The 128,964-nt window shown below is 34.0% G+C and overlaps 17 protein-coding genes, 2 non-coding genes and 2 pseudogenes across 25 annotated transcripts; 14 read left to right on the top strand and 7 right to left on the bottom strand.

The window, feature by feature from the left end:
* The first annotated feature begins 3,570 nt into the window (after positions 1-3,570).
* LOC120277503 (syntaxin-132-like) lies at positions 3,571-8,932 on the top strand. The gene is made up of 13 exons (XM_039284367.1): positions 3,571-3,767; positions 4,633-4,740; positions 4,853-4,909; positions 5,170-5,218; positions 5,321-5,409; positions 5,997-6,070; positions 6,392-6,434; positions 6,735-6,795; positions 6,901-6,926; positions 7,011-7,088; positions 7,228-7,308; positions 8,145-8,210; positions 8,573-8,932. The coding sequence occupies exons 1-13, from the start codon at positions 3,750-3,752 to the stop codon at positions 8,735-8,737; spliced, it is 915 nt and encodes a 304-aa protein (XP_039140301.1). The 5' UTR covers positions 3,571-3,749; the 3' UTR covers positions 8,738-8,932.
* Positions 8,933-8,965: 33 nt separating this feature from the next.
* LOC120277502 lies at positions 8,966-9,694 on the bottom strand. Its single transcript, XM_039284366.1, has 2 exons — positions 9,394-9,694; positions 8,966-9,166 (listed from the first exon to the last, which is right to left on the bottom strand). The coding sequence occupies exons 1-2, from the start codon at positions 9,651-9,653 to the stop codon at positions 9,007-9,009; spliced, it is 420 nt and encodes a 139-aa protein (XP_039140300.1). The 5' UTR covers positions 9,654-9,694; the 3' UTR covers positions 8,966-9,006.
* A 2,281-nt stretch (positions 9,695-11,975) lies between these two features.
* On the top strand, positions 11,976-17,454 carry LOC120277623 (syntaxin-132-like). Its single transcript, XM_039284480.1, has 8 exons — positions 11,976-12,061; positions 12,149-12,207; positions 14,669-14,694; positions 14,779-14,856; positions 14,967-14,992; positions 15,729-15,960; positions 16,813-16,878; positions 17,207-17,454. Exons 1-8 carry the CDS (start codon positions 11,976-11,978, stop codon positions 17,369-17,371), a joined length of 738 nt encoding a protein of 245 aa, XP_039140414.1. The 3' UTR covers positions 17,372-17,454.
* A 175-nt stretch (positions 17,455-17,629) lies between these two features.
* LOC120276973 lies at positions 17,630-18,342 on the bottom strand. Its single transcript, XM_039283713.1, has 2 exons — positions 18,036-18,342; positions 17,630-17,942 (listed from the first exon to the last, which is right to left on the bottom strand). Exons 1-2 carry the CDS (start codon positions 18,275-18,277, stop codon positions 17,840-17,842), a joined length of 345 nt encoding a protein of 114 aa, XP_039139647.1. The 5' UTR covers positions 18,278-18,342; the 3' UTR covers positions 17,630-17,839.
* A 2,678-nt stretch (positions 18,343-21,020) lies between these two features.
* Positions 21,021-27,538, top strand: LOC120277021 (rhomboid-like protein 15). The gene is made up of 13 exons (XM_039283762.1): positions 21,021-21,119; positions 22,497-22,662; positions 23,610-23,913; positions 24,130-24,162; positions 24,289-24,380; positions 24,541-24,614; positions 24,800-24,894; positions 24,980-25,049; positions 26,293-26,468; positions 26,606-26,657; positions 26,743-26,799; positions 27,160-27,234; positions 27,310-27,538. The coding sequence occupies exons 1-13, from the start codon at positions 21,096-21,098 to the stop codon at positions 27,313-27,315; spliced, it is 1,224 nt and encodes a 407-aa protein (XP_039139696.1). The 5' UTR covers positions 21,021-21,095; the 3' UTR covers positions 27,316-27,538.
* A 755-nt stretch (positions 27,539-28,293) lies between these two features.
* LOC120277019 (zinc finger CCHC domain-containing protein 7-like) lies at positions 28,294-33,475 on the bottom strand. The gene is made up of 9 exons (XM_039283761.1): positions 32,996-33,475; positions 32,460-32,567; positions 32,168-32,260; positions 31,915-32,076; positions 30,709-30,870; positions 30,490-30,606; positions 30,289-30,393; positions 29,677-30,204; positions 28,294-28,785 (listed from the first exon to the last, which is right to left on the bottom strand). Exons 1-8 carry the CDS (start codon positions 33,350-33,352, stop codon positions 29,710-29,712), a joined length of 1,599 nt encoding a protein of 532 aa, XP_039139695.1. The 5' UTR covers positions 33,353-33,475; the 3' UTR covers positions 28,294-28,785; positions 29,677-29,709.
* An 8,898-nt stretch (positions 33,476-42,373) lies between these two features.
* On the top strand, positions 42,374-56,598 carry LOC120276872 (ubiquitin carboxyl-terminal hydrolase 13-like). Of its 4 annotated transcripts, none has more exons than XM_039283606.1 (32): positions 42,374-42,497; positions 42,824-42,887; positions 43,056-43,203; positions 43,299-43,456; positions 43,850-44,115; positions 44,203-44,421; positions 44,510-44,618; positions 44,710-44,825; positions 45,993-46,091; positions 47,520-47,629; positions 48,392-48,466; positions 48,800-48,878; positions 48,963-49,109; positions 49,189-49,269; positions 49,372-49,491; positions 50,985-51,107; positions 51,925-52,002; positions 52,146-52,234; positions 52,324-52,435; positions 52,841-52,909; positions 52,983-53,087; positions 53,218-53,273; positions 53,416-53,593; positions 53,692-53,793; positions 53,876-53,947; positions 54,145-54,210; positions 54,499-54,564; positions 54,733-54,819; positions 55,212-55,328; positions 55,559-55,633; positions 55,710-55,796; positions 55,941-56,598. In XM_039283606.1, the coding sequence occupies exons 1-32, from the start codon at positions 42,468-42,470 to the stop codon at positions 55,980-55,982; spliced, it is 3,345 nt and encodes a 1,114-aa protein (XP_039139540.1). In that variant the 5' UTR covers positions 42,374-42,467; the 3' UTR covers positions 55,983-56,598. The 4 variants fall into 4 exon arrangements, with proteins under 4 accessions (XP_039139540.1, XP_039139538.1, XP_039139541.1 ...); XM_039283604.1 differs by having other exon boundaries at positions 42,824-42,893; XM_039283607.1 differs by having other exon boundaries at positions 42,381-42,497; positions 42,827-42,887.
* Positions 56,599-56,799: 201 nt separating this feature from the next.
* LOC120276750 (glutamyl-tRNA(Gln) amidotransferase subunit C, chloroplastic/mitochondrial) lies at positions 56,800-59,675 on the bottom strand. The gene is made up of 5 exons (XM_039283436.1): positions 59,480-59,675; positions 59,357-59,397; positions 58,536-58,591; positions 57,185-57,239; positions 56,800-57,097 (listed from the first exon to the last, which is right to left on the bottom strand). Exons 1-5 carry the CDS (start codon positions 59,651-59,653, stop codon positions 57,022-57,024), a joined length of 402 nt encoding a protein of 133 aa, XP_039139370.1. The 5' UTR covers positions 59,654-59,675; the 3' UTR covers positions 56,800-57,021.
* Positions 59,676-60,121: 446 nt separating this feature from the next.
* Positions 60,122-62,261, top strand: LOC120276953 (zinc finger BED domain-containing protein RICESLEEPER 1-like). Its single transcript, XM_039283694.1, has 2 exons — positions 60,122-60,171; positions 60,290-62,261. Exon 2 carries the CDS (start codon positions 60,427-60,429, stop codon positions 62,053-62,055), a length of 1,629 nt encoding a protein of 542 aa, XP_039139628.1. The 5' UTR covers positions 60,122-60,171; positions 60,290-60,426; the 3' UTR covers positions 62,056-62,261.
* A 273-nt stretch (positions 62,262-62,534) lies between these two features.
* Positions 62,535-66,355, bottom strand: LOC120277874. Its single transcript, XM_039284722.1, has 9 exons — positions 66,152-66,355; positions 65,883-66,083; positions 65,654-65,801; positions 64,321-64,391; positions 63,385-63,433; positions 63,246-63,304; positions 63,025-63,140; positions 62,774-62,879; positions 62,535-62,702 (listed from the first exon to the last, which is right to left on the bottom strand). Exons 1-9 carry the CDS (start codon positions 66,261-66,263, stop codon positions 62,599-62,601), a joined length of 966 nt encoding a protein of 321 aa, XP_039140656.1. The 5' UTR covers positions 66,264-66,355; the 3' UTR covers positions 62,535-62,598.
* Positions 66,356-68,888: 2,533 nt separating this feature from the next.
* On the top strand, positions 68,889-76,318 carry LOC120277475 (probable glutamate carboxypeptidase VP8). Its single transcript, XM_039284335.1, has 10 exons — positions 68,889-70,154; positions 71,053-71,295; positions 71,661-71,813; positions 72,081-72,149; positions 72,536-72,623; positions 73,270-73,353; positions 73,775-73,863; positions 74,153-74,266; positions 74,930-75,067; positions 75,902-76,318. Exons 1-10 carry the CDS (start codon positions 69,165-69,167, stop codon positions 76,091-76,093), a joined length of 2,160 nt encoding a protein of 719 aa, XP_039140269.1. The 5' UTR covers positions 68,889-69,164; the 3' UTR covers positions 76,094-76,318.
* A 798-nt stretch (positions 76,319-77,116) lies between these two features.
* Positions 77,117-81,768, top strand: LOC120277943 (probable E3 ubiquitin-protein ligase BAH1-like 1). Its single transcript, XM_039284821.1, is given in 8 exon segments — positions 77,117-77,509; positions 78,196-78,290; positions 78,292-78,441; positions 78,526-78,774; positions 79,377-79,514; positions 80,769-80,827; positions 81,114-81,230; positions 81,447-81,768. Coding segments are annotated over 7 exon segments (1,038 nt in total). The 5' UTR covers positions 77,117-77,268; the 3' UTR covers positions 81,220-81,230; positions 81,447-81,768.
* A 791-nt stretch (positions 81,769-82,559) lies between these two features.
* On the top strand, positions 82,560-85,144 carry LOC120276893 (protein BUNDLE SHEATH DEFECTIVE 2, chloroplastic-like). Its single transcript, XM_039283628.1, has 4 exons — positions 82,560-82,863; positions 82,991-83,027; positions 84,137-84,220; positions 84,800-85,144. The coding sequence occupies exons 1-4, from the start codon at positions 82,594-82,596 to the stop codon at positions 84,850-84,852; spliced, it is 444 nt and encodes a 147-aa protein (XP_039139562.1). The 5' UTR covers positions 82,560-82,593; the 3' UTR covers positions 84,853-85,144.
* A 327-nt stretch (positions 85,145-85,471) lies between these two features.
* Positions 85,472-85,543, bottom strand: TRNAG-UCC. The gene has a single exon. It is a non-coding gene; the product is annotated as a tRNA-Gly (tRNA).
* A 102-nt stretch (positions 85,544-85,645) lies between these two features.
* LOC120277998 (D-lactate dehydrogenase [cytochrome], mitochondrial) lies at positions 85,646-102,254 on the top strand. Of its 4 annotated transcripts, none has more exons than XM_039284873.1 (19): positions 85,646-85,963; positions 86,031-86,124; positions 86,221-86,321; positions 86,842-86,890; positions 87,097-87,189; positions 87,720-87,834; positions 88,680-88,740; positions 88,898-88,934; positions 89,809-89,870; positions 90,306-90,402; positions 90,744-90,818; positions 91,351-91,459; positions 91,936-92,045; positions 93,541-93,603; positions 95,325-95,404; positions 95,532-95,662; positions 96,028-96,071; positions 96,480-96,600; positions 102,018-102,254. In XM_039284873.1, exons 1-18 carry the CDS (start codon positions 85,692-85,694, stop codon positions 96,597-96,599), a joined length of 1,713 nt encoding a protein of 570 aa, XP_039140807.1. In that variant the 5' UTR covers positions 85,646-85,691; the 3' UTR covers position 96,600; positions 102,018-102,254. The 4 variants fall into 4 exon arrangements, with proteins under 4 accessions (XP_039140807.1, XP_039140808.1, XP_039140806.1 ...); XM_039284874.1 differs by lacking the exon at positions 102,018-102,254 and adding an exon at positions 99,934-100,124 and having other exon boundaries at positions 85,646-85,948; XM_039284872.1 differs by lacking the exon at positions 102,018-102,254 and adding an exon at positions 99,934-100,124.
* On the top strand, positions 101,669-103,445 carry LOC120277622 (annotated as a pseudogene).
* Positions 103,446-109,780: 6,335 nt separating this feature from the next.
* Positions 109,781-113,337, top strand: LOC120277514 (myosin-binding protein 7). Its single transcript, XM_039284378.1, is given in 4 exon segments — positions 109,781-110,626; positions 110,628-111,243; positions 112,923-112,969; positions 113,063-113,337. Coding segments are annotated over 4 exon segments (1,269 nt in total). The 5' UTR covers positions 109,781-110,111; the 3' UTR covers positions 113,154-113,337.
* Positions 113,338-116,342: 3,005 nt separating this feature from the next.
* Positions 116,343-118,815, top strand: LOC120277535 (annotated as a pseudogene).
* A 3,579-nt stretch (positions 118,816-122,394) lies between these two features.
* Positions 122,395-123,735, top strand: LOC120277640 (3-oxo-5-alpha-steroid 4-dehydrogenase 1-like). The gene is made up of 2 exons (XM_039284497.1): positions 122,395-122,781; positions 123,138-123,735. The coding sequence occupies exons 1-2, from the start codon at positions 122,455-122,457 to the stop codon at positions 123,606-123,608; spliced, it is 798 nt and encodes a 265-aa protein (XP_039140431.1). The 5' UTR covers positions 122,395-122,454; the 3' UTR covers positions 123,609-123,735.
* A 540-nt stretch (positions 123,736-124,275) lies between these two features.
* Positions 124,276-124,348, top strand: TRNAR-CCU. The gene has a single exon. It is a non-coding gene; the product is annotated as a tRNA-Arg (tRNA).
* A 93-nt stretch (positions 124,349-124,441) lies between these two features.
* On the bottom strand, positions 124,442-127,263 carry LOC120276723 (50S ribosomal protein L22-like). Its single transcript, XM_039283399.1, has 6 exons — positions 126,933-127,263; positions 126,552-126,634; positions 126,181-126,342; positions 125,347-125,457; positions 124,965-125,031; positions 124,442-124,862 (listed from the first exon to the last, which is right to left on the bottom strand). The coding sequence occupies exons 1-6, from the start codon at positions 127,054-127,056 to the stop codon at positions 124,603-124,605; spliced, it is 807 nt and encodes a 268-aa protein (XP_039139333.1). The 5' UTR covers positions 127,057-127,263; the 3' UTR covers positions 124,442-124,602.
* Between the last annotated feature and the right edge of the window lie 1,701 nt (positions 127,264-128,964).

Here is a 128,964-nt window from a genome sequence, read left to right as displayed (position 1 = left end):
GATGCCTCCACCGCTACGGCCATGTCATCAACGGCTGACAGACTCAGTGAGCGAGATCACCACGATGGTGTTGCTATTGCTTTCATCGTCACCGCCGTGGAGACAGAGGCGATTGTTCTCCCTCTTTTCGCAAGTCTCTCTCGAATGTGGCCGCCTTTGAAACGATCTTCCCGACGACGTCGCCGTCGCCAAATTCGACGCCCGCTCGTCCCCGGTGCTCAGCTTTTTCGAGGGACGGCGCAATGGCCGGAACGCCCCTTCCGCCGCCTCACACGAGCCGGCAAGTCGAGGAAACCTCGGTCATCAATATCTCGGTACGCCTCGCATAAGAGTTGCAGCGTGACATCTTTCGCCTAATGTCACCGCGGGCCGCCACGGCCGGAGGGCCGCCACGGTCGTGGGGACTCGCCGCCGTGGTAGCTGTTGCACCGCGGGTAGGGGAGGGCTCCCGGCCGAGGAACGCGTGCGCGGGTGGGCGTGGAAGTAGGAGAACGGCGGCCCAGCCACAGCACGATAGAGGCCGCCTCCTCATCCCCGCCTTCGAGCAAGTGGTTCCCGAGCAACGGCATCCATCCGCTTCAGTCGGGCGCCAACAAATATTTCTTCTTCAAGATTCACGGAACCACCAGAAACTAACATATGTAAACCAAACAATTTCAAATGAGATCATTCATTTTAAACTATAAAAACTATATATTTAAACGTTATAGAATATAATTAAACGGAGAACAAAAAAATTTAAACCAAGATGTAATAAGAGTTAAACGGTAAATACTAAAAGTTAAACGCTAAATAAAATGTTTAAACATTAAAGACTTATGTTAAACATTGTCCATGATTTATTACCTCTTTTCCATCGAGCTGACGACAAGCTCGTTTCTCACCGTCGCTTGCTTCCCGTAAGTACTTTCACCAGTAAAGCACAGATCCTGGGATCTCGTCGAAACGGACTTTCTTCCCCTGCTCCGGCCACCGTAGAAACCGGACGCTAAGCGCGACCGAGCAACCCTTAATGTATCTCGTGTCGGTCTTCTTCCCGCAAGATCTATCTCGCACTCGCGGCCGCCAGGAATATCCTCCATAAGCCACTTCAGTGCCGCTCGCGCCTACGCCGTATCGCCCCACGGCCGGTAGATCATCGACGTAATCAACGATCCAGCTCGAACCGAGCATGATGTATTTGGGAAGAGGATCGTCCCCATGAGGTACACCATCGAGTTTGACAAAAATTATCTTCTTCTCCCTCTCGTCGAACAAGTTGCACTCGCAGTGCTCTCGATGGAGTCTCCGTGCTCTCGTGAGGTCTTTGATAGATACCGCCTTCTCGACCGACCCGGGTTTTTCTTCTTCGAAAGACCACCGCTCGCCATCGCAACGCAGTACTCAAGAACGAGGGCCACATCTCGAGGTCCGAAACTCAGCAGCTTTTCCCCGATCCCGAATTTATCGATGCGACCATCGCATCTTTGCAAAAAGAGAATCAAGAAGGGCCCTCTCTGGTATACGGCTTCCAACTTTCGAAATCGTCGCAAACGGTGTCCTTCGAATAATCTCCCAAAGGTCGAGGGGTCATGTTAACTTTTCAATTCAAATTTAAGGTCTCCACAACCGCTGTCAAAATAGCAACGCCCATTAACTAGGGTCGACCGCCATAATCACAAGCTCGCGATAATAACAACACATTCAACACGCAGATCGATAAAAAGTTTGCGGAAATATAAGGTTTTAAACCCGTAGAACTCTCGCTTATTAAACAGTAGATATAAAATGTTAAACAGAGACCCATTTTGTTAAACAGAGACGAGAATACTTTGAACAGAGACAACAAATGTTAAAACTCAGAACATCTCATTTCTAAACGTCAACCTCATTTCAGTAAAACTCAGAACTATATCAAACGAAACGGAAATGTACATTATAAATATTACACAAATCATAACAATCGAAAAAAACTATTTTCGATAGTGTATACATACTGAAAATGCAAAACAAAACAAAAACCCCTAGCCGAGAAATCTCCCCGCAGACTAACAAAAACCCCACCGAGAAACTCTCGCAGACTTCAATATCTTCCAACAAAAACGGGAGCACAAAACAAAACCGAAAAAAATCTTTCAGAATGTAACAGCTTAACATAAAACCATACTCAATACCTTAGATCGCAAACCCGATGAAATGCCAACTAGTCACAGGGGACTTCTCCTTCGAGATACCGGTGGAAAGGGAAAAGTCGATGAAATGCTAATTACAGAGGCTTCACGTAGAGACAACTTCGAGACACTGAAACGGAAAAGTCAAGACGTGAGTCGAGAAAAGCAATTAAACGGCTCCAATAAATTCGCTCTCTGGGGTTACCCTACGGAAAACCCCCACTTCCTCCTCAAATCGCCGAGATGGTCAGCAGCCCACGACTCCCCATGCAAGGGCATTTTTCGTCCAAAAATTTGAAACTCACTCCGCTCACATCCGCTACAGGGGTTTGGGGGTTTGAAAAACATAGACTTTTAAAAAGGAGGGGGTTTTTGGGGATTGCAAAACTAACGGGGTGTTTTTGGCAATTTTACAAACTTAAAGGGTTTTTTTGGCAATTTCCACAAAAAATAATCGTGCTAAAAATATTTAGATGTTTTAGTATTAGATCTTTTACGTGAGATTTTTTTTTGGATAAAATTACATAAGATTTTTTATTCTATTGTGAAGAAGAGTTCAAACCTCAACTTATACAAAGTGAGAATACATTTGTGTTGAGATGTTGACTCTATGTTTATGCATGCTCGGGACATGGTTTGTCCATATTTATTCAAAAATAAATAAATAAATAAATAATCATTCGACTATTATTATTATTATTATTTTTTTACAATGCGGATATGCACTATACAAAGACTCAATTTTCTTCTTAACCATCTATTAAGAGTCAAATTCTCGACCTCTTACATAAGAGTCAAATATCTTTTATTACTCGATAATTACTAGGGTAGCTTCTTTTTTTTTTTTTTCAAAACACATTAGATATTAATATTCAGATGTGATTTTAAAATTTATGAATTTTTGAAAATTCATTTAATTTTCAGAGTTAAATAATTCACCGATTTAATATTATTTTTATTATCTATCAACACTAAAAAATACTCATTTAATTATAAAAATAATTATAGTTTTTTTAAGAAAAGAACAACCGCTTTATACATCAAGGGCACACACAGACCAGAAATTAATCATCCAGCTCATAAACCCTCAGCCGTGGAAGAGGGATTGGGCTACAATCTTGCACTCATAATTAGTGACCCGTTACCATTATTGTATTTAGTAAATTTTGAACTAAAGTTTTTTTTATTGTCTTACCCTCGTTTTTCGTAATAAAACTAAATACCACTAGACTTAGTAGACTATGAACCCTTTGGTAATTATAGTTTTTTGGTTCAAAACAAAAATTAAATTAAATTAATGATCAAAATCTCATGACTTCCGGATTTTTTTCATTTAGCGGGTTCGGATCCGGGTTCGGGTTCAGAAGGAATCCGAATAGATATGCTGCTCTAACGCTACAACGTACCGCTTCGAGCCTCTCTCTCTCTCTCTCTCTCGCTCTCGCTCTCGCTCTCCGAAAGCCTCCGATACTCTTCAGCTCCGGAGAGATTAGAGATCTCTTCTCGTTCTCCTGATCCGAGAGCGAGGTCTCTGCATTGCCAAGTGGAAATCGTGTTCGTTGTTCAGGTTTTTGAAAGGATCAATCGTGTTTTTCCAAGATGAATAACCTTCTCACGGTGCTTCTCTTCTCTATCTGCCCTAATCTTCATTTATTTGTTTATTTTTGCTGAATTTTTTTATGTATATGTTTCTATATGAATTTATATGATGAAATTTTGGGGTTGATTGACATTTCGATGGATCTGGTTGGTTTTACGTGTGGGTAATTTTGGGGAGGCAAGAGAGCATGTTGTACCGGATGAATTAGGGTTCGGGAATGTGTTTTCACGGCAATGTATGAGGAGGCTAGAGGTTTTTGAGGAAGTGGAAATTATCAGTTTTCTAATTTATATATTAATTGGCTAGTTTTACAAAGAAATTGTATACATTTACAAAACCTTAAAGCTGAAGAATTTCAAGATTTACTAACGATATGGTAAAGTTGTCAATATTAATATTCTTTTTTTGTAAATACTGAGATTTGATCAAATTTAAGGGATTTAAATGTGCTGTCACTGACGTAATTGATTTACTACAATGATAAAGTGAAAGAATGTTTGTATGCTAAGTTTTGGAGAACATCTGATGGTAGTAGTGTTTAAAACTACTTGATTCATTGATTTCAGGGTTCTACACTTCTCAAAGTTGGTGCCTTTTTTATGCTTACCGTAGTTCTGATTCCTGAATGCATTTGATGTCAAAAATAGTTGCATGTCTTGAATGTTTATCTTGGAACGGTACTAAAGTTCAGCTGTAATTTGCTACATTGCCACATTAGCTTTGGTTTTTTTTTTTTTTATGTTTGTGCTTGTTAACAATTTTTCCAAGTTTGAGTTCCTTCTGATCAACATGCTACTCTATAGTTATCCTTCTTTGGATTAACGGGTGAAAATTGAGCATTGATGCCAATATTTTTCTCAATGGCAATGTTCTGACTGACAGGATTCATTTGAACTCCCACGTGGACAAGATTCAAGAGAAGGAGATATTGAATTAGGAATGCAAGGCCCGAATCCTGGAGACACAAGTTTAGATGGTTTCTTCAAGCAGGTAGCTATCGGTATTTTCCAATCATTTTAATGTGTGTGTCTGTTTAGTTCTCATGGCTTTGTCAACTTTTTTTTTTAAAATCAATTTACTTCCATAATTGATTCTTTATTAGGTTCAAGTAATTGAGAAACAAATCGAGAAGTTGTCCAAATTATCAACAAAACTTCAGGTATGCTTCTTACAACCTTATATATAAGGGCCCTGCTCCTTGTCACAATGCAATGGTACTATATTCATATATATCAAATTGTAATTCAAAATAAATGTTGAGAGTTCATTTTGAATGGAAAATTTTAATTGTTCCAAGAACATGGCATTCTGTTATGTTTGTATTTGAAGCTTCAAATTCCAATTCCTCGCCTAGTCAAAACTGCCATCATCAAGATGGCAAGTTCCCTTCTGTTATGAACTTGCTTGCTACATCTACAGAATGCACATGAGGAGTCAAAGGCGGTTACAAAGGCATCTGCTATGAAAGGTACTGCCATTCTGTACCTCAGTGGTAACTGTTTGATTTTCGCTATCCATTATATGCTGTGGTAATTCTTAGCATAGCTATCTTTTTTGACACTATTTGCAGGAATCAAACAACGCATGGAGAAAGACATTGATGAAGTGGGAAAGATTGCATTAGCTGCCAAATCAAAACTTGAAGAACTAGATAGAGATGTATGCCAATTCCAAACTTAAGTTATTATGTTCTTTTCCTTTATTTTAGGTCCTGAGTAATAGTTTGGAATAAAGATTAGTCTTATTTTTTAATATATGTATCTATACTTAATAATTAATTTTTGAAAAAAATATCGAGAAAGTGGAATTTCAATATTTAACTATTTAGTTTTTACTAGTATTAATTAAGTAAAACATTTATTTTCTAATCAAAAGATTCCACACTTTATCCCCCAACCAAGCACAACCTTAGTTTTCCATTTACATTATTAATACTAACTGAACACCATGCAACATATTTGCAAGTTCTTATTGTGAAAAGAGTTATCTTAGGAAGTCGGAATTAAGTCATAAAAATATTTTCTCATATTCAGCTGAATTTAATGTACCACCTGAACTGTTGTGGAATAAATATAATTTCTTTTGTTTATTAGATCTGTAACTTTCCACTTTCCAGTGAGAAACTTTATCTAATACTTGTTATTTTTGTTTAATTTCTAGTTGCTATTTGCTATTTGCTTTTACTGCTTTTGTTAACTTGAAGATTCTCATGAAATATTGATTATGCTTTAATGCCATTTTTGTAGAATTTGAATAGTAGGCAGAAGCCAGGATGTGGGAAGGGCTCCAGTGTGGACCGATCCAGAACTGCTACGACAGTGTACAGCAATATCAGTCTTTACTTCATATATGGGTTCACAATTCACACACACACACCATGCAAGATCATCTGAGATAGTCAGAGCTATTCTTGTATACAGCCTTATTACTCCTTTCTTCATATATGGATTCACACATAAAAATGCTCTCTTCCAGGATAATCTCAGTTAATTATTGCTGGTTTTGCTACACTAAGAAGGTTGCTTGTTGGCAACCTGATAAGGCAGTAAACTTAAGTCTCCTAGTTCATAATCTTATTTGGGCCTAATACAGTTGCTGCTGTTTTTAATTTCTTATTCAATGACTACAACTATAATTGCAGTGCCTTGAAGAAGAAGTTGAAAGAGAGAATGTCTGAGTTCCAGGTAACAGTTTCTTGTGATGTTTGTTCTGTTGGGCTTGTTATCCATTTCTTATATTTTCTACTTTAAGGGACACTCGAAGTACCTGATAAAGAAACGTTTCTAAAGATAAGTAAAAAGTCCACAAGCAAAACAAATAATGAAAATGGATATGGGAATTCTTAGTGCTTGAAGAAGGGCATTCAAAGTAGGAGAAATTTAAGAGGGGTTTCAACTTTTAACTTAAGAATATCATGTGAGATACCAAAAAAAAATTATAGTTTTGGATTTCATATATTTAAATGTGTTCATTTTGCAATGTAGGAATTACGGGAAATGATACAGCAGGAATATCGGGAGGTTGTAGAGAGAAGGGTATTTACAGGTCTATTCAGTACTGAAACTTGGCAAAGTCTTGTATTGACTTTGGTTATGCTTTTTTATAAACTTGTTTATTGTATTTTTTTTCTTTGGGGTTTTGTCTGAACAGTTACTGGTAACCGAGCTGATGAAGAGGTTAGCTTATCTTTTATGAAAAATTGAATGTGTTTACTTTTCGATATAAGCATATACTGAATATGTTCGACAATGGTTCAATAGACTATTGATCGGTTGATAGAGACTGGAAATAGCGAACAAATATTTCAGAAAGCCATTCAGGAACAAGGGCGTGGCCAGGTTCAGTGACATTTTAAAATGAAGTTCTTCAAATTTTCTAAGTGTTTATCTCAGCATTTGACATTCATTTTTTGTTCAATTTTTGATAGCATTGCTGTGAATCTTGACTAAAGTTAAAATCATTTCTTTCTGATTGCAGGTAATGGATACCCTTGCAGAAATCCAGGAGCGGCATGATGCTGTTAAAGAAATAGAGAGAAAGCTTCTCGAGCTTCAGCAGGTAAACATGGTTTGATATTGTTAGAAGACATTGGTTTCTCTTTTATGCCAGCATAGCTTGATTTAGAAATCTTTGTGAGTTCATTGACATTGTAAACTCCATTCGTTATCATGTTCATACCTGAATACTTTTTAAGCCTGCAAAGTGCTAGCTTAACTATCAGCAAAGCTTCAAACTTAAAACTTATCTAATAAATCTGTGTTTAAAAGGTAAATTTTGATATTTATTCTAATATAGTAAGACAGAAAATTAGCATACCAAAAATATCTTTCTGGCTGTCAATGCATTAATCAACCAATATACTGCTTGACCTTCCATTAAGTCAGTATTCTTGAATTTGTCTTAAACATGTAAGCAATGCTTTTTCAATCTGCACTTCAAAAGGTTGGGTAAACATGCATTGACCAAGAAAACTTTTTGGGAGCCATCAGCACTCCACAGTGGGTGTTTAGTAAGGTTAGAAACAAAAGAACCCGGATACCCACGATTTAAACATGGTCTAAGTGGTTAAAAATGCAAAGCTTATCCATCTTGAATGATTTGATCCTGCTGCTAGATCATGCCTATCACAGTAATGGTTTTCTCAATGAGAAACTGAACCACAAAGCTGCGGTTTCTATCAAAATATTGCTTAAGATTTAATATGAGTTGATTTGCCAGTATTGGTGTTGCTTTCAGAAGTCATTGTGTTTCCAGCGACCTTTATCATTGCATATGCTTTATAATTTATGCATTGTACCATATGATCATTTATTGATTTAGACAAACATGGAATGTTTCGGCTTTCAATTTTAGATTTTCTGTGGGTGATATTTTCTAATACATCTTTCATGTAGATTTTTGTTGACATGGCTGTGTTGGTTGAGGCACAAGGTGACATGCTGGATAACATTGAATCTCAGGTATGTTCTAAGTCTCCTATGGTACTTATATTCCAATACACATTACACAGTTGCAAAGGAATATGTAACTTTATTTTTCAATTTTACAGAATCTCTTAACTCAATATGTACTCATAATGTATATTCATATTAGGTCTGCAGAAAGATACCACCAAACAAACAAACAAACAACAAGCCACTCAAAATTCTTTTGGAATTGTTTTGCTACCTATGCTGAATTTCTTATTTCCATCGATTCTACTGATAACTAATGACATTTTTAACTAGATAACACCTTCGATCTTGATGATTATATTTTGTTTTCATTTATCACATCTTGAAATATATATATATATATATATATAAACTTGTCTTCTCCACAGGTTTCTAGTGCTGTGAACTATGTACAGACTGGTTCAGCTGCTCTTCAGAAGGCAAAGAAACTACAAAAGAACTCGCGCAAGTGGATGTGCATAGCCATATTTATCCTACTGGCAATAGTTATCATCATTGTTGTTGCTGTGCTTAAACCATGGAGCAAGAATTGATAGGATGTGTCCTATGTAAATTACCGTGGTCGAATATGTCAGTGGCACTGTTTCATACTCGAGTTCAAATTGTTCTATTTTTTTATGACTTGTGTGTTGTGACCCAGCATTTTTTTATAGCAAATTGAGTGTGAACATAAAATGATGCTTTAATGAAAAACTACAGCAGCAGTAGCAGATGGTGTGTTCTGGTGATTTTTCAATTTTGGCATCAAAATGAAATCAGTGTGCATGTACAGGGGCTTCAAATATTTAGAAACCCGCATAACTTAATAACCAAGCACAAAGTTTGCCTTTCGTTTGTACAAGCGGTAAAAACCATTATGGATGATGGATTGTCTGGAAATTATAGGCAATGTTGAAAATACAAATATTACGTTATTCACAATGAGCTTAATGGCAACAAACATTCCAAAAGTCCCAAAAGTCCTGAAGATGCACAAGAGGACCTTTAGTTGATGCAATACTTCATTCATCAATCTCTAATGGCTTAAAATGCTTGCCATCTAAAAGATATGTCCCAATTGCTAAACTAACAGTCCATACATCTTTTAGTTTTTTTTGCAACAATCCTGTATTTTTAAGATGCAAATCAATCATAAAATTATATAATGATACGATATTCTATAATGATATGACGGCTTAATTAATTGTACCTTCCCACATCTCCAGTCTTGATTTGACCGGTGTTAATTCTCAGTGAAGGCATGTACGCCGCGGTCTTTAATGCCACTGGTGCTTCGACGATGATGATCGGAGAGCCTATTTGAAGCTCTGCATGTCCACCTGAAGATTGGCATCTTGTGACTAAACTCAGAGTCCTGGATTGCCTGTTTAGATGAGGCCAGGGAAGCTCGGGAGGCAGAGTTGTAGTGCCAAGAGGCATTGGCATTGGCATGAGTTTGATGGAGAACATAAGATAAGAGTGCTGACCATAAAGTGTTGAGCATTTGTGGTTCTCAAACAAGAACTAAGGTCATTGCTATTGTTGATTTTTGCCCTTGGCTTTATGCATAAATGATAAAAAAAAAAAGATAAATTAAATATTGTGATTTTTTTTAAGGTAGTAAATGTATTTATTTATTTATTTATTTTTGAAAAATGTGGATAAATCAATTCAATTAAGATAAGAAAGTACAACAAAAACCCCACGAGCAGTTTCACGAAAGGAACAAAACAACAATAAACCCAAATACCACTGAGATATGGTAGAGCGAGACAACAATAAAACAAAGGAAGAAGAACTACAGCAGCATTTCTTATATTTGTTTTTAGGATGGTAGCACTTTTACAGCAGATCCATGTTTTAAAAATTGTAATTACATTCCACAAAAACAATAAACCCTAAATGAAGCCTTACCTCTTTTTTTAAGTTTTTCATATTTTTCTCTTTTAGGTTTAGGTTGTTTTTCTCTCTTTGATATTTGGTTGAACAATAAGCTTCTTTACTGTCAATTTGTTATGAGTTATGGTTGAGATCAAGCAAAAAGAATGTGCTAGAATCTAAGATCTTAATGCCTCATTTAGGACCTACATGGTATTGGATTAGATTGTGTATTTTGTGAGTCATGAACTTGCCATTCTTTTTTTGCTTTTAGTTAGAAAATGCTTGTTCAATGATATAATTTCCCACCAATTGTTTCTTTATTTGTGTACTTAGGTTTTGAAAAACAGCCATCCATGTTTATGGATCTTAGCTAGAATTCATGAATATCAAGTAGCATGTTGATTAGTTCTTATTATATGTGCTTGCACGTATTTACTCTGTTATCTATTTGACATTGTAAATAAACATTTGATGTTATTATTCTTATGTTGATGTTGTTAAGATATGGTTTAATTTCCTTTGGTATGTTGGACATACATTTCCTTATCTTTTAGACTTTCTTTGACTCTTGCATTTTGATGACTTAGGTGGGATTGCCTACCAGGCTCAATCAGTGGTGGGCTGGTGTTCCATTCATCACTTCCGTGTAGTAATTGTGTGTTTAGCTATCTACTTGGTTTGTTTACTTATCGGTTATGACTCCTTTTATGAGATATGCTTCTTGCCATCCAAAGTGGTTTCGGGATTCCAAGGTATTTCTCAACTTCTTTTGTTTATACTTATGCAAGGCAATGAGCATGAAAAGTTATGTGCAAATTTGGCACGGCACGATCACTGTCACCATAACACAATGTCATGAATGTCGAGTGATTAAGTGTTGATAAACATCTATGATGTAAATTCCTGAAAAGCAAGCATGATGTGTATTTTTCATTTATATGTATTTAAATTGTTGCATTGTATGCTAGTATAACTTGTTGTAGACCTAAAAGGAAGTTTGTGATATATCTCACTTGATTAAGATTAAGATTGACATGTTTTTACAATTTGAAGTTCATTGACACTGCTACATTGCCATATGAATTGCCAAATATCCAACAAATAAAAAATGATAATGAAAATAAAAAACAAAAAAACTTAGGTACTGGATATCTAGGGGAAACTATGGCCAACTGTTGACTAGCTAGACTTTATTGTCTGTTTCCAAGCTCATGAACTGCTAGTGTAAAACTTCTGTTAGTCCTATTTTTGTGTGAATAACTTATTTATATCGTTCTCAACATAAACCAGACCATAAACTTAGTAATCCATGACCTGACACAAAATAGGCCATTCTTAGGTCCCAGACTCCAGACAGAATTCTCTGTACCGTAGGAAAGGAAGTGCATATAGCTGCATCATAAAATTACCATATAGGTGACTTTAAATATGTTACAGAGTATTCAAATGCAATAAAGGAAATGCATGATCTCCAGCCATAACTTCAGATGGGATCTTCCCAAATCATATGATTTACCTCAATATTTTATTAGCAGTTATAGAATTATTCAGTGGTCTTATTATTTGGAATAATTTTGATGGCCTTACTATTTATCTCATGGTTTTATGATGACTATCTGATCTCTTGTCATTTAATGAAAATAGCCTTTTTCAGAATTTTTTGTTTGAATGTGCTTTTTATTTCCTTTTCCAGTACACAGGATTTATACAGCAGTCCTTTTCCATGGATCACTACTGCATGTTGTTTTCAATATGTTGGCTTTGGTACCTCTTGGCACAGAATTGGAAAGGATCATGGGATCTGTTCGCCTCTTGTATCTTATCTTTTTGCTTGCTACGAGCAATGTCGTTTTTCACCTTATCATTGTTCTGGTCGTGGGGCACAATCCTATTAGCTCTACCTTATATCTAATGCAAGAGTGTGAGATAGGGTTCTTTGGAATCTTATTTTCATTTATTGTCATTGAGACCAACCTCAGCGGAGCCCAATCTAGAAGGTCTGTTATTTTAATTATAGAGAAACAATTCTGTTTATTTATTATTTCATTTATTTCATATGGACTGCTCAGTTCTTTGATGTGTAGATGCTTCTGCCCTACTGTTATTCTTGATATGCAGTTATCTGCAATCATGTCTAGTTTTGGTCATTCTGTGCAACTTTTTATTGCTATTGTTGATTTTTTTTGTTTTCTTGCCCTTGGTTTTATGCATAAATAATAAAAAAAATTAAACATTGTGATTTTTTTAAGGTAGTAAAATGTATTTTTTTTTTTAAATGTGAATAAACCAATTCAATTAAAATAAGAAAGTACAACAAAACCCCACAACAAGCTCACAAAGGAGCAAAACAATAACAAACTACCTACCACTAGATATGATAAGAAAGAAACCGAGACAACAATAAAACAAAGGAAGAAGAACCACAACGGAGAGAGGGACAAGAAGCCCCTAAGGCGGCCAACCAACTCGAAGCCTAGTCCCGTACTCGGATCATGTACCTCCTCAGCAGGCTGAGTTTTCCCGAATGCCTCCACTCGAGGGTCTAAAAACTCCAAGCTCCTTTTGACAATAGAGATCGCGTTCTCAAACTTCTCTCTAAGACCCTCATCGACTTCCCATAATGTATTTATTTTTTTCTTCGAAATAAAAGAGTTTTCTTTATTTTATTACTTTAGTTTGTGTTGAGGTTAACACTGTTTTATTTATACGTATATAGTTAATATTAAAGACTTATGTAGCTGTTAGCATTGTTTAATTTTATCTTTATTATAAAATAAAGTTTTGGTTCCATTTTATATAATAGAAATATATATAAAAAAACATAAATTTGATCTAACGGACAAGAAATAAACTATTTTTTTTCTTTACTTTCATTCCAAAAATTTTTATTTTATGCATTTATTATAAATTTTTAAAGAAAATTAAATTATAATTTTATTTTTTTTTTCAGATGTCAAAAATAGAGAAATATTTTCCAAATGGAATAGTCCATTCTTGAAGTAAATTTTGCAAAAGACACCCCTCAATTCGAGATGAGGCCCAACATCGTCACCGAGGTAAGAAGGGGAAGAGCAATCCCTAGATCTCTCTCTGATCCATTCGTTCAACCATTTTTATTTTTATTTTTTCTTGAAATGCTTATATTTGAGTTTGTTTTCGATGGATTTTTTTGTTGATTTTTTATTCTTGAGGCTGTGATCACGCAAAGAGTTGTGAATTTGGGTAATCTATGTAGAATACCCTATTTAGTCCCTCTAATTAGGGGTGAGCAAAAAAATCCGGATATGATGATCTGATCCGATATCCGGTTTTTTTATCTAAAAAAGTACCCGATCCGAAAAAGAGGGTCGGGTACCGGTCCGAATTTTTAAGGTGAAAACCGGATCGGATACGGGTCGGGATAAATTAAAAACCAGGTATCCGAATCCGATTCGGTTTTTAATATATTCATTTATATATATATATATATATATATATATATATATAATTAGATATAGATATATAATTAGATATAATAAATTTAAATTTTATATGGTTTAAAAAGTAAAAAAGAAAAAAAATCAAAATCCCTCATTTAAACCCTTTAGTTTAAATTTTCCAAATCCCTCATTTAAACCCTCTAAGATATTTTTTTTTCTTTTTTACTTTTTAGACCATATAAAATTTAAATTTATTATATATATATATATTAATAAATTTAAAATTTTACAAGGACGTAAGTAGAAAAAAAAATTAAAATCCCTTGTTTAAATACTTAAAGAGTTACTTATATAGTTACATTATTATATATATATATATACATATTAATAAATTTAAACTCTTATAGGGTTAAAAGTAAAAAGAAAAAAATTTCAAATCTTTATGTCTAAGATCGATGAAACTCTTTATTATTTTTTTGAATTTTTTTGTGGGGAGAATAATGTAAGATTTTAATCCTCTTTATAAGTTACAAGTTTCTCATATTTGTTTTTTTTATGAATGTTGATGTTGTTATATAAAAAAAAAATCCATGGAGTAGATGAAACTTAATTTGGATCCGGATATCCGATATCCGATCCGGTTTAAACCGGGTACCCGATTTTTAGTATTCGGTTTAAACCGGGTCGAATACGGGTCAAGCTTTTGCTGATCCGAAAAACCGGGTACGGATCGGTTTTGAAAACCGGGTCGGGTACCCGGTTTTGCTCACCCCTCCCTCTAATATAGTTAGTCTGTCCTTTTGTTGATTCTAGATATAATACCCTATTTAGTCCCTCTAATATAGTTAGTCTGTCCCTTTGGTCCCTCTAATATGATTTGTCCCTAAGAGGTCCATGTATTTTAATTTTTGAAAAATATAAGTCCCTCTCTCTAATATAATTTATCTACAGGAAGTCCTTATGAGGATTTATATTTCTCAAAAATTAAAATACAGAAACTTCCTAAGTATAAATTATATTAGAGGGACCAAAGGGGCAGACTGACTATATCGAGAGGTTGTAGAGAGAAGGGTATTTACAGGTCTACTCAGTACTGAAACTTGGGAAATACTTGTCTTGACTTTGGTTATGCTTTTTAATAAACTTGTTTATTGTATTTTTTTCTTTGGCTTTTTATCTGAACAGTTACTGGTAACCGAGCTGATGAAGAGGTTAGCTTATCTTTTATGAAAAATCGAATGTGTTTACTTTTCGATATAAGCATAACCTGAATATGGTTAACAATGGTTCAATAGACGATTGATCGGTTGATAGAGACTGGAAATAGCAAACAAATATTCCAGAAAGCCATTCAGGAACAAGGGCATGGCCAGGTTCAGTGACATTTTAAAATGAATTCTTCAAATCTTCTTGTGTTTATCTCAGCATTTGACATTCATTTTTGTTCATTTTTTTATAGCATTGCTGTGAATCTTGACTATAGTTAAAATCATTTCCTTCTGATTGCAGGTAATGGATACCCTTGCACAGTGCGGAGCTAGAATTTAAAGATTAGGGAGCAAATTAAAAAATAATTAATTAATTAATTAATTAAAAATTTTATATTTTTAAATTTTATTTATATGATAATTTATAGTTTAGTTTATAAAAATTAGATGTTTAAAAAACTCTACTAAAAATGTAATTTTATATATTATATAAATTAATTTGTAAAAAAATTTAAAACTAAAACATAAATTTAAAAAAAATGCTACATAAAGTAATTTATAAAATATTAATAAATCAAATAATAAAATTTTGATAATATTATTTTAAAAAAATATTATGTTTTAGATTTTTTTTAATAAAAGTGACAAGTGTTGTATAGATTTGGGGTTTGCGTACTGAATAAAATTTAATTTTTTAATTCATGCGGATGAAAAGTTTGGGCTACAAACCTACACTCACAACCACAACCGATGTCAACCCGTTTCTATTATTGTTTTTAATGAGTTTTAAACTAGAGATATTGTCAAGCACTATTACACTATAAGTTTTTTTTTTTTGTTATTTTAGACTATAAAAAATTAATTTTTTAAAAAATAAAAATAAAAAAATAGAGAGAGATAACTTTAAAAAATAAAAATAAAAAACTTAGAAAGAATGAGATAGAGATAAGAGGCCGGAAGAGAGAGAGGGGAAAAGAGGGGGGAAATGAGATAGGGAAATGAGATAACTTAGAAAGAATGAGATAGAGATAGGATAGGAGGCCGGAAGAGAGAGAGAGAGACGGCGGGCGAGGGGCAAGGGGGGGCGGCCGGAAAGAGAGAGTCTATGGAAAAAGGGAGAAAGAGAGAAGGGGGAGGGGGGCCGCAGGCGTCAGGGGGGGCGGCCGCCCCCCTTGCCCCCCCTCTCCCTCCGGCCCTGCCCTTGCAGAAATCCAGGAGCGGCATGATGCTGTTAAAGAAATAGAGAGAAAGCTTCTCGAGCTTCAGCAGGTAAAACATAATTTGATGCTGTTAGAAGACATTGGTTTCTCTTTTATGCCAGCATAGCTTGATTTAGAAATCTTTGTGAGTTTACTAACATTGTAAATTGCATTTGTTATCATGTTCTTACCTGAATCCTTGGTAAGCTTGCAAAATTCTAGCTTAACTATCAGCAAAGCTCCAAACTTAAAACTTATCTAATAAGTCTGTTTTTAAAAAGGTAAAATTTGACATTTATTCTAATAAAGTAAGACAGAAAATTATCATACCAAAAATATCTTTCTGGTACCTGTCAATGCATTAATCAACCAATATACTGCTTGACCTTCTATTAAGTCAAGAAATTCCTTTATTCTTGAATTTGTATTAAACATGTAAGCAATGTTTTTTCAATCTGCACTTCAAAAGGTTGGGTACACATGTCTTGACGAAGAAAACTTTTTGGGAGCCATCAGCACTCCACAATGGGTGTTTAGTAATGTTAGAAACAAAAGAACCCTTATACCCACGATTTAAACATGGCCTAAGTGGTTAAAAATACAAATCTTATCCATCTTGAATTATTTGATCCTGCTGCTAGGTCATGCCTATCACAGTAATGGTTTTCTGAATGAGAAACCGAACCACAAAGCTGTGGTTTCTATTAAAATATTGCTTAAGATTTAATATGTGATGATTTACCAATCTTGGTGCTGTTTTCAGAAGTCATTGTGTTTCCAGTGACCTTTATCATGGCGTATGCTTTATAGTTTGTGCGTTGTACCACATGATCATTTATTGATTTAGACAAACATGGAATGTTTCGGCTTTCAATTTTGGATTTTCTGTGGGTGATATTTTTCTCGTTTATCTTTCATATAGATTTTTGTTGACATGGCTGTGTTGGTTGAGGCACAAGGTGACATGCTGGATAACATTGAATCTCAGGTATGTTCTGAGTCTCTCTTATGGTACTTACATTCCAATACACATTGCACAGCTTCAAAGGAATTTGCAACTTTATTTTCTAAATATTAAGGAATCTCTAAACTCAATATGTACTCATAATGTAAATTCATATTAGTTTTGCAGAAAGATACTATCCAAAAAAAAAAAAAACTTAAAATTCTTTTGGAACTGTTTTGCTACCTATGCTATTCTACTGAAAACTTTTGACATTTTCAACTAGATAACACCTTCGATCTTGATGATTTTATTTTGTTTTCCTTTATCACATCTTGAAATATAAATATATATAAACTTGTTTTCTCCACAGGTTTCTAGTGCTGTGAACTATGTACAGACCGGTTCAGCTGCTCTTCAGAAAGCAAAGAAACTACGGAAGAACTCGTGCAAGTGGATGTGCATAGCCATATTTATCCTACTGGCAATAGTTGTCATCATTGTTGTTGCTGTGCTTAAACCATGGAGCAAGAATTGATAGGATGTGTTCTGTGTAACTTACCGTGGTCGAATATGTCTGTGGCACTGTTTCATACTCGAGTTCAAATTGTTCTATTTTTTTATGACTTGTGTGTTGTGACCCAGCATTTTTTTATAGCAAATTGAGTGTGAAAATAAAATGATGCTTTAATGAAAAACTACAGCAGCAGTAGCAGATGGTGTGTTCTGGTGAATTTTTTTTTTTTTTAATTTTGGAATTAAAATGAAATCAGTGTGCATGTACAGGGGCTTCAAATATTTAGAAACCTGCATAACTTAATAGCCAAGCACAAAGATTGCCTTTTGTTTGTACAAGCAGTAAAAACCATTATGGATGTTGGATTGTCTGGAAATACTAAGCAATGTGGAAAATACGAATATAATGTTATTCACAATGAGCTTAATGCCCACAAACATTCCAAAAGTCATGAAGATGCACAAGAGAACCTTTACTTGATGCAATCCTTCATTCATCAATCTCTAATGGCTTAAAATGCTTGCCATCTAAAAGATACGTCCCAATTGCTAAACGAACCGCCCATACATCTTTCAGTTTTCTTGCAACAATCCTATATTTTTTAAGATGCAAATCAAACGTATATTATCATAAAATTATAATGATACAAAATTCTATAATGATACGATTGCTTAATTAATTGTACCTTCCCACATCTCCGGTCTTGATCTGACCAGTGTTTACTCTCAGTGAAGGCATGTACGCCGCGGTCTTTAATGCCGCTGGTGCTTCGACGATGATGACCGGAGAGCCTATTTGAAGCTCTGCATGTCCACCTGAAGATTCACATCTTGTGACTAAACTCAGAGTCCTGGATTGCCTGCTTAGATGAGGCCAGGGAAGCTTGGGAGGCAGAGTTGTAGTGCCAAGAGGCATTGGCATTGGCATGAGTTTGATGGAGAAAATAAGATAAGAGTGCTGACCATGAAGTGTTGAGCATTTGTGGTTCTCAAACAAGAGCTAAGGTCATTGCTATTGTTGATTTTTTTGTTTTTCTTGCATTTGGTTTTATGCATAAATAGATAAAATTAAATATTGTGATTTTTTTTTTATTTTGTTCAGTTAGTAAAATGTATTTATCTTTTTCTTTGAAATAAAAAAGTTTTCTTTATTTTATTACTTTAGTTTGTGTTGAGGTTTAACACTGTTTTATTTATACGTATATAGTTAATATTAAAGACTTATGTAGCTGTTAGCATTGTTTCATTTTATCTTTATTATATTAGAAATGGATATAAAAAAAAGGGCTTTTTTTCACTATAACCATCATCACCAAACTAACCATAAAATCATCACATCAACCTCATCTCATCACCCATGTGTTTTTAAAATATGAAATATTAGGTACTTTTTCAAAAACACCGTTCATTTTAAAAAAATACAAAAATATTTTTTTATTTTTTAAACCATTTTCTTAAGTTATAATTAATAAATATTTATTATTATTTTTTTAAAAACTAAAAAAATAAAATAATTTTTTAACTTGATTTATTTTCATGTTTTCATCCAGTACTGAGTTCACAGTTTTGGTAATCTGTTCCTGGACCAAAGATGATTCCACCTGTAGGACAACGGACTGCCGGTCGACCAAAGATCAGACGTAGACGCATGCACATGGATCGAAACCCTGATCCCAGTAGACATAATTTATGCTCTATGTAAACAAGCTGGACATTATAGAACTATTTGCTCAACACGGGATAGAAATATGTAATGTAAGAATATTAATAAATGTATTTTTATATTTGTACTTGAATGCAATTGTTGTTATCTAAACTACAAATAAGTTATTCGATCAAAATAATAATAAGTAAAAATAAGTTTTTAATAATATTATTAATTACTTAAAAATAAAAAGATATATAAACCAATAATAATAATGATATATTATTTAAAATAAATGCGGTTAAAAAAGTTTTAGTGTTTTTAAAAAAATAATAATATATATTTTAAAATAATATATCTTTTAAAATAAATCCAGTTAAAAAATTATTTTATATTTTTGGTTTTTTATAAAAATAATAATAAATATTTATTAATAATAACTTAAGAAAATTGTTTAAAAAATAAAAATATATTTGTTTTGTATTTTTTTTAAATATAGGGTGTTTTTGAAAAAATACCTAATATTTAATATTTTAAAAACACATGGGTGATACTAGGGGTGAGCAAAAAAAAATCCGGTTTTTTTACCCGAATTTTTTGGGTATCCGATCCGAAAAAAAAGGTCGGGTACCCGGTCCGAATTTTTAAGGTGAAAACCGGATCGGATACGGGTCGGGAGAAATTAAAAACCGGGTATCCATCCGGTTTTTAATATATTCATTTATATATATATATATATAGATAATTAGATATATAATAAATTTAAATTTTATATGGTTTAAAAAGTAAAAAAGAAGAAAAACCAAAATCCCTCATTTAAACCTTTAAGATAAATTTTTTTTTCTTTTTTACGTTTTAGACCATATAAGATTTAAATTTATTATATATTAATAAATTTAAAATTTTACAAGGGCGTAAGTAGAAAAAAATTAAATTCTCTCGTTTAAATACTTAAAAAGTTACTGATATAGTTATATTATATATATATATATACATATTAATAAATTTAAACTCTTCTAGAGTTAAAAGTAAAAGGAAAAAAAATTCCAAATCTTTATGTCTAATATTGGTAAAACTCTTTATTATTTTTGACTTTTTTTTTGTGGGGAGAATAATGTAAGGTTTTAATCCTCTTTATAAGTTACAAGTTTCTCATATTAGTTTTTTTTTTTTATGAATGTTGATGTTGTTATATAAAAAAAATCTATGGAGTAGATGAAAATTAAATTTGGATCCGGATATTCGAGGTTAATTTTTTTGATAAATCACTCAACTTTGTTGAAATATCGGTTCTTCGTCAAATTTTGGTTTGTTTTAAAGTGCTCACTAAAAGTCACTAATCGTTTACAAACAAGTCACTCGGTGGATTAACATTGTCATTAGGCGACGTGGCGGCCGAAAAACCCAATCGCAAGCCTCCCGCGTCATTTGAAATGATGATGTTAATCCAGCGAGTGACTAGTTTGTGAAAATGGTTAGTGACTTTTAGTGAGCACTTTAAAACAAACCAAAATTCGGTGAGCAAACTGATATTTCGATAAAGTTGAGTGATTTATCAAAAAAAATTAACCGGATATTCGATACCCGATCCGGTTTAAATCGGGTCGGATACGGGTCAAGCTTTTGCCGATCCGAAAAATCGGGTACCCTATCCAGTTTTAAAAACCGGGCCGAGTACCTGGTTTTGCTCACCCCTAGGTGATACGATGGGGTTGATGTGATGGTTTTATGGTTAGTTTGGTGAATATATTTTGGGTAGGGTTATTTTGATAATTTTTTTAAAAAAATAATGGTTATAGTGTAAAAAAGCCAAAAAAAAAAAAAAACATAAATTTGATACAAGAAATAAACTAATTTTTTCCTTTACTTTCATTCCATAAATTTTCATTTTATGTATTTTTATAATTATGTTAAGAAAGTTAAATTATAATTTTGTTTTTCAGGTGTCAAAAGTAGAGAAATATTTTCCAAATGAAATAGTCCATTCTTGAAGTAAATTTTGCAAAAGACCCCTCAATTCAAGAACTATAAAAGTAAAACCCATCGGTGAGAACTAGAGTGGATTCAAAGAAAAGTTCAGAAAGTTTCTCGAGTTCTCGAGATGAGGCCCAACATTGTCACCGAGGTAAGAAGGGGAAGAGCAATCCCTAGATCTCTCTCTGATCCATTCGTTCATCCATTTTCTCTGCTGAAATGCTTGTATTTGAGGTTGTTTTCGATTGATTTCTCGTTGATTTTTTATTCTTGAAGCTGTGATCACGCATAGAGATGTGATTTTGGGTAATCTATGTGTTTTTTTCTTGTTTGTTTGGTTTTTTCGGGGATTAGGGCGTGTGTGATCAGTTGGAAGATGATTTGATGGTATTCATGATGGATTAGGGTTTTGAGGTAGTGGTTTAGGTCTGCTGAATGTGTTTGAGCAATACGTGTTGGAGTTTTGACCTTCTTTAGGTTCAGCGTTGTTGATTATAATGGCATTGGCAAGGGTAATGACTTTGCTAATTGAACAATGTCTAGCATATAGGTTGTGTTTATGCACTTTGCTGGGGTACATGAGTTTGAAATGTCTATTATGTTGATAGATTCTTGGCTTCATAGTCCTTTGCGAACTTAAATTTTGGGGATTAAATGGTGGAATGTCTGTTCTAGATGAAGGGAGTTTCTTGTCGTCCTTCGCACTTTGTGTATCGAACTTTTTAAATTTTATTTTGATGAGGGTGGTATTATTGTCGAGAAAAAGGCTTTCAGTCTTTTGCTGGTTTGGCCTCTTTGAGATTCTTCAGATCTTCTGAAGTTTGGATTTATCATAGCATATTTATTTTCATAGACTTCTACACTCAAGGTATATATTTGTTTTTAGGATGGTAGCACTTTTACAGCAGATCCATGTTTTAAAAATTGTAATTACATTCCCCAAAAACCATAAACCCTAAATGAAGCCTTACCCCTTTTTTTTAAGTTTTTCATATTTTTCTCTTTTAGGTTTAGGTTGTTTTTCTCTCTTTGATATTTGGTTGAACAATACGCTTCTTTACTGTCAATTTGTTATGAGTTATGGTTGAGATCAAGCAAAAAGAATGTGCTAGAATCTAAGATCTTAATGCCTCATTTAGGACCTACATGGTATTGGATTAGATTGTGTATTTTGTGAGTCATGAACTTGCCATTCTTTTTTTGCTTTTAGTTGGAAAATGCTTGTTCAATGATATAATTTCCCACCAATTGTTTCTTTATTTTTGTGAACTTAGGTTTTGAAAAACAGCCATCCATGTATATGGATCTTAGCTAGAATTCATGAATGTCAAGTAGCATGTTGATTAGTTCTTATTATATGTGCATGCATGTATTTACTCTGTTATCTATTTGACATTGTAAATAAACATTTGATGCTATTATTCTTATGTTGATGTTGTTAAGATATGGTTTAATTTCCTTTGGTTTGTTGGGCTTACATTTCCTTGTCTTTTTTATTTTCTTTAACTCTTGCATTTTGATGACTTAGGCGGGATTGCCTACCAGGCTCAATCAGTGGTGGGCTGGTGTTCCATTCATCACTTCCGGTGTAGTAATTGTTTGTTTAGCTATCTACTTGGTTTGTTTACTTATCGGTTATGACTCCTTTTATGAGATATGCTTCTTGCCATCCAAAGTGGTTTCGGGATTCCAAGGTATTTCTCAACTTCTTTTGTTTATACTTATGCAAGGCAATGAGCATGAAAAGTTATGTGCAAATTTGGCACGGCACGATCACTGTCACCATAACACAATGTCATGAATGTCGAGTGATTAAGTGTTGATAAACATCTATGATGTAAATTCCTGAAAAGCAAGCATGATGTGTATTTTTCATTTATATGTATTTAAATTGTTGCATTGTATGCTAGTATAACTTGTTGTAGACCTAAAAGGAAGTTTGTGATATATCTCACTTGATTAAGATTGACATGTTTTTACAATTTGAAGTTCATTGACACTGCTACATTGCCATATGAATTGCCATATGAATTGCCAAATATCCAACAAATAAAAAATGATAATGAAAATAAAAAAAACAAAAAAACTTAGGTATTGGATATCTGGGGAAACTATGGCCAACTGTTGACTAGCTAGACTTTATTGTCTGTTTCCAAGCTCATGAGCTGCTAGTGTAAAACTTCTGTTAGTCCTATTTTTGTGTGAATTACTTATTTATATCGTTCTCAACATAAACCAAACCATAAACTTAGTAATCCATGACCTGACACAAAATATGCCATTCTTAGGTCCCATACTCCAAACAGAATTCTCTCTACCTTAGGAAAGGAAGTGCATATAGCTGCATCATAAAATTACCATATGGGTGACTATAAATATGTTACAGAGTATTTAAATGCAATAAAGGAAATGCATGATCTCCAGCCATAACTTCAGATGGGATCTTCCCATATCATATGATTTACCTCAGTATTTTATTAGCAGTTATAGAATTATCCTGTGATCTTATTATTTGGAATAATTTTGATGGCCTTACTATTTATCTCATGGTTTTATGATGTCTATCTGATCTCTTGTCATTTAATGAAAATAGCCTTTTCAGAATTTTTTGTTTGAATGCGCTTTTTGTTTCCTTTTCCAGTATACAGGATTTATACAGCAGTCCTTTTCCATGGATCACTACTGCATGTTGTTTTCAATATGTTGGCTTTGGTACCTCTTGGCACAGAATTGGAACGGATCATGGGATCTGTTCGCCTCTTGTATCTTATCTTTTTGCTTACTACGAGCAATGCCGTTTTTCACCTTATCATTGCTCTGGTCGTGGGGCACAATCCTATTAGCTCTACCTTATATCTAATGCAAGAGTGTGCGATAGGGTTCTCTGGAATCTTATTTTCATTTATTGTCATTGAGACCAACCTGAGTGGAGCCCAATCTAGAAGGTCTGTTATTTTAATTATAGAGAAACAATTCTGTGTATTTATTATTTCATTTATTTCATATGGACTGCTCAGTTCTTTGATGTGTAGATGTTTCTGCCCTACTGTTATTCTTGATATGCAGTTATCTGCAATCATGTCTAGTTTTGGTCATGCTGTGCAACTTTTTATTGTTTTCTTTGAATCTCCTGTCTATTGATATCTGCCCTCTATGTGCAGTGTTTTTGGCCTCTTCAATGTGCCATCAAAGTTGTGAGTATCGTAATCATTCTACATAATTGCCATTTCATTTTTAGCTATATTGCTTTTGTAGAAGTTGTAATTTTTTTAGTAATGAAATAGAAAACTATATCAAAGTTAAGTAACTGTTGTTTGCAGGTATCCCTTTATTCTATTAGTATTGATCCAGCTGCTAGCGACAAACGTATCATTACTGGGACATTTGTGTGGCATCTTGTCAGGGTTTGCATGTTTGTGCTCCCATTTCTTCTAAATCTTCTTGTTTTTTTCTTTTCTTCTTTTTGTACCCCTTTTCTTTTTTTCATACCTGGATCGACAAGCACACTTTTAACCATCTTGATGGAAATACAAAGAAAATAAAATAATCAAGGCAGGCTTTTTCTTTCTCAGACACTTATGGATTGTTCAACTGCTTGCTGCCTGGATCATCATTCTATTCATCAATTGAGAGCTCCTCATTGCTTGTAAGTTGAATGGTCTCCTTACTACTTTATTGTGGTTATCATGTCTGAACATGCTGTTATATTTTTGTGAAGATAAATTGCGCATGCATGATAATGGGGCAGATCATGATATAGATGTTGGCAGCCTGTGCATCTGCAGAACTTTATTATGCCGAATATTGAAAACTTGTTTTATGTTTTATCAGTCAACTTGTATAAGACGCCCTGGATTTATTCTGTGCACCGGTGGGACCACATATGGTAACCTTCCTACTCACTCATATACAAATGGGACATCAAGGTATGTTGTAGTTCTTAATTTTACAGCCAATTCCATATTTTTTAGTATTTAATCTTGAGTTTTCTTTTTTCTCTTTTCTGTGCAGTGGGATTATTTCAGGATCCCTGTGGAGGAACCTTTCTTCATGGATGCCACGAAGGGAAACCACAGTTCAGGTGACTAGTTAGCATCCAATGCACTTTTGTGACTTGAGAGTCCTTATTAATGATACTTAATTCTATACTTCGTACTGCATATTTGCCATTGAACTACATTCTTTTCTCATTGCAGGGATACTTTTTTATGTAGAACTGCAACTATTGGATTTGAAATCATAACAATTATAATTTATTCACCATGATCAATAAATTTAACATACGACATGAGTTTTTTCTACATTAATACATTTCAGAAATTTTTTGGTTATAAATCTACAATATGCAACTTCATACAACTATGGCTTTGTGAGTTCATTGAAGTATTGCTATGTAGAGTGTTTTTAATTAAGACAAAGGCAAAAGGGAGCTATTAAGGCCATTAGGAAAATTGCATGTGGATCTCTAAAGGATGCATACAACACATGAAGAAGCTGTAAAATGTGTGTATTAACTATTAAGCATTTTGAACCATCGAAATTTGGCTTGATCTTTGTATAGTTCTTTGGGTCAATGAAGGAATGTCAGCTCATTTTCTTGAGGATATGCCTGTTTGTTAACTACGAGGTTGCACCCAATGACAAATGCTTATTATTGAGGATGGTGTTGACATTATTTAATTCTAGTTGAGATTGGCAAAAATAGGCTTCAATAGGAGTTTCATATGGTACATATTTGTTTCAATTGCTATGCTCGGCAGTTGTCTTTGATGGCCATCAATTGTTTGTTTCCTCTCTTGACTAGTCACTCTGTCTTGATAACAGTTAATAATGGAACTAATTTATAAATGGCACTTGTGTTAGGTCATTGAGAATTTTTTTTTTCTTTTTCATTTTAATTATCAAGGCTATACTTTGTTCAACATGATCACAGCTATTGAATAATTTGGGTTTTTCCGCTGCTGCTGTAAGTTTCTAATTTCCTTGGAAAATTGCATTAGTCAAAAACCTAATTATTTATTTACCAGAAGACTAAACTTTGATATTGCATGCTAACATTGATTTGGTATAATTCCAAAAAAAAGGAATTTAGTGTATTTGTTCATAACTTTTGATATGCCTTATGCTCCTATTCCATGATACTTGCTGTCTTGCTGTCTGCTTGAAATTGTTATGGTAGAACTTTATTTACAAGACAATAACTAACAGAACTGTGTAATCTACGATTATGGTATTCATTTTTGTGTGCTTATGAGCTGATATTCCTTATGTACATCTCATATTTACCCTTTAATGTATAATTTTCTGGTCTCAAAACTTTGTAGTCAACTCAAGACCCCAGATTTCCAGGGAGGGGGAGGACACTTGCTTCTACACATAATCAGTCAGCATCTGCAGCTGAACCTGATATGGGTCTACAAACTAGGCTTTTAGATGATTCTGTAACAAGCCATCCCTCTGAAACACCCTTGATGACAGGACCAAGGGCATCAGATGCAAGGTAATGCAATCTTGGTGTTCCCTTTCCTTGTTCTTCTGACTTTATTGAGTTCAACTGATTGTTTCTTATGTTTCTACCCTGCCCCACCCAACACACCCTGCCAATTCTGTTGAGACTTTTTGTGCTTTGTTGTATAGGAATCTAACCGGGGATACTCAAGTAGCTGCTAGCCTAGCCGCATATACCCAGGTTTTTTATTTCGATAATTAATTTGTATGGTTATGTTCTCATTAATATATTATGTGCCCTCATGGATGATTGACATCTGAAACAGGCTACTGATAGCTTTGATGAAGAGCTCAAGAAGCTAGTAGCAATGGGCTTTGAAAAGGTCCTTCACAAATATATTTATTCAGTTTTCATGCAATCCTGTGATCAGATAGCATTGATTACTGTCACATTTTTCCCTTCCTAGTTTTCTTTATTATATATGGATGCCTTTCTCCCCAATGCCACACCATTGATTGTTTATTAATCGAAATGAAAATTGATCAATGTTTTGGTGAAAATAAGCTAGATATATTACTGGTTTGAATCCAATCCTAGCTTAGGTTTTATTTCTTGTTGGATATCCATTCCGTTGTTAACTCTCCCATTTGCTGCTAATTTCTCTTCAAGTCTAGAGACATTGATTGTTTAAAGTTGGACACCCACCTGATAACAAGAGTGTTCATCTTCTTCACTTATGCAGACTCAGGCAGAAGTAGCCCTTGCAGCAGCTGATGGAGACCCAAATGTAGCAATTGAAATTCTTATGAGTCAGGAGGCATGTATCACTTTGAGTTTAATCTCACTGGGTGTTTTAACTGATTATGACCATTCTTTTATTTCATGTTTGCAGGGTTGAGTGATGAGGAATGTTGAACAAAACTTGCTGCAGCAGCACCAAGCCTGTCATGGACCTCATTGGATGATTAGCATGGTAATGTAAACTCCATCCATAGTGTGACCATTTCTTATATTGTAGTTGATGATAATGTGACTGAAAGAGGATGTAAATTGAGTTGAAAAGAACCCAAGAAACAAAAAATCTTCACAAAAAAAATAAATAAATAAATAATTTACTGCCATTTGATTGAATTGATAATTGAAAATATTGAAATTTATGTGCACAACAAACAGACCAGCCGAAAGAACTTGTTATGTTATTGGCAATTGTGTAAGGTAAATTTCATTTTGCAGTAATTGAGACTCCAAGGCCCCATGGTTGCATTGCATTATTGCAATTGTACTGCAAGGGATCAGTTTATTTCAATTGAGACTAAATGACCAACAAAAAGTAAAATCATTAACCTTTGAACGTTTGGATGCCAAATTTCATGAACAGTATAATACATTTTATATGTAATTGTGTAGATAATTTAGCCGCCTTGTATGCCTAAAACATAACAAACACATCATCCATTCTAGGGATGGCAAAAATTGAACTCACCCATGCTTTCTGACCCTATCCGTCATATATACTCCTATATATTAATATATACAAAAAAATGCTAACATTTTTCACTTTATAAGTCAAAATAAATATAATTATATTTATTTATTTATAATAGTAAATAATAGTTATATATTTTGATTAAATTTATGTATTAATGAACTCATAATAGTGAATTTTTTTTTTTTTTATCTCTAACTCTAGTAAAAGCATCACAGCATCACAGTGAGTGCATTACGGTGCAAGTGTAAAAATTCACAGGACAGTTATGATATTAAGAAGTTAAAAAAATAGACAAAGCAGAGCATAGGGCAAGATACATAAGAGACGGGCCACTCCGCCTTCACCCCACTGCCATCCCTAATCCATTCTATGTAATGTTGCCTCTTAAACAAGAATTGTTGACTAATTTTTTATTGGGCAGAGTATCTGTAACATACAAAGAACAGAAAAGAAAGTGGCATGTCAAAGTTGTGACACAAAGACATTAGTCTACATTTAGATCATCCGCGGCAACCTTGCTAGGACTACTCTGGCTAAACCAGATGAACCATCTTCTGGTCATGAGTCATGACACAGACCTCTGAACTCAAGAAATAGATCCATGCCAGCAATGAATTTTAGCAGTTAAGCGCACCAGGCTCCCTGAGCTGTCTTTTCATTTAGCGACACCAGCATAACATGAAACGCTAACAAAGTATTATCACTATCATTCTCCAAAAATCAGCTTCAATGAAGGGTTCCACCAAAGTTCAAAGAAAAATAAATTTTAAAGAACTCAGGCATACAAATGCAAAGTTACTTTACATGTACACAACAATGAACCGGAAAGGCTTTCCTTCTTTCCATATCAGTAACGGCAGATTTGCAAGCCCCCATTATCTGAAAAATAAAATACCATTAGAACATCAACCTCATACCTTGTAAATACTTTACATGCCAGAACTAGACCCTACAAATAAATAAATAAATAACCAGAAACCTGCTGAGAGATTTCAAAAGAGTGTATAAACCACTCCAAAATTACATACAGAAGTAAAAAAAATGTACGAAGATGTGGGGCAAGAAAAATACTCAAGACTCAATAAGACTAAAATTTGAAATGCAATTTCCTTCTACAAGTTGGTAACTTAAAATAAGCACAAATTTAGTCTGCCGAAGACAAAAAGATTTAAGCCTCTCATCTTTTATGGCCCCAGTAGTATATATCTTGTGTTCATATGTGTTCCTATCACCACAATTCACCAAGAACAGATTTTGAATAGGGTAGGCACTTTATCTTGTACAATGTTTCATGCTATATTAAACATAAAGGATACAAAGAGAAATACGGAATAGCCAATCTAGCACATAATAACCAAAGGTCAAAAGTGAAGGCATGATGTGTAAGAGCAAAAATGCTAAAAAAACTGGCTAATGTCCACAACACAAAGTGCAATTGCATGCTATTGATTGGTCTACACTACACATGAGCAGTCCATGTAATGAACCATTGGCTGTTAAAAGAATAAATTAAACCTGAAACAATATTTTGCAGTCAGGAAAAGTTTATTGCCTTGTGCAAATAAGTGACATTTGTAAGACCATTATCAATGAAGAGAAGACTTTTGGTAACTCTAGCACCTCAACTCATTCAATAAAATGACAAACAATGAACATGCTGGGATAACAACATCCAACATGGAACACGTGAGTTAAAGATGCCAATATATTTGTTAAGCACAGTGAATTGAACTCGCATAAATGGACAAGATAGGAATTATTCAGCAGTACCTTCAAATATAGCTGTTAAGAACATTTTTGCCACTAGTTTCTCCCATAATGACCTTGAGATCTGCCAGATCTAAAATCTGAGAGCCCATGCCTACTGGCTGAGTTTTGAGAATTTGAGAAATATTTGTGTTTCCTAGGAGATGACCTAGAACTAGAATAATGCCCGCTAGATGGTGTGAATTGCTTCTTATTATAACTTTCTCCATATGTTGAAGAAGACACCCAACCACTGGCTTTATGCCTTCCCTTTGTCGTTTCACCTGGACCATCAACTGTCCAACCACCATTTGACCTTGACACCCTAGGTGTTCCATTCCACCTCCCTTCATGCTGCACCCTTTGCTTATTATGTGTTTTGCCAGCATAATGAGGTGCTGATTGGAATCCTTTCTTGTCCTCCACGTATTTCTGAGATCGCTTTGAAGACTCACCAGAAGCAAATCTCCGAGAGGTGGTTGATGATTCGCCCAAAGAAAACTTTCGAGGAGGAGTATGCAATTTGCCCATGAACTTATCAGACCTATCTGACTGCACAACTTTGGCAAGTCATTAATGCTGGAAAAATTAAACAGCAAAGACTTCAAAGAAGCTAAATCACATCACCAAAGTCACCTTGGTAGATTTTGTGCAACCCCGTGCAAAATGACCTTCTTCACCACATTTGTAGCACAAACTAGGTGATGCGTCAACATCAGCGGCACTTTGTTTTGCGCAGCCCTAACAAAATAGAGCATATAAAATACAGGACGCCCACAAAGTTGAGAACAAATAAATCAAATGTATGAACACAATTGAGTCGCTTGGAGGACTCACTGCACCAGTATGCCCAGATTGAGCACAAATGTAGCAAAAAACCTCTCCAGATCCTTCTTGCTTGCAATCAACACAGCAAAGATGACCAAACTTTCTGCAGACATAGCATTGAATATCCTACATCAAAATGCATAAATCACCCCAATACAATGGTTAGATATTTCTCATCGCTCTCGTGCAAAAAGAAAAGAATGATAATTTGGATTAAAAGGTATGCACCTTCATGTCCTCAGGTGCATAATCATTACTACATGTTAGCATATCATGTCCTGCATCACCACATCGTAAGCAAATCTTATAATCATGAGAATTCCTCTGATGTTTATCTGGGCAATCTTTTGCAAAATGACCCCTTCTTCTGCAAATAAAACAATCTTGCCCCTAAAATTAACCAGAAACAAAGGTTAAAACCAAAACAACAACACTAAAGACATAGAAAATTATCTAAACAAACAAAGCAACAAATTTATTCACTAAAGCATGAAATACTACTATAGTAACTTCACATGTTTTCTTGGCCTTATGCTTGTCATGAAGTATCTAAATGGACATATCAATGATGATGGTGGTTAAAAAGATAATAATGATAAGCACAAGAAGATATTTTTCAAGAAAGTTGGGTCAAAACGCCATTTAGAAGGAAAGGATCATACGTGAGGGCCAATATAAACCTTAAAAGTCATGCCATAAAAATCTAAATCTAAACCTAAAAGTCATAGATGAAAAAAATTGTTATAATCCCAAGGTTGCTTGTCACAGATCTGTTACCATCGTAACAAAATAGAAGAAAAAAGCTCTATAAACCACACAAGTAATATACAGTTCATTACAGTCAGACATGGAAACAGGACAACATGATAACTATAGATAGCCCACCAGTATGACAAGACAACATACTAGTTGAGATATAATTCCAGTATTCCCGGGTTATAACCAATGAGTGGCTATAAATGGGTTCATCAACCACATTCAAAGTTTTGAAATGATTAGGTATGTAAAATTCAACTCAAAGCCAAGCTGAACAACCCCGAGGATGCACCTAAGCTTGTCAATGAACAGGGTGCTGCAGGAACATCCAGTACCGACATCTTATGGAGGACTATTGCAATATATCTCTTGTTTACAATACTTCTATATCATCCATACACTTTATACATAAACCGTGAAGGGGAACATCAAAATTGCCAAACTTGACCTTCAAAAGAGGATACACAAGTTGGTGCTATCTTCTTCTTCTTTCTGCACTATATTTGCTCCTTTATCTTATAGTCAAAAGGCAATTGTTCTATATGGCCAAACAGTTACAGTATCATAGTTTAAATGATTCAACATATAGCCAAGGCTATGATTGAAGAATCCGAACCTTCAAAATACAAATAAAACGCAAACGGAACTAAAAATTAGTCTGATAATTAGAAAGATTACCTTGGTGCATTGGTATGAGTTATGCCCAAACATTCCACAAACAAAACAAGGCCTTCGCCGCTTCTCTGCAGTGCAATTAGCAGCTGCATGCCCTTCCTCCCCACAATTGAAGCAACTTCCCTGCCAAGTGCTATCTCCAGGATCAAAATACCTAGGCCCACGCTGATAAAAAGTAACAAAATGAGCTGAATTATGCCAATGAAAGAAATTTAACCAAAAAAGATCACCACAAAATGAAACACTTGAGACTTACAAGAAGTTTCCGCAAAATCACATTGTCAGATGGTTCATTAGTTAGCGAATCCTCAGTTACCAATGGATCATCATCCTTCCTATGAGCATTCACCTATAGCCAAAAAGAAACATCTGAATCATGTCACAGCCTTCACATCTGTTTTTGTCCAAAAAAAACAAAGGCATTCGCTCATCTATAAAGAACACATGCACAAAGCTATAAGAAAAGAATAACTCAGCCATCAAGTTGCTGATTGCTATCAAATTTTCCATGTCACCTAAGATAAATCTGATGGGGCTGTCATACTCACAAGTTCAGGAAGAGCAGTTAGGTCAGAAGCGCCATTAGCCCCAGTATGCACTGAATCAGCCATTCCCAGTGTCTCTTGACTCTCTTCCCCTTTAACAAGCATTTCAGCCTACAACCGCAGAGGATACATATCAACAATGTTCACTCCAATCAATTGCTATTTGTTAAACACAATCAATCACAAAAATATAAATTAGAATTATTTGCATAATGAAGTGCCTTGATTGCACTAAAAACCCTTTTTTAAAAGCAATATTCCTACAAAACACATGATTGAAGAGGGATGGCAAATAGAAATTGGAGTTTTTAAAGAACAAGAGTAAAATTACTAACTTTTTCAATGCCAACGACTAGCTAAAATTTCAAAAGATATATACCAATGTCCATGAATTTCTAAGACATTATAGCATACGGAATATGAATTCAGCCCTCTTCATTCAACCAATTGTAGAAGTCAGAGACAATTCACAAACTGAAGAGCAGAAAACAAGCTAATTCTCACTTCTTTCAATGATTTATCAAAAGCAGTATACTCACAGCGCCATCCTCCTCCACGACCTCCTTACTCTTCTTGGACTTCTTCCTTTTCTTCCTCTTCTTCTTCTCCTCCGCTTCCTCCTCCGGCACTACCAACTCACCGCCAACCCCATCATCAGAGGCCGAAGAGAGCTCGACCAACGGAACTCGCTTGGCTACTCCATCATCCTCGGTGGGAAACAGCCGCTTGCCCTTGCGATTCCTCGCCTTCTCGACAATCTCAAGGCTCAGATCCTTGTTCGCCTCCTCATCATCGCTGCTAGTGAGTACCACCACCGACCTCGCCTCCCGTTCCTCCAACTCCTCCTCCTCCGCCTCCCGATCAACCTTCCCCTTCGATCTACGACGCGGCCCCATTGACAATCTCCGGACAAGATGAAGCTCAACAACGACAAACCCTCCGGCGGCTAAACCCTAACCCTAGAAATTGTTTTCCAGATCCACGATGTCTTTTTGTGGATCTACGAATCTGCGAGCACGAAGGGCCGCAGCCGAAATAATACCAGAGATTTTATTATATTTATTTATTTATTTTTATTTAATTTTTTTATACTTTTTTTATTTATTTTTTATATTATTAACACTTGTTGAATTCCCACGATTAAAAATTATAGGGAACAACAATAAAAAAAAATCTCAAGTTCAATAATTTTTTTTAAATTTCGGCTGGCAGCCTAAACCTTCATTCACAATTGAGAATGCATGGTTAAACGATTAATTTTCAATTTATACGCATCCATTTAGATTTTTTTTTTAAGTTAATAGAGGTATATTGACTGCAGTCTCTACCTCTGTTTAATACAAAATAAATTTTGTAGTGAATACAAATATTTATTTGTAGTCAACGATGATTACAATATCATGCAAACTTATTTTTGGTATTTAAAACTAAAAATATATCTTTTTTTAATGAATAAATATGGACAAAAATATCATAATTTTATTGAAGAGCCGAATGCAATAATGCTTATATATATATATATATATATATTAGATGAGTTTATAACAATAAATAATTTAATTTATTTAAAAAAAATCAATGCCTTTTCCCCCTCCACACAGGTTATTCTATGAGAAGAGCTGAATTATTAATTTCTCAAAAAATATGAATATTGTTTAGTTTAGAAAATAAGTACTTCATGTAAAAGAAACCATAAATCTTCACTTTGGCAAAAAAAAGAAAAATCTTGATTATTAAAAATTAAAGTGACAAATGGATGTTTTAAAAAAAAAAAATGATAAACACCAGAACTTAGGGACATGCAAGTGTAGAGAGCAAAACTCAACACTAACCCACGTGCCCCACAAGACATAATGTTTGATCCGGGTCTTCCCCAAAATAAACACCCTATGTAAAAAACCCGATAACAATTGACCCAAATGACGTTGGTGATGTCTTTTCTATATTATTAGATTAAATGGATTTTTTGCAATGTAATTTAGTTTATTATTTATTTTATATCATAATAAATAATAGTTTATTTATTATTTATTATTAATCAAAGTGACAAGCTCACAAATAAAATACTCCTACCTACCGATATTAGAATAGTATTTCATTTTTCTTCCAAACTCCAAAATTTAAAAATGGTTTATCATCCCCTACTATGAAAAAAAAATCTTCATAATTTTAAATTTTATTTATTATTTTAAAATTATGTTGCACTTAAATTTAAATAGCCAATCTATGTGGCATGTCTAATAGTCCAAGTAACAACTTTTACCATTGCATTTTCCTCCTTTATGCACATAAGTTGGCACATTAGCAAGGAAAGATTTTTGCTTTTAAGAAAGAAAGGATAAAAATTAAATTTGCTTCACTTAAAATACCAGTAGGCAAATTTATAGCATGCTAAATGATTTCCAAAGATTTGATTCTAAAGAAATAATTAAAAAAGAAAAAAAATATATATAGCACAAAGACCACCAGTTATAGATAATGAATTAAGGATTCCACTTATCTAAAAAAAGTATGCTATATATATTTGGTCATGTATAAAAGCAAAGGCATTTCTTAGAATACTTTAATTCTAAAAATATGCAAATAACATGTTTTATAGCATTTATTCATGTAAAAAATTAATTTGAGGTAAATGGTAATAAAGATCAAATGAAATTATTAAATCTTATATTTGTTATATTATTATGGCAACAATTGCTCTTCTTTATTGTGTAAACTTTCAATTTTTTGGCTTCAACTTTCTTTTACATTTGTCATGATAGATAAATAGATAATACACTTGCATTTAAAACATGTAGGTAGTGGAAAACCACACAACAAGCATATCAACAAATCCCATTGAGATCCATCAACCTTGGAGAGGAACAAATTATGCTACTTGGCACAATGTTATTACTTAGGCTTTTTACTGTTAAATCAAAAATTTGTCACTATTGTTGGGCGTTTTTAAACCAAACGTGAGTGATATGGATGAGGATGATTGACAGGCTTGCAATTTTTTACAATCTTTGTGTGATTATTGAATCCTTTGAATAAACATTTTCACTGTACCATGGTGAAATATAAATACATTTGAGATCAAACACTGCTTAGCACAAGGGAAAAAAAAGGCATGTGACTGTAAATAAGGAGGGAGAGGGAGGCCTTCACTATCGATGTTGTAGCAATATTATGTAACACCGTAAAAAATAATGTAAAAATATTTGTGCAAAGTAGTTCGTTCATTGTTCACTTAGTCTTTTGTATAAAAAGCTGTATTCTTCATTCTCCCATAATTGTTGGACAAAAGATATTTATTATTGTGAAGTTATGGTATTTTATATATCATCTTGGGCTTAGGCTTATGTAGCAAGTTATCATTGTCTCGTGTATTAATTCACTCAACATAATAAATTTTTGGGAGTTTAAAACCATGATGACTGGTGCATTACTATATTACTAGGCATTTTTCCCGGTTTCGCATCGGAGATTTTAAAATTTTGTAAGGAGTTTTGAGACCATATCAGATATAAAATAATATAATTAAACAACTCCTACCATATAAATTATTTTATACCTTGGTTTTCAAACGTCTTATGGACATTTATTACATAAATAATCAAGTGTAATTAATATTTTTTAATTACTGATATTATAAGTAATATAAATAAAAACTTAAATATTATTGAAAAAAATAAAATTATTCCTTGAAATACTCTTGGAGTAAATTATACATCTACTTTAATAATATGTATAGATTTGTCTATTTGACAAAACTTTTAGTGAGCGGTGCTTATTCCATTTGTCAAACACAAAAAAAAAAAACATTTTAATGTGGAGGTGACACTAGTATTTAAGAGCTTAACTTTGAGATTATTAATACTGAATAGGGTGATTTAACTAATATATATTACTCAAAAGATAAAAGGGTGACGTGACCAATTGACATTTGGTAACACCCATGAAAAACCAAAATGTAACTTTGCACCAATTTTTTCTATTCAAAATTTTTACTCATAATCGCCTCAAATATATAATTATTGCATAATTTTTATTTAGTTACGAAAAAAAAAGTATTTTATATCTAACTGTCAACTGCCTGAAATTTGACCAATTGTTTGTTAACATATAAAAACTCAAATCAACTATAAGAAACTTGAGCACTCCCGAATGTTGTTGATTTAAACTAAATATGCTCTGATTCAAACTATTTAAACAATTTCGATATAGAAAATTAAGTGTCAATATTATATCTTCACGTATATTTCTTCCACTATTCTCTTATTTTAAACTAAAATTTTATGTTGTTTTATGCATTGTTTGCTACGCCCACCAAACTGTAGAGTATTACTGTTTATTCATTGTATACTGTATTTTAGTGAGTTCATAGTGAAAAAATCATATTCTCTATCTCTCAATGGTTTTAGTATGTTAGTCTAAGATATATTATTTTAAGTGCACGTGATAGTCTTTCATTGGCTCGTGTATTGACATGCTTCATATAGTAAATCTCTAACATGTCATTAAGCACTATAACTGCCGCACCTTCATATCTGATTGTCTTTTCAACTGCACTTATCACATATATCAATATATACCTTAATAAAAATAGTAAAACTTGTTTATATACTCCCATAACTAAATTAAAATATTTTTTTTTTCACATATAAAATATTTATTCATGTATTTATAACAATGCTAATTAATGATTGTTAGCATAGTATGCATATAAAAGTTGTTTTTAGTGGAGTTAGCATTATCTTATTTCGTTTTATTTATTTATTTATTGAATTGCTATGATATTGCATGTAAAATGGATTAGTAAAACGAACGCGTTAATAACACAATGGCATGACTCTCTTTGTATAAAGTGATTGCAGAAGACTTTTATTGTTCTACCCTTAAATTATTATGATTACAAATGGTGATAATAGATTTTTTGGTGTGGGTAAACACATGAGCCTCGTGTCCGTATGACCAATCTTCAAACCTGTGTACATGTGACTCTAATTAACCGTGTTTGTTATATTTGTCAAAAATAATAATAATAATAATAATAAACCATTTTTACTATAAGAGATATTATTATTATTATTATTTAATTTTAGAGGTTAAAAAGTTGGAATCCACCACCAACATATATATCTATATATATAAGATAGTAATTTTTTATTTATACAAAAAAAAAATATAAGACCTAAGCATTAGATTTAAATACACCTATGAAAAATACAATTATCATCTATTGAACCTCCTTAATATTGTAACTACTTGTGTATCTCAAAAGGGCAATAAATTTGCATCTATATTATGCAACATTAAACAAGTTGACTGCTTAAATAAAATTTTATAAAACTATTTCAATTATCAATGTTATCTTTACATATCTCAAAAATCAAGTCCATGTTGTTGGAGTTTTACAGGGTTTTTGTTAGATTATTGAAGTCATATTTTCCAATATTTATTAATAAAATATATTAATTATCTCAAATTATATTAGATTGGTCAATTTGTACAAGTCCATAAACAAATTTTCCATGATATCTTCATAATTTTAAGGGAAAATTACTGTTTACCCCTCGATAATTTCAAAACTTCCCAAAACACTGTGAGTTTTTGCATACCCGTATAACCCTTCCTTTATTGTTTCACTTCCTTTTTACCCCTGCAGTTATGAAATTCCATCATTGCCCTTAAACCTTTTTTCATACATTTTTCATTCTTTTTGCATTCCTTTTTGCATGTACTCATTTCTTAAACAGAGAGTCTCATTTTTTTAAACATAGAACTCATTTCTTAAGCAGAGTTCATTTCTTAAAGCAAACCTCATTTCTTAAGCAGAAAACTCATTTCTTAAACATGAAACCTCATTTTTTTAAACATAAAACTCATTTTTTTAAAACAAAAAAACATTAATATTTAAACAGAAAAACAAATATTTACATGATAAATTAATCCTGGATATAAAACCAATTAATCTTGGCCACTCGTGACATATTTAAATAGAAACAACGATATTTAAGCACTTTTTTTAAAAGTAAACGCAATATATTAAAGCGAAACATCGATAGTTAAACAAAGACAAACAAGCATATAAACGAGAGCTTATTTTTTTAAACAAAGACCTCATTTTTTAAACAGAAAGCCCTCGTTGAGTAGGGACATTGAGTATCTCATCGTCGGCGATCTCGCGTGAGCAGCTGAGTCGCGAGCTCCGGATCGGCGAGCGATCTCGAAGGTAGCATGCTCGTGTGGGGTCTTAAAGGAGAAATCTTTATTGGCGTTGGCGATCCGGTTGGCGACGTTCCTCGGCGGTCGGAGTGGTGAGGTCTTCGGTGGCAACGTCGGATAAGGCAGGGTCGAACTTGAACGGAACCATTCTCGATCGCGGAGACCGCAACATGGATAGCAATAGGGTTAGGGTTAGGGATCGTTCAGGGGTTTGGATCCATGGTGCCTAAGTCGGTGACGGGAACGGAAGGAGGAAGCGGTGCCGATGAGGGTTCGATCTCGCCGTCTTCGTCTTCATCTTCATCGTCTTCCCTGTCGTCGACCTCATCTCTTTCATCTTCTTCGTCGTCGACCTCGGGGAAGACCGCATGCTCCTCGTCGTCGAGCGAAGGCATCGAAAGGTTGCACTCGTACATATTTAAATAGAAACAACGATATTTAAGCACTTTTTTTAAAGCGTAAAGCGCAATATATTAAAGCGAAACATCGATAGTTAAACAAAGACAAACAAGCGTATAAACGGATAACTCATTTCTTAAAGCAGAGAACTCATTTCTTAAAGCAGAGCTTATTTTTTTAAAGCAGAGACCCTCATTGAGTAGGGACATTGAGTATCTCATCGTCGGCGATCTCGCTGAGCGACCGAGCTGCGAGCTCCGGATCCCGGCGAGCGATCTCGAAGGTGGCTCCGCTCGTATGGGGTCTTAAAGGAGAAATCTTTATCGGCGTTGGCGATCCGGTTGGCGACGTTCCTCGGCGGTCGGAGTGGTGAGGTCTTCGGTGGCGGCGTCGGATAAGGCAATTTGAACTCGAGCGGAACCATTCTCGATTGCGGAGACCGCAACATGGATAGCAATAGGGTTAGGGTTAGGGATCATTCCGGGGTTTTGGATCCATGGTGCCTAAGTCGGTGGCGAGAGCGGAGGGAGGAAGCGGCGCCGAGTGAGGGTTCGATCTCGCCGTCTTCGTCTTCGTCTTCATCGTCTTCCCACGCCGTCGACCCTCATCTCTTTTCATCTTCTTCGTCGTTGACCTCGGGGAAGACCGCATGCTCCTCGTCGTCGAGCGAAGGCATCGAAGGTTGCAGCCTTTTTCTCGAACATGAAATCCCATTTTTCATGCAGCGTGATCGTGATTGTGAGCGCATGCTTTGTCTCATCTGGCCCAGATCAATGCAGATAAAGAGATTTTTGGGGGTGATAAATACACCGCAAAAAAACTCATTTCTTAAACAGAGACCTCATTTTTTTAAACAAAACCCTCGTTTCTTAAGCGAAAAACTCATTTCTTAAAGCGAGACTCAGTTTTTTTAAACGAAACCTCTTTTTCTTAAAGCGAAAACTCATTTCTTAAACAAAAAAACTCAATTTTTAAACAAAAACTCATTTTTTAAATAGAAAACTCATTTTTTTAAAGCAGAAACTCAGTTTTTAAGCAGTAACCTCATACCTCATATTTTTAAATAGAAGCTTCATTTTCAAATAGAAACTCATCGTACTCTGAGGGCATTATAGTCAAACCCCTGTCACACTTGCCATAACTTCCCACGCAAGGGACAATTTCAGTCAAAAAATTCCAAATTAACTCTATCAATCACTATTAGATGTTTGGGGGGTTTAAAAAATCATTGTATTCAAAAGGAAGGGGTTTTTGAGGAGTGCAAAACTAACGGGGTGTTTTTGACAATATTGCAAACTTACAAGGTGTTTTTGGCAATTTCCACTAATTTTAATAGTCCAGAGGTCAAAATCAAATAAATAATCAAAATAAAAAAACAATTAATTAATTAAAGGTATTTTAATGCAAGTAAATCATACTTAAAAATATCCCATGATAATATTAAGATTTTTTTTTATGAAGATAAATAATTCTGTTAAAAATCAAAGTGAATAACACTAATAACAAAAATATATTTTGAAAACAAATTTTGCCTCTTTTTTTAACAACATAAGAAAATATATTTTTATTAAAATTATCTCATATTAACATCTTTGCAAGCTTATTAAAAGAGTAATAAAAAAAATAGAGAAAAAGGTTACAAGTTGAGCTATTGGTCTCAATGTTGTTATCCTTAACGAAAATTATCATAATTCATAACAAAGGTTGCATATCTTAATTGCAAGTTTGGTTTTTTTATACGATGCATAACTAATTATAAAAATAACTGTAATAAATAAAATAAGGTGCACCGAGACTGTGCATCTTAATTTTTAAGCATAAAAATATTTATAATATTTTATTATCTAAATATATTTTAAAAAATAATTATAAATCTCAGCTGAAATTAAGCTGAAAATATTATTGAAAGCTTCTAAGTAGTTTTTTGAAACTTTTTTTTTTTTAGTTAATCAAAACATCATAGATTCATAATATACGATGAAATTGCACTTTGATCCTATAAATGAACGAAAATTGCAAACAAATCATTAAATTATATAAATTCATCTTCTTTTTTTTTATGGTGTGGGGAAAAAAATCCCTCCGCCATTATTTTTTATTTATTTGCTTAGGTGTTGATGGTGGGAGTTTAATTCTATTTAAACAAGAATTATTGGTTAAACTATTGATAACTGTCCATAAATTTGAGTCTTTTGAATTATATTTCATTTTTTTTAGTCCATGTGGGAGTTCTATATGAGAAAAATTTATTCTTAAAAAGTCACCATAACTGATGCATCTCCATCGATGTTTGTTCTTTGCTTGCTTATCGATTTGTCAAAAATCCATTTAAACATACATAATATTTTTTTGTTGACAAATATGAGTCATGGCACATTAAACTTAAAAAAAACATAAATTGAAGGACTAATTTGGACTTTTATTGATAATTCAAGGAAAATATGGATTTGGGAATAAAAATGCATTTTTAGTGATAATTATAGTAAAATTTATGCGATGAAGATTTATAATAATAAGTGAAAAAATAATTATACAGTCATATGTACTTTGTTACTTTTTCTACTTTTAAAAATTAAAAAATAAAAATAAAAAATTAAATTCCATCTTGTGGTTGTTCACACTTCTCTAAAACAAATTCTCACAAAATCTAAAACTCATCATTATAACTATTATTTATTTTAATTTTTTATTTAATTTTATGAAAAGAATTAAAAGCAATAATCACACAAAACAAACCCAAACATTCAAGGAATCTAAACAACATTATTAATTACCATAAATATATAATATATATACAAGATTATTAATTTAAAGACATCCACAAAAATCATTAAATTATCATCTAACAATTATTGTTTTATTATAAATATAACTCTGAAGGTTAGATCGAAATTAGTATTGCCATCATAGTGTGGACGTTCCTAGATATATTTTTTAGGGGTGTCCCCAGAAAACATATGGTATATGTATATATATATTTAAAAAAATATACAAATAATTTTGAATAATAATAATAATAATAATTTATATTATTATTATTATTATTATTATTTTGACAAGGAAATTTGAATATTATTGTGTATAAATAAAAGGTATTACTTTTCAAAAGAGATTGGGATATGATGTTATATCAAAGTCACTGGTTAGTGGTATACTTTTAGTTCCCACATAAGGACTTTATATTAATATGAGGTATTTATTAATATAGTGGATGATATTTTTTTAAAATTCCCAAAACAACCCTTCTTGTGAAATCCCCAAAATACCCATTGTGGAAATAAAACCCATTCTCTCGGGGAGTCTTTTCCCCTTCTTTCTCCTTTGCTCTGCTCCGCCGGGCGAACCCTGGGCGCTGCTCCCAAGCCTCTTGCCGATCTCCGCCGCCGACTTCGCCGTTAATCGATGACTATCATGGCTCCGGCTCCTCTTGATGTGCGTAATTCGATCCCTGATCCAATCTATCGGAGTGTTTTTCTTTGGTTTTGTGGATTTCTTTGTGGAGGTTTTGGGTGATTTCTGAGAGTGGGGAGGGGGTTGGATTCTTGCTTGGGTGTATTTTCATCTGTTTGTTTTGATTGTTTTGTGCTGCGATTTGGTGTGGTCTTTGTTTTGTTAGGGTTTTGGGGTTGGTTGTGGAATGGTGTTTGATTGTGAATTTCATTTCTTTGGACTTGGGATCGTTTGTGATTTGGGTTGGTTTTTGTGGGGGTTTTGTTGATGGATCTGAGGTTTGATTGGATTTATGTTTGGTTTTTCAGCAGGAGGATGATGAGATGTTGGTTCCGCACTCAGAGTTCAACGAGGCGCCGCAGCCTATGGAAGGTAACAGTAAGTCTGGATTTTACGGTTGATTAGGTTTTTGATGGATTGATGTTGGTGGCTTTGGTGGGAGAGCAAGAATGTTCTCTCTTTTGTTCTGGTTTAATTTCAATGAAACTCATGATTCGGGCTATGTTTTTCTCATTTGGTCAATTATTTATTTGGTCCTAGTGGCACCAGCTGAGGCTGCAGTTACGGTAGAGAACCAGCAGGTGGAGGACCCCTCAACTTCTCGATTCACATGGACGATTGAGAATTTCTCACGACTGAATGTGAAGAAACACTATTCCGACATTTTTGTGGTTGGAGGATTTAAGTGGTTTGCGATTCCTCCTCAATTCTTTGTCTGATAATTTATTGTCAAGGCTTTGGGAAAGTGGGCTCTTTACATTATTGCTGTACTATGTAATCCAGGAGGGTGTTGATATTCCCAAAAGGAAACAATGTTGACCATTTGTCAATGTATCTGGATGTTGCTGATTCTGCAAGCTTGCCATATGGTTGGAGTAGATATGCACAATTTAGTTTGGCCGTGATCAATCAAGTTCATCATAAATTTAGTATAAGAAAAGGTATTTCTTAGTTGTATGCATATGTCTTTCTTCAAGATTTTGTTTGATTGTCTTGGCAAACTGTTATCTTTTCTGTAAATATTTTGTTAATGAATGACTTCTGCACAAACTTCCTCTATTTTGTTAACCAATCCCTTTATTAGATTGATTGCCATATCTTTGTTGTGTTGGCGACTTGAGATTTGCTGTGTGTTGCAGATGAGGTAATCACTATAACTGCTGTATGTCCTCTAAAAGTGCTCTGAACATTGTTCGGTGTTGATTTGCTTGTTAGATTAGGAAGAATTTTTCCCCATCCATTGGTGTATTGTTCTGTTTGGCACTTTATGCACGTGGCTCTCATACATGCATTTTGCCATTGAGCTATCATTGACCTGCCTGTTCCCTTGACAGAAACACAACATCAGTTTAATGCACGAGAAAGTGATTGGGGCTTCACATCATTTATGCCTCTAAGTGAACTCTATGACCCAACAAGAGGATATCTTGTGAATGATACCTGCGTAGTTGAAGCTGAGGTTGCTGTTCGCAGGGTGGTTGACTATTGGAGTTATGATTCAAAAAAAGAGACTGGCTATGTTGGTCTTAAGAATCAAGGAGCTACTTGTTACATGAATTCCCTTCTTCAGACTTTGTACCACATTCCTTATTTTAGAAAGGTAATGAACAGGGGTGTTATCCATCCATTTCTTTTTCAACTTGATTAATATGTTTGATCATAAAATAGTTGCAAGTTATTTTTCCAGGCTGTGTATCATATGCCTACAACAGAGAATGATATGCCATCTGGCAGTATTCCCTTGGCTCTGCAGAGCCTATTCTATAAGCTTCAGTATAGTGAGAACAGTGTGGCCACAAAAGAGCTGACCAAATCTTTTGGATGGGATACATATGATTCTTTTATGCAACATGATGTGCAAGAACTGAATCGAGTTCTTTGTGAGAAGCTGGAGGATAAGATGAAGGTTTGGCAATATTCTACAGGCATTTTTTGTTTTGATATTTGGTTCATGCTACCTATCTAGTTGCTCAATCATATGTTCTTTGTCACAGGGAACCGTTGTGGAAGGAACAATACAGCAATTATTTGAAGGCCATCATATGAATTACATTAATTGCATTAATGTTGACTATAAATCCAATAGGAAGGAGTCATTTTATGGTGTGTGCCGTCACAATAGTTCATGTTCTTCCTATCTTGAAATCCATGATTTGATGTTATTTTCACTAAAAATTTTACTACTTCTCTGTAGACCTTCAACTAGATGTGAAAGGTTGTCGGGATGTTTATGCTTCTTTTGATAAATACGTTGAAGTTGAGCAGCTTGAAGGAGATAACAAGTATCATGCTGAACAATATGGTCTGCAGGTAATGAACTAGTGATCCTTGTTATGAATGCTCGTGGAACATAATCCGTTAAAGTTTGAATAATTGTTTTCGGAGTTGCCATGTGCCAAATTTATGCTGTAATTTTGCCTTTTGGAGCTGATTTGGTTGGAAACTGCCTCTTTGGTATAGTTTGGAAACCACCAGATTTTAGAGTAGTGGATTAAAGATATCTATTGCTTATAACTTCTCAAATGATAAACTGATAGACTGACTCAGAGGGTTATTTCATAGTGATTTATTTGGTTGGTTGTCCAATTCTTCCTTACTTCTCTGTTTGTTACTTCTGGATTCATGTTTTCCCTCTTGTATTTGCCTCTGCAGCTGAAACTTTAAACTTTTGGTCATTTGTTACTTCCACCATATAGTAAGATACTGCAACTATAAATCCAAAACCATCCATTTATAAATTAGTAGCTTATGAAATTATTTTTTATTTACCTCACTATTATATCTTTTAATTTCACTACATGATATTGTTAATATTATTTGCAATCTTTTTGTAGCATTGACCAGCAAGAAAAATCAAAATTTGCCAACCTCCATTTTTTTGTTTTTCATGGCTCTGCTATAACAACTGCTTATTGCTTATCTTCATTTGTAGTCTCAGCATTATTGACAAGGTGCCCTTTTGAATAATAATCATGAATATTCTAATGTTTGCTCAATCATTGTCTTCTATCTCTAGTATATAGAGATCACATCATAAAGGATTTAGCGTACAGCCCTTCGTTCTTAAACCCTCTCAAGTTTGCTGGATTTTGTAAAGTACATTGTTGTGTATGCTTGTGCACATCTGCATGTTCCTAGATATCTTTTTCTCTTTGCTATTGGTAGATGTAACTATAATCTTAATAGCTTGTCTTTTATGGTAAAGTTAGCATTTTTACTGTATAGTTTCAATTCTTGTCTGGTGATGATGAAGAGAGAAGAAAGAGGCTTTTCAAGGAAGTTAATTTGTCTACATTCGCACAGTTTCTTGTTTATCTGTTGCTTTTTTCTGAAATGTATATGTTTTCGCCAGTTATAGTTATTTCATGTTTTATTTATTTTATTTTATTTTTTGTGCATCACATCGCATTTTTTCCTTCTTCCATCCATCTATTTGTGGAAGTCGGCTAATGAATAATTGGCAACTCATCATCTCAGGATGCTAAGAAAGGCGTCTTGTTCATTGATTTCCCTCCAGTACTACAGCTTCAGTTGAAGCGTTTTGAATATGATTTCATGCGGGATACAATGGTGAAGGTTGGTATTATTATTAAGCCTTAACCTTTGCGCATCTTGAGCATATACTATTTGGACTTCTTTCATCTTGAACAAATTATTAATACTTGAACAGAAGATGGTTGTTGATAACAAAAAATCAAGTTTGATATCATTAATCTGTTCTGATGGCAATAATGTTAAAACAATCAAAGTACACACAGTTTGAGCATGGTATTCATCAAATTGGGAGAATGTCCTATTCAGTTGAGCGAAATGACCAGGCTGCTTATGTTCATAATGGGAAGTAATTGCTTATAAATAATAAGGATTATGAGGAGTTTTCATGCACCTGGTAAAATCCTGTCGTAAATTTGCTGGTTTTTAGACATGAATCTAAAGATTACCAGAACTTTAAGAAAGGAAAAAATATATATTATCTTTAAAAACTAATTTGTCACCAAAAATTTTCTCAACCATGGCCAGTGCTATACATTTTGATAAATCATTTTACTAATCAAGATGTCAACAGAAAAAAGAAGAGCATGATTTGTGCCTGGTTGTGGTTGTATCGTATGGAGTCTGAGCAAGGTGGAATAAGTGGTTTGGAATTTGAATTTGTATTCCTTGAAAAAAAATTATCCCAAGTTATTATGAGCTTTGATGTGTTTGTTTATAGTTGTACTAAGCTGGGGCAAGTTGAAATACGAATTTTGGAATTTGAATTTGTATTTGAGGCAATAGTACCCAAATACAATACCTCCTAGATGATGTGTGGGGACACATTCTTCACTGAATAAGGTAGTCAGACACTAAGATACATTTATATTCTAAAATCTTAATTTTTAGACAGATTCAGTTGATATTTTTTTCACCTCATCCTCTCCGGAAGTTTGAACAAAATGATGAAGACATAACACTATTAGGAAATTTAAACCCAAAACAGGTTACTGTTTGGAAACCTGATTTCTTGTTAGAGCAACCCTATCCTGAACTGCCAATGTCCTCCCATCTTTCCTCTCACCTGGGTTCGCTTCCTCACTGGTGGCTGTTTCTGTCTGCATTGTTATGTCTGATGATCTACCCACTGCTGTTTCTCTGTCACATTCTCCTTGTATTGTATATGATATATCTAATAATCTATTTTATATATTTGTATACATATCTCTCTGTGATTCTGATTTCCTTTCTCTAGAGGTAGTGCCGCATTCGTTGTTGTAGCCACGTTTACCTTTGGTTAAAAAAAAAAAGGTTTTCATTTTCCTATAACTGTCCAAGCATTGAAACTAGCTTCTTTTTCCAGCCTTTTTTTTGGGTGATTACTTGCCTCAGTCTAACTGTCCTGCAAGTTATCTTCTCCTTTTCATCCAAGAATGGCTTTAGTTTGACCTGTATTATTACCTGGTGATTTTTGTTGTTGCTGTTGCTGTTTGTTTGTTTGTGAGCTAACAACCATCCTCGTTTATGCAGATAAATGATCATTATGAGTTCCCACTACAGCTCGACCTTGACAGGGAGAATGGAAAATATCTATCTCCTGATGCAGACAAGAGTGTCCGCAACCTTTACACTCTTCATAGGTATGACTATAAATCTTATTTGTTACAAGTGTATGCAGGTGATGGGCACATGCTATATATGACTTTCTTTTCATCTAATAAAGTGCTAGATATCAAGGAGAGTTGTTTTGTCATAAGTATGAAAATTGTAATGATTTAGTATCTTGATATTCTCATAATCAATTGTCAAGTTCTAATCAATATTCATCTAGTTATTGAAGCATTTTTTGCATCTAATCTGTTATCTTTGGCAAAGAAGCTTCTAAGAGAAGCTTTCATATTGTGATAATTGATAAGTGTAAGGTTATCATGGTTAATCATGCTGTTTGAAATGTTATTAATTTTAAATAAAAACTTTCAATAGAGGACATGCCGCAAAAATTTGTTGTTTTTGTACTTTTTTTTATATAACTTTTGTTTTTTGATTGGTGAGTTTTTTCTTTGTCTTCTTTGTTTTTCCCCTATTTTCTTCCTGTTGTTAAGTTTGTTGTGTATGATCTGAAGTCACAACAGTTTGTCATTTGATAATTTCGCTTTGAAGGTCTTGTATCTAAGTGAGAAATTATCTAAGGCCACTAATTACATTTAACTGATTGATTTGAGTTAATAGTCAAAAGACTCAAAACTTTGGATCTCTTTCTAAGTCTAATGATCACTTGGTTGTTGTTATCAATGAAATTTCGTTTTAGTTAGTTTGTGTGGAATTATTGAGTTGGGTTATGTTCATGATGCTATTTCTGTTCATAATTGAATTCTTTGTAACATAATGCATCTTTTTGGCAGTGTTCTTGTTCATAGTGGTGGAGTGCATGGTGGACATTATTATGCTTTCATCCGCCCTACACTTTCTGATCAGTGGTAAGTAGGAAGTGCAGCTGTGGTATCTCTTGTTTCTTATATATTTTTGTTTAGTTTATTGTTTGGTGCACTTAAGTCTTGAGAATAAGATGCCTTACTCTATCACATGGTTGAATATTTTCTCTGCATTTTAAGTTTGCTGAGAGATCAATATATTATAGTATTTTTTAATTGTTAGTAGTGGTGACTGAGAACCCAGAAATATCCAACTTGCGACATTTCACTTGTGCTTATATTTAATCTGATTAAGTTTTGTAAAACAACATAGGTATTTGTTTCATCTTCAAATATTTTCTTTTTTTGTTAATCCAACCTGTATAATACTGGACCCAGGTATAAATTTGATGATGAGAGAGTAACAAAAGAAGACCTGAAGAGGGCCTTGGAGGAGCAGTATGGTGGTGAAGAAGAAGTATGCCAGCAGGAAATTTTTATTCAAATATTTATTTTCTTTTCCTGATTCCTTTCATTGTGTTTGCCTGCTTATGTGCAACAGTTACCTCAAACAAATCCTGGCTTCAATAACACCCCATTCAAGTTCACAAAATACTCAAATGCATATATGCTGGTATATATTCGTGAGAGTGACAAGGAGAAAGTAATATGTAATGTGGATGAGAAAGATATTGCTGAACACCTTAGGGTAAGTCACCATCTCTTTAGTTGTTTTATGGTTGTATACCTGGGCAAGCTCAAACTTGAAGCTTTATGTCATTTGTCAGATACGGTTAAAGAGAGAGCAAGAAGAGAAAGAGCATAAGAAGAAGGAGAAAGCGGAGGCACATCTTTATACCATCATAAAGGTCTCTCATGCATTATTTTACTCAAATAAATTTTCTATCTTGCTTTGAGTGGCTTCTTAACTCCCTTTCGTGCACTGTTTGTGCCTTTTGCTATGCATCCAGGTTGCTAGAAATGAGGATTTGACACAACAGATCGGAAAGGATATTTATTTTGATCTGGTGGACCATGATAAAGTCCGCAGTTTTCGCATACAGAAGCAGTTACCCTTCAACATTTTTAAGGTAATGTATTTATTACTGTTGGGTGTTTAAATATTTATTCATTTTGTTTCCTGAGATTTTTGTAATAATCCCTTTTAGAGTTCTCATTGGAACTTTTATTTTATTTATGGTTGGTATTCAAGCTAATTATGCCCCTTGGCATTTGTTTTTTTGGCTTAGTTGAATATTCTTTGATCATTTTTCTTGGTGTTGATATGAGAACCTATTATGTGCTTTATTTCTCTTATTTAGAATCATCTGGTGCCCTAACAAGGTGATGAACTATTTCCATTATTGGTAATTGTTACTGATAGCCTTCTTATCAATATCATCATTGTTTTTGTTATAAGAGGTGAAACAGTATTGTTTTGTGGCCTCAAGTCATATTTAAGAAATTGATATTTCCTGTTGTGAGAGTTAGCTTTGTTTAATATTTGTGCAAAAAAATTTTTTGTATTCAAGAGAGTTATTTGGCATAGTACTGTTTCAATTCACTAAATCATACTTTAGAAAGCGGTTTTTGTACCTCAACTCTTACAACCTTTGTTTTTATGCTAAAGCTGAATGGCTTTGAGGTTCAAGAAAAATTCTGACTTTTATTAGTAGAAGTTATATCGAGGCATAAAGCCTCTTTGAGCATGAGTTTTCTTTTTTATTTCTTTGCAATTGATTATTGAGGTGATGTGGTTATCATGTTTATTAACTGGTAAGTTGCAAATATTTGCTATCCTTAATTAAAATTAGAGATAAGATGAGTACTGGCATAAACTACCAAGGGTAGAGATTTATGATGTGAATATTTGTCATAATCCTTTGGTTTTGTATTTATCAAAATCAACTGCGATGTTTATCTGAGTTGTGTTCTGTAACAAAAGCCGGTTCTGTTCGTCTTGCTTCATCCTCCTGCAAAAAGTGAAATCAACATGGGCAATCGTATAATTTGCCCTTTTCTTTTAAGGACATTTTATTTCAAGCAAATGTTTGTTAAATTCTATTAATGGAAATTACAAGGCTAAAATATGTGTGGGTCATATAAGAAAAAAGTAACTCAAGCCATGAATACCTAATAAATTAGAAACATCTATAAAATAAAAAAGTAATACTGTAAACATCTAATAAATTAGGAATGTGGAAACGAGAGAAGTTAATGAATTGTCATGCGTTCAACTGCCTGACTGTGCACTTAAGCATATCTTGTCATTCACTTGGTTGCATATTCAATTGCCTGACTGTGCTGCAGCGCTTAACCATTTCTTGTATGTTGTCCTGCCATATTTATGACCCTAGACAGGATGCCATATGATTGGATTATGGCCTCGATATGAGTTTACTTTGAATAGTTGGGAAGCACACTGTTAACTTCTTTTGCACCTTTCATTTAACCAGCGCTTGAGTCTATTGACCTTCAATACTATTATGCTATTGAAACATTGTGGCCTCTTTTTCATTGTGGCATAACCATGTTTTTGTGTTGAATTTACCCCCTTTTTTTAAACTAATAATGCATCTACCAGGAGGAAGTAGCCAAAGAATTTGGAGTTCCAGTGCAATGCCAGCGATTTTGGCTATGGGCAAAGCGGCAAAATCACACATACCGTCCCAATAGGCCTTTGAGTCCTCAAGAAGAATGCCAATCTGTACGTAGTTTCTTGTTTACATGGTTTTGTCATCATAAGATGGGTGATATGACTTGTAATTAGCATAGTTTTTATGCTTGTCATTTCGTGAATCTGCCTTCATTGATTATGTTTAATTTGCTATGAACAAACAACAGTTACTACATGATAGGAATTCCTGCTGGCGTTGTGACATCTTGTGATGCCTTAGATCTGTATTGGCTGGGAAGTCGTCATCATCAATAGTCTTCAATGTTTCAGTTTTATTTTCCTATACCAATTTTTCATTCCCTGCTCATGATCCTTGTAGTCTTCTTACCACTATAGTCAGGTCTGACAAGACACCATATTTATGTTCAAATGTCCCATGAGATTTTTTGCAATTTATTTAGTTTTGCCGCTTGATTTTGCTTTTGAGATTTTGTCCCACTCTTGTACGTACCCATGAGGAGCTTTACCTTTCTTTTTTTTTTTTTTGATGATTTTTTTTAAACATTATTTTAAGCATAAATGAAGGGGAGCGATTTTTTTTATTTAGTGTTCAAAATTGGAAATGTTAGTAAACTAGGATCCAACTTTTGGTTCTTTCTAAAAAAATAAATTAATAAAATGTATTTTAAGTCATTGTTAGTTAGGAGTGCTGTGGAAAGTTATGGGCTGTGTTGGGCTGGATATATTAGCAATGGTATTTTAAGGAATTCTAATAAAAATTGCATGTGAAATAGTATATGCCTGAGTAAGGCAGAAATAGAGGAAGATTGTAGTCTTTGTAGAGATCTACCTGTTGACTAGATGGCAGGTATTCTATACTAATTGTTTGCACTTTCTGGCAATGCAGGTTGGACAGTTGAGAGAGGTCTCAAACAAGGCACACAATGCAGAGCTAAAGTTATTTCTTGAAGTAGAACTTGGACCGGTATGGTAATTTATTGTAATATGTTGCATATTTGGTCAATGTCCACTTAAATAGACTTTTGGGTTTTCTTCGTAGAGGCTTATGCTCATATGTCTAGTTGAATAATGCAAATCATCTTGTCTTCTTCCTTGTTGAGAATACAGAATTTAGCCCCTATCCCTCCACCTGATAAGACGAAGGAAGATATATTGATTTTCTTCAAGTTTTACGATCCTGAAAAAGAAGAGCTCAGGTACTTTTGAATTATTTTCCTTTTGTCATTGCGGCTAGTTCCTTTGGCTTATTGAATTCTTACCATGACTTTGTAATTGGTGAGCCTAGATTTGTGGGAAGACTCTTTGTGAAAGCATTAGGAAAGCCGACTGAGATTTTTGAGCGAAAATTAAATGAAATGGCTGGGTTCCCTCCAAATGAGGAAATTGAACTCTATGAGGTTTGCTATCTGTTAATAGATTTCTTTGTTGTTTTTGTTTGTTTTTTGTTCTTTATTTTATTCTTGTTCTTGTTCTTCCTGTTCTTATTATTATTGTTGTTGTTGCTGTTGTTATTTTTGTTGTTGTTTGTCTTCTTCTTGTTCTTTTTGGTAGAAGGATTGATAAGATGTTTCCCTTAGTATTGGAATTGTAGACCTTTAATTTAATTAGAATTGATGTACAGTTTTGTAGTACTTTAGACAACTTTTGCGATTATTTAGTGCTAGTTGAGAAGCTTGAAAGTTATTCTCCATCCTTCTCCTTTTGTATTAACTAGTCCTATCTTGTTTTGTGTAAGAAATTTTTTTTTACCTTATTTGATATTGTTTAACTATATGTACCAATCTTTTTGGTTATTTCTCCAGGAAATAAAGTTTGAGCCAACAGTTATGTGTGAACATATTGACACGAAGCTTACATTTCGATCCAGTCAGGTCCTTTTAATATGGCTATCTTCACTTCTATGTGCCTTTTTTAGTAGCTATTGCTGATTTTTGTTTTTTGCAGCTTGAGGATGGTGACATTATTTGCTATCAAAAATCACTAGAGAATGATGGCAAGTATCGGTATCCTGATGTTCCTTCTTTCTTGGAGTATGTTCATAATAGACAGGTATATCTTTTTGTGCCTTTATTTTTGTGTATATATTGTTTGTTCCCAATAGTATATTTTCTTTTCCAAATTTTTTCTTGTGCACTGAATTCATGTATACACCTGATGACTCCGTCATTTGCTGTTACAGGTTGTTCATTTTCGATTGTTAGAAAAACCGAAGGAGGATGATTTTTGCTTAGAACTGTAAGGCATTTAAAAACTTATTATTACTGTTTAAGGATTTCAGTGATTGCTTGATTCATGGATTGAATTATTTATTTATTTATCTATTTATTATTATTTTTTTATATTGATACATTGACGCTTGTCTTTTCTCTTCTTAAAGCTCAAAGCTTTATACTTATGATGATGTCGTGGAAAAAGTTGCTCAGCGCCTTGGGCTGGATGATCCATCAAAAATCCGGCTTACATCTCACAACTGCTATTCGCAGCAGCCTAAACCTCAACCTATAAAATATCGTGGTGTGGAACATCTTTCTGATATGCTGGTCCATTACAACCAGGTTATTTCATATTTGTTTTATTTAACAATCAGTAATATGAATTTCCTTTTTGATTTTTTTTGGGTAATAACTATTGAAATTTGATGCCGTTGCTGCAGACTTCAGACATATTGTATTATGAAATTTTGGATATTCCACTTCCAGAACTGCAGAGGTTGAAGACTCTCAAAGTAGCATTTCATCATGCCACAAAAGATGAGGTGTGCTTGCTGGCCTTGCCTATTTTTAACACTTGATCATTTTCATAGTATTAAATCTTGTAAAATCTGCACTTATTTTCAGGTGGTAATTCACACTATTCGATTACCAAAAAACAGCACTGTGGGTGATGTGATAAATGATCTTAAAACAAAGGTGACTCCACTGAAACAATTTGTTGCTATCTGTTGGTTCACAAAAATTGTGAAAATGCTGTTTTTTCAACTATATCTTTATCTTTTATTTATTTATTTATTTATAATTTCAAATGCCATTGCTATTCTCAGCATGTGTAATTCATTTCAAAATGGTCTCAGGTGTTCTAATTGCTTAATTCTTGTTGCTCAAAATAGGTTGAATTGTCTCGTCCTGATGCTGAAATTCGCTTGCTCGAGGTTTTCTATCACAAGATATATAAGGTACTATTTTCACTTTCTATCACAAGATATACTACCTGATTAGGAATTGGATTTTCTTAGTGATGACTAGGACATTATATGCAGATTACTGAGTACTGAAGAAGTCATTCATGGCTAGAATCTGAAAATAGGAATGAGAATTTTATTTGAACTAGCTGGTGTATTCTATGTTCTTTTGTTATGTCTAGCTTGTGGAAGTGGGAAGCTCTAATTGAGGCCACAAATGCCTGGATTTTTTTCTTCGGATTAATTCTTAAATTGCTCTCTTTTGTTTTTTCCCCATGGCAGATCTTCATACCTAGTGAAAAAATAGAAAACATTAATGACCAATACTGGACACTACGTGCAGAGGAGGTAAGCATGCCTTACAGTCTGCTTGTCAATAAACAAATTTTCTTGTTAAGAAATTCCTTTCTAGGATGACAAGAATTTTATGATGTCTTGTTAACACTGGCACCAAAATGGAAAGTTAATTATTATTGATGTGATCCAATTTTTTTCTCTCTTATTGAATCCATATAGATTCCTGAGGAAGAAAAGAATCTTGGTCCTCAAGATCGATTGATTCATGTCTATCATTTTACAAAAGATGCTGGTCCAAACCAGGCAGTAAGTATATTATTTGCCATCTCAGAGTTTTTCCTATATTCCACTTGTTTGGAGCATATATGTATATATATCTCTCTGGCTTTGCATATATATATATATATATATGTATGTATGTATGGCTCACAAATGAGTGTGCACATTATCTCTATCCCCTAGCATTTGTATTGTAATTTTCTAGAAAGTGTGTTGAGCATGTGTATTCTTTCAATTTCTGTTGCATGTGATGTGACATTTTAATTTATTATTGATTGTTTTCAATAAAAATGGTTTGGGATTATCAACTTGCACATCATGCTTTTCTCTCTTGCTTGACTTTTTTGTTTTATTTACCCTGAGTAATGTGCAAAACACAATGGAACCTGCCTGAATGAGCAGCTTTTTTATTTTGACAGCAAGTTCAGAACTTTGGGGAGCCTTTTTTCCTGCCCATCCGTGAAGGTGAAACTTTGGCTGAGGTGAAAGTCCGTATCCAGAGGAAACTTCAGGTTCCAGATGAGGAGTTCTCTAAGGTACTGCTTTTTATCATTCCCTTGCGGTTGTTATTTTTATTTTATTATTTCTCTTGATAATCTGTTACCTTCTTTCTATTTTGATTAACAAAAAACATAACTGGCTCCATGGGTGGGAGTTGTCTGTGTCCATGGAACTATTATGCTTCATTTTGTATCTTAACAACTGTGTGTTGAACTGATGAATCAAAGTTTAATCTTATATCTGATCTATGCAATATTTTGATCAGTGGAAATTTGCATTTCTATCACTGGGCCGTCCCGAGTACCTTCAGGACACTGACATTGTGTCGGGTCGATTCCAGGTACTCAAATATTTATTTCCATTTATACTATTGTGTTCTCTGACTTATTTTATTTGATGGTATAATCAAATCACAGAGAAGAGATGTTTATGGAGCCTGGGAACAATATCTTGGCTTGGAGCACTCCGACACTGCTCCTAAAAGGTCATACACAGTAAATCAGGTACGAGTGCTTTCCTTGTGTTATATTGCCAATTTGAAGTTATCAGTTTTTGGTTAATATTTGGTCTTTAATTGTAAACTTCTGCTTTTTACAGTATACCGGCCTAGATTAGCTATATTATATAACTAAAACTCACCTTTGCAGAACCGTCACACATTCGAAAAGCCTGTGAGAATCTACAACTAAGGATTAGCCAAACTTTCTCACTGCTTGACCTGAACCAAGTGCTATCTCACCTCCAGACATGTACAAAATTGAATGTTTCTAATCAGAGATTTGGTATGAAAAAAGATGCTTCGGTGTGGGTTGGCAGAGGTCACTGATACTGTTTTTGCCTTCTTGTAAATTGGTTGCAGTGACAATTAGGAGGATATCTGTATATGTTTCATTGTGCTGAACGTGACGCGATCCTTTCAGGAACCTTTCTTTTACATCTCAAGCTGATTTCCGAGTGAGAGAGTTGGTTTTCTTCACTTCCCATGTAATCTTAGTACATACTACATAAGAATTTTGGGTAAGGGATGTATACAGGGTATAGTTTGTGTCCGGCCCGCCCTTTTGTTTTTGGTTATGGGAGGTACTATTCTCATTTAGGTTTCTTTTTCTGGTATTTGGGGAAGGAGGATGTACACTGTGGCAATTGGTCATCACTAGTTTGAAGTTTGTTATGCTCTTGTAAAGAAACATATCCGCAGGATGTTCTAGTGGCACAGTTGTCTTTTCTCTCATGATTTATTAAGTGATGAACTGCTTGTCTATTTCAAAATCATATTTGAAATAATAGAATCATGGTTTTTGAGCATCTAGTATTTTAAGTTATTTGTTTGATATGATTTGATTGCGTTGTAGTTTGTGATTGGTTTAATTTTCCAATGTATTTCAAAATTTGATCAAGCTAATTCTCAGCCTTGACCATTTGTTGTTGCTGTTAAACCTTAAATTTGTAAACATAATTACCTTTGATTTTGGGTGGGTGCCAATAAAATTTAAGGCAAATAGAGAGTTAAAATGGAAAATGATAAACTTGCATCTACTTGGCTTATTTCCTTCTATGAAGTTAAAACATCTTCAAAGCCAGAACAAGCAACCTCTTGCCCTCACTCACCAAGAAATACAAGATCGTCTTCGAGCATCCTTATGAGGTTGTAGAATGATAAACAAAAACATACATAATTTGGCAATATTTTACTGTTATCCAGAACAGCATATCAACAGATTAACAACCTCATTCCTTGTTGAGGACCTTTGGTACCTTGATATATTGCTGATTATAGCTGGGCACCGCAGCTAAAATTGCTTCCCTACATTCATATACCAAATTTTGATATTGATCAGCAACAACACTTCATATTGATTCAATTTGTAGGTAAGAGGCGAATATCCATTACCTATTATCAAACACTTCTGCAGCATCTTCTCTCTGGCTCGTCGTAATTTCAGTATCTGTGCAAAAAACAGTAAGGATTTTTGACTCGTAATACTAAGGAATAATGGGCTTCCTTAATCCCTTATTTCCTATCCAAAGACTCTTGTGAAAACCATATAGACTAATAAATGAAACAGATATATATATATATATATATATGTGTGTGGTAAACCAGGAAACTGAATATCATGCACTAGCAATTTGCGGCAATTTTATTCATTGTTGGTTCGCATCATCATGAGAGTTCAATAAGTATTCATTGGTTACCAGCATGGTGACACTTAAACAATAAAAGGGCATTAAGGCCAAAACCCAAAAAAGTTTTACGGAATAATTGATTTATTATACTGTAACAATTAGACTACAGAAACATCATGATCAAATAAATAACAGAATTTTTTTCCCGAAATTTTTGCTATACTGTAGCAGAAACATCATGATAAAAAAGGTCTTTTGAAAATCCCTCATCATGTTATAGGCTGGTCACCTACTTGTAGAAATCTTAAGTTGAAATTTCATCTGCAATGAATACATCTTCTCTTTATAAACCAGAAATGTCTTATGCCACATGATGATCAAGTGAGGCATAAGAAAAACTGAAAAGTAAAAATCATGGGATTTGTTTACGACAGTAGATGTTTCAGTTTGTCAACATTTGTCAACATAAAAATAAAAAAATTACGACTCAAGGATATAGCTAGACTACAGAAACAAATATTAAATAGTGAAAATTGAGAATATTTCCAATCCTGTTATATGCCTAGGCACTAACTAGTTGAAACCTTATTGTGAAGTGTGATCTACAACTAGACTTGGGAAACCTAATGATTAAATAATGAAATTTGAGAAGAATTTTGAATCCTACTATATATGCCTGGTGCCTACTGGTTGAAATCTTAAGTTGAAGATTAACCTACAATTAATACATCTCTTTCTATAAACAAGAAATGCATTGTCCCAAATGATCAAGAAAAATGTCAGGCATAAGAAAAAGTGTTGAAAAAACACACATACACACACAAAATTTTGCACTGACTGTTTTGAAAGTGGCATGCCTAGCCGATGAATATACTTAGGAAGATACTATTCAAATTTAGAGCATAGATATAGTAGTTGACCAATTTCAGTTTTAACACAAGACAACTATACCAGTAGCCTTCATTGTCTCTTTTTTTGTCATATAAAATTCAGGAAATTTATAAAAAGTTAATGTAATCAGGCATAAAGACAGCTAATATAGCTAAGATGCCCGCATAAGGTAATTAAAAAAAATGTGTAGCCATTGTTTGTTAAAGCATTCGATTTTAACATACCAGCTCGAAGTGCAGGTTCTACACTCTCAAGATTTACAGCCTGAAGTTGCCCAAACCTGAAACAGAGAAAAAAGAGACATCAAGTAGTTGTGAAAGTGCAGACAAAAACTCTTGTTGATAGCCAATCTTAAACTTGACAGCCATCCAAACTGGAAAACCTAAATCCCTTGTGATAGGAAGAGTATGAATAAGTTCTAGAACTTCAGACAAAACCTCTTCTTAAAAGCCATCAAAACCCTAGCCCTAATTTCTGCTGATTGGGATAAAAAACACATCAACAAGTTTGAGAAAATTCAGAGGCAAACTCAGCCTTTATAACCATCCAAACCCTAAACCCCAGTGTCTGATTAACCTAAAAAGATACCAATTACTTCTCCTGTTTTCATTTTTCCATTCCTCTAATTCCCAATTATCACACAAACCCAACTTTCAAAAAGCTTTTCTCATGAGGTTTTCACCAGTACTTAGCTTTATACCACAAGTATCATCATTAAAAAAAAAAGAAGAAGAAGATAAAATTAGCAATACCAATCAACCTCTTGCTGAATCTTGGGATAAAAAAACACATCAACAAGTTGTGAAAATTCAGAGGCAAACTCAGCCTTTATAACCATCCAAACCCTAAACCTCAGTGGTGTCTGATTAACCTAAAAAGATACCAATTACTTTTCTAGTTTTCATTTTTCCATTCCTCTAATTCCCAATCATCAAAACAAGCACAAACCCAATTTCCAACAAGCTTTTCTTATGAGAATTTCATCAGTACCTAGCTTCATACCACAACAATCATCATCAAAGAAACAAGATAAAATTCGCAATACCAATCAACCACTTGCTGAATCTTGGGTGAAAACTCTTGAGCCTGAAACGAAGTACACAATCCAGCATCAACCACATATAGCAATCTCACAATAAAACTAGGGTTTCGGAAAAAGGACCAAAACCTCATGAGGAGCCAGCGAGATGCGAGCGGCATCAGCCAGGCGAGCCAAGTCAGGGGACGAGAGAGAAGACGAACAACGCCGAGCCACCACACGAGACCTCCACCCCGCCGCCGTGCCCAACCGGAGCCGCCAAAGAACGGCGGCTCCGCCACCACCGACGACCAGAGAGTTCATCTCTAAAACTTCAATAGCCTTTTGAAAGCTTTGAGATAAAGAAAAATAATAGATATAATTCCAAATTTATCCCTCTACTTTTCTCTATTTTATCATTTGGTCCATTTACCCAAAAAATATTCTATTAAGTCCCTTTCAATCCAAAATAGATAAATTATTGACTATATTTTTTCAAGAATAGAAGAACTAAATGGAATGAGATTAAGGGTAGAGAGATTAGTGTGGCGTATTTCTGAGTAGAGGGACAAAAAAGAAAGTGAGAAAAAAATAGAAAAACTAATTCGGGTATTATACCAAAATAATAACCATAGATCAATGGTTTGGGTGATATACCCAAAATACCCTTTCAATATCTACAGTATATTTATCAGGGTGTTTTTGGGAACTTTCAAATTACTTTTTGCCCCCACTCAACGGCTATAAACGGCTATTTTGAGGGTTATTTTGGAGATATTATCTCCTACAAAACAACACTCACAATCCTCTGCAATCCTCTCTTTTCTGTACTCCAATTTGAGGTAATATTGATCAAAATTTTCACTTTCAATTGATTTCCAGATCCTTTTTTTTTCTTGGCTGTTCTCAAAATTTGAGGTACAAATTTTGATATAATATATTTTTGTTTGATTTTCAAAGATGGCTGATGATTCTCATCCACATAATAATAGATTGGAAGATGTTGCTTTTTGCCCCGTGATGCTTGTAGTGAGTCTGACCCTGATAAACAAGATGGAGTTGGTTCTTCTTGTGTTTGTCAATATTCTGAGGCTAATATGATAAAAGCTCTTACTAAATTCATTGTTCAAAGTGAACTTTCTTTGAGTTTTGGTAAAAGCTATGGCTTTGTCAGATTTGTTCAGACTTGTTCTGTCTTTCCATCTTACAAAGGAGTTCCTAAAAAGATCATTAAAAAAGAGGTTTCGAAACTTTATCGCGAGTATAAACAAGCTTTGATTTCGACTCTTTCGCAACTCCGATGCAGAGTTTCAATCAGTTGTCACTACTGGACAACAGAATTTGGTCTGGGTTTTGTGTGTGTGACTGCTTATTTTGTTGATGATGATTGGGTGGCTCAAAAGAGAATTCTTAGTTTTGTGGAATGTATGCCGCGTTATTCAACTTCATTGGACATTTTTCTGCTTATTTCTAAAACTCTTCGGGATTATGGACTTCAGAGTAAAGTTCTTTCGATTAGTTTTGATGATGCATGTTATGATGCTGCTGCCATTGATATGTTAAAATCAGAATTTCAACCTGTTTTAGATGGGAAGTTTTTTGGTGTAAGATGTCCCTGCCATTATTTCAATTTATTCATTGACGGTTGTTTGAAAACTTTGCTGCCTATTGTCGAGAAAATCGGTGACGGTGTTTCGCATATTCAATTTCATGGCAATGCACCTGGTTTCTCAAAGTTGTGTGTTGAAAAAGGTAAAGTTTATAAAAAAAGGTTTGCACCTGCCATTACTGATAATTGGAGTTCAGTATATTCTATGCTTCAAAGTGTTGCTGGTTTTGAAGATGTTATTTCAATCTATTGTAACCAATCTTCTTCTGAGATTTCGGTAACCGAAACTGATTGGGAAGCAGGGAAACTAGTCAGAGATTTTTTGGAAACATTACATACCGCGACATGTTGTTCAGATACAAGTGAAAACTCATTGCTCTTTCATCTGTTAAACATGCGATGTTTTTTCAACAAATACAGAAATGGTCCAGGTTTTGCAGACATTATTGCTCCAATGGAGAGCAAATTCAAAGATTATTTGCAGCACATTGATGCATTATACTGGATACATCTTGTTATCGATCCAAATATCCGATTATGTGGTGTAGAGTATTTGTTTAATGAAATCATGCCGGTAAATGATGGTACATCATTGTTGGAAGAAGTTAAGAACTTGGTTTACTCTATGTTTTCGATATACATAAAAGGAGAGGATTGTCGTGTTAGAGCTCTCCTGGCCGAAAAAGCCAATAGCAGCAAGCAGGGTGGTACTGCAAAAATATTAGCTATGTTGAGGAAGAAACGACCCCAAGATTATGATCAGAGTTTGGTCCCGACAGAATTGGATCTGTTTCTCAGAACTGATTTTGCGTGCCCGCCAAATGATGAAGATGTTTTGTCATGGTGGAAGTCCACAAGAGTGGGATTAGTAGTTGTTGCTGCCATGGCGCGGGATCTACTCGCCGCATCAAAGTCAATGCTGACATCGAAGGTTTGTTTCGGTGCTAAGAACAAGGTGCTGAATGAGACAAGAAGCCGAACGAATGACAGGTATGTCAAGATGTGTGTGTGTTTGAAAGATTGGCTGGATGCAGAATTAGGGGTACAAGAGCAAGGGGAAGAAGATGATTTCGACTTGGAGTTTGATGAAGAAGAATTGAAAGATTTGTTGAGCTAGAAATGTGTGCTTGTTTTGTTTTCCTGACAGTTTGATAACCTGGTTAAAATGTTGATGTTGCCTTTTGTTTTAAGTTTAGTAACTTCAGTATGAAGAAATATGTTTATTTATTCATGCTATGGTATAAGGTTTATGCATAGATTGGAAAAGAATTAAGGAGTCAAACTGTTTTTGGATTTTTGGTTTAATTGAAAATTGTTATGCATTAACTATATTCATGCTATGAGAGGTTTACCGATTTATTTTATAGAACCAATTCACTTTTTTATCAGATTGTTAACAACAAGCATTTATTTTATATAGTGAATATTGAAATCGATATAGGGTTTGCTGTAGAACTTGTAAATAAGAAGCTAAGCCAAATTATGATACTCTGGAACAACCCTATACAGTGTATGAGAATGAGAATGAAATATATACCTTTTAAATGATCAACCATGTGAATGTTTGTAATTAATGGTTTAATTGATGTTGTCAGATTAATATCGAAAACTAATTTGCCATTATTTGGAAGATATAGTTATTTTTGTTTTACAACAATTCTTAGCATGGTGCTCGAACACGGTACAGCACAGAACCATCAACATTCTCAACAACCAATTGATTCATGCGCAAGAGCAGCAACAGAAAAGACCGTCCTTTGCGTCCTGCAACAAAATACACAAACTAAGGAAACTGTGACAAATGGAGAAGAAATATTTATTAATATATCACCAACCTAGTCCTAGAAATTCGAGGTCATCTTGATTGAGAGCACCATTGCCTATTGTTCTAGATTTGTTGGAGAGGTAAGAATTCATCTTGGCAACAGCATCTTCCAGGTCCTAATTAAATAGCAAACATTTGAACTTAATCAATTCTAGAATACACAAACATGAACCCTGTCATTATTTAATTCAATGCACTTTTCTAATTTCAACAGATTATAACTAAATTCTGAGAACAAAGGCAACAGGAAAAAGAACATGCCTGCCATGATGCAAGACTCTTCATGTAGGCAGGAAGGTTATCATAGTCATCCTTGGATGTCTTTATCAAATTATTAGAGGAGTCTTCGGCCACTTTGCAGTCATCCTTTTGTAGATCTATAATTTGTGACAAACACATGATTAGGAAACAAGATAATTGTATCTATAATTTAGTACATGCTACTTGAATAAACAACCAAAAACAAAATATATAAATCACACCTGACACATTGGAGATATCTTTCAAGGGATGAAGTGAAACCATATTACCAGATATGCGGCTGTCAATATGTTGCACTAGATTCAATAATAGAAGCACGAAATGATCAAATCTCATGATATAAAAACATTTGACTCAAACCTCATTGTATCTGTCATGGATGTTGAATGACTAGCAAGATTATCCTGATCTGAAAAAAAAAAAATACTAGATATTAACAGCTAAATATTAACAATAGTAGAAAAATAAGCATGCTCAGGGCTGTACAAGGAAATACAAGCCTGAATCACAAAATAGACATAACAGAACCACTGCAAAAGAATAGGCAGGAGTGACACATCTCATGCTCACATAATCATGTTGGGAGTTGAGAGGAGCAATTGAGACAGAATAAATCATGCTCACCAACTCAAAGGAAACAATAAGCGGTCGAAATCAATCTTATATGTAGATTTTACTAACCCTCCTCCAACCATGTACATTTTGCTTGTAACCAAAACTTGCTCATTGAAATAAATTTGATCCCAAATCACACAAACAAGATGAATTCAAGTGAAACATCAAGGTACGGATAAGAAAAAATAATAATAAAAGCAAATTGTCACCTCACTAGACAACACAACAAAGCAAGAGAATATGACACTTTTGATGATATAGTGTTTCACTCATGTTCAATGACTACAAACAATGTGGTGCAATGGCAACATGGATCTTGTCTTCTCATCCTAGATTCACAAGTTATCAAGCCAATTCAATGTGCAGTTTGGAAATGCATCTATGTGCTAGAAGTTTGTTTGTTTTGAGTCACAGAATTAAAATGAAAGGAAAATATTCTAACATTAATAGTGCCAACAAGTTTCTCTAAGAAAGATTATGTAACGAGTATTGAAAAACTCGCGTTCATATATAAAAAGAATATATTAAGCTTTGGATTGGAATAAAAAAGGAAATGCAGAATGCATTGGTGAGTGCCTTAAAAAAAACAAGTTTAAGTGAAGCAGGCAGTTTGTAGTACATGCTTGATAAAGAAGGCCACATTTATCCTCATCTGAATATATATTAAATAGAAAAACCAACCTTCAGAGGCTAAAGTAGCAAGGGCAGCATCAGAGAGGCCAAGGTTCTGTAATGAGATTGAGTCCTCAAACCTTTAGAGCATTGAGAAAGACAAGGAACTTGCATGAAGGCGTTTAAAACTACAAAAACCACTGATCTTCCTAGTGGAACAGCATATACCAACTGAATCACTTATATAATCAGCCAGTGCATAATGAACAAATAGGAAAAGCATAATTGTGGTAAGCATTGCAAATCAATGAATTTGTGAACCGCAGCATTCACTGAACACCCATCCAACAGATAGATAAACACTTTCCAAATAGGTTATAGGGCTATTCCTATAATATCTATTCTTTTTGTAGTCTATAATTTTATTAATTTCAACAGAAAAAAAGAAACCAGCAAAGCCAATATTGCTTAGACTAGGATTTAATTTTGTCCTTTGCATTCTTCTATCATTTAGCCTTTTGGCTAACAGCTCCTAAGTAACATGAAAATGGTCACAGGTTTCACAATCCTTGCTTCTGTGTGCAAGTACATAAACTTAAACAAAAACAATTAAGAGAATAACTTTCCATAATGCATGCCTTACTGAGTCAGAAAGCATTATAGCACTTTATATTTGTAATGGGATTTCACCGGATTGAAATACTGAGATGGACCATGAGATCATCAAAAAGTGCTGATATGGTGCTTTTATGACACTAGCTCATGTGATAAGATACTCAGTAAAGGAATAATGTTTTTAAAAAAGGTACATTAAAAGTCTGAAGTTTAGCTTTTCATGCTTGAGTGCAGAACAAGAGAAATATTCCACTGTAGCTTTCACAAAAATTTAGCTAATTGAATCTTGATGCATTATGGTTTCATTCAAAGATGATGATTGATGTTAAAACAAATTTTTTTAAATTTACAAAAAATAAAAGAAAGAGGTACCAACGCATCAAAGTGCGGCTAAATGTTTGATTGATCACTAAACGAAATAGAAAAATGCTAATACAGCGGATAATATACATGGGAGTCCCTTTTGTCCATAAACAAAATCCTTTTTTTCCAGGTAAGTCCAATATTCTCCGCTATTGTGAAGTCCATCAATCCCTTAGGAATCCAAGTTTCACAAGTTTATTTTATAAAAAAAAATAATAATAAAATCTTTGGAGAAACCCTTGTCTGGGAGCAATAAGTAGAATAGAAAAGGGTTAAAAAAGTTCAAAGCTAAAGAATTTTCACAATCAGCAAGCAAAATGATTCAGACAATTTGCCTCATTGTAAGAGAAAAACCATAAAAAAGTTAGTATTATTGGTCTGCTTCTAATCTAAAAATATGGAAAATACTAACAGGGAAGGATACAATTGATCCTCATCGAGCCTCTTCCTATTTGATCGCAGAATAGAAACAGAACCGCAAGAGAACTCCTTCCTATCCAAACCACTAATCGGGCTCAAAAACTTCGAATCAAGGCAGGGGAGCTCATCATCCTCATCATCCATCCCGATCTCTAGCAAAATCCCAACAATTAAGATATAAATCGAAAAATAAAGCAACTAGATAAAGGGACTGAGGTTTCGGGCGGCATTACCAGGGACATAGCCAAAGCTGATCATGCGCTCCTGGAGATCGGAAATATATCTTTGATTAATCTTATAGATCTCGTTGCAGTGCCCCAGAAGCTCCTCAAACGAGACGGTGCCAAGGGCCATGGACTCAAGGAGGTTGAGGTCATCGGCAGTGGAGGAGATGCGACGATCAAGGGATTGCAAGAAGGTGGAAGCCGCTGAATCTGAAAACGAGAATGCATGAGATAGACTGAGAATGGATCGAGATCGAATGCGAGGAGAGAGAGAATACCGAGAGGGATTGGGCGCCGATGGATGGAGTCGGAAAGGGCCTGGGAACTGGATTGAACGTGGTTGCAGAACACGGCGAGCGATCGGCAGAACGCCGAGATGAAGGCCTCCATCGACGATGACCTACTCCGGCGAGGATGGAAATCGAGAGAGAGCTCTGGATTTCTCGATCTCGATCTCGAATGAAGAACGAGCGGGAATTATTTGAGGTTTAGAATTTGAAATGTTTTGCATACTCACCCCTTCACTTAAGTAAATTTACATTTTCCTGAGATTTATATTTTTATATTGGTTTAATTACCAGATTGGTCCCTCTATTATAGTGAAAGTGCTCTTTCACTCCCCCTATTATTTTTTGTCCTTCTGGTATCCCTCTATTTTACCATTTAGTGAAATACAAGTCCTTCCCTCTTATATCATTTGTCCCTAGAAGGTCCCTAAGAGGGACTTTCATTTCACTAAATGGTAAAATAGAAGGATCTCAGAAGGACAAAAAATAATAGGGGGACTAAAAGGGCACTTTCACTATAATAGAGGGACTAATCTGGTAATTAAACCTTTTATATTTGGTGTTTGAGATGGTTGTAATGGTTTCATTCCTATTCGTAATAATTAAAAAGTTAAGGGGTTACATATAAATATATATATTTTTTATACTATGTGACAATTACTGTTCAAGTTATGGATGGGTACAAATGCCGAGTGCGCAAGTGAGCTTAATAAATTTTGAGATCTCCGAACATTTTGAAATGAAAACTTTATATAAAAGACCCAATATCAATAGACTAAACAGCCGTTGGTATTACACATAAATAAATTAAATTTTATAGTTTTTGTAAATTAAATAAGCCTATTAAAATGTGGATTGTTAGAAAAAAAAATAGAATAAAATAATATATATATATATAAGCAAATGCAACTAAAATAAAAGTGAAATACATGCAAACCCAAGATATTTACTATCGGGATCATCTATTTGTTATCATTTTACTGATCAATGAATTTCAAAAGTCTCAAATTGGATCCACGAGCAGATGAAAATCTCCCACCAACACTAAAAAAAAAAAAATTAAAAGCCAAAGTTGCATTTGACAGTCCTTGTGAAAATTTTCATCATAAAATTTTTAACATTCAGATAGCCAAAAATAGAAAATTCTTGTTATTTGTGAAGGCTTATTAGTTTTATGTGTTTTTATTAAATATTTATAAGATATATCTTATGTGATAAGGCTTATAATATCACTGTTTATATATCTTTGTCCATAGGATATAGCTTACGTGTATTTATTAAATGTTTGTTGGGATTGATGCAGTAGCAAAGTGACAAAGACACGGAGTAATTGGACGTGTGGATCATCTCATTCACTGATCCACATCAATTTAAATGATAATAATATATAAATATCAATCAATAAAAACTTATATGATGACTTATTTTAGCCCGAAGATATTTTGTCTTTAAGATTTAAAATTGTTTCTGCCTTAACTATCTAGTTCAACGATTAAAACAAATACTTATTTGGGATGAAAAATGTGATTATATCCTCACTTTTAACTACATAGTCTACATTAATCTCGATTGAAAACTCATTTACTTTATATATTTTAATTTTATTTGTTTTATAATGTAAACAAACTACTTACCTACTTTGTAAATCTTCAACTACTTCCTTGTATCCCCCTTAATTGTTTTTTCAGAAAAAAAAAAAAAATTAAAACTACAATTTATATATATAGAGAATTTATTTTTGTTAATTTACCAATTTTCTCTTTATTCACTAAAGTTGGCCATTTTGAATAATAATGTTGACAAAATACATTTAATAGATTGACAAGGTTAATTTTTAAAATTAATATTTAATTTATAAATATAAATAAATAATTTGAGACTGAAAAGTTTCAAAAAATAAATGTTCAATTGGAGAATAATGGGAGCTTAATTCGTCTGATTTATGAACCAGGCAAGTCCCTGATTCTGGCCTATCATATGATGTCACGTGTTTACATGACAAAATTAATTATAATAGAAAAATAATAAATGGATATATGACAGCATGTGATAGGTCAGAACCAAAGACTTGCTTAGTTTTCAAACTATGCAAGTTGAACTCGAATATTGGTCCTACCACTCATTTGCTATCCTTGGTCTCATTTATTATTAGTATTTTGGCATGTGAGCTTGTAAAAGATCAACCACTTTTGAGTTGGTTTATATATATATATATATATATATATATTAATATATTGGTTTAAATATCAAAATGGTTCTTTTATTTTTTTTTTGGGTCTTTTTAGTCCCTTTAATATAAAATTTATCATTTTGGTCCTTGTATTTGCACATTTTTGTCATTTAGTTATAAAATCCACTATTTTGGTCCTCGTATTTACATATTTTCATCTTTTGGTCCCTCTAATTCATCAACTAGAAGGACAAAAAAGGCATATCCGTCAATTAGAGGGAACAAAAAGATAAAAATGTGAAAATATGAGGACCAAAAAGATGGATTTTATATTAAAGGGACTAAAAAAAGGGGAAAGGTAAAATAGAGAGATCATTTTGATATTTTGACCATATAAATAACATGAATGCATATTAATAATAAAAAAAAAACTTTGCTATCTATTACGGACTTGTGGTGGCACAACTTTTACAATTAAAGAAAAAAAAGAAAAAGTTCAATTTTATCCCACTTTAAAAAATTATTCAGATACGGCAATCTCATTTATAAAAAGCACAATATATAATAATACAACAAAATCATGAGACACATATCCTCAATTATCATCCAAGATATCAAAGAAAACCATAAAATTATTCAAAAAAAAAAAGCAGTGGCCCCTCAGTGCCCCTCACTCACTGTTTTCAGGTGTCCTGTTCATCATGTAATAACTCACCAAAAGGAAGGGCATTGTAGTAAAATCCCACACTCCACTGAAATTTCAGAGCCGTCTTCTCCACTTCCTCTCCACTTCCTCTGCAACTCTACTTCCCAGACTTCCGTTTCTTTTGGGAAATGGCCTCGTTTCTCACTTCCAAGAGTTTCAAGCCCCACGTTTTCCCTTCCGTTTTCCTTCTTGTTTCCTTTCTTCTTCTTCTCTTCTATACACTCCAACGCATTTCCTCTCCTTCTCATACTGCTCCTCTTCGTTCCCGGAATGCCCCTGCGACGGCGGCGGCGGCGGCGGAGGCGGAGGCGGAGGCGGAGGCTCAACGCCTCTTCCTGTCCCTCTCCGCCGGGGCGAACTCCACCATCGCTGGCCACCTTCGTGAGCTCACTCGTAATCCTCACCTCGCCGGCACACCATCTGCTTCCACCGTCGCTGCTTACGTCTTGTCTCAATTTCGTTTGGCTGGGCTCAAAACCCTAACCCGAGACTACTCGCCGCTCCTTTCCTACCCCGCCGCTGCCTCGCTCTCCCTCTTCTCCGCTCGCGGAGACCTCATCAAGGCCTTTCCCCTCTCCGAACCTGCTGATCCGGAGTCCCGCACTGTGCCGCCATACCATGCGTACTCTCCATCCGGATCCACACTGGCGCCGGCGGTATATGTGGGTTATGGCCGGGAGGAGGAATATGGTGAGTTGGATCGCATGGGGGTGAGCGTGAAGGGGTGTGTAGCGGTGGTGAGGAGTGGACGGGGATACCGAGGGGCAGCGGTGGAGAGGGCAGCTAGGAAAGGCGCGACGGCGGTGTTGATGTTCGGCGCTGGCGATGGAGGCGGGGTGGAGAGGGGAATGGTGATGCTGCGGGGTGTTGGGGACCCGCTGACGCCGGGGTGGGCGGCGGAGAGCGGAGATGGAGAGGTGGAGAGGCTAGGGTTTGAGGACGAAGAATTGAGGCGGAGATTCCCGACCATTCCGTCGATGCCGGTGGCGGTGGAGACGGCTGCTGAGATCCTGAGAACGCTGGGTGGGCCGCCGGTGCCGCACGAGTGGAAGGAAGGGCTGGGGCTGGAGCTCGGTGGGGTCGGTCCCGGCCCCACTCTGGTGAACTTCACCTACCAGGTAAGCTCGCCGACATGGTCCCATCTATTGGACGTTGTTCATTGAATGTTTTTCTTTGGTTGGTTTGGATATCCCTGTTTCCTGGGTCTCAATTGTGGAATTTCTATTTCGTATGCCGTTGTCATGAAGGACTTAAAGCTGAATTTGTAATGGTGGTTGACGTAGATCGTGTATGTAGTTTAGTGTTTGGTGTGGGACCTGTGAGAGAACAGCATGCGGTTCATGGAATTATGGCGCTAGAATTTCTTTTGCTCTCTAATGGATAGTGTGGTAGCTCCGGGACAAATCACTGATGGTGCTGTAATGCTTTCTAGGTTTTTTGGATGGTCCCATGTATTATGTAAGGTAGTAGAGAGGCCCAGGAGTCTTTTGACTTAGTGTGTGTACATACCTATGCACTTGTCTTTTCTATTTTGCCTAACTTTGGACCAGGATCAAAAGTCAAACTTCGGTTTTCTGATGAGAATCTTGTTTTGTTGCCTAAAAGTCTGTATTGTCTGCATGCTCACCGGCTAGTTAGGCTTGCTTTGGAACACTGAATGTATGAACGGAATTTTTGATATTCCTGTTTTAGTTTTAGAGCTCCTGGCATTTTTCCATGGTGTAATGTGAATATCTACTGTTTTGTCTCTTGTCATGATATTCTTGATTGCTTTAGGCATGTTTTATCTCTTGTACTTCTACATGCTGAGAGAAATCTGTATGACTTTATGTGTGGAATTTATTATGGTTTTCTCTAACTTGTTTCTTTCCAGTCCATGTAACTTATTGTAGTTCATGTTGTAGTTGGTGGAATTGTTGTCTTGATTCTTACTTGTAAAGTATAATATTGTATCCACTAGATTATGATACACATAATGTGAAAAACTTGCATGTTTATGCTGTTCCTTTGCTTAAGGAAGATAGGCGGTTGGCGACAATTCAAAATGTCTTTGGTGTGATAATGGGGCATGAGGAGCCTGACCGCCTTGTCATTCTTGGAAACCATAGAGACGCATGGACTTATGGTGCCGTTGATCCCAATAGTGGGACAGCTGCCATGCTTGATGTAGCTCGTCGTTTTGGTATTCTGATGCGATCTGGATGGAGGCCTCGGAGGACAATTGTTCTTTGCAGTTGGGATGCTGAAGAGTTTGGAATGGTGAGTTATGCATGCAGAGTATGTTTTGTTGTCTTTAATAGAATGCTGTAAGTTACGCAATTCTAAGAATCATGATCCCCTTTGAATTTTTTGTTCTTTGAAATCATTCTTGACGAGTTTGTGGTTTCCTTTGTGGCATTTTTTTCCTCCAAATTCTTCTCTTTGTTGAACCTTTCCTCATACTTGTCCTCAGTTCTGTACCCCTTATCCCTTAATTCATATAAAGGTCACTTTTTGTGTATGAGATTTGAGGTGGATAAGGGCCTGCCGATTTTTTATTTGTGAATACTCTTCTACTGGAAACATGTCCTTCATAATCAGAAACTAGTCTAATGTTTCTCTAATTGTGCACCTTCTTCTTTCAGATTGGATCAACTGAGTGGGTTGAGCAGAACTTGGGGAATTTGGGTTTCAAAGCTGTTGCATATCTTAATGTTGATTGTGCAGTACAAGGCCCTGGTTTCTTTGCTGGGGCAACTCCCCAAATAGATGATCTTTTGTCTGAAGTCACAAAGCAGGTATATTTTTTCATGTTGTTCCTGTAAATAAATTCTCAGCTATTTATTCATTAATATTTCTTCATTTAGAAACTATGGTTTTTGTTTGAGGTCTTTTAATTCTTACCACCCATACCAAGTGAAAGCATTATGACATAAATTCTATCCTATGCTCTTACTATGTAATTAAAGCGCAAGGCATTTACTATTTTCTATTGTAGTAAATTAGTTTGAAGTATTTAACAAAGGCTTAGTATTTTATTTGTTTATAAAATGTTTTATTTCCAGATCAAGGATCCGGATTTAGAGCATAAGTCTCTCTATGAAACATGGGTGGCAGAAAATGGAGGCATCAGTGTAAGGTGTTTGTACTCTAGTCTATCTTTTTATAAGCACATAGTACTTCAAATCCATTGTTTTGGTTTCTAATATAAATTTAGCAACTTTTTGCAATAACAATGCCATTCTTATTATGATAATATGGCTTGAACATAGACTGAATCCACCATTAGAGCTCTTTTTTTTTGTGTGAAACAAAATTAAGTATTACTGACATGCTTTGCTTACATTTTCAACTATTATTACTCTGGTGATCCACCATATGATTTTCTATTATGGGATTCATTTTTTTTAAATTATGAATTGATGTTGAACAACATATCATTCATGTTGAAATCTTTCTTCTACTTTTATCTTTATCTTGTTCTTTTGTGATACTTATGATGCGTAAGTGGCTTGTGCAGATTGAGAGGCTTGCTAGAGCAGATTCAGATTTTTCTGCATTTCTACATCATGCTGGAGTTTCTTCTGTAGACATGTATTTTGGGAAGGGTATGGCCTTTCCCGTCAAGTTAGATGGCAATGAGAATTAAATTGAATAAGCAATTTGGTTCAGTACTCATAAAAAAATTTTAGAGCTTTTTTGTAGTTGGCAAAATGCTGGTGAATGGGATGCCTGCCAATTTTTAAAACTGTGAAGTCAAAGAAATCGCTTTTTCCTAATTGATAGGCTAGCCATTCTTACATTTGCCTTTCAAGGCATGATGCCGTTAAAAAAAAATGATACCATGCAATTTCTAGAAACCGGATGTGATTTTTCCATTTTATGGTTTGCTGGTGCTATGAATATTTACAAAGAAGTGTCAGTAAACAGGTCTTTCAAACTCGTTTCCAAGTTATGTTGAAAGAAATGCCTTCTTGTGCACTGTATGAAAACCTACATAAGATTTGGAAGGCATATTACTTGGCCTGAATAGAGATTTATATCACAGATGATTTGGCTGTTGGAAGCCATTTTTTTGGCTTGATCTATTACTTTATTTATTCCCTTTACCAGTGCTAACTGCTTAGTTCTATTCCCCCTCTGTATAGATGCTTACCAAAAAGAAAAAAAGGAACTTTCTAGTTGACAAGCATAAATTGTGCTGTAACCGATATAGTCAGTATTGTAGATACTAACTGGAATTTCTCTTTTCAGAATCCCCAGTCTACCATACTTCGTTAGACTCCTTCATATGGATGGAGAAACATGGAGATCCATTGTTTCATCGTCATGTGACTCGTAAGTTTTGTATAGGATGTATATGAATGATTTATGATTACAACATGCTACATGGTTCTAGCTTCATCTGTCTCTTTACAATTCAATTTGTGAGCATTGAAAGGTTCTTCCAATTTGAATTGGAGAATACTGCTATCAAGTTGTACTTAATCAAGAATTTGCAATAGACAAGGCAGGTTTAGTTTCTATTCTTGATCATGTTCGTATGTTTTGAATGCCTTCTAAAGGTTTGTTGAATAATTATTACGTCATTTGTGGCCATGAAATCCTCTAGAAATGTGTGAGCCAGTGTAAGCAGTTACATGGACACTAACTTCACTTTGTTAAGCCACCATTGAGGACAATTAGGCCTTTATTGTTTTTTTAAATTCATAAAGTTATTGCTGGATCCAACTCATTAGATCGCTAATTTTTGGTGCAGTTGCTGAAGTATGGGGTCTCTTAGGCCTTCGCCTAGCAGATGATGCAGTTCTGCCATTCAACTATCTGTCCTATGCTGCCCAGGTGCAGGTATAAGAACCATACGTTACCGTCTTCTGTGATGTTTGATTATCCTTTGAGATGGATATTTGGACTTCTAATTTTATATTGTTGCAGAGTTCGATTATAATATCATTCCTGTGTACAATGTTTGGTGTCTTTGAACATGGAGCTAAATTACCATTCAGAATTTTAAAAAAAAATTGCAAACAAACAGTGGGACTTCAAATGTTAAAATAGTTTTTTTAATTTTGGTAAATATGTTTATGTGATTGTCGGCTCATGTTTGGGGAGTTTTGGCTCCTATTATGCCTTTTAGGATCATACAAGTGCATTGGGTGCCTTGCTGGATGATGGGATATCTTTACAAGCCATAAATAGGTCCCTCCTTCAACTAACTGCTGCAGCGAAAGAAGTTCAGTGTGCAGCAGAGGTAAGAGGTGAAACTTGTGGAGTTTAAGAATAATTTTTTTCTTTCTCTTTAAGTTTTTAAGTTCTACACAATTTTTCAACTTAAGCTGTGGTTGAGCAACAATTATCTAGGCAAGAAGGTGCCCATATGCATAAGCAGCAGAAATATGATATATCTAGTTAAAGTTTATTATTGCTTAAGAGATGAGACAAAGTTATTGAAAATATCTGGCTTCATTTTCTTCCTTCTACATTGCATGAAAACCACCTAGTATATTGGAATAGCCATACATCATTGCACCACATTTCAATAATCCCATCTTCCTCCCATCTTTGAGAATCGAAAGGTGAACAGAATGGTTCTTAAACCTTAGGACAGAGTATCCACGTAGAGCTATCAAGGCTACTGGCATTGGCAGATGATATGTATCATACTTGTTGGTGTTCTAGTCATGTGCTTGTTACCTTTGATCATTTGTTATTTCTTTATAAATTGGTGATTTTTTTTTTCTACTTTCTTTTGCAAGTTCAGTAAACAGTGTCATCTTCTTTTATATGATGACTTAATGACCATGCAAGAGGATATTATAGGAAGTCATCTTATGTTAAAACTCAATGTCTTATTTTTACATTTGAATATTGTGTTCTACTGTCTATCTTCATTTAACTTACTGAAATGCGACAGAAACTAAGAAAAGGTAAAACTGAAGAGGATGGGTTGGGAGAACTCCATAGACGTGCTTTTAATGATCGCCTTGTGCTTGCTGAGAGAGGTTTCTTGGAAGAACAAGGCCTCAAGAGCAGAAGATGGTTTAAGCATGTGGTGAGTACATACTAGTTTTATGATAGATTATGCCATTCCATATATGCATTGGATTTTATGCAATTTCAGCATAGAGGCTTATTGATGATTTATAATTTTATGGGTATTTATTTGGCCTAAATTTTCGTCAAAATGTTGTACTCATTTGTGAGGGTTCAGTTATACAGGACAGGAGTCTGTGTGCTAGTTGCCACTACCTTTTTACTGCCTTACATGCCTACATGGTTATTCTAGTGTTCAACATGAATAGGTTGAAAACCATTTTTTTCTGCATGGCTTAACTCAGTGATTTCACACGTCATTTAATCATTATTTACCTGGTTTCCTTGATTTGGGGCCCTAACCACCCTCAATATTATGGGTATCCCATCAAGGGAAGCTGCAAGCATGCTGTTTGTGGAAGATATTAGCTTGCTGATACCTTCAGCATGCCTCGACTGGAACTGCTTGAATTCTTTTACAGTCATTTTGTTTGCCACCATTGTCAAGAGTCCTCATGATTATATGGCTGATGGTTGAAGGACATAAATAAGGTGACAATATGTAAAAGAAAAGGGAAGTTTTATCTAAGCTTAGTCTCTACCTGTCAATAAACATCAGCATCAATGGAAACTAGTTCTTATGCATGGTTTAGAAATTATGTGTGAGAACCTTAAGTTTATGTTTGACATAAAGTTTTTCTTTTTTAAGGTACGTGAGAGATTGTCCAACAAATGATCATATATATATATATATACACGTGCATAGTTAGTAAGAGAGCGGATGCAACCACCTGAATTGTCGCATTGAGTTTAAAATAACAAATACTGATTCAAGTCTTTTTACGTCAAGCAGTTGTATTCACCTCCCGAAGACTATGAAAGCAAGTTTTCCTTCTTTCCGGGGATTGCTGACGCCCTTTCTCGGCGCAAGAAAAATTCAGGTATAGATGTCACAAAAGAAGTCCAGCATGAGGTATGGAGAGCAGCCAGAGCTATTCAAAGGGTTGCTAGCGTCCTTAGAGGAGACATTCCTTGGAGCAGCTGACATGAAAGAACTGGACTAGCCTACTATATAATTCATATTTCTATTTATATACATGATATGTGTTCAAACTAATTTTCAGATCTCCCCCTTTTTGTTCAACTATGCAGCTTAAGATATGTGTTGATCCCTCTTCAGATGTTGAGTATACTAAGAAGTTTGGGTTCAAATGTCTTTATTGTGCTGCAAAACCCTAACCTTAAAAAGCTTCTGTTCTGTGAAATGTGTCCCCCCTTTTTTTTTTTTTTTAATAATTATTGATTTTAACATATACCAAACCTTGTCGTCAAGAAGAAAGTGAAAAATTATGTCAAATGGCATTCAAGGGTTTAGTGCCTTGATCATTACGTGTATTGGCCTATATGAGATTTTGTTTGTTCGGAGTTGATTCTGAGGGATTTTGTGTTTTGCCTAAATTGAATCTAATTTTTTATTTAATTAATATTTGATCAGATAACTATTTTATAATTAATAATATATCTTTTTTTTAACATTAATTAATTAATCTTTAATTTGTTCTTTGCTAACCTGTCTCTTCCTAAATAAAGGGGTACTAATTAAGTTTCCATTTAATTGGTATTATTATTTGTAACGAATATTTTCTAAATATAATTATATTTTTAACTAATAACTGACATTGCTCAATATCTAATAGTTTTTTACACCCAATATTTTATTAAAAAAGCAAAGAAAGACTGTAAACAATCTACAAGCAGATGACCCGAACTATAATTTTATAAATAATTTTTATAATAAAATGTTATTTTATTAACAAATATAATATATTTTTACATGATATATATATATATATATATTATATTTAAAAACAAAAATTGCTCTAACTATATTAAAAATCTGATGAGCCCTTAACCTTTTTTACAAGTTTATGAATGCGCAACGAGTAAGTGTTCTGGGATCATCAACGGGAAAAGATCAACGGCTAGGATTGTATCTCAAGCAATGATTCATACGTGTTCGTTTCCCTAGAGACGCGCCGTTCACAGCACCATGCACTCGCCACGCGTTCCCTTTCGCCAATCCATGTCCCTTCTCCTCGTGCTTCACCTTCTTCACCATTCTCTCTCTCTTCTTCATTTAGCTTTTTCTAGGGTTTTGCTTCCTTTCCTTTTCTCTATTAATAGATCCACCATTGTTGTTTCTCCTTCTTCTTTGCGGTGATGAAGTTTGGGGAGGCGTTCTCGGACTATCTTCGGAAGGACCGTGAAAGATTTCTTGATAAATGCTCGCATGTCGAGTATAAGAGGCTCAAGAAAGTTCTCAAGAAATGCCGGGTTTGCCGCGCGGCACAGCAGCACCATGATGATGATGATGATGATGAGGAGGAGGAGGAGGAGGAGGAGGGGATTGGCAAGAATGGGCCTTTGGATCTTTGCTCTTTTGAATCTGAGTCTTGTTCATGTATTCTTTATAACTCTTATTTCCTTTCTTTGCTTTTGTGATCAGTGATTTGAATCTTTAGATTTTGTTCTCTGTTTTCTTGGAGTATTTTGAGTTTGATTGGATGAAATAATGCTAGCTGTGTAGGATCATTGAGAAGCTTAGAAAATTTAGAGCTTTGCAAAGTGATTGTATTGTTTGATTGATCTAAGAAATTTTAGTGTTTTATGGTTTTTTTATTTTTTTGTGTTGCTTCTTGATATTGGTGTTTAGCTGCTCCCTCGAATGGAGTTTGTGTTCATGCATAGTTTATTATATTATGTGAATTTTTATAGGGTTTAGTGACAAACTTTGAAATTTTAGAGCTTTTAAAATTACTGTTAATGTTTGATTGATACCTTTAGCGATTGAATCTCACAAAATTATTGTTTATTCATATTTCATAGGAGAGAAGCGCTTTTTATTATGTATTTGTTTTCATTGTGATTTTGCTCAGCCATCTCAGTCATATTTAATTAATTATCAAATGTATTGTGACCATTAAATAGATGCTCTTCATGAGACCCTTCTTAGCAGACACAAATGATGCAGTGCGATAGAATACTTCCATATGTGGCTGTCAATTGGCTCATATGTCCTTTTAAAGTGAAACAGAACATTTGCTAGCAGCTATCTGTTTATGTGAATTTCTCTATTTTGGTTTTCAGTGTGTGATCAGATGTTCTTTACTGAACTGACGAAAGAGGCTTCAGAAATAGCACGATGTTTTATCTCACGAGTAAGGCGGCTCCTCCATCCCTCTGATTCTTTGTGGATTGCAGAGATATCTGTGGCGGTTGCGTCATTGTTTTATGGATGATCAACAAATCATGATTCAAGAAGGAAGATTGTTGCTAGATTATATAACAATGAACTCCATTGCAATTCGGAAGATTCTCAAGAAATATGATAAAGTAAGCGTTGTCTTCAATATTCAGAATTTGGTTTACAATGTGACTTGTCTGGAATCTGGATAACTTTTTGCCTGTGCCTTGCAGATACATAGATCTGTCAATGGTAGGAATTTCAAAACAAAAATGAGGGCAGAGCACTTGGAACTTTTGCAGTCACCATGGCTAATAGAACTGGCAGCATTCTATATAAACCTCAGTGGGTCAAGCATTGGAGAACCTGGAGAATTCTTCCGGATGTTCTCCTGTGATTTATGTGATACCCAGCCTCGAATGATCATTATGCTTTCTGATTGTGTCATGTATGAGTACAGCCTGACTTGTTCCATTTGCCTGGTAAGATTATGTGTTCTTTTCTTCTGAGTTACCCTTTTTCTGTTTTTCTAATTCTGGATTTCGGCTTGTTCCAGCAATTGTAAGGAAATTGTACCATGCCATCTTCTCTTTAATAAGCTTGATAATTTCATGATGGGTTTTTCCAGTTAAAAACAAGAAGATTTTGTCACTATTATCATTATTAAATGTGTTTCTCTTTTGACATATGCAATTGTACAGGATTTGGCAAATATTGGATAAGATCATAAGATGCTCTGGATAAATTAACACACTATGGCTGCAGCCATTTTGGAGAGATTCAATGTCACATGCTTGAGTTATTTGTCTGTCAATCAAATAGTATTTTTGTTATCTATCATGTTTCTTGTGTCTCCTTTGTTTCCTTCTAAATGTTTATTTTTTTGAAGAACTTTGTAAGCCTTTTTGCATCCGTATTGTAATATATGTACATTTGTCTTACTTTTTCTGGGGGACTTTACTGCTTACTGCAAGCACTAAAAGAGCTCTTAATTTTCCATTGTTTGAGTCAAAATATCACATCCTTGATCCTTCTGGAGGAAAATTACTAAATATATCAAATTTTATTCATGCTCTTTTTACAGGAGATAGTGTTTAATCCATATGCTCTGGGTTGTGGCCATCTATTCTGCAAAGAGTGTGCTTGTTCTGCAGCTTCAGTGTTACTTTTCCAAGGCCTAAAGGCAGCATCTCATGAAGCCAAATGCCCTGTTTGTCGAGAGGCATCTATTTTACGCACTCATTTTATATTGTTTTTATTTCTTAAAAATAGATGAAATTACATGCTTGATTATCATAATGTGCTTGTTGACATAAGGGTCTCTGAATCGCAAATTTCTCAAATTTTCAACATAAAAAGATCACGATATTCTTTAGGGTTTGATAAATGGAAATAGGCGTGTTTGGTTTGTTTTTACTGTTGATACTAAATCACCATGTTTAATAGTGAATAAGGTCAGTATTGGATCGTATGTAATTTTGAAAAAAAATATTTAAATAAGTGAAGATCATGGCATAGCTGAACTCTTTCATCAAAATTTAGAATATCTATCATAAATGTATATCATAGTAAAATTTTTTACTGAAGATATTCTCCAAAGGGATGAACTAGAATGCATGATAATGTGTGTCTGTGTAGTCATGGTGGCTTTAAATGCACATACCCTTGTTATATCCAATTTTTTTCTGATGGTAATGAATGTAGATACAGACCACATTTGTGGTTCAAATCATTACATTATTATATTATTAGATTTTCTAGAAATTATATGATTAAATTATTGATTAGGGTTGTTTTTCATAAATGGGCATGAAGATGATCATCTATACTGTAGATGTAAAATTTTTGATATATATTAAAAATTCGAGGATATGTAAATTATACCATGATAAATAACTTAGATCAAATTTGATATATGGCCATCTAGACAATGACACCCATCAGATTGTTCTATCAATACCTGTACTCTTGTTACCTTAACATGCTTTGCTTGCATGTGGAAACTGACATCCATGATTATTATGTTTGTTTTATTCTCACAATTCACACATACAAGCATGGAAGCAAACAAAAGCATTAATCTTTCCACCTTGTGACACACTTGATTATCTAATAGTTGCAATGCTTCCATAATATACTTTCAGTTCTAAAAATATACTTTGTTTTGTGGAACTTCTTTCCTAGTGAATATTACATTTTTGCTTGATTTGTTGTCCCCATGGAAAGCAAATCCTTAAGATTCATTGTTAAAGGTGCTCTTTTTCCAATTATGCATGCGTTAGCCTTGTCAGTTCTCAACATATACTACTGGTTCAATTAAATTCATAGCTACATTATATTAATCTTTCAAACCTTAATTTTTCCATCATGATCAATTAAACCATGTTAATCTCAACATGTTATTTAAAGCTAGAAGCTAATTTCTATCATGTAATAATTTGCTGAAGCAATTTAAATCTGCATTGTCTGTATGCAGGTTGGAGTTTACTCTAATGCGGTGCATATGACAGAACTTGACCTTCTAGTAAAGAATAGGTTCTGAAAGAATTTTATTTACTGCCGTAATTGTGTCTTTATGACTTTAATTTATTACAAATGGGAAAAATTTTAAAGCTTTTCATGTCATTTGAGCTTTATCTGTGCATATCATTGATAATTTGCTTCTTATTTGCTGGTCTTTTTTTCACACACACACACACACACACACACACACACACACACACATATAATTTACCTTTTGCTTTCATTTCGCTATCTCATTGGTGATGAATAAAATCTATGGACTTGTTAAATTAAGTTTGCTAATTCATTAAGTTCCCAGATGCAAAGACTACTGGAAGGATAGGCTGCGGGCAGAGCGTGCTGTGATGGTGAAGCAATCAAAACGTTACTGGGAATTACAGACAGTAACCGTATTCGGGTATTGACAATGTGGGAGGTACCAAACAAAATACACTGATCTGATTTAACTCGTCTTTCAGATATCTGCCATTTTCTTAAATGCTACCTCAGATTGAAAGCTGTAAAAGAAGGGTTTTCACCATCCATTTATGTTCTATGTGTGCATTTTTCTAATCACTGAGGTTTTATCATCAGAATCTCATTAGTGCTTTGAAGTTCTCCTGATTCAAGATTACTTCCTCTTTTTTTACAGCAACGGTGTTCAGTCAGAGTTGATCTTTCTTTGATTTGTGGCTGTCTGTTGAATACTTTGGTGAAACTATGTGCAAATATGAGTAATGGAATTTACCGAACCAATGTGGTTCTTTTCGTCGCAGGTTTCTGAATGGATGGTCCATGTTCGATGCGGCAAGATAATATTCAGTCAATTGGTGGATAGTTTTCATTTTCCGGAGACATGCCATGACCTGATTGCTCTCAAATTGCATCTATAATGGAAATCTTGATTAAGTTTCAGTTAATTATCAGGGGTTTTCTCAAATTGTATGTATTCCAGTTATTGGTTAATATTTTTTTACGAGGAATTTATTTGTCTTCAGAGTGTTTGAAAACACTTGTTGTTGATGTCTGATTATTTTGTTCACATGGGTTGTTTCATATTTTTGAATCTAGTAAAATTTACTAATTATCTGTAGCATAAATTAACCAAAATAACTCGGTAAAAAAAAAAACTCAGTCAAGTCATACTAATTACTTTCACAAAATTACCTTCAGGTATTTTGTTTGTGTTTTCCTATTAAAATGATATTGATTTATATATTTATATAAACTATTTTCGTTTATTTATGTTCCCCCTCAATCAAAAGGCAGCTAAAACAAATTATTGTTTATCTTATTCTTGCCATTCATTTTTTAAAAATGGAAATCCTATTTCATTTATATTTTCATATAATTTATATCTAATTTTTTTAATATATATATATATATATATATATATAACATACTCAACAAATAGTAGATGTATTACTTATAATATTAATAATAAAAAAATATTAATTACATTTAATTATTTATATAATAAATGCCCATAACATTTTTAAAATCTAAAGTATCAAATAATTTCTATGGTAATAATTTAATTATATTATTTTATATATGATATTGTCTCAAAACTCATAAAATTACACAGAATTTTTAAAAAACAATAAATATGATAAACTTTTTTTTAAAAAATTTTTATTTTGGAATTTTCGAACAAGTAACTTTCATGAAAATACGTTTTTCACTCACCGGCGGTGACCGTATCCATGACAAAGTATCCCAACGAAATCGCGCGCGAGTGCCCAACTTCACAGCTCTACACGTTATATGTTGTCCTCTCCTCTATCCCCAAATCCCGAATGGCCTCCTTCTCTCCTTCACCCAACCCTTTCCCTCTCTTCTTCTCCTCCTCCTCTCCCTTCCATTCCTCCATTCCCCCTCCTTCCCTCCTCCCCAAGCCCCTCGGAACCCCAGAATCCTTCAGGTCTGCTTCCCTTCCCAAGCGGAGGCCGTTCTCCCGCCCTGCCGCCTCGTTCTATGCCGTTGGGAGGCCTATCGACACTCAGACCCTCATTGTCACCGCCACTGTCCTCGCCGCCGTCGCCTTCTCCCTATTCCTTGGCCTCAAGGTGATTATTGGTCCTCATTTGATGTTTGCTTGTATTCTCCGATCACGTACTTGTGTTTCTTCGTGGATGTGAGGGTTAGGGATTGTGAACATTGCCTGATTAGGGGTTTCGGCTTTTTGCTTTGCAGGGAGACCCCGTGCCTTGCGAGAGGTGCGCTGGGAATGGTGAGAATTTGGAATTTGTTTGCCGTTTGGTTTGTTGTTTGAAATTTGTATGCTTTATTTTAGCTTGGAGCTAGTAATGTTATTTAAGAGATAGTAATTGAGTTTATGATCAAATTTGAGAGATGTGTTTAAAGAATGCATTTTTGGGAGAAGCTTGTTTGGTTCCTCATTTTGGTCTGTTTGTGTGTGTCCTGAATTTCATGTATAAGATATCACAAGTGGATGCACATGAATTGGATTAGTTATAGGATAACTAGTAAGGTGAGGTTTTGACAAAAATTGATATCTTTCTGTTTTACTACTTTTGGAATCATCAAACATGCACACTGTTGATGTGGTTGATTTCAAATTTATGATGCATATGCTCATGTAAAGATTTTGTTTTGTTTGGACAAAAAATATTATGACTTGAAAGTTCACTTAACTTTAGTTACTTTGTTGTGTTGGTTTTTGTTTTAATGCTGATTTTATTTAGTTATAATTGTATAATTTTGGCCCATTTCCCTATTACTTTGTTTTAGAAGAAGAGTTTTTTAGCTTTTGTGCAGCATTGCGGGTTGTACCTAAACGGCTAAACTAGAACATTTGTAGTTCTTTTTTTTTTTTTATTTATTTTTAAAACAACAAGTTTGAAATGTTTCATTATGATGTTTAACTTGATGAATATCTGCTTGTATGAGTCATTATCTCAGTAATTGCTGCCTGACCAATTGTTGGGAAAAAAGATGTGCATTCTTTTTGGTAAAAGTTTACGAGGATAAGGATCTTGTGGTGGCCAAAACTGGAATTATTTCTTGAAATTTTTTATGTCATCTTCCCTGTCATGACCATTCATGTATGACATCAATTAGAAAACTAAATGATACAAATTGCAACTCAGTTTCAATAACCTAGTTACTATATTGGAAGTTCTAGGATAAAAGCTATAAAAATAAGTTATCATTTGGATGTTGCCTGTGCTATATGTATTTTGTCAGGCCACCAAAATCTCTGTGATTTAATGTATTAGACCTTTCCCTAACTTTCAGATTGAAGCTTGAATTGTATTGCTTTAACCTGTGCTCTTTTATAGGAAGTAATATAATATATTCATTATTCTTCCTTGCCAGGTGGTACCAAGTGTGTTTTCTGTAATGATGGTAAGATGAAGCAAGAGACGGGCCTAGTTGATTGCCGGGTATGCAAGGGTGCAGGTACCCCTCGTCTAATTCAATTTGATTGCACTTTGGCCTGTTGATCAACTCCTGAAATGCAGATCCCGCATTATATTGCCAACAAATTTTATCGATCCTTGATTAATGGTCTGCTTTTGAAATTTAATTGAGATTGGCTTCAGAAGATCCACATTTGAATTTCATTTTGATGAATATAATCCTTTCAACTTGGGTCGACTAAATTCCTGGCTTAGATCAAGCATCAGAGCATGTATAGAATATTTGCAGTCATTTTGAGTTGTCTAATATTAAAGGCAACATCATTCAACTGAGTCCTCTTTTAAATTCATTCCAGACTACTTCAGAAATTTTTATTTTGGGGTTTCTCATATTTGCAAACTGCAAGAACTTCGAATTTTCTGAAATTTTCCCGACTGTTGAAAGGTTAAACTAGGCGGATGTATACAAGAACCAAGTTGACTGATGCCTGTGCATAAGCCTTGTTCGTAGTTTGGACAACATAGAGACAGAAATTCTAGTTTTAGTGAGGACATCATCATTTTAGCTTCATGCAACCTGCCTTATTTACGTCTTTTAATCTGGCATGATTCTTTGTAGGGTTAATACTCTGTAGAAAGTGTGGGGGCTCCGGATATTCAAGACGGTTGTGAATTGCAAATGAAATTCAGTTTCTTGCTTCTTGCTTTGTTTTAGTGAAGGTGCTTTGTTCAGTGAAATATTTTTTTACTTTTTTTCCAACATTGGCAAATGTGTGGTGTACAATTTCACTAGTCTCCCATCTCGATTTACTTACTATTTGAACATGGAGGAAAAAAAAAATGTTTCGATATTATGTTTTGGTATGAAGAAAATAAGACTTTTTAAGCAGATGAGGTAAAATGCATCTATTTTCAGTTCTGATGTATTCCAATGAACATGTCTCAATCAGAAATTTGATTGTTTTGAGCTTGAGTTACTGTGAGGCAATCTTTTTGTTGGTTCAAAATAATAATAATAATAATTATTATTGGTATAAAGTGTGTGAAGATTATTTTTAATTGCAAAAAGAATATCAGAAAAGAAACTAATATCATAGTTGTTGAGGTATACGGAGAAAATATTTTGGCTCATAACGTTGCCTGATATAAATGTAAAAAATCGAATTACAAAAATCACAAGGGCCAAAATGGAAAATGGAAAATGGAAGAATGAGAAAACTCAGAAGGGGTAAATAAAAAAATAATAATAATAATTTTTTCAAGGGGCAAAATGCAGAAAACACTGAACACATGCGTTTGCCGGGAGTCGAACCCGGGTCTATTGCTTGGAAGGCAATTATCCTAACCGTTGGACTACAAACGCATCTATTTCAAGTTCCAAAATATCTTATTATACACTTATTTTCGTATCTGTCCAAATCTAGACTATATAATAATTAATAAACCCTCCTCTCCGATCAATGACGCAAGAACCAAGATCTCTCTCTCTCTCTCTCTCTCTCTCTCTCTCAATGGGTTCCTTCTTCCCCTTGATCTCTCGCCTCGCGTCCTCTTCCAAGCACTACGCCTCTCGAGCTCTCCGATCATCCACTGCCTTTCCTCCCCTCCGTTCCCTTTCGACGACCTCAAGCTCCTCGTCCTCCAGTGATCGCTTCCGGTCTTGGTCCCGCTCCCTTCTCCCCTTCGCCATCGCTGGTACCGCTGCCTTCGCCCTCTCCCTCGATCTTCGCCCCACCCCCTCCTCTTGCGATTCCGGCTTTGGTCACCAGTTCGGATACTATTTGTCTGTTTATCTTTTCTTTTCACTCATTGGATGTATATATGTCTGGATTTCATTGTTGTGATTGCAGTGTCGGTCGGAAGGGTAGCACCGAGATTCTTGTCCAAGGGTCTCATACGGCGGTTCCAAAGGAGTTCATCGATGAGCTGCGAGCTATTTGTGAGGTAATCTAGCTTTTGATCTTCTCCTATCTTCTTTTTTTTCCCTAGGTTTAGATCTTTTGGGGTTGTAGTTTGACTTCAAGTTCTCAAATTGGGTAGAGTAATATGACTTTGGATTATGACGAGAGGTACTTCCATGGGAACCCGCAAAACAGCTTCCACAAAGCTGTCAATATTCCTGATGTGATTGTTTATCCGAGGTATGGTTCTTGATTATATTTAAATTTTTTAATGTTTTGTTTGTGTCAAAGTTTAGTGTTTTGGTTGGATGTAGAGGTCTTGATTGAGTGACTTAAATTCATTGTGAATAGATAAGCTTGTCATGGATTTAGAGTTGAGATATAACTAATTTGCGTTTGTCATTTGAATTTTTGGTAATATGCATGCGAGATGTTGGGTACTTGTTATTATTAGTTTGCATGCCATGGTGCAATAAATAGAAATGTTGTCACTCCTTTTATTCTCATTGTGTAGTGAATTGACATTGTTACCCTTAGTTTTTGTTTTTCTTCTTTTGACTTGCGACTTAAAATTTCAAAACAGTTTTTGTTTGTACCATGATGGCCATTTTCAGTTCTTGATCCCTGTGGTAGTTACAGAATGCTGTTACAAACCAATAATAATTACAAAGAACTGATTTCTTTAAAGAAATGTTAAGTTGAATTTTCTTGTGATTAATTAAACTTTGATTGTCTTATTTTTTCTCTGTGCAATTTTCAGGTCACAAGATGATGTACAGAAAATCATAAAAACTTGCAACAAGTTTAAGGTATACTTTTTGTAAAGAACTACATGGGGATCCTCGAGGCATTCTTGAGACCTGATTCTGAAATTATATGAACTTAATTCCAGTTAGACTATTGAAAATCTACTAGGGTTTCTGTTAAGAAACACTTGTTCATACATCGTAACTATGAGTTGATTCTTTAGGCTTTCAAACCAAATATTAATTATGTTGTTTACCTTTGGTAACAGATTCCTATTGTGCCATACGGAGGAGCTACATCTATTGAAGGTCACACCTTAGCTCCTTATGGAGGTGTATGCATTGACTTGTCATTGATGAAAGTAAGCAATACATCGTTATATGTTGATCTTGTGTAGGAGTGAAAATGTGACGCAGATTTGAACTAGTTTTTCTATGTGGTTGTTACTCTATATTGCAAAATATTTGCATATTGTAAGATATTGAAGTATTTTATAATCAATTTAGTAATTTAAAGATATTTGAATATGAAGTTTTAAGTTCTATCAACTTAAATTGGTGCATTTAGGTAGAATGCAATTTTGGAGCCACTTAAAGTCCTAAACTATAGAACTTCTTAGGTCATCATGCCGTGGAAGAATAGGAGAGAAATGATGCTAGCAACTAAGCTTTTTTTTTTCGCAAATTCTGATGATTCTATATTGGCAATTCTTCCTATTAGAAAGTGTATTCTTTAATTTGTCACTTTGCCAGTTTATATTTATTTTTGAGCATTTGGCTTGCTGTGGCATTTTTCCTCTTACCCTTATCCTCATCAGGGTCTAGTTTTATATTGTTTCTAGTTTTATATTCCTTACATATGCGTCTCATCTAATTGGTTTTAGCTTCTCAGAAAATCAAAGCATTACATGTTAGAGACATGGATGTGGTTGTGGAGCCTGGAATCGGGTGGATTGAACTTAATGAGTATTTGAAGCCTTACGGTCTTTTCTTTCCACTTGATCCAGGTTAGTAAATGTCAAAATCATACTTCTCTGCAGAGAACTTAATCTGTTTCCGATTTCAACCATTACATCTGTTGCATATATGTATGTATATGTTTTCATATAAACATTTTCCAGAGTAATCATCTGAAATTTTTTTAATTGAGGCTTTCAGTTTTATTGGTTTCTCTTTTTACAAGATGTGATAGTTTATAAGAAATGCATCAGAGTTTATGATGATTTCTTGCAAATGTTTGCTTTCTTTCGTTTCTATTTTAGCCATCTTTTCACCACCTGAATTTATGCTAAGGCATTTTGTTTTGTAACCTGATGATGTTTTCTCAAGTTGTATTGGCAGATAGACTGAATTATGTTAAAATAGCTGTTAAAAACTTTTGATGGTGACAATATTGAAGTTAATTGATTTGATGGGCTTTAAAAACACCTTATATAGGGTGCTAGAGAGTGAGTCATCTGATGTTATACTTTAACTTTTTCGTTGCATGTTAAAATTTATACTTTTTGAACTTTTTTTTTTGATAAATCACACAGAAGTGAGGAGGGTCTCAGTTTCAGAAAGCCTCGTGAATAATCTGCCTTTGATTTACTGGATTCCAGTTGTCATACAGTTTTTGTTATTTGTTTATTAGCTGCATCAAAACTTAAATTTATTATTAGGGAAGAGCAGCAGAACCAAACTGCTAGCCGGCATGGTTAGCTGTTCATGACATATTTTATTAGAATATAATTGCACATACTATCAAGGGTTGTTGATCTCCAAATTTCCTATATGGTAACCAACCAACAATTTACTTTCTTAATATTGTGAAAGTGGTTCCTGTTCATTTACCATTTGCCTCAACACTCAGGGCCTGGTGCTACTATTGGAGGCATGTGTGCAACTCGTTGTTCTGGTTCCTTGGCTGTTAGGTACCGTTGGCCCTTGTTTTTCATCATGCAATGAGTGATTTCTTGCTGGATACATCTGCAACATTGGCTTTTTAGAACCAACTTCAACTAGTGTTTTGCCATCTATTTATTGATTAGTCTTCTAGTAATTGCTGATTCACTTCTTGTTATTTTTTAGGTATGGAACTATGCGAGAGAATGTCATCAATCTTCAGGTATTGCGCCACTCATATTTTGGTACCAAACTTTTAGTTGCCTTAACCTCATGATCTAAGAAAGATAATAAAGATTAGACAATTCACCCAAAAATCATATTAGAGAGGAACACCAACTGGTAAATATTTATATTATTGACATGGTATTGTCATCTCTTGCTAATGATTTGTGGATAAGAAGTATTGCTTGTGGTAATTTTTATTGCTTCAGCTCTCTCCTGTTTGGATATAAGTTAATTTGCATTTTAAGAATTATGTATCACAAATTTTATCTGATGGTTTGTCATTTGATAGACAAGACTAATGAACACAAAGCATACCATGTAGCAAGATATGTGGTACAATTAAGAATATGGCTACAGATAATGAATAACTATAAACGCATTTTATGGAAAATATCAGATTGGGTTAAAAAAATTGCATGCGTCTCATTATAAAAATGAATCTTCTAATGGGAAAAGCCCTACCTACAAGAGCTTCCCCTTGCTCCAGACTTCAGAGGGGATGTTGAAAATCTTAATGATGTGGCATGGTATACTGCCCTTGATGTAGTAATGATTGTCGCAGAAGTCTCAACGATCAAGTGCGGAGAGAATGGAAGAGAATGGGGAAATATGTGAAGTTTATTGAAATAAAAGACCTGTGCCTGGGAGAGAAGCTTAAGAATTTCAGCACCTCACCTGAGACTAACCTACAGCCTACAACCTAGAATAGTCCAAATGGAGTGAACCTAACTCCGATACTTTTAATTTTAATATTTCCTTAATAAAAAAAATTATACTTTTATCAAATTAAAATATTTTTTTGGTTCCGTTAAGACTTGTATTATTATGCGTAGTAGGATTGCTATTAATAAAGCGCTCTTTCCTTGCAGGTTGTTCTTGGGAATGGGGATGTCATCAAAACAGGTTCTCGTGCTCGAAAGAGCGCTGCTGGGTATGTTGACGCCTCCAATAATGTAAAGAAAAACAAAATGCCTCATCAAACATTTTTCTTTATATTAGTCATTACTAAAGCTCTATTGTGTTAGTACTGCTATTGCTAGTACTGTTAATATTGCCCATACTAGCATATGTTTTATGTTTTAACCAGTTGTCACCACTATCAATTTCCTTTCTGACTCATTTCTTTAAGATTCTCTTTTGCTTAAATTTAATTCCTTAGCATATGTTATTACCAATACTAATCTTAGAGCTTGGCATTTGCTTAACTCCCTTCTGTGTATTCTTTTTTAAAACAAGCATAACCCATCTTTCCCAAACTCAGCCATTCGCTCTCTTTGCTTGATGTATGTGTTTTGTTGCATGTGCATAAAAATAAATAAGGGCTTTCAGCTAGTAGGGCATATGATTTACCTTTTTAAATTTTTAGGTATGATTTAGCTCGCCTGATGATTGGAAGTGAAGGCACCTTGGGTGTGATAACAGAAGTAACCCTGCGGCTCCAGAAGCTGCCCCAACATTCTGTGGTATCTCCTTGTTATGCATTTTTTCTTTTATTATTTTTTAATTATCATGCTTCTAGATACTTGGTGCATGTACTAAACTGTTGTCACCTTAATATATGTTGTATTCATGCATTAATTGGGAATTGTTTCCTAATGTTCACAAGATGTTCTGTGTTCCTACTGGGATATTTGTTTCTTTATGAAGAAAAGCTTGTATAGGTGATCCTTCCTCATTTGCGTTTCCTGCTTGCTTGTATTCTTTAAATCTTTTGGTTGTAACGTATATTTTGAATATTTTATTTTTGGTGCGGTTTCCTAAATAGTTTCCATTAGACATTGTCAATTTTTCTCTGTGTGCTTAGGTGGCGATGTGCAATTTTAAAACTATCAAGGATGCAGCTGATGTTGCCATTGCAACAATGCTTTCCGGTATACAGGTAAGTATTAGTGCACTATTCTCTCTCGTATCTTTGTGTGAACAATTCTATTCTGTAAGCCATGAAATGCTGAAAAATGCCCTTAATGCACATGCTGAAACTTGAGGATTGGAAGATATTAGCTCACATTCCATGCCATGCCATAATCTTCTTATGAACGTACTTATGCTGCTATTTATGACATATTAGCCCATTATGCACTTTTGTTGATGAGTAGCCTCTTCCTGAAATGCAACACTTTTGTTGATTTGTTCACTTCAAGTTGATTTTTCCCAATACTATGAGCAAGACATCAACTAATTTGGCCAACAAGTTCAACATAACAATTTCCTCGACTCTGTACTTCAAATGTGTCCAATTATGAGGATTAATTTTTCTCTCTGTTTATATGAGAATAGTGCTAACGATTGTCAGTCATTGAGTTTTGTTGGTAAAGGTCCTCCCTGGATAAAGGAGTATTATAGTCTGTGCATGAAACATGTAGGTAAATTTAAGTTATACGCCCAGCTGAAATTTTGTCATCATTGTTTAGGTTTCCAGGGTGGAACTTTTGGATGAGGTTCAAATGAAGGCAATCAATGTGGCCAATGGGAAAAATTTGCCAGAAGTTCCAACTTTGATGTTTGAATTTATTGGTACAGGTAAAGTGCTTATTATTATTATTATTTTATTGGTACAGGTAAAGTGCTTATTATTATTATTATTATTATTATTATTATTATTATTTGTTGTTGTTGTTTGCCCAGCTATGTGTTTCATTGTCCACTCTATTCTCTGTTTTAGCCTCATTGTAGAGATAGTGCTTCACCCTATGTAAGCTTGAAAAATGACACGTTATAGACAATGCTCTCCTTAGTTTTTGTGTGGATTTTTCTTTCTTCTATTTTATGGCATCTTCAATTCAAATAATGTATTGCTGCGTTTGAATGACAGTACAGAAATCAAGAGTGACAACAGTTATTGGGTTGGTTGCTAACTGTTAATGTTTCTCAACTTTCTCTGCACTCTGAAAATACTTAAATATCTGATTGGTTGCTTTTGTAACCAGTGAATTTTCACAAACATGCAACTTAATCTGCATTTTTGTACTTATTGTGCCTCTTCTATTATCTGTCAGAAGCATATGCCCGGGAACAGACACAACTTGTTCAGAAAATTGTTTCTGAGCATAATGGTTCGGATTTTACCTTTGTGGAAGATCCTGATGCTAAAATGGAACTATGGAAGGTCAGACAACACATACTTGCTGAATTAAAATAATGTTTTGTTTTACTAGTCAAATGTCAATGATAGTTATACTGCATTAAAAACTTTAACTCTTATCCGTATTTTGCTGTTGTGATAACGCTTGATTGTATTGCTGTGATCCAAGGAAGATACTTTGTCTTTGATATTCCAAGATTTTAAAATAGATCTTTAGTATCTATGGGAGAATTAAGGTAATTTATTTTATTAAATCAATTAAGAGAGGTTTGGTTGGGGAATTATTGTGGGATTAAAATATTGGGTCGGAGGTAAAATTTTTGTTTGAACTAACCAAAGTTTGACTTAATTTATATTATGAAATTTAAAATTTTCAAGATTTACTTTTCTAAGTAATAATTATGGTTGATTAATATTAATAATTTTAAAATTAATTGTTAAATATATTTTTTAGACAATTAAATATTCTTAAATAAGATGTTATGGGATGTTTGGTTAGAAGAATGCTGATTGTCCCCCAAACAAGCATAGCGGTAAGATCTTATGTTGTCAATTAAGAAATAGAATCAATCCTTAGGCATCCTCATTGGCTTTCCTTTTTCAAATCCTGACTTATGCCATTTTGGTTGATTGAGGGGCCTGACTTTAAAGCTAAAGGCCAATGTAGCCTATTCATAGACATGGAATTAAATATCTAAGCTAGAGGACTACTCAGAACGAGACTGTAGCAAGAAAACATCTTCACAGAACATGGCTGAAACTAAAGCATTATAAAAGTGTAAAACCAGACCCATCATAGGTTGATTTTACTTTTCCATCAACATTTCAAGTAATGAAGTCTTTTGACAAACATCTGGTTTTTTCAGTCCTTTGTAATATCACCAGGAAATCCACCTAAATTTCACTTGGTATTTTTACTCAGCACAAGTGTCTGTCCATGCAAATGATAAAGATTTAGCTATTATCCATGCTCTTTTTTGACTTTGATAATCGGGATTCATAAGCCAAATATCGGTTCCTGCATAAACTTTCAAGAGAAAATACGAATACTGTTTTTTACTTATATGCCATACCTGCAAGGCTATCTTAAGGCGTTACAGAAAAAGGTATATTTCTCTGCATCTTCATTTAAAGCTGTCCTCTGAAATGAACATTTGTCAGGTATGAAAATGGAACTGCTCCAATATTAGCAGCAACAGATGTCTGAGCTTAGTAAATTGATGTAATAATAATTTATTACTTCTAGTCTTATTAAGATCCAAAAGGTTTTCTTGGATAATGTAAGCATTAAATGGAAAGTCAATGAATATTTTGGTTTTTGGATAATAACTCTTTAGTTAAGGACTTAAGATGGCAATATAATGATAACTGCTTTTAGTTTCAAAATTTATAGTCTCTATGTTGAAGCAAATTTATACCCAGTAGGAGTTAATATGCTTGTTTAAAGATAAGTGTTCTTTCATGAACTTAATTTCGTACAGCAAGTTGTTTGAATGCCCTGGAAACTTTTTGCTTGTAGATAAGGAAGGAAGCACTATGGGCTTGCTTTGCAATGGCACCTGGGTTTGAAGCTATGACTACGGCAAGTCTCATTATATATGCCTTTCTTATTTGAAATTATATATATATATATAGCTAAACCCAATACTTTGCCAATTTCATGCCAAAGAAAATACTCTATTGAATTTAATTTAATGGGTGAATTTTACATTCCTTTACATTATATTTGTCAATAGTCAAGTTTTGTCTTCTGCAAATGGCTTAGTGATCTGCTAGTTATGGGAAGATATGTTTACGTTATTGTTCTCTACTTGGATGTGTGTTTTTCAAAAGTGTGACATGCAGAAGTGAAATGATTATCAGGCAAAGGTTTATCATATGCACTATGTTGGATCATGCATATCTGTCATTTGTATCCTATACTAGAATGTAGATATTGCCACATGTAGCCTTTTATTGTGTTGCCTGAAGGAAGTTAAGGAATGATCTAAAATCCGTGATTTGCACAGTGTGTATTCACTGGAACTTTCTGAGTCTGATTAACAGCAGGAAAGCTCTATTATCTTAATTTTAAATGTGTACCCTATAATAACTTCGATGCATGATCTATTGCAGTGCCCTAGATTTAATTCTATTTTCATCCGCAATAGAATTTACAAAGAGGTAGATAGGTATATTGTGAATTAGAAATCTTGAATGCATTTGCCTTCCTTCAAATTCTTTTATGGTTAATGACTGAAGTATTAATCAAATTTATTGAATCGTAAGTGACCTTTGCTTGAACTAGTGATCCTGTTCTGTTGTCCAAGCATCTAGATGTGACTTCCCCTTCCATTAATTAAATGCTGTCCTCACTTGATGGTTTGAACCAGTTTATTATTTGCTGTGGTACTGAAATTAATGCTTACTGTAAGAATGTGTGCCCTTGATATGCCGCTTGACATCATGTTAATGGGAATTAATGTGTCACTTTAATTTGAATTTTGCTACTGGTCGGAACCAGATGGATTGCATTACAGATTACTGATGGTGTTATATCCCTTACCTCAATTTTCAGCCTTAATAATTTCTGGACTATGATTCTCAACTTGCCACTTGTTTCATGTTAGAAAATTTTGAACATCTTATCAAACTTCACATTTCTAAACAAAGTTGTTTCTTTGGAGGAATTCCTGTGATGACATCAGACTAAAGGAAACCTTTGGAATACAATTCATTCTTTCAAAAGCAGGGAAGACTTGGTATCATGATTAGCTGCATTTGTTTTTAATCTGCGTGTCTCTTGTTCTATCTTGGTTCTCTCTAACCAATTATGTGGCTCATTTACCAAATTACCCTTCTTGTGATGGCATAATTAACATTATATATTTGGTGAATGAGAGCAAGCAATAGGTACAACTATTTTGAGTACCCACGCTTAACCCTCCAAAAGTTGGAGAATAGGTCAGGTTGGGAGTCTTGCCAATTATACTTCTTCAAGATGCCCATGCAAGGTCCGTTACCACGGATAAACTTGTGTGTTTTTCCATGTTTACAGTTGAGCTATCCCATGGCATTGGAACCTTTCTGCCAAGGTTAATTGATTCTAGCATCGATTCTTTTGTCAAGTGAGGTTTCCAACCTATTATGCTTTTTCCATGTCTGGACTTCATCATATGGTTGTGCACTATTAGCTTGAAGATGTTAAAATCAGAAAATAAGTTGCCAGTGTCAAATCATCTTATGGCTAGATAGTCATTCTAGTGGGTGAATTTTGATATTTTTCCCTCTGATTTTTACATCTTACGGCTTCTTTTTTTGTAGGATGTGTGTGTCCCTTTGTCACGACTTGCAGAATGCATATCAAAATCAAAACAACTGCTTGATGCATCGACGTTGCTATGGTATGCAAACAAATAAATTAGGTGGTTAAACTAGAAATTATTTTTGAATATTTAGTTGGAGTGATATGTCGAAAGTCCTATGAACATTATCAAACTTGATACTGATTCTGCATTTAAATCTCCATAGCACTGTTATTGCACATGCTGGTGATGGAAACTTCCACGCACTAGTATTATTTGATCCGAGCGACGAAGATCAACGCCAAGAAGCAGAGAGACTGAATCATTTCATAGTTCACACTGCTTTGTCAATGGAAGGTACTGTGTTCTTATCATAAAGGTTATATTGCCAGAGACCAAGATAAAACTGTCAAAACTGACTATGACTAAGGAAATGTAGTGGATTGACCCTAGAACAACTGCAAATGTTATAGGAATCTCCAGACTACCATGCAGTTGGATAAGTTGTCTGTGCTGATAATAATGGCATTACACATCTAACGTATCATATTCTGTTAGAACTCGAGATTTTGGCCTATTGCTGTTTTGAAAGCCATACGGTTCTATATGATATTTTATTTTTGCCACCAGTATGATCAAATTCTGTAACGGGACCTTTAGGGTTTTGAAAGCATGCCAATATGTTATTTTTCTCTAATCTGGTTGTTTTTGTTGCTACACAGGTACATGTACAGGAGAGCATGGCGTTGGGACAGGAAAGATGAAGGTAGGTGTTTGATAGCTGAATCATGATTAGTTATGGTATTTACTGTATCATCAGTTACCATCTAGTTGAGAAGCGCAGCACTTCATCATTTTCAAGCCTACCACCTTGATGGAAGTCCATGTCACTGTTTTGCCATTATACTGATTGCTAGAGTAGCTCGGATTACTAATTTCTTAGACTCATGGCTGCAATGCTTTGTCAGGACAGTGTAACCACAACCATTTACATGTCTTTTATAATTGAAGAAGTTACATGTCTTCTTTCAGGTTATGTAGGTCTCTAGATATTTTTCAGTTTGTCGCATGCTCAGGGTTTTTGCAAATGATAAATTGTTTACTATACTCTTTATGTCATATTTTTTCTGTTGCTTGAACAGTTTTAATAGCTTTTATCTCTCATTTCTGACAGTACCTTGAACAAGAGCTGGGAATTGGATCATTGCGGACTATGAAAAGAATAAAGTCTGCTTTAGATCCCAACAACATCATGAATCCTGGGAAATTGATTCCACCTCATGTCTGCATCTAAGGTAAGTTCATCCTCTCTTTGCTAACTGTTTGAGAACTGTTAAAATTTCTCATTGTAAGTAATTAAGATTTACGGAAATTAAGATTAACCTGAGAAACACAATGCTAGAAGGGTTAAGTAGTACTTAATGATTTTATTTTAAGAGGAGATCCTCCTTGGCAATATTAATCAAGAGGAGGGCAATCATCGTCGGTCCATGTGTTGCTTTGAGATAAGTGAACAACAATATAATATGTGATGAGTTATAGTTTACTTTAACATCACTAAGTTTTTGGGTCCATTTGATATACAAAAATTTAGAGTACAGCGCAACACAACTTATTTTGTCACTTGTTTGTTTTGCAAATACAGTAGGTGTATAGCACTAAAAGGTAATCAAATACAACACAGCTTGATAATTTTTTTGTACACCAAAAACCATGGTACAAAAGGTTTGCTAAGTTACAACACAACTAAAATACAACACTATCTTTGCCTAAAAAAATGGTCAAATTACCTTTAATATATTTGATCTCAATAAAAGCGTAATAAAATTCGGGTGAATAACATAGAAAATTTTGTGATGTCCATTTAACATTAAACATAAAAACAGTGGAAACACTTTTACTATAATTTTACCTTTTGTATTGTGTTATATTTTTTGTTCTATTCTCATCTACAAATCAAACGGACCCTCAAACTTATGTAGTTTAGTAATTCAAAATAACCCTCATGTGATAAGCGTTTTCTATTTAACTTTTGTGAGCTGAGCTGCCACATAGCTAATACAAAAGCAAAAGAGGCCTAAAATCTAAACCTTGAAGTAGAGTAGGCATCCATTAGCTGATTTGGGTGGGTGGGTGGGGGGTTGGGACTTGAAGCCTTGATGGAAGAAAGTTAGCATGACCCAACACTACGCAAGGCCATTAGGACCATGATTGAGACCAAGACGACTAGGACAATTCACATAGACCTTCCTAAGAAGCACCTTACGATGGATAATATACTCTAGTGCTTCCTTTAACGCAGTAACCTTGTGTCTCTCCTAGGCAAGACGCAAAATCAAAACCCCGAAGTAAAGATAAATTGCGAAGTAGAGTTGATGTCCATTAGCCGATGGGGTCTTGAACCTTGATGGTTGAAAGAAAGCATGACCTAACACTACGCAAGGCCATTAGGACCATGATTGAGATCAACAAGACTAGGACATTTCACATGGACCTTCTTAAGGAGCACCCTAAGATGTTCAATATACTCCATTGTCTCTTTCAACGCGATAAGCTTGTTTCACTCCTAAGGGAGTTTTCCTTTTTGATTAATAAATAACAAAGTTGATGGATTAATTTCTTTAGATTACATGCAGAGATAAAATACAAAGTCAAGTTGCCAAGGCATTAGGAAATTTAATAAAACTGAGAAAGCTTGTGATGGAAGTGGTCAATGATAAGGCTAAAATCAAGCAAATCCTAGCTATTAATTCTTGCATATTGGGAGAACAATTAGAAAGCATAATTAGAAGCCACTGATTTACCATTGATTTTAGATAGGGTTGGTTTTATTTTTGGTATAGGTAGAATTAGTAACAATTACACTTACCATTTTGTTGTGTAGCTTATCATAAGATTAGATGGCTCACAATTGTATATACTTATTAGATTATTATGAATGAAATATAGTAGGTTTTGAGATTTTTTATGGTACCAGAGTCAAAACTTGGTGCCTAAACCACCTAACACTATGTCGAAGTTTGATGATGGTAGTAATGGCAAGAATATTGTCTCGATATTTATGAGTAAGCAAAGCTAGAAGAAGAAATGTAGGTTTTAATCCACAATATCCAAGTAGTAGGGAAATTCATGATTTTGAGGGTAGAAAGAATAGTTTCCCACTCTAAAGCATCATATGCTTTCTCAACATTTTTCTCAACATTTACCTTAATAAGCATCGTAGGGGAGGATGGGTATCATTTTCCAATGAATGAGCAATCTCTTGCACAACAAGAATATTGTCAAAGGTGGGCCTACTGGCAAGAAACCCATTCTGGTCAGGTCCTTTGAGATTATGAATCACACACTTCAACCTATTGGTAAGAATTTTAGAAATTTTATGGCAGATATTGCAAAAAAAGATGGGCCTGGAATTAGTGACATGATTAGCACACTCTTTTTAGGGGATCAACACAATGTAAGCCTTACCCCAATCCTTAGGGACTGTGGCATTTTGAAAAAACATATTTGATAACAGTAAAAAGAGAATTTTTAACCAAATCTTAGTACGAAAGATAGAAATCAGAGTTCAACCCATTCTGCCCACATTATCCCTAATAGGAGGAAATTCTATTTTTATGGTTCCTAATGCGGGCATGATTATGGAAGAAGCTGGTATTTAAAATCTCCATCCTTGATCCAATTCATTCTATCCCTTTGAGCCCACTTGATTGAATTCTCCCGGAGAAAAACAGAATGTAAAAACTGCAAGTACCTTTGTGAGTGTGTATAATCAGGAGGCTTAGTGACATGAGGAAAGAAGAAAGAAAGATGAGGAGAAGGCGGTTTGTGGGAACCATCAATCTCTATTATCTTAGAAATCATAATGTAGGTAGTGAAAGATATTAAACACGTGAATATTTGGGAATGGAATGATCAGACAAAATGTCAGTCACATTTTGAGTAAGGGTAGGAGGTCCAGAGGTTGGTTCTAATGGATACATGTCCAACGTTTGCAACCATTTCTTGTGAGCATAGAAATAATCATGTTCGGATTTTTCCTTAACATTAACATAAACATATGATGTGGAATGAGTATTGATCACCACCACAACTTTGCCATCTTTGAGTGAGCCACGTTCACTTCCTCGACGGCGGTTCATATCTTAGCTGCAATCCAAGATTAGCCTACACTGGAGTAGGCAATGCAATAGACCGAGTATTCGTTGTTGTTTCCCCAACTTTGTCCACTTGTATTGTTGCTTCTAGACCAATCCACATCAACAAAGCATCATCATTTGCTAGATACTTAGCAATGGGTGAAATGTTGGCGAAAGCATGACCAATCCATGCTAGCTCCATGACTCATTAAAGCCTTATTTTGATTGGCTTTTTAAAAAAAAGTGCTTTTTTTACAGTTTTATAAGACTTATGAAAAAGTGCTTCTCAGAGTGTAAGTTAAGTGCTTCTTTGTTTTTTGTGTTTAGATATGTTAATGAAGAAGTACTTTTATATTTGTGAAGTTGTTGGATGTGCATTCCTAAAAAGATTTTTTCAGTAGAAAATAACTAAAATGAGCATTCATTGAATTATAATAATATCCCGACTTCTCTCTGTTTGGATTGACACTTTGACACTTGCCACAAAAGAGGGCGGGTAGCATGGAGAAGAATGAATGGGAAGGAAGGCCTTCAGATCTAGGAGGTAGAGAAGTCTTGATAGGGATGCAAAAAGCTTGGAGAGAAACATTAAAAACATGTTAATTTTTTTTTTATTTCATTAGGGCAATTGTAATTGTGTAACCTGAAAACCGCTTCTGAAAAATTGTTTTTTTTTAAAAGCATCATATGACCAGTTTATGAAAAAAAACAGTATCTCCACTTTTGCAGAGAAGCTAATCTAAATATATATTTTTTTTTTAAGTCCAAAAGCGTTTTTTTAGAAGCTAAAGTGCTTTTGGGCTTCCCAGAAGCTAATTCAAACAAAACCTAAGCCACTTAGTAGAAGAATACTAGCAACTTTTCATTATTGAGCAATAAAAAAGATCTTGACATCCTTATTTCTAACCGAACATGTTTAAGAGGCCGAGAAAAGCCGATCTCAACACATACCCAAGCATACTTCTTCCTGGTGTAAGCACCTGTATTATCATTAATTTTGGAGTGCCAGCTAAAGTTTTTTTTTATAAACACTATTAATTCCAAATCTCACAATGTAATAGGAAGGTGGCACTGTAATTAAAAGCGTTAGATGCCCTTAAGACGACAGGAATGTAAACCACTTGAGGAGCTAAGTGTTTTCCTAAGCGCTCACTTAAATGATATAAAGTGCTACTTTGATAAATAAATAAATAAATAAATGATATGGTAAACAATATGGAAATTGCATAAGATTAAACTTAAATTAATATAATAAGCATCTACTAAAATATCGAAGATTCCAAAATAAAAATATTAGCATAAAATCACAAAAGATAATCTAAACTTTCAAGTTAAGTGCGCAAGACCTAACCTAGAATTTTAATTTTAGTTTAATCATCTAACTCTATTAGGCCATCTTCCTCATCATTTACGCTTTCGTTTCCTGTATCACTAGATTTATAATCCTCGATTTCTTCATCCGATTCATATGATATGAATCAAATTATTCTATAAGTTTTACTCTTGAACTAGATCTTTGACTATTGTATTGATCCCACTCTTGATCTAGTGAATATATATGGTTGTCCAAGGTTCACGAATGACAAGAGATGCGTTGACTGAGAAGTTTCCTTGGTCTTTCTCAAGGTTCAGGATAGCCAGTTTCATATGTTCTAAAAGTTAGGTCTTATTGAGGAATTTCCAATAAATAGTGCTATATCTGTCCATATGCATGGTAAACCTCATTTAGATTTATGCCTTGTTTGGATTGGCTTATCAAAAAAAGTGTAGGGCTAGAAGTGCTCCGAAAAAGTGTTTCTGACAGTAAGTTAAGCATTTTTCGATTTTCGCTTTCGGATTAAACTCTTTACGTAGAAGTGTCAGTGAAAAATAGTTTAAAAAACGCTTTTTCATAAGTTTCGATCATTAGCTTTTTGAAAAAGTCTGTTTTTCACTCTCTCTTTTTGCTAGGTTCAAAAAATCAATACAAATAATATTTTTGAACCCTAAGTCTTTAATTTATAAAAACACTTCTGGGTTTTTCCAAAAACCAATACAAACAAGGCTTTAGACAGTGGAAACCGTAGACGTCTTTGGCATTTCTAGAAGTTTGCAATAATAAAGGGGCAGTCTCTTTAGTAAGGCTTGATACTCAGTTTGAGAGTTATTAGTTCTTACACATTAAGTCTAAGGCATCTGCATTAGCCTTTAGAACAGGCATTTAACACCATGACTAGGACCCAACATGGAAGGGCCTTGTGATGATGAAAGGTACCCAACATCATTTGGGAGATAAGGAGGAAGATTGGTGAAACCCAACTGAAAGTTAAAACCTTAGTAGAGGCTCCCTTTAACCCCTGAACTTTGATTCTCATTGTAATATTTTCCGAAGTGGAGTTCCATTTGATAATAATTTGTACCTTGCTGCCTGGATAGAGCATTGATTTTACAAACCATCAACTTCTCCGTTGAAAAAATTCTGAAATGTTACCACGATGTACTTCACTTGCACAATGAAGTACCATAGTTTAAATTTTATTGTGTATATGTGTTTATTATCATCATGATGCTATCCTAATGCATGAATACTGCAGGAAAACGTCCCTAATAAGTAATAACTCAAACAAGCGCAGAAGAAGACTCCAATACCAGCGCCATGAAACGTGCCAAGAAACTTCAACCCTACTCATCATCATGTACATTATTGTCTTATCTTAAAAATTTAAGCATTTGACTTTGTTTTATATACTTAATCCATTCAACTTGTATCAATAACTCAACTATCATCATCATCATCATTATTTATAAGATTCTCTCACTTTCAAGCATCATTCCAATACTTAACACACAAGTAAATTTCACTTGACCAAACTTGGATCTATCAACGAAATCCATCTTCTCATTCATTCCATCCAGATCCAGACTGACCTTTATAATATAATATATAAACAGACCTCACAACACTCTATACACAAACAACCCAAACCATGTCCACCCCACCAGTACCACCTCCTCCTCACGTGATCGAAGACTGCCTCTCATTCCGTCTCTTCAGCGACGGTTCCATCATCCGCGAACCAGACCCCTATCTTCCCCCCTTCAATTCACGACGACTCTTTCCGTCGTTGAATGGACCGACCTTCCCTTCGGCCCTCCTCATCTCCTTCTCCATCTTCGTCTCTACCGCCCCAAAACCCTAATCTCCTCCAAGCTCCCCGTCCTCTTCTACTTCCACGGCGGCGGCTTCTGCGTCGGTTCTCGCACCTGGACTAACTTCCACGACTGCGCTCTCCGCCTCTCCTCCTCCCTCTCCGCCATCATCGTCTCCCCCGATTACCGTCTCGCTCCCGAACACCGCCTCCCCGCCGCCATTGACGATGCTATCTCCGCCCTCGACTGGCTTGATCCTTCTCATCCTCCTCACCCTTGGCTCTCCCCCAATCCGCTGATCTCTCTCGCGTCTTCGTCTCCGGCGAATCCGCTGGCGCTAACCTCGTCCATCATCTTGCCCTTCACTGCGGCAGGTCCGATCCCGGTCGGACTCGGTTCAAGGGGTTCATTCTCTTGATGCCCTTCTTCTCCGGCGTCGATCGGACGGGATCCGAGGCAGCGTGCCCTAGCGATGCGTTTCTGACGCTGGAGCGGGCTGATCAGTTCTGGCGGCTTGCGTTGCCACGTGGCGCGACGAGAGATGACCCGATTGGGAATCCGTTCGGTCCGGGCGGACCGGAGCTAATTGGTTCAATTGAGCTTGGACCGATGATGGTGGTTGTTGGGGAGAAAGACATGCTGAGAGACCGAGGGGTGGAGTATGCTGAGAAGTTGAAGGAGATGGGGAAGAAGAAGGTGGAGGTTGTGGAGCTGAAAGGGAAGGAGCATGGGTTTTTCGCCATGAATTCTTGGTCCGATGATGCTGGAGATTTGGTTCGTCTCATTGCCAGGTTTATGGAGGATAATTAATCAGAGTTAGCCGTCGGTTACTGCTTTTTTATTTTTTAATTAATAAATTAAATTGCCTGCCAGTTTAGAGTTTAGGTCAAAATTTGCTTTTATCTTCTTCTTTTATGGCAATGCAACTACTATAATAAAAGTCAATGATGATGGTTAATGTGCATGGCTTATGATCTCAAAGGTGCTCCATGAACTTCTCATTTGATAGTTGAGAGGTAATTTGTCCATTGGTGGGGAGTATTTTGTTAGAATTTTTTATGAGTGGTGATAGTTTGGATACGAAGATATATTTTTGGGAGTATGAGTAGTGGTTGTGTACGGATAGTTTTAGTTGGTTTTAGTGCTCATGTATGAACAGATTTTACTTTTATATCAAGGGGCCGTTTGGTTTGTGGTAATGATATATTACCACGTAACGAGATTATCATGGTAATATGAATAGGAATGTTATATAGTTTGGAAATATTGCAGTAATTTAATATAATCATGTTTGGTTGGGAACTCTTATTATCGGGAATATTTTATTACCTTGTTTAGTTATCATGGTAATCAATTTGTTAAAATATAAAAAGTTATAAGATTACCATGGTAATCCAAGATAGACATCAAATTTGATGGTAATAAGATTACCACTTTCTTAGTAATATTTATAAGTTGGTAATGTGATATTACCATCCACATTACCACCGGTGCAATACCAAACGTGGTAATATTTTCAGATTACCACGTGTTACGTGGTAATCTTTCTGCATTGCCGCGAACCAAACGTCCCTTGTTTTGTTGAGATTTGTGCATGTTTTTGGTATTCTATGTGGTCCAATTGTTTTTTTTTAAAGAAAAATAATAGTTGAGATGTATGGGTTTTTATTTTATTTTATTTTATTTTTTTAAAATGGATAAATAAGAGGTGCAAAATGCAAATTGCTCTTCCATTGAGCAAACACATAATATAATATAAAAAGAAAGAGCAACCATGAATAACAACAAGAAAAGGGAACGAAACTATAATCCCTCATAAGAAGATGAACAATGGTCAACTTTCATAGGGACCTAGCAAAACAACAAAGGATCAGTCGTGCCCTGATGATGTAGTGTAGTGGAAGTTCTTTCAGGTCCCTAGACTCTCTTCCTTGAGCCTTGAGGACTCAAATATATGAGGTGTGTTTGTTTGGCTGGATATAAAACTACATGTAATTGTAATTACAAAAAACTTTAAAATCTGGTGTTTGTTTGGTTGGATTTGAGAATTTGAAAGTAGTTAGAAATACAGTATAGATGGATTTGGTTGGTTTTGAAACTACGTCCAAATCGGCCGTAGTTTAATCTCCCGCATTTGGGATTTCCATAAAAAGTCTCGCACGTGGGATCACGTGAGACTTTCTAATAAAAATATATATAAATAAAATAAAAATAAAATCATGATATTACTTTTATCGTAATAATAAATGGTCACTATTATATTTTTATCAACATAAAAAATAACAATAATTTGTAATGAAAACATAAATTTATATTAAATTAAGCAATTATATGCATAATTATTTTGGTTACTATTAATAATAATTAATTGGGTGTTTCTATCCTACAAATACATCCAACCAAACACATGTTTTCGAAATCCAGATTTACAAATCCTCCCAAACAAATACAAAATTTTAAAATCCAGCATTTTCAATTATAGTCAACCAAACACCAAATTTGACTCTCCTGCATTTTCAACTCCAGAATTTACAACTATACTGTGATTGAAAATCTACTGTATTTTCAACTACATCTAACCAAACGCTACCTAAGCTTCATTTGACTTTGCAATATTTGATTAAATAAGACATTTGGTTGGGAATAACAATATGAGGGTAAAATTTTGTTGTCAAAAATTAAGTTGATGAAAGTTTAATTTAAATTAATATTAATAAATCTTAAAATTTATTTTTAAAAATAATAATGGTATTTTATTAATATTAGTCAATTGTTGAATATATTTATTTAAATATTCCAATATTTATAAAATGGTTGTATATTGCCTGTCAACCTTGGCTGGCTGGCTGGGTAACAAAATTGCTATTTCTTAGCCAAACAAGGTATACTAATACAAGTAATAAGAAATTTGGTTTGGCTGGGTGGGGACAAATAAGAAGATGGTTGTTATCTTCTATAAATTCCTCTTATTGCTCTGTTATCCCTTTGTAAATTGTAATTCCACTTCTTCTAGCTCTATCCTTCTTCCTTCTGCCTTATTTCTTTAGCATCTCTATTCTGTTAGGTCATCTTACTACATCTTGTGGTTAGTGGCCCATGTGTTCCCAACCCATTTCTCTGACTCATTTTATAATTTCTGCATTTTTAACATATTAATGGCTTATCTGTTTTATTAAAGGAATTATTTAAAAAAATTAGTTTATTTATTTTTATTACTAAAGAAAATAGGTTTGAATTCATTTGAAATATTTTTAATTAATTTTAACTCAATTTAAAAATTAATTCAATCTTTCATTAAAAAAAATAACAATTATTTCTTTTTCTTTTTCTTTTTTCTTTTCTGGTGATATAGATGATAAAAAGTAAGAGCGACGAGTAGGGTTAGGATTTAGAAAGAAAGGGACGCGGAAAAAGATGATATTGATCAATGGGGAAAGATGATATTGATCCAACGGTGCCTGCATAGATTTCAAACTTATGAAAATCCGTAAAAGACACGGGCTTATATATATATATATATATACTGGTATAAAATAAAATTAATTGTTTTCACTAATTAGATGACCATTTGTGTATAACTATTTTAAATCATGAAACTTGCATTGGAGACTCGAGCTTCAAGCCGACTCATCAATTTATTATGGTTTACATGTGACCCGCATTCGAAATGGGGTTAAATGATGGAAAATTTATCAATTATGTTTGACATAGAGGTATTTCTCAAAATTCTTATAATTTTATTATACTGATTAATAATTTATTTTTAATGGAGTATTATCTCTAATTATTATATATGTGTGTGAATTTGTCAAAATATTTGGTTGTAGAATAAAATAAAATCAAAATTTTCATTTTAGTTATCAACTTACCAATTTTGTGAGGTAAGGTAAGGGAAGCTCTGTAAGTGAGAAAAATTTTCTCAACTTATTTTTTCATATTAAAATTAAAATATTTAAAATCAAATTTGTTTATTTAAATGTTTTAAATCTCTATTATTTTGACCAATTCTATTAATAAATGAAATTAAATTTTCAAGTCAATTATTTGCATTGGAAATAAAATAATTTTTAAAATTAATAAATATCAATATATTATTTTGATGTTTAATTTATAGAGTAATGATATTTTTACACAATAAATTTCATAAACCCGAATGACATGGATGTTAAGTTGGTGTCCACATCAACAACTACATTATTTTATCTCTCTTATAATATTTTTTTTAAAAAAAAAAATTAATTTTCCTTCATAATCTAAACCTTAAACCATGAACAATAAACTAGAAATCTAATTTATTGTATTTATTATAATTAATGTTTGGATAAAATAAATAATAGTTTAACTCTAATTATGTGAATGGAAAAAATATTAGCTTCTTTTTGAATGAATATTTGATGGGCAAAAGGATCGACAACTAAAACTTTGATTTCTTTAATAATATATAAGTTTTATACTCAAAATCATAGATATTTTTTTATTATTAATGAATATTTATTAATATTAATGTGTTATGTTTATTTCATTATATTCATGTTTTATGTTTATATAATTAATTGTAGTCTTACTTTTAGGGGTTTAATTGAACAAGTCATCCCTCATCAAAGACACTAGTGTTCTTAATTATTAGACGACCTAATAATACAAGTAAATATGGACCATTGATATATTATTCTAATGCAAAATATTTCAATTATTTTTTAATCTATATATCAAAGATTTTATTTTAATAAAGACGACAAACATCATCAAAAAGGGTATAGGTATGAAGACGCACTAGCTATGATGATTTAACAACTACCTTAAAATTTATCATATAAGGCGGGCTAACGACATATTTTATATACCCAAAATGATACATTATGGGCCAGAAATCCATGTTAGTAAATTTCTTGCCATTCAATACTTGAGAGGTAGACAATACAATTTTTTTAATAAAAAAATTAATAAACAGTACAATATTTATATTATTATAAAATATTTATATAGTACTATAGAGTATCAATTCCTATGGTTTTTTATTTTTGAGTTGGCCATTCATCTTTCTAACGAAAAACCACTCGGCTATTAATGGTTCTCACATAAAAAATTCTCATTAATTTTATATTTAGTTCATTATTATATTTTATTTATTTATAGGATAAAAAGGTTGTGTCCATATCACTCCACTTTAAAGAGTAAAGCAAAAGAAGGTGGTGCATCATTATTGATGATGAGCCCAACCACTTGGCCCATTTTTTTAAAACCTTTTTATGGTTCAACCTTCACCATCTCTGGTCCACCGTCTCCATCTAAAGCTCTAGATCTTATCCGTTTCTCTTTACTAACAAGCACCTAAATATCAACACCTATCTTCTTCATATCTTTGCATTCTTTTACAATTAATTTGGTGTAACATTTCCATCATTTTTCTTTCTTAAAAGAAACTATCTTACTCTTATTACTTAACAATATTAAAATTTTCAAATAAATTTTATAATTCAACTATATACATATATATTGGCATCAAAAACCCGTGTTGGTGTTTTTATAAAAAAATAAGTTCAAATATTAATTCACGTAAAATAAGAGTTACAGGAGTACATGTGGATTGAGAAATTAACTCCTTATAGATACAAATTTTGGCCGTGACTTATCTATTATATATATATATATATATTATATATATATTAAATAAATAAATATATATATATATTAATTATTGAACGATAACTCTTGGCTTTCTAAAAGTTTAATCATATGACATATGAACGATTATGATGAACAACTAAATGAAGTGGCGCATAGTACATTTTTTTTTTTTCATAATGATAATTAAAAGTTTATTACTGAATTCATAAACACAAAATTTTATGCAATTGTTCATAAATACATTGCAAGGGTACTATTTTAGTCATGTTGTTCTGTTAAAGTGCAACAACAAAGTACATATATTCATTTATTCCAAAAGAAAAATATTTTTAATCCAAAAATAAGAGTAAACTATTCAAAATAATTATCAAATAAGGACCAAATAAAATCATAACTCTTTTCAATATTAAATTTTATATCAACGAAATAATTGTAATTCGTATTTTTGAAATTATTTTTTATCAGTGAAACTACTAAATTATACATACTAAGAAATATTACAGCGTTCAACATCTTTTTTTATAAATTAACTCGTATTCCATCAAGGAATTGCCGAAATGTTTGATTTGATTTCTCATATATATATATATATATATATGTTATTGAATCTTGAATTTGTGACAGTGGACCCTAGCTAAACACGTTGATAAATAAATAAATAAACAAATAAATAAATAAATAAATAAAAAGGTGAGATGAGGACCAAAATGGAGCCCATGATACACTTTTGATGTGTATGTAGTCATGTTTGTTTTTTATTTTTGTTTTGATTCCTTTTTTAGATTGAGAAACGGTTAACAATTACCATCATGTACATGCCGTCTTGCTCCGTTTTATTTATTTATTAATCTTATTTTACTGGTACAAATTTATTAGAGTCACATATAAATATTTCTTATAAATAAAAGGCACAAATTAAATTAAAATTTATGAAAAGTTATCCTTTTAAACTACTCTTTTTCTTTCCCTTTTTAAACAAACACATGCAATAATATTATTTATTTAATTTAATTTATAAAATTTGTCACAAATCAACTGCAGGTTGATCTATTAACATCGGATTTACATAGGTTATTTGTATCCCTTTGAGAAAATGAAACTTCTATTTATACAAGATGAGAACACAGATGATGATGTTATAAATCTTGATTGTACTTTTTGAGTATGTATGTTCTTAATATGTGGCTTGTTCATGTTGATAAAAAAATATTTTTAAAAAATTATAAGTAATATGGTAAAAATTATTATCAGTAAGGAAAGCAAATTTAATTTTATTAATTTTAAAATTTTAAGAATAGTTAAAAAATGAAAAAAACAATATTCAAACAGGAAACAAATCTCTCTTCATCAACCTAGTCCTTTAATCCCTTTCCATCAACTAAATTGTGACACTGAAAAACCGCAATAATGACAAACAAATAAATAAAATAAATAAATAAAATTCCACCCTGAAAACAGTCCATTAAACAGGACAGTTATCAAGATTATGCCACGTCAACAATTCTGATATTTCAGATCAGTCCTTTTTAAAAGGGGTAAGTTTTTAGGTCTCTTTAGGAATGAAAAAATCTCTGAAACCGCGAGGCAAAGATCCAGCGAATGCCGGCCTCTTCCAACCATCGTTCTTCTTGTCTTTCATTTCCAACTAAAAACCAAAATTTTGTGAAAATTTAGTCCCTAAATTTAGAAATAATTCATTTCGGGTCCCTGGAACTCCTTCTCCTCGGAGAGCCAATCCTCAATCTCGAAACCCTAAATCCTCCCCCAATTCCCTCTTCCTTCGATCTCTCGTCGAAGGTGGAGGATTTGGATGCTTTTGGCGATCGATGGAATTGCAGACACCTTCGGGTTGCTGTTCTTGTGCTTGTGTTCACTGTGGACCGCGGGAGACATCCATTTGGCGACGATCGATGAAGCGGAAGCTTGATGAATGGGATGGGATTGGCGTGGCTGCGACTCCGGCTGCGGCGGTGAGAGTGGAGGTGGAGAATGAGGTTGCGGCTCTCCGGGAGGCGGTGGCAAAGCAGCAGGAGACGATTCAGGAGTTGTGCGCGGAGTTGGATGAGGAGAGGAACGCGGCGGCGTCGGCGGCGAGCGAGACGATGTCGATGATCTTGCGATTGCAGCGTGAGAAGGCTGAGGCGCAGATGGAGGCTCGGCAGTTTAAGAGATTCGCGGAGGAGAAGATGGCGCATGATCAGCGCGAGATCGTGTCCCTTGAGGATCTCCTCTTCCGCAAAGACCAGGCTCTTCAGTCCCTCTCATTTGAGGTCCAGGCTTACAGGCATCGTCTTCTCAGCCTTGGCTATCCTCCTGAAGATCTGGTTAGTGATCCTGGAACGCCGGGGTCTCCTGCCTTTGGGTACGATTGTCAGTATCCTCCGTTGAGGTGCAGTCCGCCGGGGGACGTGGATCACGAGGATGAAAGCGCCGATCTTGAGACTAGGCAGGGGCCTGGAGCGCCGGATTTATGAGCTGGAGAACATGGCCGCAAGCGGCGGTGCTGTCACCGAGAAGGAGGTGGTGGAACCGTCCTCAAAACATCATTCCACGAAGTCATCAGACCGCGGCTCTTGCTCAGAATCCCGGACAAGCTCTGGCTTGGTTTTTGATAATGGAGTTCAGAACAGCAACGAAAGGGTGGAGGAGGAGGAGCTTCCCGCTTCGGGGGATCATGAATCAGAGGGCGATGGAGGAAGCGATAGGGTGTACACCATTGATGCAGTACATGTGCCTGTTGGGGTTAGCAATGACGACTACGGGGCAATGCCAAACGATGTGGGGAAGCTTGGGGAATTTGCTGGTAGTGGCGGTGGTGAAGAAACAGATATAAAGAAGCTTTACATGAGGTTGCAAGCATTGGAGGCTGATCGGGAGTCAATGAGGCAGGCTATAATTTCCATGAGGACCGAGAAGGCGCAATTGGTGCTTTTGAGGGAGATTGCTCAGCACTTGTGTAAAGAAGCGGTGGTGCCGGAGAGAAAGGTTGTGAAAAAGCAGCAATCTTTGATTAAGAGCTTTTCGATCATGTCTATAGTGAAGGTAATTACTTTGGAGATCTTGATTTGCATTTTTAATTTTTTATCATTGAAAATTTTTGGCATGCTTTTAATTAGGTTATTTATCACTGGTGCTTGTTCTGCATTGAATGCAAATAGTTATCTTTTGAAGTTACTGAGAACCATTCGTGATTGGATGTTCTTTCCTTAAGTTGGTGCAGTAGTCGTGGTATAAGAGTTTTGGTGGATTCTATGTATTTGAAGCTTTTTAATATTTTTCAAGTTATCACAAAGCTTTAGTTACGCAACTAATAAATGGAGCATCTGAAGTGTCATTTTTATTGGGGAATATCAGTTTATGCCGAAATTTTTAGATGTCTTGATACCAGGACTATGAAGTATAATCCAAATTGCTGAAGAACTTTTCCTTCTTAAATTAGTGACCATCAATATAATTGTATAAAAAGAAGGAAAAGAAATGTTTTTGTTTTATTTATTTCAAAAATTTGTGAATTTTAATGATTTCCTAGTTAAATAGCTATTTCGTGAATTTGGTATATAGGTATAGGTTGATATCGATAATTCAATATTGAATACTCCTACTTTCTTCTGAACTGAAAAATGGCAAGCTGTACAAGTTAGTGAAGTTGCAATTAAATTTTATTTAGAATGTTTTTGAGTTGTAATATAAATGGCCAATCCTTTGTGACTCTTAGTGCAATGGCCTCTCCTCTCGATAGGAACTTCTATTTGAGATTGATCTATGCAGGTGTTTTGAAACTGGTTTTGCTGAGTTTAAAAGAATTTTATGTCATTTGGCCATGCTTTAGAAAGGTTGCTCCAGTTGCATGTCATGGATTTATGATACTCAAGTATAGCCTACATAGCTGGGCATATGGATTAGGCCATGTCACCTATAAGACCTTGTTAAACTTATGCAGGAAACCTAGATTTGTTTGTCATGGTGTTAAATTCTCACGTTTGCCCTTTAAATTAGCTTGTAAATTGTCATATGAACTTTCAATTGAAGGCCTATAAATCATCCTTTTTTTACCCTGTGGTGATATGGAAATTGCCCTAGATGATGAATTGTACTATAGGATAGTGGTTTGTCTTGATTTGCATGGTTCTGATTAATGGCCCTTATAAAGCCTCATCATGTGTTGTTGTTGTTGTTGTTGTTGTTGTTGCTGTTTGTTTGTGTGTGTGTGTTAACTCATGTTGGTTCATCTTGTGTAGCACTATCTCGTCATCTTCTGCAATCTCACAGTTTTCTTCTTTTGACATCTATTCTCCACCCACACTCAGAAGTGGTTGTCGTCATTATATTGCTTGTTCTTTTGTCGTGAAGCTATTCTGCTTGCCGTTCTGTTCTTTACTGTTACATTCTCTCTATTTCATCCCTAATCATTTCCTTTTCTGGTGTTTTTATCTACATATAAGATTTTATTTTCACTAGTTGATTAAGTTCATGTTAGCATTTCCATCAAAAAGATGCTAGTATCTGTAACTGACTAAACATTCAAATGATATTCATAAAGATACGAACTAGATAAGGATTTAGCTTCTTCATTCATGAAGTACTGTTTTGATGAATCAGTATCAATAGTTCCAAACTTCTCAATCTTACATTCTTTTATAAAACAATTCAAGGCGCCTTGTTGAAGCCTTTTTCTCGCATTGATTTATTTTATTTTTGCTAAATGTATTCTCTTCTGTCAGTGGATCCTGTCCTTCATCTTCTGGAGAAAGAAAGCAGCTCGATCCAAGTATGTGGATTCACATCAAGATCATGATGTTCCATTCAATTGTTCATAAATGTAGTAGCTCTTGTTTAACCTAAATTTCGGCTGTTCCATCAGGTATACATTCGGTCAAACAAACAATAACGTCGGCTTATTACTTCTCTTGGACAAATCTCCACGAATGAGGCATTGGAGCACGACGACATGACTATGGAAATCTCCTACGTTCTCTGAGAGATTTAGCTTGGAAACACGACGTTGCACTGAGTATAAACTATGGAATGAATCTCTGTAAGATGACTTTGCTTGAAGTGCATTTTCTTTTTCTTCTGGATTTCATGTGATTCCTGTATTTGTTCATATGTTTCTCTTGTAACTAATATAGTTCTTCATTTGGGAGGTCCTTGATTAGGGTGGTTTATATGTCTATTAGTTTCATATGATTTGTTTGAATTCAGTCCTCGATTTCATCATAGGGTGTATATGGAATTTGTGTAAATTGTCTTTTTTTTTTTTAATGTTTTTATTAATTTTTAATTTTATACCTAAGGAAAAGAAGACTTTGTCCATGTCTTCTAGAAGTCCTTGTATGACTTTGATTTTGTCTTAACTTTGACATAAAATATGCAAGCTACCCAAGGGTATTATTGGAAATTCATGTTATGTTCTCTAGATTTCCGGCTTGAGCTAGTAATTGAGCAGACCTTAATTTTTTTTGTTTTATTTTTTTTATACGCAATTTCTGGTGGAAAAAGAACAAAGATAAAGTAAATATAAGAAATTTTTGCATTTATATACTCTTAAAAAATGCATAAATAAGCTAACATTCATAAATGTACATACCTAATCAAGTGATCCCTAAAAGCACCAATAAACCAGCTGATTTTTTTTAAAAAAAATTTTATTTTAATCATTAAGCAACCAAATATATTGGATTTGTGCAAATTAAATGAAAAATAAATGCTTCAAATATATCATTAGTTATGCAGCATTTAATTAACAGTTTGGCTGTTGTAATATATTAGTGTAACTGAGCATATTCCTGTTGTAACATATTAGTGTAACTGAGCATATTCCCGAGTAAATTTTTTAGTAGGTCATTAAATTTTGGTTTATTTTCATTTTCGATTATTGAACTTCAATTTGCATCAATTTAGCTACTTAATTTTATTTTGATTTTACTGTGTAGTAAATCAAGGGATTTCGGCTCCCAAATGAATGATGTGGTTTTTTTTAATGACATGGACACCTCCAATAGACTTAATAATGTGTCATGTAGAGGATCGACTCAAATTTTTCAGACAGACTATGTAATCAATTAGGGGTTGAAATCTTTGATTTATTACTAGTTAAAATCAAATTAAAGTTGAGTGACCAAATTGATATAAATTGAAAATGAGTCAAAGTTTAATGATCTAGTAAAAAATTTACCCGCATATTCCTTCACATCTATAATACAAATATAGCACATATAAAACATTATCTTTGAAAAAAAACTAATATATATATATATATATATATTAATGAAGATTTGTACACCATCATAAGCTAAATTTAAATTTTGCAAAAAGAAATTATGTCTAATATGAAATATCTAATACAAAGTGGACAAATGTTGGGTGGAAGCACATCCGAGATGAGGACCCCATATGTTCACACAATAAAGAAAGCACAAAGTGGTGGATGTTTCAACTTTCAAGTCCCGTCCATCTTTTTTTCCCCATTCTTGTGCCCTTTTACATTATTTTTTTTTGTTGGAAATTATTGTTAAATTTCTAAAGTTTTTTGTTTTAAAACTTAAAATTAATGTTTTTAAATCATCATCATAATTGTCATATTTATATTTTTAAGATTTTGAATTCACAATATATATACCTTCATGTCTGTCTTCATGTCATATAAAAGAAAGTTTTTTCTTTTTAAAAAACCTCAAGGACAGTCATTTGTTTTTCGTTTTTAAATTGTTGTTTTTCGTTTTTAAATTGTTTTTAAATTGTGATTTAAACACCCCTCTAAAAAAAACAGTTGACGAGACTTTTGCTTTTATTTTGCAAAATTTCGAAACCACAACATTTAAAAAAAAAAAACTTTTTCTAAAAAACATCAATGCTAATATACAACAAAAGTTTGAGTTTTACAAAATTATGCTATTTTTTATTTTATAAAAGAGACAAGCGTTGGAAACATTAAGTGTGCACATAGACTGAAAATTGATCATTCAACTTGTGTGATCTCACCTGATGATATGAGGTTTGGACCAGTAAGTTCGAGTGATATGGGATCTGGGCAATAAGTTCGCATCCATTATAGGGGATATTTTACTGTCCAACAAAATTTATACTCGAGACTTCTTAATATCTTATGCTCACTTTTTATAATTATTTAAATTCCGCTAACTCATAAGTCTTTCATTAAAAAATTAAGTTTTTTTAAAAAAGGCTCTTTGTTTGTCAATTTTGAGGTTTCAACATCCCAAATCACACGAACCAGTGATAAATGATGACAAGGTTTGAGGTAAAATATTGAAAAAACGATCACTAAAAAATTATAATAAAAAAAGAGAAGTAAAACCTCTTTAAAAATAACAATTTTGATGTGACTCTTTATGCTAATTCTCAGAGTCTATTATATATTTTCTTGTGAAATTTTCTAATTCTTTTAACATTATTTAAGTCTCATTATTATTAATTTGATTAATTTAAATTTTTTCAAAAATTGACAACACGAGAAAATTTTTATTTGAATTGACTAAAATTTGACTTAACAAATCATAATATAAAAAAATATTTTAAAACTAAAAATTTAATTTTTGTAATAATAAGAATTGTTTACTATATTAGTAATTTTTTAAAATTAAAATCATTTTATATATAAAAATAACTAAATATTGTTATACATAAGTTTATAAGATATCATAAGACAAAATACCGGTTATCCATCTATCAAACAAGAGTCTAATTTTTTTAACTGATAAATAAAAGAAACTAGGGCTGAGTACAATGGATTGTTACTTGAATACTGAATATATAAACCTCATCAAATTCCTAAGTCAACAATATTAATGACCGTAGCACTACTGTTTATTCATTAATTATTGAGGGTTTCTTGTGAGAGGATATCATTTGACTCTCTTTTAAAATTACATAGCAGAGATGATTTAGTAGTTTGTGTTGGTTTTTAAAAATTTTTCATGTTGAACAAGTGGTATAACTCTAATTTGACACGTAGTTTGAGTTAATATATATTTAAGGATTGATAAGCTATGGTTTGTTTGTCTCTTCTCTTGACAACTCGTTTTTTTATATAAGAATAGTATTTATTGTTCTTGTAAAAAAAATTAATTAAATAAAATAAGAATAAAAATAACGAAAATTCACAGGGACTAATGAGTAATTCACTCCAAAGAAGTATTGACCTCCATTAATCAACACACATTGGAAAATGTTACCCTAAAGATCAAGAGAGATCGAGAAAGAGAGAGAGAGAGAGTTGATGGCCTTGTTTCAGGATCTCATCTTCCCGGCGCCGCCGTCGTTGTTTTTGACGGCGATGACCGTGATCAGCTTCACCAGTTTGGTGTTCGCCGGGATCTCCGAAGCGATCGGCAAGAATCTCCAGTACTCCAAGTTCTGGAACGCCGGCGTCGCTGATATCCGTAAAGAAACAAGGATCTCCGGGCCGGGCAGGGATGCTGTTCACTTACTTACTACCGCTCGCCGCCGCTCTTGCATCCTTCGCCGTTCCCGGCTTCCCCGGTCTCCGGCCGAAGCCTTCTGGTTCGCACCGTCCTCAGCCTTCACTTCTTCAAAAGAGTCTTCGAGGTATCTAATTAATAAATAAATAAATATATATATTATTTATATATACAAAAATAGTGAACCATATAATACAGTGATTTACCATAGACTCTAGGCCAATTAATATCGAAGATTTCTCATGAGCGTGTTTGTTTTGAAAAGGATCATGTGATCGAACTTTAGTCCTATATAAAGTGAGCGCATGGGTCCTTCACAGCACTTTGCATCGCTTTCGCAAATTCCCGTTTTTCTCAAAAATAATAATAATAATAATAATAGAGTGATTTTAATGTTATATATATATATAAGAAAAATTCAAAAAGAACTTGTAAGTTATACTGAAATAAGTTAGATGAAATAATCCTTAGTTGTCTTATCAATCTTAGATTATTATAATTTAAATTATGAAGTGTGTTTATTGACTTATTTTTTTTTATAGTCAATTAATAATTCAATGGTCTATATTATGCATGATATTTATTTTTCTTTAAATGAATTTTCTATAAATGAAAGTTCATCATTAATCTGTAAATTCCCTTGTTTCCCGGAATATTTGCATAGCATTTAATCTGTCACAGAGTATTAAAAAAGACGAGCATTTTTTTATTTAATAAATGACATTAATGGTAATTGTTCCTTTAATTTGATGCTCAAAACTTATTTCCATCTCACCGTCTGTATGATAAGATAGCCCATTATAATTATCATGCCATATTGGTATTGATCAAAGACATATTTATTTATATAGGATATTTATTTATTATTAATTTTTCTTGTATAGCGTCAAAAATATCAGGCATACATGATAAAATTAGAATTGAATATTCATTAAAAGATGGTCCAATTAAAAATTTAGATCACTTAAACATGTGGCATCAAACTCAAATAGTTATATATATATATATATATTAAATTAAAAAAAAAAATTCTACCTCCTTATATAAGACTTTCCACAACTTGCTTGGATTTATTCGGACCACGTGGGACAGTCAAAGACAAAATAAATAAATAAATAAATTAGAATTACCTATATGGCCTTCGATATTCCTTTAAATAAAATTTTATATTCTTTTATGTAATTTATCTAAATAATAAAAATTATTTTTAAAATACCTACTCTACCCATATTATTTAGAAGACAATTCCTCTCCTTAAAAGAAGGAATTTACATAAAATTCATTTAGGGATATATAATAATATATTCTAATAATGTATGTGAGGTAGAAGGGGATATATATATATATATATATATATAGAGAGAGAGAGAGAGAGAATTAAAAATCAAATTGTAAGGGGTAGGTATACATAAAATTTGATTTTATTGAGGGATAAACGCATAATTAGTGGCATTTTCATCAAACAATATGCAAGTAAAGAAAACCCATTTATCATATATAATATATATACACTACACACAGAGAATGTGATGTGTTTTTGCCCTTTCAGGTGCTATTCATTCATCAGTACAGTGGACAAATGACCCTCAAGTATGCCATCGCTGGATCCATGAATGATTTTCTCAACACAGTCAGCTTATTATATGCACAGTATCTAACTCAAAACACACCAGAGCCTTCATTTGATCTGAAAAATGTAGGCATTCTTCTCTTTTTAATTGGCATCACTGGCAACTTTTATCATCATTATCTCCTCTCAAAACTCAGGAAAAAGAATGAAAAGGGATACAAAATACCAAGTGGAGGTCTTTTTTCTGTGGTGATTTGCCCACATTATCTCTTTGAAATCATTGATTTCCTTGGAATTGCTCTCATTTCTCAGACTTTGTATTCTTTCATATGGTTTTCTGGTGCTTTGGTTTATCTGATGGGAAGGAGCTATTCCACCAGGAAATGGTATCTTTCTAAGTTTGAGAATTTTCCTGGAGATGTCAAGGCTTTGATACCTTTTGTTTTTTAGTGGAGAGATTTATGTGATCAAGATGTTATAAGTAGTGTAGCTTGTGTTGTATTTGAATTTGTAATTCCTGTATTTGATTGTTCATATATTGCTATCCTATTATATGGTTTAATAATTAATAAATTGTGTGGGAGTGAAGTTTTATATAGTTTTATATACAGAGGGTAGATCTTCTGTGAACGTCCACAGGTTATTAATCTATAGACGTTGATTTGGACTGTTGGATTGAGATCCAACGGTTTATTGATTATGAATGCATAGTAATTATTGTACTTATGAATAGCGTACAGTAAAAAAAGGATGCACAATATTTTTAATTTTAACTATTGAATCAAATTTTTTTTTTGTACAGTAACTAAATAAATCACCCGTTGAAACCTATTCCTACTAACATCTACAATATGAAAAATAAAAGAAAACAAACCCTGTTACCACCTGCGGACATCTACGAACGTTCGCAGAAACCCTTTTCTCATATATATATATATATATATATATATATAATGATTTTTGAACAAATCACATTAGGAATATGTATATATATGTGCAGTTAATCTTTAATGTGCCACTGCCCTTACTTCACGTGAGCTGGGATTTGAACATGTATTTTATTAGCTGAACATGAACATTCTACTCAGATCCGATGCTGATAAACTAAGAGATAGTTAGTATATTTATCCATTATAAAAAAATAAAAAACCTGAAACCTTCAAATACAAAGAGTGGAAGAATTCGTTTAGCCCAAAAAATATTTTAAAGAGCAGCAATCTATTAAACCAAATAAATAACTTTTTTTTTTTTTAATTATTAAATATATTTTAGTATTTAACAAACATGAAACCAGCCAAACACAAAAGTAAAATTTTTTTATTATTATTATTAGTTAATAAGAAGGGATTAGGAATCACGAGCTCTTCGATATTTCAACGCTAATGTGTTTTTCCTGATATTTTGAATATTTTCTTAATTTTTAGTTTTCAAAAAATTTCGATGTAAATTATTGTTAATATTTTATTCGTACCATATCTCCTTTATTTATTTTCGTTCTTATTTGCCCTCATTATGTTTAAACTTACCATTAAACTTAATGGAAATTCGGGCACAATTGAGCCTAAGCTTGAGCTCTCCTGAAGTTTTGTGAGCTTAAACTCAACTCAAGCTCTTTAGCTAGCTCATACCCACTCACAAGTAAGCTTGATGATCCCCAAATAAATAAATAAATAAATAAAAATACAAAAGAGAAAGAGAAACATTAATAATTGAATAGAAATTATTTTGAATTTACATATGAGTTTCTTAACCTAATAATACAACTATCACAAACACCATAAGGTCCATAATACTAAATGGTCATTGTTTGGTTAAGAAAAATCTTTTAATATATTGAGTTGAATTAAAAAAAAATTTATTTGAATTAAACAAGAAAAATAATTAATTTATATTATCAAAAAATAAATATTATATATATATATATATAATCAATAAATATTTATTTGTTAATATTTTTAATTATTATTATGGAACTCACAATTATTTCATACAACTTATTAACTATTTAAATTTATATATTTCATTAAAACATATTTATTTAATAAAATCTTAAATTATTTTTAATAAAATTATTATATAATATATCTACAAAATTAAAAATTCAAACTTCTAATTTTTCAAATTTCTAATATTCATAAAGACTAATTATTTATTTAATTTAAAATGAATTGGATAATTAGGTAATTGTAATTTGTCTAGATTTTTATTCAAATATCCATGTGTCATACATATAAAGCATTATATTTTTTTATTCAAATATCCATTTGCTCTGATTTTTCATCATACATTATATTTTTTTATTTTTCAATCAGTATATAACATCTTTAAGACGTAGAATATAAATCGCATTAGAAATATTATAGTTATTTATGAAAATTTTTATATTAATGTTTTGACGGGCAGGGATTCTCCGCATGGGATCCCCTCAGGGGAGTCGAACGGGGAGGATTTTTCCTCTGAGATCTTTAACCGGGAATCCCTGCCTCATGGAGAGCGGGAATGGGGACGGGATCCCATTCCCAACCCCGCCCCACCCCCATTCCTAGCCATGGCCGGTATAATAAACACTTTTTAAAATATAATAAATATTTCATTATATATATATATATATATATATATATATATATATATATATATATATATATATATATATATATATAGATGAGGATAACGGAGAAGACGTGACGGGACGAGGACTAATTTTGCACTATATATATATATATATATATATATATATATATATATATATATATATATATATATATATATATATATGAAGATGACTGAGAAGACGTGACGGGACGAGGAGGATGACGGAGAAAACGTGACGGGACGTGGACATTGGGGATGATTTTCAATTTATTTGGGTGAAGCCCATCCAAGTGAAGTAAATGCTAGGACGGAAGCTTGTCTAGGATGAGAGAGTAGGGGGAGAGAGATGCATTCACATGAGGGATTTCATATAGATGAGAGGTGTTTGGAATGGAACAAAGGATTTGTTTATTTCATAGAGCAAGCCAAAGATGAAGATAGTGATTCTTTTACAAAAGCTTGGGATTGTTATTCCAAATTACTCATACCTTCTTACAAACACCTCCATTCAAAACCCTCTGACCACTTGCACTAACATATATTTATGAATGATAAAAAACATAGATATATATAGATATTTATTGAATTTAATAACACCCGCAGACATAAATTGATACCGAATCCTCATAATATTGTTGAATAATGACAATATAATGAAAACTTATAAGTTATACAATATTTTATTTAATTAGTCATACACTTGTAATATAGTGTGAGTAGATATTTAGTGTTAAGTGAAAACATACTGAACATATCAAATTCTCAATTATCACTACTAAACATTGAAATACAAATTTTCATAAATGATTAGAAATGTGCTTAAATTTGATTAAAAAAAATAAAGATAGAAATTCCTAAAACTAGTAACTTTTTTTTTCATCGACAATATGAGTATAAAAACAATAGTCTTTGAAAGTTAGAGAGTGAAGCTAAGTTTTAAGTAAAAATCAATAGTGGCAAATAAATAATTTAGTGATAATTTTGTTATAAACTAAAAGAATTATATGAACAATTTAAGTCACATCCAAGAAAATACATAAACATTTAATCGAATAAAAAAACAAATTAAGCCCTTTAATATTTAATTTATTTTAAATTATCTTGATTTGTTTGAATTTTATATTTATTAAAATCATTATTAATTTTATGAATTTTCTTGGGGTCTTAATTAATTTATATATTTTCTAGAAAATTTTCTGAATTTTCCAAAATTTTATTAATTTTTTCCTATTTTTTTTCCTGAATTTTCTGATTTTTTTAGAATTTTTTAATTTTTTATCGAGCCGGTCAACCCGGCCCGACCCGCCGGGCCCAGCCCTCCAGGCTGGCCTGGCCCACCGGTTCAACATGGAAGCCGGGCCGATTCTGAGCCCAGCTTCTCGGACGTGGACCCGCCGGGTTCGACGGGCCAACCCGGCCCGGCGGGTTATACACCTAACCAGGCCGGGTCAGGGTCCGGGTCAGTGGGCCGGTGAACGGCAACCGGCCGGGCCAGTTAACTGGCCGGTGCCCACCTCTAATATATATATATATATATATATATATATATATATATATATATATATGACTAGAATGAATCACAAACCTATCTCTTCTCTTTCATTTCACATCACTAGCACTCATTGAGAGTGAGAGAGAGAGAGAGGGAGTTCTATGGCGTTGTTTCTAAATTTCATCTTCCCGGCTTCGGCGTCGTTGTTCTTGACGGCGATGACGGTGATCGGAGTCACGACATCGGCGTTGGGTGGGATCTCCGAGGCCACCGGGAAGAATATCCAGTACTCCAAGTTTTTGAACGCCGGCGCCAGCGATATCAGTAAAGAAACCAAGATCTCCAGCAAGGCCGGCATGTTGTTGGTTTACTCGCCGTCTCTCGCCGCCGCGCTTGCATCCTTTGCCGTCCCCGGCTTCGCCGTCGCCGGCCGATGCCTTCTCGTTGGCATCGTCCTGAGCCTTCACTTCTTCAAAAGAGTCTTTGAGGTTTTTAATTTATTAATTATTGTTATAATATTATTATATAATTTTTATTTATTTTTCGTTCTATTAATATTTATTGTTATGAATATAAAAATTGAAGAATTTGATATATGTCTTTACGAAAATAGTTTTTGAATATTTTTTTTAAAAAATAAGTAAATAAATAATTAGTGTATATGTATATACATACATATAGCACCCATTTTCTCTTTCAATCACTCAAAATATTAAATTTAGAAACTATTATTCCTATGTTCATGATTGGAAAGAAAAATTATTTAAAAAAACATTTTTACAGGTTTTTCCTTATATTTAATAGACTAATTAACATTTGGGTGCATTATATGTTTTTTTCTCAGGTTTTATTTATTCATCAGTACAGCGGACAAATGATACTTAAGTCTGCCATTACTATATCCATGGCTTACTGTATCAACACTGTCACCTTATTATATGCACAGTATTTGACTCAAGACACACCAGAGCCTTCATTTGATCTGAAAAATGCAGGCATTCTTCTCTTTTTAATTGGTATCACTGGCAATTTTTACCATCATTATCTACTCTCAAAGCTTAGGAAAAAGAAAGAGAAGGGATACAAAATACCAAGTGGAGGTCTTTTTTCTTTGGTGATTTGCCCACATTATCTCTTTGAAATCATTGGTTTCCTTGGACTTGCTCTCATTTCTCAGACTTTGTTTTCTTTCTCTTGGTTTTTGGGTACCTTGTTTTATCTGATGGGAAGGAGCCATGCTACTAGGAAATGGTATCTTTCTAAGTTTGAGAATTATTCTGGAGATGTCAAGGCTTTGATACCTTTTGTTTTTTAGTGGAGAGATTTACTTAATCATGGGGTGAAATTTTAATAATGTGCACTTGTACTTTGATTTGTATTCTGGGAATTTGATGTAATTTAAATGGTTAAATATGGATTAAAAATATTTGGAGTTAAAATGAGATTTAAGCGAGGTGATGGATGGGTTTGGTTGTGAAAAAAATTAAATTAGGGGCCCCTATTGCCTTTGTTTAAAAATAAAAAAATAAAAATAAAAGTCAAAATAGTGATGAATTGTAAATTATTATTATTATTTTAAAAATTTAGAAATGAAATTAATGGTGATTTAAGAGGGCAAAGTTATTCAACTACTGGTTAGAAATATATGTCTATATATTTATTTAAACCGAATTTATTTCATTTTTCAAACTAAAACATAGTATAAAGTTGAATTCAAATTTTTAATAGATTAGTGATCAAGACATTTGATTTTCATAAAGTTGAAGGTTAAGGTTCAACTCCTTTTTGGTGAATGTCCATATTATTAAAATAAAATTAAAAAAATGAAAAATAAAAACTTATGATTGGAATTGTTATTCAATAAAATCACAGCTTCTACAATTTTTTAATGTATTTATATATTTTTATTAAATTATTATTTCAACTATTCACTATTGTTTGTGTAAAAACGTTATAAATTGAATTAGTTTTGCACAAGAACAGCGCCTGTAGCTCAGTGGATAGAGCGTCTGTTTCCTAAGCAGAAAGTCGTAGGTTCGACCCCTACCTGGCGCGTCAATGGTTTTATTTTAAATTTTTTTTTTTGCCGGCATTGAGAACAGACAATTCAGCTTTGAAAATTCTACAGATACTAAAAAAATTTCACAATTCCTGCTAAAATTTCTAGCATTCATCCATTGCAACTGGGATAATGACAAGAAATTGGGTGCACATTAAATTACAGACTGAGAAATCATCAATATCCATCAGGACCTCATAAGCTCTAAACTTCAACTGGTAATTTCTGCAAAAAAGGGAATCATACAATCCTAGCAAATGCTCTCTTTGCGTTTCCGGCCCCACCTTGGTGTGGTTTCAATGAGCTGATGAGGGACTAATTGCCTTTCCTTCCTTGTCAGCTTCTTGAAATTGCTGACCCTCAACTTCGCGATCTTAGCCTCTTCTTCAGGAGTTGTCTCCCTCACTACAACAGTCAAGCGACATCTTGGCCGCACCATAATCCCACTTCTTCCCTTAGCATGGTATGAGAGACGCTTCAAATATAGCCCTTTCCCGACAAAGGCTTCATCTAAATGAGGAAATGCAAGATCATGGTATAATTTGGTTAAATTAAGAGTTTTTCTTGTTGAGTGACAGCATGTGATCAAATACAGCTAATGAATAAACTCACCAACAAGAAGACGATCTGGGTCCAACCCATGATTATGGGTAGCATTAGCGCGAGCTGAGTGAATGACCTGCATTCCATGAGCACAAAAAATTCAATAATGTTAATAAGTAAAAACACCACAGAAAACACAGTTCATCATATCCTCATGTGGTGATTGCCTGTAATTTTCAAATTTAGACACCTTTCGTGCAAAGTCCGGTTTAGAAATCAAAACTTTTCATCTTCAGGGAAGATACTTTTGAAAAACTGAGACAAATTGGACAAATGCTAAGACTAGATGCAAATGCATAAGCCATGATCGTCGCTCAGTATGTAGTTATTCATCCAGCTATATATTTAAATGAAATTAGAACTTATGCATAGCGAGTAAAATTTACATCACCTGATAGACGGTCTTTGCAGCTCTTTTTACAGTTACTTGCAACTGAAGAAGTGCATCTTCAACACGCATTCCTCGAACTAGTTTAGCCACCAAATTGACCTTCTTGGGACTCTTTAACATAAAAGAAAAGGCATAGATGGGTTCAGCAGTAGATTGGAAATATCAATATAACAGGTATAGATTCACTAAGTTGTCGGGAAACAAATTTATAGAAATTCATAACCTATGCATGACAGCACTAATGGTTTGATACAAAGGAGAGTTTATTATCAAGAGAAGTAGCGAATAGAGTCAGATATAAAAAACACAAATTCACAAAAAACAGGTTATTCTCATCATTTCACACATTCTTTCTAGTCAATTTGGCAATTTGCAATGGGTGGATAATGCAGGGTTTTTTTTTTTAAATAAATATTTATAATGTAGGTCTAAAATCACAACACATGCACAATTCAGAGGGTCATATGCCCCCAAAAACAAAAAGTATAAAACTAAAATGGAGCAATCACAAGTGTTACAACCCAAATGGTGACGAACACATGTTCAAAGGAAATCGCTTTTGATTTTATATAATGTAATTACTAAACCAAGAATAGACATTAAAAGCTGATGCACTTGGACATATGTATAAATCAACAATTCCCTAACAATTTAAGCAATTTATTTCGATTAAAACGAGAAAAGGTTATAGCTAATACGCATTTATGGAACTTTCACAATTCCCTACAATGTTGAGCAATTTATTCCAATCAAAACTAGAAAAGGGATAAATCTCATATGCGATTATGGAACTTTCATGAAACGGATGAATAATATGTGAAAAAGAAAGCATACCTGTCTTACATCCTTTTTAATAGCTTGAACTTTTAAAGGTTTAGAAGCTACACCTTTCTTCTCAGTTTTCCGTCCAGAGCCTAAATCAGGCATAAGGGGAGAAGAAATTGGCACCACATCTGTGCCGCTCTCCGCCAACAGATACCTTGAACTACAAATTCCCTGCAAAACAGAAAGCAAAAGGCCAACCATTCATCTCACTGAATTTGAGTGCTAGCCTGATAATTAACATAATTTTGCAAGAATCAAAACACAGTATTGCAATGAGATGCACAACAATTTGAATTTGAAATCTATTAGCTCTCTAATAAGACTCTTTTTAACAAACATCTAATGTGTTTATTACAAATAAATGCAAAAGAAAACAGTACCAACTGTTGCCTGAATTGATGGAATGGAGCAGGAATTCTCTTCACGGCAAAATCATATGATCTCATTTGAAACAAAGCTTGACCTGAATCAAGAAACGCATCACTTAGTGGGTCATGATGATATCAAATTGCAAGAGAGCTCTAACAAAACAACAACAAATGAGGCCTTAACCATCAAAATCATCTGAAACCAACCAATGCATGTATTCAACCAATATTCATCCAAGAAAAGCTACGCACTTTACAATGAATTATATCAAAATTCCAAGAGAATCAGCACAGTAAAAACAAATGATGAATTAAACATGCACAACCCTTGGAAATGCAGGCAAATTTAAACTCCGATTCATCCAGAAAAACAAAGAAAACAATAAGCCTTACCAGCTGGCGACGGACGAGGTTTCGTGAAAGTGCTATACGGCGCAACAGATGCCTGATGATTCCTCCCAATGGTTGAGCTCGCCTGGTGAAGCGCTGATCGAAGGCATCTCCGCCACACCTCCATGATCACAAGAAACCAAAGAGAACACAATCAGTAGCTCGTCGTGAAGGAGAGAACTAGGGTTTCCACTTTCCAGGGATCAAAGACAGAGAAACAGCAGCGTGAGGTTTTGGAGAGAAGGAATTCGAGGAGGAGGAGGATGCGATTAGTGATTTGGGATTAGGGTTTAGGCTGGCAGTTCATACACCGATCGATCGAGATCCAGACCACGGAAGAGTGCTCGTGATATGAATTTAAAGCCCTGGACTCAAATCCCCACCGTACACGTCATCAAACTGTTCTGCCACTCGGACTTTAATATCCAAATAAATTTCATTTTTTTATGCCCTTTATTTAATAAATAATAATACTTGTGATTTTTTTATTTATCTAAACGTTTGGTTTGATTTGGCAATTATAGATTTTCATGTTTACTGCTATGTGAAGCCCCCATAGAAAGAAATTATCCAAAATTTGATATTTCTGATTTTATCCCATAGTATAGCATCTTATCAACGTCCTTTGGTTCAGTAGAGTAGCATTAAAAAATATTTATATTCAGCTAGAAAGATGGGTCTTACGGTATGTTTACATAGCCCAAAATTTTAACATAATTTAATATTTTTTTAAAAATTATGTTATATTAGTTATTTGGGTATTTATTTTAAAATATAAAATTATGGCATAATATATATATTATGATATAAAAAATATTCCACTAAAAGAAATATTTTCTCATTATAAAAAGCCTATCTTTTTTTATTTAGCTACTAGCCATCCGTCCTCCGGTGATTCGGCCGACTTCGACGACCGGCCACTGATCTAAGCAGCCTTTGGTGACATAGCTGCTCATTGGTAGTCCGGCTGGCCTTCAGTGATCGGCCATCTGTCCATTGGTGGTCATGTCATCGATCACCTAATCTCCGTAATTTTTATTTTAATTTTTTTAACCAAATACTCATTTGTAAAAATAAAATGTGCCATAATTTCGCACTTCTTTACATAATGAAATTATGCCATATTTTTTTATTTTACCGCCAACCTTGCCCTAAACTTTAACTTATATAAAATAATAAATGTAGAGATATGTGAAAGTGCTAACTATATACTAGTGCACGCACCTAAATATTTTTTTAAAATTTTTTCTAACAAATTAAATACCCCATATTCGTTATATTTATTATTGTATTTATATAAAAAAATAAAATTTAGAATGTTCTCCTAAAAAAATTTATAAAAGTTTGTATGTATTTATATAATAATGATATGTTTTTAATAGATTTTTTAACTCTTTATTATTGAGAAAACGTGGACGGTTTTGAAAAGTTAATCGAGGTAAAACGGTTCTTATTATATATAATTTTTCTATATTTTGTAAAAATTAAAAAAATAGTATAGCACCTCCATTATGATTTTTTTTCTATGAAACTTCATTATCAATATTTGTTTTTTTATTTAGTAAAACTTTAATATTATTTGTATAAAATGACAAATGTTTTTGAGCAAGGGCAGATGAACTTCATTTATAATGTAAAAAATTGGAGTTGTTATAAACAAATATTTTTTAATGGATGCCTCATCGCAGCTAATATCACTCGAAAGCGCATTTGCAATCGTAGCATCATCTAGAAAAACACCGTAGCAGTATGGGACATGTGGCATCGTAGCAGCCTTCTGCATCACGTATTATTCCACCAACCATGATATTTTTGGACCGCTCGGATCAAATCGATCCCTCGAGCTTCATTCAACTCTCAGAACCCTATAAATACCCCTCATTTGTATAATTTGTGATATAGAGAAGAGAAGGAAAAGAGAGAAATAAAAGAAGAAAGAAGAAGAAGAAGTTAATTCTTCAGTGTTTTTGGGTTTTTGGTAAATACTTTGGCTCTCTATTCTTATTACTATCTTTACATTTATAACATATATTCT

The sequence above is a fragment of the Dioscorea cayenensis genome, chromosome 15, assembly GCF_009730915.1.
Source record: "Dioscorea cayenensis subsp. rotundata cultivar TDr96_F1 chromosome 15, TDr96_F1_v2_PseudoChromosome.rev07_lg8_w22 25.fasta, whole genome shotgun sequence".
Lineage (NCBI taxonomy): Eukaryota > Viridiplantae > Streptophyta > Magnoliopsida > Dioscoreales > Dioscoreaceae > Dioscorea > Dioscorea cayenensis.
The sequence above is the reverse complement of the archived record's forward strand: the minus strand, read 5'-3'. Positions and strand labels throughout refer to the sequence as shown.

What these genes read in the sequence shown, in the direction of transcription:
- LOC120277503 (XM_039284367.1), top strand. An exon ending in AGCTTCTCGAGCTTCAGCAG is followed by an intron (nt 7,309 to 8,144) that starts GTAAACATGGTT and finishes TCTTTCATGTAG; the next exon opens with ATTTTTGTTGACATGGCTGT. An exon ending in TGGATAACATTGAATCTCAG is followed by an intron (nt 8,211 to 8,572) that starts GTATGTTCTAAG and finishes TCTTCTCCACAG; the next exon opens with GTTTCTAGTGCTGTGAACTA.
- LOC120277502 (XM_039284366.1), bottom strand. Translation starts at nt 9,653, where the DNA reads ATGTTCTCCATCAAACTCATGCCAATGCCAATGCCTCTTGGCACTACA. An exon ending in AAGACTGGAGATGTGGGAAG is followed by an intron (nt 9,167 to 9,393) that starts GTACAATTAATT and finishes GTGCATCTTCAG; the next exon opens with GACTTTTGGGACTTTTGGAA.
- LOC120277623 (XM_039284480.1), top strand. Translation starts at nt 11,976, where the DNA reads ATGCAAGAGTGTGAGATAGGGTTCTTTGGAATCTTATTTTCATTTATT. An exon ending in AGCGGAGCCCAATCTAGAAG is followed by an intron (nt 12,062 to 12,148) that starts GTCTGTTATTTT and finishes TTTGATGTGTAG; the next exon opens with ATGCTTCTGCCCTACTGTTA. An exon ending in TGCAATCATGTCTAGTTTTG is followed by an intron (nt 12,208 to 14,668) that starts GTCATTCTGTGC and finishes TTATCTGAACAG; the next exon opens with TTACTGGTAACCGAGCTGAT.
- LOC120276973 (XM_039283713.1), bottom strand. Translation starts at nt 18,277, where the DNA reads ATGCCAATGCCAATGCCTCTTGGCACTACAACTCTGCCTCCCAAGCTT. An exon ending in AAGACCGGAGATGTGGGAAG is followed by an intron (nt 17,943 to 18,035) that starts GTACAATTAATT and finishes TAAAAAATATAG; the next exon opens with GATTGTTGCAAGAAAACTGA.
- LOC120277021 (XM_039283762.1), top strand. Translation starts at nt 21,096, where the DNA reads ATGAGGCCCAACATTGTCACCGAG. An exon ending in TTCAATGTGCCATCAAAGTT is followed by an intron (nt 24,163 to 24,288) that starts GTGAGTATCGTA and finishes TGTTGTTTGCAG; the next exon opens with GTATCCCTTTATTCTATTAG. An exon ending in TAGCAATGGGCTTTGAAAAG is followed by an intron (nt 26,800 to 27,159) that starts GTCCTTCACAAA and finishes TCACTTATGCAG; the next exon opens with ACTCAGGCAGAAGTAGCCCT.
- LOC120277019 (XM_039283761.1), bottom strand. Translation starts at nt 33,352, where the DNA reads ATGGGGCCGCGTCGTAGATCGAAGGGGAAGGTTGATCGGGAGGCGGAG. An exon ending in ACTCATACCAATGCACCAAG is followed by an intron (nt 30,871 to 31,914) that starts GTAATCTTTCTA and finishes GGTTAATTTTAG; the next exon opens with GGGCAAGATTGTTTTATTTG. An exon ending in AATCTGGGCATACTGGTGCA is followed by an intron (nt 30,394 to 30,489) that starts GTGAGTCCTCCA and finishes CTATTTTGTTAG; the next exon opens with GGCTGCGCAAAACAAAGTGC.
- LOC120276872 (XM_039283604.1), top strand. Translation starts at nt 42,468, where the DNA reads ATGACTATCATGGCTCCGGCTCCTCTTGAT. An exon ending in AACCTTTACACTCTTCATAG is followed by an intron (nt 47,630 to 48,391) that starts GTATGACTATAA and finishes TCTTTTTGGCAG; the next exon opens with TGTTCTTGTTCATAGTGGTG. An exon ending in ATCATGCCACAAAAGATGAG is followed by an intron (nt 53,794 to 53,875) that starts GTGTGCTTGCTG and finishes ACTTATTTTCAG; the next exon opens with GTGGTAATTCACACTATTCG.
- LOC120276750 (XM_039283436.1), bottom strand. Translation starts at nt 59,653, where the DNA reads ATGAACTCTCTGGTCGTCGGTGGTGGCGGAGCCGCCGTTCTTTGGCGG. An exon ending in TCTCGCTGGCTCCTCATGAG is followed by an intron (nt 59,398 to 59,479) that starts GTTTTGGTCCTT and finishes ACTTCGTTTCAG; the next exon opens with GCTCAAGAGTTTTCACCCAA. An exon ending in GCAGAAGTGTTTGATAATAG is followed by an intron (nt 57,098 to 57,184) that starts GTAATGGATATT and finishes ATATGAATGTAG; the next exon opens with GGAAGCAATTTTAGCTGCGG.
- LOC120276953 (XM_039283694.1), top strand. Translation starts at nt 60,427, where the DNA reads ATGATAAAAGCTCTTACTAAATTCATTGTTCAAAGTGAACTTTCTTTG.
- LOC120277874 (XM_039284722.1), bottom strand. Translation starts at nt 66,263, where the DNA reads ATGGAGGCCTTCATCTCGGCGTTCTGCCGATCGCTCGCCGTGTTCTGC. An exon ending in AGGCTCGATGAGGATCAATT is followed by an intron (nt 64,392 to 65,653) that starts GTATCCTTCCCT and finishes AATGCTCTAAAG; the next exon opens with GTTTGAGGACTCAATCTCAT. An exon ending in AGATATCTCCAATGTGTCAG is followed by an intron (nt 63,141 to 63,245) that starts GTGTGATTTATA and finishes CACAAATTATAG; the next exon opens with ATCTACAAAAGGATGACTGC.
- LOC120277475 (XM_039284335.1), top strand. Translation starts at nt 69,165, where the DNA reads ATGGCCTCGTTTCTCACTTCCAAGAGTTTCAAGCCCCACGTTTTCCCT. An exon ending in ATGCTGAAGAGTTTGGAATG is followed by an intron (nt 71,296 to 71,660) that starts GTGAGTTATGCA and finishes TTCTTCTTTCAG; the next exon opens with ATTGGATCAACTGAGTGGGT. An exon ending in CCTATGCTGCCCAGGTGCAG is followed by an intron (nt 73,864 to 74,152) that starts GTATAAGAACCA and finishes TATGCCTTTTAG; the next exon opens with GATCATACAAGTGCATTGGG.
- LOC120276893 (XM_039283628.1), top strand. Translation starts at nt 82,594, where the DNA reads ATGGCCTCCTTCTCTCCTTCACCCAACCCTTTCCCTCTCTTCTTCTCC. An exon ending in CGAGAGGTGCGCTGGGAATG is followed by an intron (nt 83,028 to 84,136) that starts GTGAGAATTTGG and finishes CTTCCTTGCCAG; the next exon opens with GTGGTACCAAGTGTGTTTTC. An exon ending in CCGGGTATGCAAGGGTGCAG is followed by an intron (nt 84,221 to 84,799) that starts GTACCCCTCGTC and finishes GATTCTTTGTAG; the next exon opens with GGTTAATACTCTGTAGAAAG.
- LOC120277998 (XM_039284873.1), top strand. Translation starts at nt 85,692, where the DNA reads ATGGGTTCCTTCTTCCCCTTGATCTCTCGCCTCGCGTCCTCTTCCAAG. An exon ending in GATGTGATTGTTTATCCGAG is followed by an intron (nt 86,322 to 86,841) that starts GTATGGTTCTTG and finishes TGCAATTTTCAG; the next exon opens with GTCACAAGATGATGTACAGA. An exon ending in CTAAAATGGAACTATGGAAG is followed by an intron (nt 92,046 to 93,540) that starts GTCAGACAACAC and finishes TTTTGCTTGTAG; the next exon opens with ATAAGGAAGGAAGCACTATG.
- LOC120277640 (XM_039284497.1), top strand. Translation starts at nt 122,455, where the DNA reads ATGGCGTTGTTTCTAAATTTCATCTTCCCGGCTTCGGCGTCGTTGTTC. An exon ending in TCTTCAAAAGAGTCTTTGAG is followed by an intron (nt 122,782 to 123,137) that starts GTTTTTAATTTA and finishes TTTTTTTCTCAG; the next exon opens with GTTTTATTTATTCATCAGTA.
- LOC120276723 (XM_039283399.1), bottom strand. Translation starts at nt 127,056, where the DNA reads ATGGAGGTGTGGCGGAGATGCCTTCGATCAGCGCTTCACCAGGCGAGC. An exon ending in CTGCAAAGACCGTCTATCAG is followed by an intron (nt 125,032 to 125,346) that starts GTGATGTAAATT and finishes CATGGAATGCAG; the next exon opens with GTCATTCACTCAGCTCGCGC. An exon ending in CCCAGATCGTCTTCTTGTTG is followed by an intron (nt 124,863 to 124,964) that starts GTGAGTTTATTC and finishes TTCCTCATTTAG; the next exon opens with ATGAAGCCTTTGTCGGGAAA.